Source organism: Balaenoptera musculus, chromosome 1, assembly GCF_009873245.2.
Source record: "Balaenoptera musculus isolate JJ_BM4_2016_0621 chromosome 1, mBalMus1.pri.v3, whole genome shotgun sequence".
Lineage (NCBI taxonomy): Eukaryota > Metazoa > Chordata > Mammalia > Artiodactyla > Balaenopteridae > Balaenoptera > Balaenoptera musculus.
Window position 1 is genome coordinate 102,016,458 of NC_045785.1, and position 144,179 is coordinate 102,160,636.

General features: G+C 43.9%; 2 protein-coding genes across 2 annotated transcripts; both read right to left on the reverse strand.

Annotated features, from left to right (window-relative positions):
- Positions 1 to 17,532: 17,532 nt before the first annotated feature.
- CASQ2 (calsequestrin 2) lies at positions 17,533 to 81,921 on the reverse strand. The gene is made up of 11 exons (XM_036829728.1): positions 81,436 to 81,921; positions 58,768 to 58,852; positions 55,338 to 55,438; positions 53,756 to 53,867; positions 46,946 to 47,019; positions 40,620 to 40,750; positions 39,164 to 39,209; positions 32,811 to 32,865; positions 22,440 to 22,540; positions 19,943 to 20,017; positions 17,533 to 18,949 (listed from the first exon to the last, which is right to left on the reverse strand). The coding sequence occupies exons 1-11, from the start codon at positions 81,667 to 81,669 to the stop codon at positions 18,731 to 18,733; spliced, it is 1,233 nt and encodes a 410-aa protein (XP_036685623.1). The 5' UTR covers positions 81,670 to 81,921; the 3' UTR covers positions 17,533 to 18,730.
- A 54,401-nt stretch (positions 81,922 to 136,322) lies between these two features.
- Positions 136,323 to 141,748, reverse strand: NHLH2 (nescient helix-loop-helix 2). Its single transcript, XM_036832263.1, has 2 exons — positions 140,122 to 141,748; positions 136,323 to 138,316 (listed from the first exon to the last, which is right to left on the reverse strand). Exon 2 carries the CDS (start codon positions 138,306 to 138,308, stop codon positions 137,901 to 137,903), a length of 408 nt encoding a protein of 135 aa, XP_036688158.1. The 5' UTR covers positions 138,309 to 138,316; positions 140,122 to 141,748; the 3' UTR covers positions 136,323 to 137,900.
- Between the last annotated feature and the right edge of the window lie 2,431 nt (positions 141,749 to 144,179).

Consider the following 144,179-nt stretch of genomic DNA (forward strand, 5'->3'; position numbering starts at 1 on the left):
ACAGCTCTTAATGATTTTATTTTTTTCCCCAAAGAGAGAATCTGCCTGCCCCGGTTTTGACCTGCTTGCCTACCAGCTTGAGCAGGTAGCCCTTTCCTAACCCTGTGATGGCCTACCTGTCCCCACTCCATCCCACCCCCACCCCCCCAAAACACACCACACCCTACCTGGCTGGCAGCCCCGGGCAGGGAGCCCAGCCTTCAGAGCCGCCCAGGACCTGGCTCTTCACGTGTGCCCTCGGGCTCCATGCACAGCCTCAGGTCTGCCCCACGGATTGTTTGTTTACGTAGGGAAGGGTGAAGTACCCCCAGGTAGGTCCCAGGGAGGGCACGCCAGCTAGGATGTCCCTTTCGGGCTGCGGCAGGAGCCCCTCCCCCCGCAGAGCCTCCTCCCACTGCCCCACACCCACCGGGGCGGGGGTGGGGGAGGCCCACGCTGTGACTCAGGGACTGGCAAGTTCAGCTCGGAGCCTCCATTTCCCAGGAGATACGTCCTCACAAAGCTCCGTAGCAAGCTGCCCTGCCAAGGGACAGCTGCGGCGTGCAGCCCCTGACTTCTGACCACCGTCACTGTGCACTCATCACCTCCGCCCCTTACCACCCGGGCAGGAGCTCCTTTAGGTCCTGGTGCTAAATCACTCGTAGTTGGCAGTGAAGTGAGGAGAGGGAATGGGCAAGCTGCAGCACTTGGGGAAAGGAAAGTAGGGAGCCGAGCTTGTGATCCAGCATGATGCCGGCCTGGTCTGTTTCTTAGATGGTTTCAGTGGGCTTGCCTGGGCCCGGGCCCAGGGGAGCAGCCGGGCCGGGCGAGCGGAGGCGCCAACGGGCAGAGCCCTACAGCGGCCTTCAGTTCCTCCATCTGCCTTCCTGTATCCACAGCAAACCTTTGCAAAGTGTTCACTCTCGCTTTTCCCCAGTGTTTAGGGTAACCAGTCACCTTGCTATAGCCAAGGATGGCACTGTCAGATGCTCTTTGTGTATGTGTTCGCATGTACCCTTTCTGGTTTATGCATTCCACAAGTGGTGCAGTGTTTGTTATTACTGTCTTAAACCAACATTGGCTTTCGATATTTGTCACACCCCTGTACCTGGAAAAGTAAACAACATTCTTGAATCCACAGCCTTCAGGTCAACAAGAAGATGTGTTGGAAAAGCAGGAAGGAGGAGCCAGTCGGTATGGGGTGGAGCCAAGATGTACTATTTAACTACATGGCTTCCGTTTATGAAAAACATACCATGTAACCATGGTGCTTTTGTTCTTCTTAGTTTTGCCTTTAGGTCCCTTCAAGCCGGACATTCCTTTTGATAATGTCTTTCTCAGGAATATATTTTGGGAGACTGGGCAAGGGATGGTGAATGTATAAGAGACTTTGGCTGCATAAAGGTTATACTGTCCCAGACTAAATGTATCAGAGGCTGCTGCATCAGAAACCCAGCAATAGAAGTGCCGTACATGTATATTCATATGGTTAATAATGACACTATCCATCAACATTCTAAAAAACTGTGCTTACAACCCTGTCTTCAATTACCAGTCCAGAAGAGGTTAAGTTGGATTCATGGCTTTGGTGCCTGCCTTCCCAGCAGAGTGAAGAAAGGTTTAAATTAAAGAATTTCTTTTCTCTCTCTCCCAGTCTTTGCATAGGAGAATGTCAGACTTTGTGAAATTACTGTTTCTGTTTTAAATTGAATATTGATTTTTTTACACTGACTTTGTATTGAGTCCTTTTCGAAAGAACAACGTAATAAAATGCAGGATCTTTGTAACTCTTAATAGCTTGAGTTACTGGTGCAGTGGGAACAATGGAAACGGCATTTTTTTAAAAATGTAAGTTTTCAGAAAAGCTGTATCATACAATTGGACACAGTCCTTTTCAGTTCTTGCAGTCAGTAAGCTCTTCTTTTGAAAAGGGGTAAACTGTGCCCTGGGCTAGTAGAATTAGAAGATAAGTTCACATTAGAGGATACAAGATTATGTTTGCCTGAAATGTTTATAGATTTTCTATAACTTTCAACCTGTTATTAAAATGTGAACATTAAACAGTAAGGAGTAGAAAAACTTAATGAGGAGTATATCTCTGAGGTCATTCTCTTCCCTGGTGATGTTTTAACCAGTAGATAGTTTCTGTTCTTAAATGTGTACTTTTGAGGATAATGACACTTTTTAATCGTCCATGAACTAAACATTGAAGTCTGCATTCTTAGAGCTGGAAGGGATTTTAAGGTTTTGTGATTGATCCATCCTTTGCATTATCAGTTAAGTCAAAACATGTGATAGTTTTGCGAAAGTTTTTAAAGTAAGCCCTAGAGAAGATGCTTGACCATTTTTTGCCCAGCCGTCATCATCTCCCTTCCTCCGTCTCTGTCCTCTGTCTACGCACAGGACAAATTCTGTACAGCCAATGGATAGAGGAAAGTGGCCGTAGTATGTGTGTGTGTGTGTGTGTGTGTGTGTTGTGCTGCGGCTCATTGCCAGAGCTCAGACCTCCTTTGCAGTGGGGAGACTGTGGCCGTTCCGGTGTGTGTTGGGTGGGCATGAGGTGCTCCGCTCTCTTCACCATAGTTGGTGGTAGTCGAGTACTCTCTTTCTTGTGTCTCCTGGTCGCTTTGGTGTGCATGTATATAGATAAGGCTGTAACCCTGTGGGAAGCCACGAGCCTGTTAGGCTGACAGAAACTGACGACCCTGCCCCTCCTTAAATTTCTCCCGGGAGAGTGAGTGTAGCAGCCGCTCGGTGAAATCAGCAAAATCAAGTCCTTGGTTTACTCTCGTCTATGTGAACCCTGCTATGGAAGGCTCCCTACACTGGGACGCGTATTTGTTTGTGGATGTGTGTTTCTATATATGTGAGCATTTCTCTGAGTGTAATTACCAGATGGACGGCATGTTTATGTTAGCCATCTGAACATCTGTGTTATCTGTAGCAGATGGGTGTGTATCTCAGCAAATAACTTGTGGATGTGTTTATATAGATGAGTGTGTGAAAGTCCATGTGTTTCTACATATGCCCTGTGTTTGAGAGATACCCTAACAGCACCCATCTTCTGGGAGGTTACTCTAAAGTCAGTTACTTCTCCCTCCCCTCCTTTACTCCTTCCCCTAGGTTACACTGGCTTCTCCCCAGGAGTAAATGGCTTTAGCACAGCAGTGGCTTCTGGAGAGCCTGCTGTCCTGTAGGCAAGTCCATTAGACTTTCTTGCCTCAGGACTTTATGACCTGAAAACAGCAAGAAACAAAGAAAGAAAGGTCAAGCTCCACGATAATGACTGCTCCAACTTCACTACCCCGAAGCCTTACCATAGATTTCTCAATATAACTTAAAAATTGAGCTTCATTTTTAAAAAAAAGATTGATTACTAAAAGTAGCACAGAAATGGTGCCATAATATTCAAATAGTCCAGCAGAGACCCTGCAATTGTAAAGTGATGTAAGTATTTCTGGGTAGTGTTTGTGCTTTGTGAGTCTTGTTTTACAAAAAATAAATCACTACTGTGAATTTACTGCTATGTAACCTTGTGGTCATAATCCATTATAAATAAAATATGAGTTATTCTTAAGCCCATAGCACAGTTTTTGAATGGTACTCAGTGCAGTAGTGAATAAGGTACCTTAGACACTACATTGAAATCTCCATATTGAGCTTTAACCAAGTGGAAGCCCAGAAAATTAGATTTGGGGTCACATTTTTGACAAAATATATTTTGGTCAAAGAAGGAAGAGAAGGGTAATAAGATGTATCTATCAGGTATTGTATGTTAGACGTTGTCTTAGAATGTGAATTCCTTTAAGGTAGGCGTTATCTGAATTTTACAGGTAAGAAAAGGGATGATCAGAGAGGGAGGAACTTGCTTAAAATCTCATGGCTAATAAATGAAATTTCAAATCTAATGTTTGATTCCAATCCCTCAGTCACTGTACCTTGAAGTGTTACCTAAATAATTTGGTATTTTCTGGATGTGGAGGAGAGACCTGAGGATACTTAACCTTGAATCAAAACCTGGGATTGGGGGTTTGTTGGAGGTGGAATCACATCTGTTCTTTGACCTCGGGTTTGCACCAGAGCTGTGGCTCCAGGGAAAGCTGCTCCGCCGTGCTGGCAGATTTCTCAGGAATTTTGATGGAAAGAACTTGAGAATCCTCCTTCCCTTAGGAAAACCAGCCCTGCTAGCGCTGCACCTGCTGTAGGACTCAGGTGCTGTTTGTTCTGGCAGCCTCCCTTTGCTTCTGCCCCTCTCCCCCTCCACTCCCACCCTGCTGGCTTGGACAGGTGTGCACCTTGGGGAGGTGTGCAGGGGCTGACCTGGCCTCCTTCTGACCTGAGGAGGCCTCTTCCTGGTGCTCTGTCAACATTATGCCCCAACAGCTTCCACTGGTTGGGGTGGGAGAGGGACAGCCTGCAGCCCAGCCTAGGGAGGTTTGGGACTGGAGCCCCTGGCCTCCATCCTTGACTTCATGTTCTCAGCAAGCACTTTGCATCCCACTGTTTTCCCCACATTTGCCCTTTAGAATTTTAATCACCAGACATAAAACAGGACTCTGGGCACACTTTTTCTCTATTCCAATGTCTTGAGGTTTTGGTTTAGTTGTGCATAAACTACCTTCTCTCCTGCTGTTTGCTTTCAGTAGAGGATAGGAAAGGAAAGATGACACACCTCTCAGCATTGCTGCTTGTTAGGAATGAGTAGGACACATTTTCAGAGGGTAAATAGGGAATGTATAACTACTGAATAAAATTAGGTTTTAGTACTCTGTGTCCCTTTTACCAGGCCTGTCCCATTTCTACTTAGATAACCCAATTTGTTTTGTTTCACCTGTAACATAAATGTCTTCAGTGGGTTGTTTTAGTTAGAGTCTCCCCAACACAACAACAGATTTCTGACACCTAAAGCAGCACTGTGAAATGTTACTCCCAATATGGCGCCAGGAATCTACAATTGATATGTCTCTCAGCTTGAAAACATCAGTGTTTTGTCCTTGTTTTAGTGGGATAAAAACACTCTTAAGCCTTGGGGACAAATGTGACCAATTCCCAGGCTTTTATCTTGAGTGTCTTTGGCACTTCTTTTGGCACTGAAATAATACTTGGATAAAAATATTTGAATGTGCAGTGTCTGGTTTTGTATTTGCTTGTATTTATCTGAGCTTTCCCTTGTGGACATGAGCTTTCATTCTGAAGGAGGTCATCCTTTAGGAGTTTTTAAACCCCCAAAAGCCCTCACCTTGGGAAAGCTTCATGTCTGAGGACCAGAGACTCTTGCTCAGGGAATTAGTAGTAGGACACGGGCATCTGATCTGCAGGTGTCAAGTCTAGTTCAATTCATGTTGTAGGGAATTTAAACAGTTATACACCATCACCATTCCAGGGGCCAGGTGGAGAGAGGTGGCGGTCGCTTTCCATTTGCCAGCGCCCCTCAGTTATAGAAATAATGGAATATTCACTTAGTGTTGATCATCATTCTAAAAAAAAAATCCACACTTTGCTGATAAGTCCTTATTTTTATAATGGATTCACAGTAGGCTTTAACTAAATAGCAAAGTCCTCTGGGACTCCTAAATTGTGACATGTTTAACAAAATTTGATTTCCAAGCAGTTGTTTATGACAACTATTGCATGGAGTGCAGGACACCAGCCAGGATGAGGGCAGTGGTGGATACTGGCTCACTGGGGTGGTGAATTAACTCGTGTTGTGATGACCACTTCCTCAACAAAGATGCTTGGGAGAAGACCAGAGAGGCTTGGGCCAGGTCTTACTCAAGGGAAGTTTATTTGACCGTAGCTTTTGTGTTGAAAGAACTTTACATTTCTGGATTTAGAATCCAGTATCAACCCAGCAACTTCAGTGACAAAACCATCTGTCTCTATCTGATGGGGCCATAACTGTTTGTGCAAAGATGTGGCCAGGGGTCTTTTGCATTTTCCCTTATTAGTTAATACTGCACTTTGTAACCAGAAGGGGAAGTTTTGCTGGTTAGCAAAATGCACAATCACTAGATATGTATGACAAAGTCTGAGTGTGACTTCCTGCATAAACTGGGTGGTGGGCTGTATTGAGACATTGCAAACATGTGAATGAATGAATTACACTACCAGCAACCATCTGCCCAAGTACATTTACGTATATTCATAAGATGTATGCAGTGAAGCCTCTTTTCATTGTAACATCAGTAACAATGTTAGAGTCTATGAGGGGCATAGTGTACCTGGCATCCAAGTTATTTTGTTCTCTTTTGGGTCCCCCATTCCAATTAATTGTAAAACATTTTACGTGTTACATTTTTTATACTGTAAAACTCAGAAAATAAACTGAAATCCCAAGTTACATTTTGTTACTTTTTTTCATGTGATTACTTTAATCTAAAAAGTTTTACTTTTTATTTTATTTATTTTTTTATTGAACTATAGTTGATGTACAATGTTGTGTTAGTTTCAGGTATACAGCAAAGTGATTCAGTTATACATATTTTTTTCAGGTTATTTTCCCTTATAGGTTATTACAAAATACTGAGTATAGTGCCCTGTGCTATACAGTAGGTCCTTGTTGGCTATCTATATATTTCATATATAGTAGTGTGTATATGTTAATCCGAAACTCCTAATTTATCCCTCCCCCCTTCCCCTTTGGTAATCATAAGTGTTTTCTACTTTTTAAGGAACATCTTCACTCTTGAAATAATTTTGATACCCTCTTAAATATAACCTGTCAAGTTTCTCTGAAAACCAAGATAATTGTAATGATAGATTGAATGGGAAAGTGGAATTGCCATTGTAAGAAAAACTACAGGTTGCAATCATTTTATGGTCAAGAGAATGTTTTAAATGAATAGATTACTGAAAATTAAATTCTTAGGCTCTAAAACTTGGAGGTGAAACAGACCTTTTGAGTAAATCAGCAAGTGAAAAAAGATCTTTGAGTCAAGTAAGGAGGGAGGAAAATGTCAGACCCTGGAACTGTGAGGAGGGTGAATGTTGGATTGTTTTTGCAAATGGCTTGCTAATTCAGTTTAAATTATTGACTTATTTTCGATAGGTCTATTTAAAGGGAACTTGATTATTTGACAAAGAAATATTGGAGCTTGCCTTCTGCTACTCTCAGCTATCCTTACTGAAGCTGGTAGCACACAGTCAGATTCTTACCTGTTGCATGGATAAAGATCAGAGAAAGTAATTGACTTGATGATATTCATTGTATAGATTACTGACAAACTCTGTTTCTCTGGGCCAAGATGGGCACAATTTACACCTGCACAAGCAAAACCTACTAGAGAAAAGATTAAAAGTGTATGCAAACATAAACCAAGACTTCTCTTTTTCATTCATTACCCATAATACAGATATAGAATTTTGGAAGAGTTTTGAGAATGTCAGATGATAAACCATGAGATTATGGAAATGGAGTGAGGGATATCAGGATGGCATCAGCTACAGCCACTGCCTGCTTGCCCAGTGCCAGAGACAAGACCCACCAGTAGTAGTGTGGGAATGGGCAGTATCCCTGCACAAGAGAGATTTGGTAATTCCCTACTGGTGTCATGCAGCATCTTCTAGTTACGCAGGCTAATGCTGACGTGGAAAATCAAAACTGTATTTGCCTTCTGGATGTGTTCTCTATATTTACATCTGAACGTGTTTCTGCGGTTCTGAGAATTCATAATGTCTCAGACAAAATGATGATGCATTTGTAGAACTGACACAGGGGCTTTAAACATTTTTCCTTTTCTAGCTCCTTGCTCAGCTCTCCCATCTTACCCACTCAGTTTTGCCTTCTGTGATCCACATGTGGTAACCAGCTTTATCGTTCCCTTGACTGAATATTGGAATGAGTGAATGAATGAATGAGAACATGGCAGCACACTCAATGCTAAAACTACTGGGTGTAACCTAATCATCTGTGACTAGGGTGATCATTAAGAATTCTAGTCATCACTACTCCAAAGAGTTCTGATTGATGAAATACCACATTAATTTGAAAAAGGTCCTTAATTCACCTTGCAACCATTTGGGTCTGCAGGTGCATTAAAATAAATGCATGGACACTTAGGTGGCTGTGGTCATTCCATGCCCAGAGAATGGGGCCTGGGACCTCTGCTATCATCCCCATGCTGCTTTGCTTCCCATCATGATGGCTATATTGCTGGGGGACTTTGCTAACCTGAGGAAAGAGAACATCCCCCATTGGAAACCTTCTTACTGAGCCAAGGAGATAGTCTTCCTATTTCTTCAGCAATTGGCTATCCTTAGCAAATCTGAACAGATGACACCATGTTGCCAAAAACTTCTTGGGATAAGATAGACTTTCAAAAATCAATAGCACATTCTTAATGGTGCTAATAGTTGTTAAATTAACTTTGCATTGGGGCTTAGAGACTATTTAGTCAAACAAGATTAAGTACGAGATCACTGAGATTGGTTCAAGATGGCGGAGTAGAAGGACGTGCTCTCACTCTCTCTTGCAAGAACACCAGAATCATAACTAACTGCTGAACAATCATTGAAAGGAAGACACTGGAACTCACCAAAATGATACCCCATATCCAAAGACAAAGGAGAAGCCACAATGAGATGGTACGAGGGGTGCAATCACAATAAAATCAAATCCCATAACTGCTGGGTGGGTGACTCACAAATTGGAGAACACTTATACCACAGAAGTCCACCCACTGGAGTGAAGGTTCTGAACCCCACGTCAGTCTTCCCAATCTGGAGTTCCGGCAATGGGAGGAGGAATTCCTAGAGAATCACACTTTGAAGACTAGTGGGATTTGTATGCAGGACTTCGACAGGACTGGGGAAACAGAGACTCCACTCTTGGAGGGCACACACAAAGTAGTATACACATCAGGAACCAGGGGGAAAGAGCAGTGACCCCATAGGAGACTGAACCAGACCTACCTGCTAGTGTTAGAGGGTCTACTGCAGAGGCAGGGTGTGGCTGTGGCTCACCGTGGGGACAAGGACACTGGCAGCAGAAGTTCTGGGAAGTACTCCTTGGCATGAGCCCTCCCAGAGTATGCCATTAGCCTCACCAAAGAGCCAGGTAGGCTCCAGTGCTGGGTTGCCTCAAGGCAAACAACCAACAGGGAGGGAACCCAGCCCCACCCATCAGCAGACAAATGGATTAAAGTTTTACTGAGCTCTGCCCACCAAAGCAACAGCCAGCTCTACCCACCACCAGTCCCTCCCATCAGGAAACTTGCACAAGCCTCTTAGATAGCCTCATCCACCAGAGGGCAGACAGCAGAAGCAAGAAGAACTACAATCCTGCAGCCTGTGAAATGAAAACCACATTCACAGAGAGACAGACAAAATGAAAAGGCAGAGGACTACGTACCAAATGAAGGAACAAGATAAAACCCCAGAAAAACAACTAAATGAAGTGGAGATAGGCAACCTTCCAGAAAAAGAATTCAGAATAATGATAGTGAAGATGATCCAGGACCTCAGAAAAAGAATGGAGGCAAAGATATAGAAGATGCAAGAAATGTTTAACAAAGATCTAGAAGAATTAAAGAACAAACAAACAGAGATGACCAACACAATAACTGAAATGAAAACTACACTAGAAGGAATCAATAGCAGAATAACTGAGGCAGAAGAACGGATAAGTGACCTGGAAGACAAAATGGTGGGATTCACTGCTGTGGAACAGAATAAAGAAAAAAGAATGAAAAGAAATGAACACAGCCTAGGAGACCTCTGGGACACCATTAAATGCAACAACATTCGCATTATAGGGATCCCAGAAGGAGAAGAGAGAGAGAAAGGACCCGAGAAAATATTTGAAGAGATTATAGTCGAAAACTTCCCTAACATGGGAAAGGAAATAGCCACCCAAGTCCAGGAAGTGCAGAGAGTCCCATACAGGATAAACCCCAGGAGAAACACGCTGAGACACATAGTAATCAAATTGGCAAAAATTAAAGACAAAGAAAAATTATTGAAAGCAGCAAGGGAAAAACGACAAATAACATACAAGGGAACTCCCATAAGGTTAACAGCTGATTTCTCAGCAGAAACTCTACAAGCCAGAAGGGAGTGGCATGAAATATTTAAAGTGATGAAAGGGAAGAACCTACAACAAAGATTACTCTACCTGGCACGGATCTTATTCAGATTTAATGGAGAAATCAAAAGCTTTACAGACAAGCAAAAGCTAAGAGAATTCAGCACCACCAAACCAGCTCTACAACAAATGCTAAAGGAACTTCTCAAAGTGGGAAACACAAGAGAAGAAAAGGACCTACAAAAACAAACCCAAAACAATTAAGAAAATGGTCATAGGAACACACATATCGATAATTACCTTAAACGTGAAAGGATTAAATGCTCCAACCAAAAGACACAGGCTTGCTGAATGGATACAGAAACAAGACCCATATATATGCTGTCTACAAGAGACCCACTTCAGACCTAGCGACACATTCAGACTGTAGCTATACAAGCCTACTTCAAGAAACAAGAAAAAATCTCAAATAAACAATCTACCCTTACACCTAAAGGAACTAGAGTAAGAAAAACAAACAAACCCAAAGTTAGCAGAATGAAAGAAATCACAAAGATCAGAGCAGAAATAAATGAAATAGAGGGCTTCCCTGGTGGCGCAGTGGTTGAGAATCTGCCTGCCAATGCAGGGGACACGGGTTCGAGCCCTGGTCTGGGAAGATCCCACATGCCGCGGGGCAACTGGGCCCGTGAGCTACAACTACTGAGCCTGCGCGTCTGGAGCCTGTGCTCCGCAACAAGAGAGGCCGCGACAGTGAGAGGCCCGCGCACCGCGATGAAGAGTGGCCCCCGCTCGCCGCAACTAGAGAAAGCCCTCACACAGAAACGAAGACCCAACACAGCCAAAAAATAAATAAATAAATAAAATTAATTAATTAATTTAAAAAAAATGAAATAGAAACAAAGAAAACAATAGCAAAGATCAATAAAATTAAAAGCTGATTCTTTGAGAAGATAAACAAAATTGATAAACCATTAGCCAGACTCATCAAGAAAAAGAGGGAGAGGACTCAAATCAATAAAATTAGAAATGAAAAAGGAGAAGTTACAATGGACACTGCAGAAATACAAAGCATCCCAAGAGACTACCACAAACAACTCTATGCCAATAAAATGGACAACCTGGAAGAAATGGACAAATTCTTAGAAAGGTATAACCTTCCAAGACTGAACCAGGAAGAAATAGAAAATATGAACAGACCAATCACAAGTAATGAAATTGAAACTGTGATTAAAAATCTTCCAACAAACAGAAGTCCAGGACCAGATGGCTTCAAAGGTGAATTCTATCAACATTTAGAGAAGAGCTAGCACCCATCCTTCTCAAACTCTTCCAAAAAATTGCAGAGGAGGAACACTCCCAAACACATTCTATGAGGCCACCATCACCCTGATAGCAAAAGCAGACAAAGATAATACAAAAAAAGAAAATTACAGACCAATATCACTGATGAATATAGATGCAAAAATCCTCAACGAAATACCAGGAAACAGAATCCAACAACACATTAAAAGGATCATACACCATGATCAAGTGGGATTTATCCCAGCGATGCAAGGATTCTTCAATATACGCAAATCAATCAATGTGATACACCATATTAACAAATTGAAGAATAAAAACCATATGATCATCTCAATAGATGCAGAAAAAGCTTTTGACAAAATTCAACACCCATTTCTGATAAAAACTCTCCAGAAAGTGGGCATAGAGGGAACCTACCTCAACATAATAAAGGCCATATACAACAAACCCACAGCAAACATCATTCTCAATGATGAAAAACTGAAAGCATTTCCTTAAGATCAGGAACAAGACAAGGATGTCCACTCTCTCCACTATTATTCAACATAGTTTTGGAAGTCCTAGCCATGGCAATCAGAGAAGAAAAAGAAATAAAAGGAATACAAATTGGAAAAGAAGAACTAAAACTGTCACTGTTTTCAGATGACATGATATTATACATAGAGGATCCTAAAGATGCCACCAGAAAATTACTAGAGCTAATCAATGAATTTGGTAAAGTTGCAGGATACAAAATTAATGCACAGAAATCTCTTGCATTCCTATACACTAATGATGAAAAATCTGAAAGAGAAATTAAGGAAACACTCCCATTTACCATTGCAAGAAAAAGAATAAAATACCTAGAAATAAACCTACCTAGGGAGACTAAAGACCTGTATGCAGAAAACTATAAGACACCTTTGAAAGAAATTAAAGATCATACAAACAGATGGAGAGATATACCATGTTCTTGGATTGGAAGAATCAATATTGTGAAAATGACTATACTACCCAAAGCAATCTACAGATTCAATGCAATCCCTATCAAATTACCAATGGCATTTTTTACAGAACTAGAACAAAAAATCTTAAAATTTGTACGGAGACCACAAAAGACCCCAAATAGCCAAAGCAGTCTTGAGGGAAAACAATGGAACTGGAGGAATCAGACTCCCTGACTTCAGACTATACTACAAATCTACAGTAATCAAGACAATATGGTACTGGCACAAAAACAGAAACATAGATCAATGGAATAGGATAGAAAGCCCAGAGATAAACCCACACACCTATGGTTAACTAATCTATGACAAAGAAGGCAAGGACATACAACAGAGAAAAGACAGTCTCTTCAATAAGTGGTGCTGGGAAAACTGAACAGCTACATGTAAAAGAATGAAATTAGAACACTTCCTGACACCATACACAAAAATAAACTCAAAATGGATTAGAGACCTAAATGTAAGACCGGATACTATAAAACTCTTAGAGGAAAACATAGGAAGAACACTCTTTGACATAAATCACAGCAAGATCTTTTTTGATCCACCTCCTAGAGTAATGGAAATAAAAACAAAAATAAACAAGTGGCTCCTAATGAAATTTAAAAGTTTTTGCAAAACAAAGGAAACTACAAACAAGACGAAAAGACAACCCTCAGAATGGGGGAAGATATTTGCAAATGAATCAACAGACAAAGGATTAATCTCCAAAATATAGAAACAGCTCATGCAGCTCATTATTAAAAAAACAAACAACACAATCCAAAAATGGGCAGAAGACCTAAATAGACATTTCTCCAAAGAGGACATACAGATGGCCTAGAAGCACATGAAAAGCTGCTCAACATCACTAATTATTAGAGAAATGCAAATCAAAACTACAATGAGGTATCACCTCACACCAGTTAGAATGGGCTTCATCAGAAAATCTACAAACAACAAATGCTGGAGAGGGTGTGAAGAAAAGGGAACCCTCTTGCACTGTTGTTGGGAATGTAAATTGATATAGCCACTATGGAGAACAGTATGGAGGTTCCTTAAAAAACTAAAAATAGAATTACCATATGACCCAGCAATCCCACTACTGGGCATATACCCTGAGAAAACCATAATTCAAAAGGACACATGCACGCCAGTGTTCATTGCAGCACTATTTACAGTAGCCAGGTCACAGAAGCAACCTAAATGCCCATCGACAGACGAATGAATGAAGATGTGGTACATATATACAATGGAATATTACTCAGCCATAAAAAGGAACGAAACTGGGTCATTTGTAGAGATGTGGATGAATCTAGAGACTGTCATACAGAGTGAAGTAAGTCAGAAAGAGAAAAACAAATATCGCATATTAACGCATATATGTGGAACCTAGAAAAATGGTACAGGTGAACCAGTTTGCGGGGCAGAAATTGAGACACAGATGTAGAGAACAAATGTATGGACACCAAGGTGGGAAAGTGGCAGGCAGTGGGGGTGGTGCTGGGATGAATTGGGAGATTGGGATTGACATGTATACACTGATGTGTATAGAATGAATAACTAATAAGAACCTGCTGTATAAAAAAACAAAATTAAAAAGAAAAAGAAAAAATTAAGTACCAATCCTGGTTTAGGCACTGAGGATACAATAGAATCAGCCAAAGTCTTTTCCCTAAGGTTGCTTTCAGACTAATGGCAGGGGGGTTGGGGTGGGGAGACACACACTTAAAAGTACAATACATTGCAGGTTCTGTAAGAGGCCTCCACGGGGTGCAGCGAGGCCTCAGCAGAGGAGGTGGTCGATTTGCCTGGGGCGTGACTGGAAGTGTCACAGAGTGTATCTCTATGGGAGTTTGCCAGGCAGGCACAGATGGGGAAGGACAGGCTTTCCAGTAGATGGAACAGCATAAGCCAAGACTTGGCGGTGTTAAACAGCCAGGCAGCTTTGGCCAACTTCAGGTTCTAAGAGTAGAGGGGCAAAGGGGCAGATGGTTGGCAGGTGTCATGAGACATTGAGGATGGAAGGTAGATGAGAGACACTTCACATAGACCGCCGGTGTCCTGTAAAGGAAATCAGTTTTTACCCCAGGACAAAGCTGGTCCTGATCCCTTAGCTCGTTGGCAGTGGTACTGACCCCACTTCTGCTTAAGTAACAACTGGGTGCTATAATCAAGGTGAGGCATTTGGTCGCCATCATTCCAAGATGGCGCTCCACCTTTGCAGCATGGATCACCCCAGCTAGGCCAGTGCTCTTCTCATCCCTGAGCCCAGATAGCCCCAGCATCAACACTACTCAGACTTCGCTTTCCTCTTGTGGAGGAGAGATTCTTCAAGGACTTTTAGTTTTACAAGCCCTACCTCATTGTTCCTCCCCAACCTCATGCCCCACAGTCTAGACTCCACGTTTGGCCGTCAGAAAACTTTCCATTCATTACTTGGTCTTTGGCCTCATAATCTTTAAAAACAACAACAACAACAAATTTTAAGCACCTATTAGGAATAGAGAACCACCGAAGAATTCTAAGCATGTGTGTGACATGATCAGTTTTTCATTTTCAAAAGATCATTTGATTGCAGTGTGCAGGGCTGGAGATGCAAGTACAGTCAGAAACTTGTGGTCACCCAGCTGAGAGATTGTAAATCCTCAATTACACAGTAAGAGCGAGTGAAGAGAAGAGGACAGGACTTGCTCCCTATTGGATGCGGAAGTGGGAGACAACAGAATGGCTCTAAGGTTTCTGGCTGGGACATTGTCAGAGGGGGATGTCTTCCCCACTCCTCTGCTTCTGTGAAGGACGTTCCCCAAAACATTGCTGGCCTTTTGTCCAGTCCTTGTTCCCGTCCTGAGACGGAGTAAGTTACCTGGTTAATGGGCGGTAGCCATTTGTCCATGCTTCTTAGAGTGAAGTTCTTAGGGTGCAGTTAGTGTGAGGGGTCCACTCCTTTTCTCCTGCCTCTCCATCCTTGAGTGCTGAGAGCACTGGTCCTCTCTGCACACCTGGATGACCTGCACTTGAAGGCTGGAAACTGGGAAGCCCATTCTCCTAATCTCTAGTCTCCAAATTACTGCTTCTCTGTAATCAGGGTGATATTTTGGACTGCTGACTTATGGAGCTAATTTCTCAGGTGGTTCAGATCTCAGTCAGGAAAAGAGAGCTATCAATACTTTTTAAGGGCACCCCCCCCTTAAAGCCCCAAAGCTGTGTTGGTCTAAGGTGCCTATGGGACATCCCAGTGATGCTGTCCAGGGGAGACGGCTGGAGCGAGGGGCTTGGAACTCAGGAGAGGCCTGGCTAGAGACAGATAGAGTTGGAAGCCGTAGGCTGGATGAGATGACTGGGGGGTGTGGGAAGAGCAGTGGTCAGTGCTGACTTGCCTCCATCCCCAGTGACTCTTGTTAAAATGGAGAGGGTCAGGCCCCAACTCTGGAGACGGTATATCAGTAAGTCTGGGCTGGTGACAGGAGTCTGTGTTTTCTAAAATAAGCTCAGACATGATTCTGATGCTCACTGAGCAGGGTTGAGGAGCCCTGGGGAGAGTGGGAAGTTCGAAGAGAGGCCATAGGACCCACTCAAGGGATGTGTGTGTCTGGATGTAGCAGGGATTATTGATCAAAAGCTATTTGATAATGACCTATGACTGGTGACATCATTAACAGAAAGGGCTATCTGGGCAATACAAACTAGGGCCTGGACAGTACACAACCTTGTTACAGAAAAGACAAGCTCATTTCAACTATGAGATGATATTCTAAAGAAATATATTTAAATGATTGTGCATTCTTGATAACACAATGATTTTTTGTTTTATTTTGTTTTCTAGCAGGATGGCCAGATCTCACAGTTCTAATTAGCCTACATTTCTAGTACTGTATAATTGATTACTTGCCTCCAGAATGAAAGGGAAAAGGGCATCTTGGCTTAAGCAGTAAAAAGGATTATGAGAAATTCACTTGAGTCCATCTTGGGATACCATCTGAAGAAAGGAAATGGAATCCTTTGATTGCTTAATTTAAGGAATTAAATATAGTTTAAATCCTTGACTTAAGTGTAAAAATGGGGTTACATTTACACTCCTTTAAAGTATTTGTGTGACCCTGGGAAAATTACTCGAGGCCTCTGGGCCTCATTCAGTTTCCTCATCTGTAAAATGGGGAAAATAACAAAACTCATAAGATCTTCGTAAGGATTAAACGAGATAATACATGTGAAGCATATAGCATAGTGCTCCGGGCACATACCAAACATTCAATAAATATCAGCTGAAAAAGTTTTAGACCAATAACTAAACAGCACTACTACTTACGGATAGTACTAGTTTAACACTCAGTGCTTCTAGCACAGGAGCAGCATAGCATGATTTAAACTTAATGCATATTACTTAGGCCTGTAAGAAGCAGGGAATTTTCCTGGGCTGGGAAATAGACCACTTTCATGACAGAGCACATTCCTTGGCTATTTGAAAGGTTAGCTTCAAAGATCACTTTGAACACTCACCTCCCCAAGAACTTATTTGGGCCTGTCTGGATGGCAACATAGCCCAGCTTGGGAAGTGTCTACCTTGTTTTGTGAGGCAAAGGGATAAAAATAAGGAGGCCTTGGAAGCACTGTGATCCAACAGTGCCAATCAAACAATTATTCACCCATCAGTTCAATAAATGAGTATCTACTTCATGCTGAGCAAAGTGCTAGGTGTTGGGGATACAATAGTAAATAAATTCCTTGTCTCCAAGGAGCCTATGTTTTAGTGAAAGGACAGACATACAAATATGTGCTACAATTTAAATGATGAGTGCCAGGATTTGGGGTATGCACAAAATGCCATGGGAGCAGACGGGAAGGGGACCCCTTCAGACCACCCAGGCAATTGGACAGATGGTGATACTAATCATTTGAACTGGGGCTCCAAGAAGAGGAGAGGAGAAGTTTAGGGGAGAAGGTAATGAGTTTGGCTTTTGTGATGTTGTCTGAAGCACTTGTGCAACATCCAAACCAAGATGTCCAGAAGCAGTCGAATGAGTGAGTCTAAAATTAAGGAGAGAGGTCAAGGTTAGAGACCCAGACTTGGAAGTTATTAGCTGATGGGCATGGATGATAAACTGTCTTGGAAGAATGTTAGAGTTGAGTGATACTGTGGAAGACTAACATCTAAAGGGCAGGCAGAGGAAGAGGGGCCAGAAAGGAAAACAAAGAAGGAATAGAGAGGAAGAACAGGAGCCCAGAGAGAACGAGCAGAAACAAAAAATCAGGAGAGGATGTTCCAGATAGTCTCAGTATTTTCAAAATATAACTTTAATGACAGAGTTAGTTAGCTACTATTCCATAAAGGATTGCCCTAGTTTCAAAGAATTTGCAGTGTCTTACACATGTGTTAAAAGATTGAGAAAATAAATTAGAACGTTATAATGCACACTTAACACTAAAACTACCGAGCACAATATGACCTTTAGATAGTTCGGAAGGCACTTAGGGATTTTTTCAGTACCTCAGGGTATCATTATGAACTCTAATGATTATTGTTCTGTTCAACTGTGGGAGCATTGATAGATGGAGAGTTAATTGCCCTCTGGATAAACCAACTTTGACTCTGAATGGGAAGGCTGACTAGGAGCAACAGAGAGGGGGTATCAGGATCCCAGCTCAGGCTAGGATGCCAGCTGACCCAATCAGAGACCTCAAGCCATCAGAAAGAATTAAAACAAACCCCTGTGTGTCTATGCGAGACGGTCACCTAGAGGGAAGTTCAGCGAGCACATCAACTTCCCATCCCAGTATCCTAATGTACTAGAAATGATGGTGACATCAGTACGCATGCTTTTCAAGACCTACTTCTCAATAGCCATGCAAAGGTTTGGATCTGAGTTCATAATGGTCTGACCTACACTTAAAATAAGTTTAATAGAACCAAGAGAAGCCGATTTATAAGCTTGTTTCCAAGCCTGAGCCTTCCCTAAGAGGGATCCTCTTGGCTTTAGGAGGCATCCTAACTGATGTTGTAGGCATGGGGGCTAAATGGACTGTGTGTCTTCCCTGGGCTCTGGTTATAAGGTCACACCATGCTTGTGAGTTAGCAAGCTGTGAATTCTGTTACTGCCATAGTCAAAGACAACAAGTAAATCTGAGTCAAGGTGTTAGGGGATCGCTCTCCCCAGACTGCCAGATTCGGGCACTGCCATGGCCACTGATGATCTGACAAAGCACGAGAGCTTTTTCATGACAATCAAGACAGTCGACATGGGAAAAATTCCCCACTGTCCTTGCTGAGTGGGATTGCTGGATTTAGAAAGGCATTTGCTGAGTTGCACATCTCCTGATGAGAAGGAAGTGGGAGAAGAGATGTTGGAAAAGGGAAAGGAGCTGGCTGGACGTGGACCAGGGCTGCTTGCTGCTACCTTGTGCTGTCTGCATGGTGGTGGGTAGCTGTGGTTTTGTTTTCATGAAAAGCATCTGGAGTTGGGGGCTAGTCCTCATCGTCGTCACTGTCATCATCATCCTCTTCGTCAGAATTGTCATTGTCGTCATCATCATTGTCGTCGTCATCCTCTTCATCCTCTTCATCTTCGCTGTCATCATCTTCAGTGTTTATCTTCCCAGAAAGCACATCCTCAATCCAGTCTTCCAGCTCCTCAGCTGTGGGCAGGTCATCACCATCTGGAATCTCCATCCAGACACTGTCAGCCTGCGGCCAGAGACAGAATGAATGAGTGAGTGAGTGAGTGAGTGAGTGCACGAAGGATCAGCAAGGCCAGGGGGTTCCAAGCAGCTGTGCTGAGTGGGCTCCAGCTCACTTACACTTATCAGGAATATGTGCACACTGTTAAATGCAAATGCTTAGTTGCAGAATGGTGTGTGTAGTATCCTGTTTGTGCAACATAAAAGGAAAGGTGTATTCCATTGCATATATATATATATATTTTTTCTATTGTATGTATATATAGCCAGTTAGCAATGTCCTTTTATACCCTGTTGGTAGATGTTCAGTCACCTAGGAAATTCTACATTTCTTTATTTTGTAAACTACTGTTTAAATTAATAATAATAATTTAAAATTCTGCTTAAGTTAAAACATTTTAAAACACAACAGTAGGATACAAGGTGAAAAACAAAAGTATTTCTGGCTGCCCTGACCCCATCCCTAGTGCCATTGGTGGTAGTTTCATGGCTGTCCTACCAGAAGTTTCATATAGATCCTATATATCATATATATCCATATATTCATGAATACACACACACACACACACACACACACACACACACACAATGGTGATTGCCTCCATGGGCTTCTGGGCCACAGCTGCCCCATCACCCATTGAGCAATAACAACTCCCGGTGTGGGTTCCCTTGCGTAAAGAGACCTTGTTGTTGGGCTTTGGAAGAAAATACAGGAGAGTTTACTTGTGTGGAAAGTTCTAAATAGTCAGTGAACCAGGTTGGGCTGGGTCCATAAGCAAGGAAATGTGCCCATGGAAGAGAACCATGGAACAATAGGCTGGGACTGGCTCAGACTAGGATTGGGCCACACTGGCAAGTCTCCTGAGCTTTGGCAAGGCCAAGGGTCCTGCCCGTTTCACATGGGGCCAGACTCCTATACGTGATCTCATAGTCTGAGCTGCATGGCAGAAACCAGGGCAGGCTGAGGGTATCCGAGCAAACTTTCATGAGGTATACTCACATCTGTAACATTCACCACTCCAATCTGTGGCTTGAATAGGTCAATCTTGAAAGTCTTTTCCCAATAGGCAACAAGCTGTAGCAACAAAAAATAAAATTAGACAGCAGGCAGAAGGCATTCCCTGTTAAAGCCACTTTTTGTGGCTGGACCCACCTGCCATCCCATCACAGTAATTAGGTCACAATTGGTTAAAGGTCTCCAAAACAGCTGCGGGCACTGAGGAAATTGAAGACTTGGCCCCAGCGTTCAGCACTTTAAATAAACATGAAAAAAAAAAAGATGTCATAACACAAACTAGGAAAGAATGTAATATAAAAGCTTCTACAGCTGTAAGGAAGAATATTACAGAGATAGTCCAAAGCTGATTCCCAAGTTACTTGTGGCTCTTTTACAGTTTATGTGTGGTGAAAGAGCCATTTCCCTCCACCTCTCTTTCAATGTCTCACTTAAAAATTCCTTACCTTGCACCACTCTGCTCATGAGATGCCCGGAAATGCAGTGGGGTGCTGTAAGTGGGCACACGAGTAAGAAGAGAGCTTCTTCATTCAGCCAGACTTGGATTCCATGTGGACTAATCTCTGACTGGGGCAGGACTAAAAAACTAAGGGGCCATGGGGCTAAGAAACGGGAGATATTCAGTGTAGAAAGTCTCCCAAACATGGGATTTCCCTGAGGGTCCAGTGGTGAAGAATCCACCTTCCAATGCAGGGGGCGCAGGTTTAATCCCTGGTCGGGGAACTAAGATCCCACATGCTGCAGGGCAACTGGGCCCTCGTGCCACAACTACTGAGCTCTCACGCCTCAACGAGAGAGCCCGCGTGCCACAAAACTGCAGAGCCCGCGTGCTCTGGAGCCCGCACGCCACAACTAGAGAGAGAAAAACCTGCACGCCACAACTAGAGAGAAGCCCGCTAGAGAGAAGCCCGCGTGCTGCAACTGGAGAGAAGCCCGCACGCCACAAGGAAAAGATCCCGCATGCCTCAATGTAGATCCTGCGTGCCACAACTAAGACCCAACGCAGCCAAAAAAAAAAAAAGAAAAGAAAGAAAAAAAAGTCTCCCAGACAAATATATGGTCTCATGGGGACTGGGGATAGCCAGGAACTTGGAAATCAGAATAGTCTGAAGATTTCTCGTTTGCAAAAAACAAGGCAAACATATAGAACAGGTCAGGAGAAATGTAGACCATCTGCAAGCTTGCATAACCAAATAGTTCAGGTAAACGAGAAATACAACCAGGCCGCAGCTAAACAACAGCTATAATATATAGGGTCTTATAAGGCCATGACTTTGTTACGCTTACCCAGAATTATGAAATTGGCCTCAGGTGACATGGAATGCTCTGCCTTTGATTCACTCATTCTCTATGTAGGATTGGGTTCCAGGACCCTTGAGATCAATAAAACCCCTCATTTTTGTCTATTTAATCATAGTTTGATCAGTTGTGACCTATGCAACAAATGATAATTCCTGGAAGAAAATAGAGTTATCATTTATATCCTAATAATAACTAAACTTGTACTGAGTATCAGCAGTTAGCTCAACCTAAAGTCTACTGACTAACAGACCAAGCTTTGGCATCACATAGGCCTAGGTTGGAAGAGTAGATCTACCACTTACAGCTTTAACCTCTCCAGCTGTCATTCTTTTCACCTGTAAGATAGGGATTATAATAGTCTGTACTTCACAGGGTTGTGGAGAGGACTGCATGAGATGATGCATGGAATTTACCATAGTTCTAGGCAGATAGTATATTAGCTACCCTCATTATCATTACCACTGGGCTCATGTATTGTACAAATTCTGTTTATTCTCTTCAAAAACAAAGCATAATCAAGGCTTTCTGGCCATTGATCACTGACCCAGCAAGAGTTTGGGCTTTAGGGACCTGGGAGAACACGCTGAACAAGACAGGCAGGGTCTCTGTCCTCCCTGAGGGTTTTTTTTTTTTCTTGGCCGTGAGGCTTGCGGGGCCTTAGTTCCCCCACCAGGGATTGAACCCATGCACCCTGCAGAGGAAGTGCGGAGTCCTAACCGCTGGACTGCCAGGGAATTTCCAGCAGAGGTTGTTCTTAACTCTATGCAAAATGTTCATCTCTGAACATTTATTAGTTAGTAACTCAGGTTGCCTCAGAGCGATGGTCCCCACCCAGAAAATGAAAGAGGTTATAGCAAGGGGTGGTGGTGGGGTGAAGGGCAGCTATGGAGCTGCTGGCAGAAGAATTTCACCCAACACCCTTGAGTGGGCCCTGCAGAAGGACTTCTGGCCTCCAGGGAGTGAGAAAAATAAGTCTAACCATGTCAGTGTAGGCACCAGGCCCTAAGTTCAGTGTTGCCCCAGGGGCTAAGATCTCCCACAGTGGGTGGGGACAGCCACTGAGCTTCTGCAAGTGCCCCTCCTACTTCACATCCTCCTTCGTGCATCCAGGTCTCACACTAAACACAAACATGAGGCTGTGAAGGTGGCCAAGGACGGGGCCCCAGTCTGAGCCACTCACCAGAGGAAAGTCATCTGGGTCGATCCATACGATGCTCAGGTCAGGGTTGTCCGTGTTGTCCCGAGCAACCTGCTTCAGGATCTCCAGGAACTCGTAGCCATCTGAAGCAGGATTCAAGAAGGTTGAGTAAGCCCTGTGCATATATGGCTTCTAATGTGGAGAGCAGAGTGCCGTTTTTCCACAAGTGTTTCTTAGGCCATTTGGTGCATACCCTCAATTATAGGATTATTCTATAAAATGAGTCAGATGGGAACTCCAGCCACAAAGCAGCTTGTTCAAAGGGAACAATAAACATTTTGAATAAAGAAATTGAAAGTTTCACAGGGAAGTGTCTGGTTGTAACTGAAAGCTAAGTTCCATTTGCTAAATTGCATATGAAAATTGACCAGCCTTGTGTCAGAAAGTGCAACCCCAGAACAGAGAAACTCCTGTCTGGTCCTCAGTGCTCTGTGCCATCTCTTAAAACTGATAATTTATTGATACTATCCCTGAGAGTTCCCCATAGCATTTGCTCTATGGAGCAAGAACGTTTAGCCTGGATCCTTAGTTTTCTACAACCTGGAGTTCCTATAACCTTCAGACTAAGTGGGCTTCTGATTGACAGTTGGTTTCAAAGATTTGAGATAGTAAATAGAGTTCCCTCCCCTCGTCACCATTTCCCTGCATGCACTGCCATCCCTTTATTCAATTCGAAGCATTCATTGCCCCCCAGGGGAGGGATGATTCATAAGAAAAGCAGAGACAAGCCTCAAAAGACAAACTCACAGCTTCAAGAGCACAGAAAGCCTGAATCTTGAAGAAATGAGAAAGGGTTATCTGTGGATAACTTTATATCATAAACAAAAATTTTGAAAGAATGTTTAGTAAGAGAAAGGATAGCCTAAACCCTCAGCATCCCTTCCCCACTCCCAGCTAGAAATAAAGAGTTTAGATTCTGGCAAGTCCCTGAGAATAATCTCTGTGCCTGTGTGTATGTGTGTGTGTGTGTACATGTGCATGTGCACAAAAGCAAGCCCATGTGTCCATGTACAGAAACTCCACAGTTTCAGGGAGTCCCAGAGTATAGGGGATTCATGCTTTGTTTTAAAACTCATGAAAATGGAAAGACCTCAGATTTTCTTGGCGAACCCTCTGGTGCAGGAGCACTAGGGCAGAGAAGATTGTAAGGAGGCCCCACCGAGTTCTCTGTGGTTTTGAGGAACACGGACAAGGCTAGCGGAGGGGGCAGATCTGAAGAAGTCCAGCAGTTGGGATGAAGGGGACCAGTGGTGACCTTGGCATAAAGCTAGAGTCCAGACAGAATGACGGACTTCTCTGCAGATGCCAGCATGGATAGGTGATGATGGTAACTCTGACCAGATGCACACTTCACCCATCATACCTGAGAACCAGCAAGACACCGGATCCCTAGGGATGGTGGGTGGGGGAGGGGAGACCATTAATTGTCAGACCCAGTTTCTACCATCCAGTGGTAAAATTTAGGTTCAGTTCTAGAAAATAAAGTTGTATCTCTTGCACAGATGAATTTGTGGCCTGAAATTTACCTTCTATATAAGCAACTAACTCACCCACTACTTAGAAATTCAGTACGGCAACTGCTCTTTCTTTGTAAAAGTTTCCTTCTTTAGATGGGGGCCCCAGCCATTCTAAGCCCCTCTCTGTGGCCTCTGTTGAACACACCTCTCCTCTCTCCAGGCACCCTAGCCTTTGTTTGGCTACCTGGGGCCTCTTGGGAAAGGTTTTTCTCTGCACTTCCTCATATTTAACATATTCTAGGCAAAATGCACACTCTTCTTAGGAGCTCTGCTTTGAGTGGGTGTAGTCTCTTTAACTGTAGCTAAATCACACTAAAGATTCAGACTAGGCCCCCTCAGGCCTTGTTACCTGGAAGGCAGAGCCACCCCGCTAGTAGAGAAGAGGGTCGTTATGGCCTGCAGCCCTCTCCAGCAGAGATCCGGGTGGCCTAGGTGATTTTTCCATCTATGCTCTGAACTATATGACAAATGAGATTGTATGACAGACACTTGAGATGGATGGGGCCTTGTGTTTTAGCGCTCAGTATCTATTACTGTAGGGGTTGGGGTGGAGGTAGGGATATTCCTCTTGCTGCCTGATGTGTGGCCGAGAAAGTCAAGTCCCTCCAGAGTGCCACTGGCTGCTGCTACTTGGACACTATGGATGTTCCTTCTCTGGGTGTGTCGCCGTGTCACAGGACAGGGACTATGGTGCCACCTGGGTTATCTGTGGATTTAAGTATCATTATACGCAGACTGCAGCAGGGGATTTCTCCTCAACAGCTTCAGTGACTACTTTCAGCAGCCGAGAAGAGATGGATGGAAATAAATAAGGTGATGTTGCCAGTACTCTGGGAGAGGAGAATCACATGTGACAAATCAGAAATTCACAAAGAGGATGAAATTCAACCACACAGACCCGAATTCAGGTAGAAAGTAAACTTGAAGTGCAGAAGACTAACTCACGTAAAGGGAAGGCAGAAACTGTCTAGGCACAGTGTTGTAGAGGGAGAAGATCTGAACGGAAGCCGAACACACAAGATGGCGCTGTGGTTTTCTGATGGAAAAACCCACATAACGGGATTTATGAATAAGAATGTACATACAGGGATCGTTTCTATGTTTTAGAGCAGGTTTGGAGATAAAAAGAGAAAGACTGAAGGAACAAAAACTGGGTCCTGCAAGAAAAATCAAGTGGATTGGAGTTTTTACATAAACAAGAGAAGTCAAAATTGTGGCTTAATGCCTGTTTTTAAGAATACAAAAAGTTTTTATGAGAAAGATGTTCTTTGTGTCTATGGAGGAGCAAGGAAAGCTCAAAAAACATGCCCAGAATAAATTAATAATTGAGTTGACATTAAAGCTGGGGAAGTTTCTTCCGGAGTCAAGGGCAGCTTTTTGGTGTTCAGGATGATGGATTTTATAATGGGCATAATCCTTCTGCATCCCTGAATATTTCCAAGAACAGAACAGAACCTGTTCTTTAGGGAGGGAGCCCAGCATGATGTTTAAACACACGGACACTTGGGGCAAACAGTCCAAATCCTGGGTCTGCCATTTAGAGTGTGACTTAGGGCAAGTTATTTAATGTCTTGGTTTCTCAACTGTAAAATGGGGATGATAATAATAGTACCTATTTCGTAGAATGACTCTTAGTTAAATGTGTTAGTGTCTCTGTGGCACTTAGATGGTGCCTGGCACATAGTAAGGTTTAGCCATTATTCTTCTGAAATGCTCTGACATTCTTCTGCTTGAATACAAGGAACCTGGTCACTCATTTGTTCATTCAATGCATATGTCTTAAGTGCAATGATCTGGGCACAAGGGGGAGGTTAGACACAGTCTCGGCCCCGTGTGTCAGAGAAGACATACTCCTAGGCAGTTACACCAGGAGATGGTGTGTCATGGAGCGATTCCTTCTGGCCCCTGTTGCTGACTCAGTGACTGAGGTCTGCAGGGATGGCTGTACCAGCCGGTATGACTGTGAGAACCTCGCCTCAGTACATGGTTAAAGCACGCTTTAATTACTTTGTTTTAAAGTCATTCAGCTAATTTGGATATTCCTGATCCAAGGCTCACAAGCCCCATACCTTTCCCCCCATTATTCCCCAGCCTTGAATATAGACCTGTTGGAATGGATTCTCATTCATCTGGGAAAGCGGAATTAAGGCAGTCACACTGGCCTCACATGGATTCAGTCGCTAACATTTTAAGTTAGAAGTTCAGTTTCCTCTTAGGGACAGCAACTATTTCTTTGTAAAACAGGTGAGCTGGAAAAGGGGCACATCCACTGTGGACCCTCCCTTTTTGACCAGGAAGGCAGGTGTAGGAAGCCACATTTCGCTTTTGTAATTCAATGTGAAGCAGAAGACAGTTCACAGTTGCAATTATATGAATGAATGAATGAGTTTGAAATTAATGACTGTTTCCTTTATCAGTGATATACCCAGCTAAGAGGCCTTTTAAGATTGTGGCCATGTAGCTCTCAAAAGGAATAGCCCATAATTTTTTTCAGAGGTAGGTTAAGAAAAAAGAGGAAATATTATTTAGAAATTTGTAGGCTAGCAGTTATTTCACCATTGAAACTAGAGGACAATTCTCTGCGGTCATTAGTTAGAGAAGCAGCCATTTTCAAAGCCAGAAGGGACTCCCAAACATCCCACAGATTCAGGCAGGTGTATAGCCCCACCCAGAACATTTGTCTGTCTTCTCTCTTGAATGTTTCCAGGGCTGAGCCCCTCGGACCTCCCTAAAGGTCCACTACAGAGTCAATAACCCAGACAGACAAGAGTCGTTTTCTTGCATCCAGCTGAAATCTCCTTTTTTCTCAAGAAGTTCATCTCCCAACTTCTTCCTTTATGCACACAGGACATTGTTCTTTACATGCAGGAAGTCTGCGATCATGTAGCCCAACTTTGATTTTATGAGTATTTCTTGAGCATTTCCTGGCTACTGCCTACTGAGTCCTTTTGTATTTAATCTTCACATCTAGTCCTGATGGAGGTTAGGAAGATGTTTTTATCTCCATTTTAAAGAGGATGAAGTTGAGACACAGGGAGAGTACCTGACTTGCCCAGCATCACACGCCAGCAAGTGGCAGAGCCAGGGTTCTAACTCAGGTCTTCGGTCTGTAGGTCGAGAGCCGTTTCCACAATCCATCTGTGGTCTCCACATGCCTACCAAAACTGCTGCATCTTCTTGCTCGAGTTTGTGCTTGAGATCCCAGTGCCCAGTGTGAAAGCTTCAAAGTGAGGGAAGCAAGGGCAGGGGCATGGGGAGACACTCGGGTGGAGCGGGGGCTGGTGGCCGGCCCCTGCCCTCCCCCGGAGTAGTCAGGGTCCCTTCCCCTCCTTCTAACCTGCCGCTAAGCCACACACTTCCCAGCTACAGCCTGTTTGGTTGGCTGTCTCAGCGATTTCCCTGAGTGCGCCTGGAATCTCAGAGATGGCCCTAACTAAAGAAGAGGGGCCCGGTGCTGTGAAAGCTGTGACTCTGTCCCTGCCACACGGGCCTGGACCCTGAGATCCCACGACCCGGGGCCGAGGGCTCAGGATGGGCCAGGTTTCCCACGGCGAGCCAGAGACCTCTGGGAATCACATCCTGTGGGAGGGGAAGCCGGTGATTATGCGCTCCTCCTTCCCAGGCAGAGAGAGCCTGGTGGGAATGAGGCTGCACAAGCCCTGGGGGACCAGTTCCAGGCCAGTCGCAGCCACGTCAGGAGCCAAGCCCTGTCTGGCAGAGACACGTGTGTCTCAGACCAAGCAGTGGCCCTGAAGTAACAGGCCCAGGCCCTCAGCGTGCTGCCCACCCGACTCTCACACCATCCTCTGGACCCAACCTCGGGGACTGGCGGTGCTCATTCCATAAAGGCACTGAAAGACCCTCCCTGCCGCCACACCATGTGCAGTTATGGGATTCGGGGTCTCGCCCCTGGAGACAGGCCTAGGCTTGGGAAGCTGGGCTGTTTGGCCCGATCCTGTGGCTATTGCTTCTATAGCAGACGACACAGATAAGCAGGCATCACGCAGCTTGGAGGTTGTGTCTGGAGTTTGAAGACCCTGCACAGGTCACTTAACCTCTCTGGGGCTTCCATCTCATCGTCTGAAGATGGAGAAAACAGCTCCCTTATTACCTTGGGGGCTCACTGATAATAATGATACCACTGTTATCATGTGTGGCATTTGCAGAAGAAACTGCAAAGATTTTCTGTCTTTCTTTCCCACTCCATCAACATTTAATTCATTTCAAGTGTTAATGGGAGGGATTCATTTTTTCATCGGGCAGGTATGTTCTGAGTGCCCACATGTATTAGAGCCAGGGCCAGGTGCTGGGACACAAAGGTGTAGAGGGCAGTCACCTGAGAGGTCCCCTCGCAGAAAGGCCCACTCAGTAAGTGTGGAAGTCTCAGAAAGCTGAGGCATGGCATCTGAAGCTGGGCCCTTTGGGAGCCTAGGGAGGACAAGGTTGAGGGCACCTCCCAGACAAGGCGAGTCACCCAGTCACCTGTTAGCGTGAGACATCCGCTTAGAGCAGGGGGACATTGTGTGGGCCCCACGGTGCCGAGGTGGCACCTGCGACATCAGAACACCCTGACGCTCCTTACTACAGCCCTCCTTCTCTGCTCTGTCTCCTAGTTCTCGGGGCCCAGCATTGGTGGAAAAGTCCAGCGGTACAGCTTTGCAATACAGAGGAGCATAGGTGGTAGTTACAGAGCCTGGGCTTGGGGCTGGACCGCCTGGGCTGGAATCCCAGTTCTACCACTGATTAGTCACGTGACCTGGGGATGCTACTTAACTTCTCCATGCCTTTGTTTCCCTACCTGCATATCGGGCTTTGACTCGGGGCCCCTCACTGGCTGCGTTCCCCAGGCGCAGGCGCGGATGGCAGCCGGTTCGCGCATTTCCAGCTTGTTAGCGCTAATGTTGCCAGTACCCTTGGAGGATATCCATCCAGCATGCGCTCATGTAGAAACGCCACTTTGTGAACCGTTCATCGACTCTTCTAAAGAAGATGTCAGCCTGATGCAGACACATCTGGGGGCGGCCGGGGAGACTCGTTCATTTTCAAACCTGTCAAACAGTAGCTCCAGCGGCATTCTGAGCGCAGGAGCTGAGAGGAGGCCATGGAAGAGGAAGCCAGGCCGCACCACAGGGCACCGGGCAAGACCAGAGAGCCGGAAATGTCCTTCCCAGCCAGGCCTGCCTGCGGGGGCAACGGGGATGAGAGCTCACCGCAGAAGAGACCTGGCGATTACGCTCAGGGCCGGAGAGCAGACATTGTCTGCAATCCCTGAACACAAGCTCTCGGCTGGGAATGTCAGAACCGCTGTGAGAGTCCTTGGGAGACCCGGGTCACTCAGACCTTTGTTATTGCTGCTGCTGCTGAAAAATCGTAGATTCCAAATTTGGAAACATCAGTGGGGAGGAAGTTTGACTTTTCTTCACTGATTGGGCGCTCAAGCTTCCAGATTGCTCCGCTCGCTCTCTTCACTCCCTCTTGTTTCGCGTGCTCTCTCGGCTCCCTCCGCCCCGCTTCCTCGCAGCAGCTTTGCGCATGCCCAGAGCCTGCAGCTGGCTGGGGGGTCCTGGAGACGGTAGTGTGGTCGGATGGACAGTGACCAAGGAGCCAGCCAGAAATCTAAGCTGCTGTGTCCGCTGCGCCTCTAACCGTGTGATCTCAAGCGCGTCGTTGAACTTCTCTGGGTCTTTCAAATGTTGGAGGTGCAGGGGGTGGTAAAGGACAGCAGAGAGGAAGGAGGGCAGGCTAAATGGTCACTCAGACGTCCTCAGGGGTAGTAACGCCGAAGGGCCGGCAGACACAAGGCAGGGCCTTGTGGTTCAGGGTGCGGCTGGGGAGCCAGACAGCGCTCAGCTTAATCGCAGCCTCCACTGCTTCCCAGCAAGTCAGCTGCTCCGGGCCTCAGCGTCATCAGTTGTCAGGTGGGAATAAAAGTAGCACCTCCCACATGGGGTTGCCATGTCACCTAAGCATACAGTAAATCACCACCATCGTCACGACCTTCTTCCTCAGAATCATAATGAATTCAGAGGTCAAGAAAGCCTGATAGAATTTGAATCTTGGCTTGGATACATCGAGTGATCTGGGCAAGTCATTTAACCCTTAGGAATCACTTTTGTCATCTGACACTGGGATGATAATTATTATGCATATATCACAGGGTGGCTTTAGGGGCCAAATAGGACCACCTCCATAAAGCTCACAGCACAGTTCCTCCAGACTGTTAGCTCTTTAAAGAGAGCTGTGTTATTTTCCTAGAGGTATGACCAGTTTGCTTTGGCGAGGGGTTTGGTTGGCGCAGTGGGCCACATGTAGCTTGTTAGCAAAAGCAAGGTATATGAGGAAGTACTGTCTGGGTAGGAATGAAATTCCTAGTCCTGCAGCCAGGCCCCTCTGGCCCGGTTACACATCAGTGACCTGAGAGTAATGACTGACTAGTCGCAGAGTCAGGGACTTTCACGGCAAAGCCTTTCCCTTTCCCAGCCCTGAGCAGGCCAGGCCCCCCTCCCTCCCACCGAGGAAAGATGCTGTGAGCTCCTCCCCTTCCCCCCACCCCCAGCGCATTTCTTCCAGCTTCCCAGTAACAAGCCCCAGCTTGGGCTCCTTTGGGGCAAGACACAGCTTCGGGCCCAGGGGTGTTTGTGCAGGGAGGAGGTGGAAGTAGTTTCAGGAGCTTGATTCATTACAGCAGCAATCTCGGTCAAACAGGTTCCTGCAACCTCTCGGAGGCCTCTTTGTTCCATTGTTCCAGAAAGCCAGACAGGCCTCCCCACAATCCTGGGAGGGGGAGGGGAGGGGGGGTGCGGGCGGGGGAGGAAGCCCCCTGGAGTCTGGCCAGCAGACTGCGGCTCATGGCGATCTCATCTCTGTTCACACACCACCAGGGACCCCATTCTGTTTGATTATAGCTTGTAAACCTTGGGCAACTGGCTTCCTTTGCTGTTTTCTTCTCCAGGGGCTGAGGGGTGGCCAGAATCTGTGGAAAAAAGCTGGAAGCATACTGGTATTTTTTTTTTTTTTTTTTTTGGATGCAGACTAGATTTTCTTGAAGAGTTTTTCCAAATCTGCAAGTCAATGATAGGAAAACTGGGACATCAATGGACATTCAAAAAAATTAATGAAAAAAGGGGGGAAGGAAGCTTTCAGATAATTTGCAGCATAAATTTGTTTTTCAAACGATGGAATATTATTTGGCCCTAAAAAGGAATGAATTACTGATATATACTACATACAGATGAATACTGAAAACATTATGCTGAGTGAAAGATGCCAAGCACAAAAGGCCACATATTACATGGTTCCATTTATATGAAATATCCAGAACAGTCAAATCCATAGAGACAGAAAGTACATTAAGTGGTTGCCAGGGGGTGGGGGAGAAGGGAATAGGAATGGCTGCTAATGGGTATGGGATTTTTCTGAGGTGATGAAAATGTTCTGGAATTAGAGAGTGGTGATGTTTGCACCATTTTCTGAACATACTGAAACTGCTGAATTGCACACTTTAAAAAGGTGAATCTTATGGTATGTGGATTATATCTCAATTTTTAAAATTTCATGATAAAACATTTGGGTTTCAGTCTGTAAGAAACTATGGAGGCTGATCATGTGTTACCAAAAAACAAAGCAAAACAAAACAAAACCCAAAAAACTACTGGTCAGACAGTGAAGAATTGGGCTCAGACTCAGTCAGTCATCTGCCTATCTAATCATCTGCCCGCAGGCATTTATTGAGCACCTACTATGTGTCAAGGCATGGGCAAGAACCAGGTATATATTGATGAATGAGACAATCTGTCCCTCCTTCATGGCCTCCTTCTAGCTCATTGTGCCCTCTTGGGCAGTTTGTTGAACTTCTCTGACCCTTTGTTTCCTCATCCGTCCCTATGAATGTATAAGAGGCTGAGGTCCTAGGAAAATACCACACAATTGTATCTTACCTGGAACAGTGGTTCCCAAACCCCACGGTGCATCAGCACTTGCCTCAGAGCCCCGTGAACTGACAGGTGTCTGAAGGTCCTGTTTCAGTCAGCCCCAGGTGGCTTTGTGGCACTATCAGGTGGGAACCCGTGCCCAGGCACCTCATAGTCCAAAGCCTGACTGCTTAGCCATCCTAAAGGAAGTTCCCTGCCTTCTCTGGTTGCATTCTGGATTGTCCCAGGTCTTCCAAAACACACTTCAGAATCACCACTTACACCTCCCTTTGGGGACCCTTTATTCACAGAGCACTGCTGAAGGGACCCGGCATTTTACCACCTGCAACATTAATTTTTCCTGCACTTCACTTTCCACTGGTGTTAAAAAGAGTGAAACCAGGAAAAAGTTCCAAGATAAAACAAAATTACACATCCATTTATAGGGTCATTTTGTACTTTAGAAATAAGCTGTTCGTTTTGCCCAGTCCTCATTATTTGGGGGAATATTTTCTATGAAGTTTCCTAAGCACAGACAATATTTTTCAGACCAAAGGGTACATGATTGTTATTTTAAGGTAGGATTGTGATTCACATAGGCTAGGTCACAACATTGGTAAATGAACTTTAAATGTGAACAGACGTTTACACACACACACATCCTTAAAGCTAGGACGTTTTAATATCCTCAGCCTCAGTACTTGGTGCTTCTTCCTAGTTGGGCAGGTAGGCAGAATGAGGTTCAACGTTCTGTTAGCTGTGTGCACATTTGAAAGTGGAGTCGTCCCTAACAGGCGACCACCAGGGGGCGCCCGATACCTTGCGGTTGCGAAAAACCGGAAGTGACCGAAGAGAGGGTGAGGGCTGACAAAGGTGAGAGGTCAGTCAGGCTTAAGGTGCACAGGAGCAGACAGGGGGCTTCCTACCTGGATCACTCCTCTCCGCAAAGGCCACAATGTGGATCCCGTTCAAATCATCTTCCTATGGGAGAAAAGAATCAAAGTTACTCTCCTGGGTGGAGAGATACCAAGGACAGACTCAGAGGCTGGAATGGAAATGGGAGGTGGTGGAGGGGGGTGGACGCAGGGGCACAGAAGAGCCGAGCAGGGCATGCATTCAGAATAGGAATACTGATGAGCCCCTGGGAGGAATGTGTGGAGTTTGATCAGTGGGTTTGCAAGACAGGAAAACACCAACTGCACACAGACATTAGCACTAAAGGGGCCTCACCCCGGTGGCCTGGTGGGTCCAGGAGAACAGCAGTAAAAGGCAAAATGAGGAAGAATGTGAGTGTGGTTCATCAGGAGCTCTGAGGGCAACAAGCATTCTGGACACAGCTCAGTGAGTGCGCGTGTCCGTCTGTGTTCTCAAGAATTCACCGCCAGCAAATATAATCAGCGATAATACCAGATTATGGAAACTTCCGAATGCTGTTGACAGATCCTGAAACTGTCCCCAGACAGGCAGCAGACAGGACTCTATGCGGTAAATTAGGATGTGGGTCTGTTTTGGTCACACGAGGATCATATGCAAGTGTAGTGCTTCTCTGTTAAGCCATCTCTTATTGAAGAAGCAGAACCTGTGTGCTCAGTAGGGGACGCCTTGCTGACTGTGACCTCCAGGTTGTTTCCTTGGGGTCCTTTCTGCTCTGGAACCCAAGCTTGCCAAAGCAGGATAGGCCTCTAAAACATGTCATGAAAGTGGGAGGCTGCAGGGAGAGTCTGGAATTTGGAGTTAGGGAAGGTTGAGGGTGTGACAGTAAAAGTGCGTGTGGATGTGAAGGCTGGGATGAGGTAAAGAATCTAGAGAGAGTATTTCAAATCCATGGGCAAGCAAGTGGCATTCCATGTTTCTACGTCCTGGGCAGAAAGGACCATATATATGTGCCTTGTGTCTCCTCTGCATTAATTATTCCTGCAGAAGGAGAAGTGGGAGCTTGGAGGGTCCCCTCTTTGGGAAATGTGTTCCTCAGAAGACCTGGAGAGGAAGTTGTGTGAGAACAAGGCACCGGGGAGAAATCCAAGTGAATATGATTATCACTGACACCAGCAGAGGGATTCACTGGGCGCCCTGAATGTGTCATATCAGAATCATCCTAGGGAAGAAAAAAAACTCCAGGCATCTCAACCCTCCCATGATCTCCGTTTCCATTTCAATTGATTTTAATGCTGGTGCAATCCTATCTAAATGCTAATTTTTTCCCCTTTGAGTTTGGAATGGACAAAAACCTCCAAATAGTCTAAGAGAGATTAAATGGAAAATATTATTATTAAAAACAAGAGAGTAGGCACTGCCATGGTCAGACTCTCTGGGGAATTGAATTTTACAGATAACGCATGTGTGTGTGCGCGTGCGTGCCTGAGTGCAGGTTTATTACACAAATCTGACAGCAACCAGAAGGGGAGTCTGAGGTTTCACTATTTTACATTTGCTATTATCACCAGACAGAATATCCTGATCAGTTCTCATTAGGCTGCCCCGTGTCTCTGTCTCCTGCCATCAGTTGGAAGTAAGCAGTGTTAATTCTGTTCATTTCTGTGTGCCCTTCTAGAATGCATTTGGCAATTGGTTTTAGAATTAAGAATCCATATTCGTTTGCTAAGAGGTTGCTTATAATACGTCTGTCACTCCCCAGGCCTGAGGTGGTCCCTGGATGGAGAGCCATACGTAACTCAAAGAAAGAGCCTCTCTCTTTGAGGGTCTCAAAGATTCAGCCCACAAACCTGTATTGAACACCTGCAAAGAGGCAGGCGCTGCTCAGTGCCAGGTGTTTTCAGTAATAAACTCACAGAGCAAGAATCCATGGACAAGCCGGTAAGTCAGCGTTACTGAATGAGAATCCAATGTGCATGGGGGGAGGAAGAGCCGAGCTGACCAACCACGGGCCTGAGAACACCCCAGGGGCTTTCTCTGAACACCACAGCCTTTGCTGCCTAGATCACCCATTTAGTCATCACCTTGCCTTGGACATAACCTTTTTAATTGCACAAATCTCTTCTCAACCAGATGGCAAGCTCTCTGAGGGAAGGCATTATGGCTTAAAATAATAATGATGATGAAAATGGAGACAATAATATTTGCCACCCTATGTATCAGTACTTTGTAAATACATTGTTTCGAAATCTCAAATCAAAGTCTTATTCCTATTCAATGCTTCAAGAATTAAGTGACTTACCTAAAGGCATGAGATGGTACGTGACATAACTGGGATTCAAGCCAGTTCTGTCTGGCCCCAAAGCCCATGCTCTTTCTCACTGAAGGGGTCCAGAATAAGCCACTGTGGCATAAAAACTATTTTGGCTGAAGGCATTTGAGTTCCTGAAATCTTTTATCTGCCGAAAAGTAGAGCCTCCCCAAAGAACTTGTCATCACTCTAATTTTCTTTTCTCAGAGAGACATTATCACAAAACTATCATATCTGCCATCTCTTCTCCTAAGGGCCCATTTATCTTTCCAAAAAGTCATTTCGTTCTCCCAGAAGTGCTCCTCTGCCCCTACCGGCCCCATTCCCCATTAAGATGGTATATAAGCCCCTCCTTGAATCACGTTTCTTTGTGAACACGCATGCATAAATAGCTAATTAAATCTGTTCTGTTTTTTTTTCTCTTGCCAATCTGTCTTTTGTCAGTTTAATTTGTAGGCCCTAAGAAATGAACCTAAGAGGGTAGAGGAAAGATTTTCCTCCCTGACATTACAAACAACAGCAGAATGGGCTCCGTAAATCTGTTGTCTCTCCACAGGCTTTGCAGAAGACGTTGCAAACTCTGGTCAGTGGCTCTTACTTAAGTTGAAAGAGGCCAAGAAGGGGCTTTTATACAAAGTGTCTGAGCACCAGATCCCCCAAAGAAGTGGAAATTTGGGAGTTACTTTGGTGAATACCTTACTCTAGATTCCCTAGCACTTTGTATGTCCCTTTGTCATAGCAACAAGTGTACCGGGCTGGTGTTGTATTATTGCGACTGTTTCATCTACTCAACCTTGAATTCCTAAGGACAGGACAGCAAGGCTTATTTTTATAACCTCCGTACTTAGCACAATGTAATAGGTTCTTCTTAATGTTTATTGACTTAAAAAAAAAAGAATATAGTGATAAAAATCTTACATACTGCTTGAAGAAAGTTAGCAAATATTAGAGATACCAAGGAGAAATGAAACATCAATTACCCACCAATCAGATAAATTACCATTGTTCATATTTAACTCTGTTTCTTTCCAGTCTTGGTTGAATGTTTGCTCTCATGTTGAATGAAGAGATGCAAAGGAAAAAAAGAAGCAGTTAAAGCTGTCAGACTCCCTAACTAAGGGGCAGTGAAGTGGTGTAGAGGCTCATCTGGAGGAGATCTCTGCCCCCTCTGGTAACTACTTTCCTATTGCAACCAAGGGAAGATTCTTTTAGAAAGAACTGCTGACTCCCATTTCTGTGGGCTTTTGCTAAGGACTCTGGCTGACCACTTGCTAGGATGGAGAACTGGTGGGAAGGTAGAGTCTCAAAGAGGAAGGACAGGTCAGCATTGGGTCTGGACCGCCCTGCTCTACCTTGACATTCTTTGAATATTCTAAATAAATAAATAAATAAATAGCTGTCTGATTTTCACACAGCAAATATTACTAAGCATAATGTTTTTAGGAATAATAAGTTATGTGTTTTCTATGATTTGCTGCTTTAAAAACCTGTAGAGTTTGGGAGAGAAGAAGGTCAATAGTTGCTTTAGCTCTACCTAGTTTTACTATTTTATTTAAATATCTTGCAATGTCTAAGGACGTGGGTATTGAAGATAAAGACTTTTAAGTTCATGAGCTGGTCACTTTCCCCAACATGTGGCGTTTAAGATGCTATGGCCAAGTAGCCCATGAAGATGCTGCTTTGGATGTGGGCACATGTGGATGGGGTGGGGATAGGCAGAGGGGTTCCCCAAAGAGCCTTCTGACAGACTGATTTCTGCTCCTCCTTTTTCAGGATATGAAGATCACCCTGGATGGCCTGTCTTGCCCTCCCTCCCTAGTTGGAGACTTGGATGAGGGGCCGACTAGGTCTGGCTAGGGCTTCCGGGGAATCATGTGGGTATTCCATGATGGGGTGTTGGAAAGGAGTCAACCAGTCTGGTTGCCCTTTTCTCTACCTGGTTAACTTCAATACACAGCCCTTTCCCAACTAGAAAACAATTGAATATATAATAATGTGAGCCATCACTGTTATCTTATAGTATAGCAAAAGCTGTAACTTACTAAGTGAAAAGAAAGCAGAGAATGGGTTCCAGTGAAGCCAGGCAGTGAACTTTCTTTCTGAACATCTACCTCCAATATGGGAGAGAGAACATTTCTTCAGGGCAGTGTGGAGGATTAGGGGTGTCTGTGGTCAGGAGGAGGGCACAGGACATCTCCCGCTATGGTGTGGAGGTTTTGGGTGTATACTGCTGTGTCAGTGAGGAAAGGCCTGAGAGAAGGGTTCTACAATTTTGCAGTGTCTCCCTTCCAGGAGCCTAGAGACTTATCTCTTAAGAATGAACAAAATAAGAAGTAAAGATAAAGGCATAGCAGAACAGAACAGTAATAATCACTCTCGATTTAAAATGGTACCTTGTGTCATGAAAGACAAAAACCAACAACCTCTTCCAGATTAAAGGCAACTGAAGAAACATAACAACCAAACATAAGCCTGTGATCCAGGATTGGATCCTGGGCCAGGAAAAAACAAATGTTTTCTCTTGCTATAAAGGATATTAGTGACAACTGGTCAATTTAAACGTGGAATTGTATTAGTATTAATTTCCTGATTTTGATAAGCATACTATGATTATGTAAGAGAAAGTTCTTGTTTTCAGACAACTTCTGAAGTATATAGGAGCAAAGGGGAATTGGGTCTGCTACTTACTCTCAGACAGTTCAGGAAAAAATCTATATATCTATCAAGAGAGTGTGTGATAAAGCAAAGTGAGTAAAATGTTAACATTTGTGGAATCTGGGTAAAGAGATCATGGAATTCTTTGCACTATTTTTTATAAGTCTGAAATTGTTTTAAGTGAAAAGTGAAAATATTTTAAAAAAGAATATTATTTTCAAAGCACTGTTATACGCTTTTTGTTATTTTTAAATCTAATAATGAGACCTCCTAAAGGTTAAATTTTTGAAAGGTTTAAATGTTAGGAAAAGATGTTTCTATTGTGCTGTGTTGTTCCTCAATAGTCCACTCCTCTGGACCAGATCATTTGCCTTTGGTGTGAAATGTTTGTTCTACCTTCAGACATCCAAAGAAGTTACGTGCCAGTAAGACAGAAAGTGTCAAGTTACTCCACGGTTCTGTTCATCTGTCACTTTAGACTCTGAATTACAGAGTAAATATATGCTTCCATGTTAATCCCTTTCTGCCCCCTCCCCGCCAGAATGTTGCCTTATGGGGACATGGCCCACTCTAGGAGGTATACTGGAGAAATGAGATTTGGCTCCAGGTGGTCTAAATTTAAGTCCCAAGGTCTAATGCTTATTAGTTATGTATCTGTGAGTAATTAATTTAATCTGTGTGATTGTCAGTTTCCCCAGGAAGCTAAAATAATAATTGTTCTATATCACTTTCTAGAACTGTTGAGAGATCCAAGTAAAAGGATGCATGAAATGCTTTGAAAAATGCTCCATAGACTTTGGTTGTTACTGTTCACAGAATTTTGTATAAAGCTGGGGGGTGAGGGGGGAGTGTATCTTCAAGGCCCTCTTTCTAATGCTATTTGACCCACCTTACATCTTGTCTGTGACACAGACCTAAGGGACAGTCTGACTCAGCGTTTTCTGGTGCCTTGAGTTGATATTTACAAAAACAGCTACCATGCATTAATGGAGTACCCGCTATGTCTGGGTTCTTCACACCTTTCATCCTTACAAAAAGCCTGATTTTAGATACAGAAATTAAAGCTCAGAAAGACCACGTGACTTGATCTAGGATGCAAAGCTACTAGGTGGCAGATTGTGGGCTTGAGCTCAAGTCTGTATGTAACTCATGGTCTGAGCTCCTTCTACCATGTGACCTTGGGTCTCTGGTGGCCAGTGAATGAAAGCCAGTAGAAACTCTAGGAAATGAACTCAGAGATAGAGTAATTTTGCCTACTGGCCAGCCCAGAAGAACTGGGTTGTAACTCAGTGTGATATTGTCCACATTTCAAATTCTCCACCATCCAGCCATCCACTCCAGGCAAATAAGACTTGGTTTGAGTTTTGGAACTCAAAGGGGTATTCCTCCTGGGGAATGTACCCATCTCTACAAAGCAGAAAGAGTTTGCTACTTTCTTACCCATGTTTCAAACATATCTTCTGGGCGCAAGCGACGTAGAGTGGGTCTGAAAAAAAAAAAAAAAAAAAAAGATGAGCTTTCTTGAGTAGGGATTACCTCTGCGGACACCAAAGCCTCAGTACAGTGAAATGTAGAATGAGATGTTGGTCCATTTTCAAGAGTGTCTACATACCTGTTTTCTCCCCTAAGGAGACAGAGCAGATTGACCCTGTTGTGTCACACACAGAGCTGGGCCTAAATCTCTCAGCCTTTTCATGGGCCCATTTGATCCAAGGATTATAAAGTCTATTACAAATAATGTGTCAGAGGGCACGGAGTCAGCTCACTCCCAGGCCAAGAAGCCATTTCCCTCCTCACATACAGCTGCCACTCCTGAGAACCCAGAGCAGGCCCAGAATGAGGAGACCCAGGAGAGAAAACAGCCCAGAACTACAGTTGTTTTATCACCAGGGTCATCCATCCAAAGCCCTTTAGGGATGTTCGGAGGAACAGGTTGGATCTATCTTTTGCTCATGGTTTCATTTCTTTTTGAATGTTGACAGATACTGTTAGACATGTTGATACTTGTTCCTCCAAATGCTGCATCCCTGTAGGGACCAAGCTGACTGGGTGATGGAATCATGATGCTCCAGGTTCAATGAACCTATGTGAGCATGTGGAGGGGAGGGTGGGTGGGTGAGAGGGTGAACCACCACCATATTCCATGTTCCAGTATTGTCCCTCCCTTAAGAGCTGGGGTCAGCAAACTACAGCTGGTGGGTCAAATCCAGCCAATGGCTCCTGTTTTTATAAATAAACTTCTTTTGGGACACAGCCACACCCATTTGTTTACATATGGCCTGTGACTGCTTGTACACTATAACGGCGGAATTGAGTATTTGCAGCAGAGGCCATCTGGCCCATAGAGCCTGAAATATTTATTATCTGGCCCTTTGTAGAAAAAGCTTGCTGATCCATGCTAGAGCTGGTGGTATCAACTATTCCTCTCCCAGAAGTTCTATGCATAAAATGTTCATCCTTGACTAAGTTACTCAACTACCCTGAGCCCAATTCCTTGATCTGTAAAATTAGGATGATAATAATTACCCCATAATGTTGAAGAGTAGGTAAAATAGTTTCCAAAAGCACCTAGCATAGTACTTTAGGAGGCTGTCACTAAATCACTATCATTATCATTGTAGAATTTACTTATATCCTACTGTATGAGGTGATTTCCTCACTGCAGGGAGGTGATCTAACCTTGTTTGCAAGTGTAGACCCATATTCAGAAAATATAGTGACATCCCTGCCACTGATCAATGACCAACAAAGCCACACTACTGAGTTCAGTTCTGCTGGGTTACTAACTCCAGGTTGTTGCCCTTGGGGGTCTGAAATGGTAGGACTGAGAGGCTTTTCTCCATCTCCCAGGCCCTGGATCCCCCCTGCCCCCACCCCTGCATGCCATCTGGGACACCTTTGGTGCTCCTTCACAAACTCCACAAGCTCCTCTTCTGTGTAGGGTTTGTCAGGGATGGCAATGGGCTCATCCATAAATGGCTCATAGAAGTCAACCTCATTCATCTTCAAGGACAATTTCTTTGCAACCTGTAACAGAAGTAAGACAATAGTTTCCTTGAACACTAGTCTAGAGTAGCAATGGGTTGTCCAGCTACAAGTGTGTGTGTTCTCTACAAAAGACATGAAAGTGTATGCATGGTTTTAACTTAAACATTGAAATGATAGGAACTCATCACCTAACCCATCGGTCCACCTGGCTGGACTGATCTCCTTTTGTGATCAAAGGACAGATAGAAAAAAACTTCTCTGGCAAATAAGATCCAATTAGGGCCAGAGAGCAGTCAGAATGAAAGGTGGGAAATTTAATTCCACCATCACCATCACTCTATTGTATTTGCCAGGGGCTGGAGGAGGAAGCAAATGTCAACAGATCATGTTCAGTGTCCTGGGATGTATGGATTTCATTGAATCAGTTTTGATAGAACAGGCAATTGACAGAAACCATTTAAAGCATACAGGTACTCAGAATCAGAGGCCAACCCAGTAATCTGTCCGCGATCAGCTCATAAACCTTAATTTCTATTTTGGTTGAAGAACTGGCCCAAGGGTTGTCTCTCAGTCCTGGGCTTGTTTTATGGTTTCTCAGGCTCTGGGAACTGCCTGGTTAGTTACCTGTCAGAAGGTGACCCACCATCCTGGTTTGTCCAGAGTGGAGGGGTTTCCCAGGATTCAGACTTTCAGTGCTAACACTGGGATAGTACCCAGCAAGCTGGGATAAGTTGCTCACCCTGTACCAAATAAAAAGCATGGGGAGCCAGCCCATAGCCTGGGAGCCATCTGCGCTCTTCATTAACATGGCCACACGGTCTGGTAAGGGCAGAATGCTTGCTGTGTTCACCTACAGAGCTGCTGAACTCTCATCTCCTTTTGTGAAATGATTTGAGAGGCCTGGAATGTGCAACGCTCTGTAGAAAGCCAAAAACCATTCTTTTCTAGTTCAAAGCTGTGGTCCAAGAAAGCACAGGGATGAACAGTGGTTCCCTTGAAAGTAAAGAGGAATTGCCTAAGAGCTGACACCCTGTGGTGGTAACCAACAGTGCGGAGGCCCAGGGCAGCCATGACTAATTGGGGAGGGGGAGGAACTAGGTGTTACATAAGCTATTACACAAGGAGGTCCATTCTGAGCACACGCTGGTATCCTATGGCTTTTGTCGTCAATAGCTATTCATTCCAGGTCACTATATTCCAAAAGACATTTCTTAAGGACTTAAGGGAAAGAAATACCAACATCCTACTCAGAGCTAATGAAAACAAGCTGTGTTAAGAGCCACAGTCAAAGAGATTTAATGGTCATGTTGATTCTGTTTTAAAGGACAAGAAGGTGTGGGGTTTTTTTCTTACTTTTTTCCCTCTTCAGTGGGGTGGGGGTGAGGAGTGTGGTTGGAGGAAGGGAGGAAAGAGCAACTCTACAACCACTGTTTGGGTTTACACACAGTTCTTCACAAAGCTGGGCCCATCACAGAATGGGCTTGAAAATGACATTGGATTCTGGTTTTCTGAGTTCACTTGCTACATATTTTAGGAACCAGGAAACTCTGCTTATATGAAGTAGGAAGTGAGCAGATGAGCAAAAACTAATAATAGCAAACATATGGAGGGCTTACTATGTGCCAGGCACTGCTGCAAAGTGTTTTCAGTTGATTACTTTATGAATCCCCACTTTGACTGTATGAGGTAAGAACTATTATTATACTTATTTTACAAATGACGAACCTGAGGCACAATTTGAGTACGCAATTTGTCAAGCAGAGTGTTCTCAACTAACAATTTGCCTCCATTCCAACTTTCCTTTCATCTGAAAATTACCTTCTCCTTGACACTGTACAGAAAGGAATTTATGTCCCTTTAAGTATTGCCTTGACACTGCGCATGTCATAGTGAGAGGTTTCCTTCTTCCTCTTGTAACATGCTCTCATCAGTTCATCCCTAGCACAGTCTTCTAGAACGAAGGCTTCCTGAAGGTGAAAAGGAGCTCATCAGACCCTCCATTGAGGTAAGCAGTGGAGACGCACCTATGCACGTGAGTGTGCATGTGTATATGTGTGCGTATGTTAGGGTCTGTAGTATTAAGACCATGAATGTAAAGTTGGATTATGATGTTCATAAGTTTAAGTCTTTGGAACACTGAGCAAAATTTTCCAGAGACCTGTTCACTATATCCCCATTCACTACCATAGAATTTCCTCATTTTGAATCTCAGAGAATTCCTTTCTTCCATTCTTTTAATTGTATCTTGGATGGTAAAGACTGAAGGAGATTTGATTGATTGAGGCATTGATTCTTTCATTCCTTCAAAAAATATTTAGTGGGGTCTACTATATCCAAGGTTCTGTTCTGGGAGGAGACCTGTTTCATGGATGGTAAGAATGGATTTTGCTATTAAAAACTCAAGAGGTCCATATAATGAATTCTTTTGTACTTTAAAAAAAAATAGTTGGAATGGAGTATGCCAAAGACAAGAAGGTTACAAAGTACAATTTTTTTGACACTTGCATGTGTATGAATTTTGATAACAGATGTTTTTCTACAAGTTAGCAAGCCATTTTGGTTGTTGCAGATGAAACCAACTCAATGAATGTAGGTCTTCTCAACATCTGTCTTGCCCATCAACTTTGTTTAGAGAATCACAGCTTCTTTTGGCCCAATATGGTTCAAAAAATGATTTTGCTTCTCACTGTTCACTCTGAGAAAAGAACAGGCCAGTGGGAGATAGCATGAGATGATTAGAACTGACATTTTTCAGGCTGTGAGGTACCATAGAGTGGACACCATCCTTAGCCCTCTGACTCTTGCTCCGTTTGCTTCAGGGAGGTTAGGCCCTTGTGTGGCTTGATGTAGGATCAAGATCCATAGATCAGTGCTGGTCCCAAACCTGTGTGCCAGGTAAAATCTCTCAGGGAGCTTTTAGAAAAATGCATATTTCTGGGCCTGGTCGCAATGCTAGAAAAATCCAAATTTCCAAGATGGGACTCAAGAATCCTTGCTTTTAAAAGCTCCTTGGGGCATACCAATATGGACATTGGTTGGAAACTACTAAACTCCCAAATCTACATCAGCGGCCCTGATATCTCATCCTCTTTACAGTTCTCCAACTCATATAATACATTTAATACATAATATACATACATACATATACATAATATACATACATAAATATACATAATATATTTATTGGTTTGTTTACTTACTTTCTGTCTTCCCGTCTCTTCCTTTCCCAGACCTTCCCCACCACTCCCATATACTAAACTCTAAATTCTACAAGGATAGGAATCTGTTTTGCTCAATGTTGTGTCCCTGGCATCTGGAAGAGCGCCTGGCACATAACAGGCACTCAATAAATGCTTGCTAAGTGAGTGAATGAAACAATAAATGAAAGATCCTTCCAGTTGAATGTCTTCCCAGCTTGTAGAGATTAGAGCTCATCACCCCATCTTATGTTCCTATGTATAGATTCTTCTTCCTAGATTTCCTAATGTTTTTAGTAGCTTTACAATCTTTGCTGTCTTGAAGCAGAGACTTGCCATCTTAAGTTATTTGTGTGTCTTCTCTCGTCTTTCTCTCCTTCATCTCGACAGTGGCCAGGTCCTCTTGTCATCTCAACCTCTGCCAGTTAGTTTTTCATCTTTGGGACTGTATTAGGGCTTCCCAGGCCCTTGCCTCTCCTGACTTCAAACGTCTATAAAGCACCTCCCCTTCCCCAGGTCCCTCTGGGATTCCCTAGGATGTGTCTCACAACCAGGTCCTTCCACCCACCTCTTCTGCTTTAGCACCCCCTGCTGGACACCACTGAGGCTTGGACTGGGGGCAGCCATGCCTTCTGGACCCAACCATTTTCCCCACTCCGCAACTGATAAGTGCAAGTTCTCAAGTCCCAAATGGCATGATCCGGTCCGCTCAGTGAAACAGATCTTCCTTCTGTTCTGTATAGAGGTAGAGAGTGCATCTTTCTCTTTATAAATGTTATAAAATTCCACAAGGCTGTATGAACAAGGGCACTTATGACTCAATGTCTTACAGAGTTTCTAGTGAAGAGTCTTCTGAGTTTTTAATTATAGCCTGACCTCACCTTCTTCATGAGCCACAGATATGAAGCCATATGGTTGGGCTGGGAAGCACATCTAAAAACAGACACTACCCTGAACTCAGCATTGGACCACCCTTCTAAGAACTGAGGCTTTCTTGCTTGGCCTGACTTGCCTGCCTGACTCTCTCTTTCCTCAGATGAGTTCTTACCCAGGAGCCACCTTATTCACTCCTGGCCCATCATAACCAAATGCCAGCGATGAATTTACTTTAGGCTTCTCTGGACCTCCCCTTCTCTACTAATATCCCCTCCCAACCTCCATCCTCCTGGGCTTAGATGACTGCCTCTTCTTAACAATAGTACTGGCTAACATTTACTGAATGCTTACTATGTGCCAGGTGGCAGCTAATCATTTGACATGTAATGTTTCTTTCTCTGGAGTGCAGTAGTACAGAGCAGTTGACTCTGAAGTCAGGCTGACCTACTCACTATGTGACCCTGAGCAAATCACAAATCACTTCATCTCTTGGTGCCTTGGTTTCAGCTTCTGTAGACTGAGAATCCTAATCCCTCTTATACAGGGGTGTTGAGAGGATTAAATGAGAAAACCTATGTAAAGCTCTTAGCACAAAGCTTGACACATAAAAAGTACTTAATAAATGATAGTTATTATTCCCTTTGATGTTCTTGTTCAAGCTCTCTCCCAACTCTAATCCAAACAATTAGGGTAAACTTTCTTCAAGTTTAGATTACATTACTTAGATTATAGAGCTCTCTTCTGGATTATAGGCTTGTAGACTGGGGTCAGATCCATAGAAGTGGTTATGTCTGTATATTTAATGCAATCTCTTTTCATCATACTCCTTTCCTGCTCCAGCATCTACAGGCTTCCTCTTGTTTTTCACAGAAAACTTGAACTCCTCATAGTATCAAGGCCCATGAGAACTGTTCATCAATGCCTTACTCCTCAGTAGGAGTAACTTTTACCTTTTTTACTTTCAACTTTTACCATTTGAATTTGATCAGGACTTACTTTGTCCTAGATTTATTTGTTCTAGTAAATGTTATGATTTAGGGCTTTAGTTGGGGTAAGTATGTGTAAGTGGGTGTGGATGTAAGTTTGAATGTATGTGTACTGGGAGTGTTATATATGTGTGGGTGTGAGTGTGATTGTGTGAGGAGGTATGTGTTACACTTGTATGTTGTGTGAGTGTGTGTATTGTGTGTGGTTATATGGGTGTTGTGTATGTGTGTTCTGTGTGTGTTGTGTAGATGTGAGTATGAATGTGGGTGTGTGGGTGTGCACCCTGAATCTCAAGGGCAGATACAGAGTCTTCTACTTAATGGTGTGGTACAGAAGAAAGGGCATGAGTTTTAGGTAAAGATTGTCCTAAACTGTGATCTCAGCACTACTACTAATTCGTTGGAGAGTTTGGATACTACTTAACCTTTCTAAATCTCTTTTCTCATCTGAGAAACAGGGTATTTTACTTTTCAGAGTTGTTTTGGAGTTGTTTAAAGGCTTAGAAATAGTATAGATGCAATATATCAAATTGTGCCCAACACACAGAAAATACTCAATAAGTAGCCATTTTAGTAGTAACTGGAGCCAGAGTAGAGTACTCCAACCTTAGTAGACCCCAAATAAATTACCCATTGATTCAAGATCCCTCTATCTCTGCTGTTCTTTGGCTTAAAAAAGAACTTGCCACATCCAGAAAATATAGATCCATTGAATTATAGACAAGTACATCAATAGCTTCTCCTGAGGATGAAAGTAACTTTCTGAAGCACCAGGGCTTCACATGGTCATTGCTCCTCCCCACTCCATCCCACATCCTAACCCAGTAGAGGGGGAAGTATGCAACCCCAGGAAGGCAGAGGATGGCCCTAAACAAAAAGGAAGCAGTGACCAGTGTCTTGGCACACTCGGGGCTCACACACTTCCCATTCTTAGTGTTAAAGGTGATAAAGAGTGGTTCATCTCTCTTTATTGGATGCTTTCAGAAATACCCTTATATAGCTTCTGAATTAATCATCTTCATACTCATCTCTTATTCACTGCCATATTTACTGCCATATTTCTAACACTTCTGGAGAAAGTATTAATGGATAGAGGATGGTTAATGTGGCCAAAAGAAAAGTGGTGGGAATTTCAATCTTTAAAGCGGTTAAAGTGGGGTTTCATAGGTACTTACCCCTTTGTCGAAAGTAGCAAAAAATTTGATGTACGGCTGGAAATGTTCAGCTGCCTCTTCAAAAGCCTTGTAATCTAAGAGGAAGAAGATAAAAGGGAGAGACATTTTCAAGATACACACTTCATCAAAAATTTCTCTTTTTAAATAACACAGAGAAAGTGGGAAACCAATTAATTCTGATTGGATAGTTATTTAGTAGCCATTATTTAGATAGATAATTATTTGATAGTATTTTAAACCCCAAGGAATTTGGACTGACTGGCATTCTATCACCCCAAAGAGGAACTCTTTAACACACTTTTATGTGTTTTAGGAAATTGGTGACAGAAAGGAGAAAACAGAGGAAATGAAGAGAGGACGAGGGAGAGAAAAACCAAAAGAAATTTTTTCACTCAAACTCACTGCTAGTTACGTGTGCCCTCTAAAGAGTACTGCTGTATAAGTGAGCACTGGGTAAGAAGAAAACTCACTTAGTATGCAAAGCAACTCAATCAAAAATGACATCACAGAAGAATTTTAAACTTCTTAACAGGAGTACTTCTTTGGGTAACTCCTAGTTTTTCTTTCCCTCTTTTTGTTTTCTTTTTCCATTCTGATCTCCTGAGAGATGACTTAAAATTAACCAAGCCCAGCGACGTCCCTGGTGGTCCAGTGGTAAAGACTCCGCCTCGCAATGTAGGGGACATGGGTTCAATCCCTGGTCAGGGGACTAAGATCCCACATGACGCAGGGCAACTAAACTCACTCGCCACAACTACTGAGCTCGCACACCTCAGCTAGAGACCTCATGCCCCAAACTACAGATCCTACGCACTCTGGAACCCACACACCGCAACTACAGAGCCCATGCACCCTGGAGCCTGCGTGCCACAACTAGAGAAGAGAAAACCCGCACACCACAGCTAGAGAGAAGCCCGTGCACCACAACGAAGAGCCCAAGTGCCACAACAAAGATCCTGCATGCCGCAACTAAGATCCGATGCAGACAAAAAAAAAAAAAAAATTAACCAAGCCCTTGCTTGATTCTGGCCCCAAACTTGAATCTAAACTGGTCAAGATAAGCATGAGACCACATGAGCGTGGCCATGCTGTGCCTCACTACACCTAGACAGTTATTGTTTGTATTCCTGTCTGATATGTGAGGGTGATGGTAATGGTGGTGGTGTTGGTGGTTGTTCTGCATAAAGTCTATAATCCTGAGAGTCAATGATCCTATGATTCATTCTTAACAAGATTACCTTTCTTTCCATTTCATGGAATTTCATATCCCTTAATCATCAGAGGCATAAGCTTTAGCTAGAATCCCAGGAGCAGGCAGAATTTTCTAATATTCAATGAAAAACATTTCAAGAATCATGCTGACTCAGGGGACACCAAGACGAGTAAGACAAGGACACTGATCTCAAAGGCTCACAGCCAAGGAGGGTTATGGGCCCTTAAAGAACCACAATGCAAGTGATAGCTGCTAGAATAGAGGAAAGCATAATAAGCACAGGCGAGACAGGGGTTGAAAAATTTACAAGAACAGCTGTACAAACTGATACACGTTTACACAAACTCATTCCTCATAAAAGTAGTTGGGTCGTCAGAAAATATATCATAAAACCTGAGAGTTGGGATAGAGGATTAGGTGGAGGGGAAGAAGGTGGATGAGAGATTTGGAGAATGAACAGAGAGAAAGTGGGAGAGTATAGAAAGTGGAGTGGTTATAGCCGTACCTAAGTTATTTACGTCTCTCTAAGACAGCAGTGGGCTCCATCAGAATCCTCTGTCCCCTCTTCCCAGACCCCCTGTTCCAGGTGAACCTCTCCCCACCTCTATGAACCCCTATCCTCATAGAAAGAATGGCCCTGATCTGTGTCCAGAGATCTGTGTCTCTCTTCTTCACTTGAGGAGCCAATCTACATCCCTTTTAAGATGAAGAAGGGTAGAGAAAGGTTATTTGCCAAGTTGGTGCTTCAAACTGTGGTTGAGCCTTTAGCCTTGCCCAAACAACAGCTGTCTTCCAGGAAACTCGGTCTAGTCTTCTGCTCTATTTGATCTCATGTGATTCCCTAGATATTTCCTGCCCTCGCTTACTGTTTTTTGTTTGTTTGTTAGTTTGTTTTTTGTTTTTGTTTTGTTTTGATTAATTTTTATTGGAGTATAGTTGCTTTACAATGTTGTGTTAGTTTCTGCTGTACAGCGAAGTGAATCAGCTATACATATACATATATCCCCTCTTTTTTGAATTTCCTTCCCGTTTAGGTCACTACAGAACACTGAATAGAGTGCCCTGTGCCATACAGTAGGTTCTCGTCAGTTATCTATTTTATACATAGTAGTGTATATATGTCAGTCTCAATCTCCCAATTCATCCCACCACCCCACTTCCCTCCTGGTATCCATACGTCTGTTCTCTACATCTGTGTCTCTATTTCTGATTTGCAAATAAGTTCATCTGTATCATTTTTCTAGATTCCACATATAAGTGATATTATACGATACTTCCTCTTTCCCCTCTGGAATGGGCTCCTGAATATCCAGCCTTCAACCTCCAGCTTATTGCAGACGTGTCTTAGCATTTTCTCACCTTTCTTGCCCATCCCTCCGGGTTTTCCATACTGGGTATTGACCCTTTAGCTCCACATTTCTCCCAGTTTGGCATTCTTAACCATCAGCTGAGTTCCCCTAGGAAGTTCTTGTCACGCTTGCTCAACGCTAGCATCCATAGCTACATGCTCAAGCTGGAGATGGACTTTCACGCCCAACCTCCCTGGAAGATGTAGCCTCCCAGTTCTTCCAGGTCCTTTCTAATCTGGTACCAAATCTCTTAGGCATCCTTTTCTGCTAAGACTATTCCAGTCTACTTATGTTTTAAATCCTTCCAGTTTCTCCACTGTCTCTCCATTGTTCTTGCTCTATAGAAAAGCTTGGGACCATTTGCAAAGCCAATGCCTTCTGTGCCATTAAACTTTCTTGACCAATCACCCTCAAACTACAGCAGAAATATAGGACTCTCAACAACTGCTTCCCTGGGTGCCTTATCCACTCCTAGCTTCCCCACTCACTGACCTTGGCCTCTTTTGAAAGGCAAGAAGAAATAGACAGAGAGACGGGGATACCTAGTAGAACATCCTGATGCTTTCAGCCAGTGTGTGATGGCCACAGGTACGTTACAAGGAGCTTGATAGACATAAATTTTTTTGGTGATAAATCTTTCTAGATGTTTTCTACAGCCATTCAGATTTTACGGTAGTTAATATTATATTAATATTAATAATAAATTAAAAATTAATAATAAAATTAATAAAAACAATGGCTCCCTCTATAAATGTTCTGTTTCAATAACAATTATTTTGTGCCTAAAACTAGCAAGCATCACAGCGAGAGAGAGGCTGTCTTCCCCACTGGATCTTCTCGGTGTGATTGTTACTTTAGTCCAAGCTTGTTTATCATCAGTGAAGTTTTTAGGTTTGTGAGACTCTAAAATATTTAGTTTTTTTCTTTTGATTTAATTTACTGTAATGTTCATATTTTTCTACTAACACCAATGGAATGCATGATTGCTATCTGTTTATTAGGTTAGTAATCATCGTAATCAGTATTATCAACAAAATCTGGTATTAGGTATTCCTAACGAGCACAAAACTGATTTTCTTAATTTTCTGAATTATTCAATTTATCCCTTCCTTCCTACCATCCTTTCTTCCTACCTTCCTTCTTTCTTTTTTCTAATGCCTGTAAATATTAACAATTAGCCAATCTAATTCTAGATGGAGTTTTCATAATGTATTATTGTTTGTCTTTGTAAATTAAAAAATATTTCTTTCAAAAATAATAATTGGACATAATATAATTAATTGACTCATTAAAGAGGACTGTAGGCCTTTGGCTTCAGAACTGATGGTGAGGCTGTAATGACAAGAAGGTGTAAAGACTGTGTTGTCAAGTTCATTCTGAAAATCTTGAGATTCAAGCAGTATTTATTCACAGAAATTCTTTGTTATATAAACTTTACCTATTGGTCTGAATTCCACATATAAGATTGTTACTAAAAAAGTGACCCCGATAACATCCAAATCTTGATAGCCCCTTCTCTTCTTAGCTCTAGGTGAAGAAATGGGTTCAGAAGACCTGTCTCTGCTGTTTCACACTAAAGCAGTCTAACTGTCCCAGGGGAATTTTACTAAGAGTTTATGAGCTAAGAGGTGAATTGAAAAAACTGAATTATGTTAAAAACTCTTCGAAGGATAAATTATTGGCTTCAAAACACGCCGGACCTTGCTGAGAGCCTGAATGAAGTTAACTGAAAATTGCAAGGACCGTGTGAAATACACAGTGTACTGACGAAGTTTATCAATTTAAAAGCAAAAATTTAACCTTAAAAAGGAGGTTAAAATGGCTCACTAGTAATTTTATTATTTAAATCTTAAGAAAAATGTGTAAGACCAGTAGAGCGATAATTGCATATTCCTAAGGAAATGCTTCATTATTATTTTGAAATATATAATATGAAAGAGCTCAGTTGGATTTGAAATCTATTCAAATGATCATAAGAAATATTAACACTACATTTGTCATTGAAAAGGAAAGTAATAGCTGTTAAATGGAAAGAATGCTCACATTCCTGAAGGACAATTTAGAGAATAGGTTATCTAAATTCTGTTCAATGGCAAGAAAAGATGGTTCATCAATCAAAGAAAAAGCAGTGAATGTTGTCCTGTCATTTGCCACCATCCACGTGTGCCAGCAAAGTCTCTGGTCAAGGGGACTATCCAGAATTCGAAGAGATCATTTAAAACCTTGATCAGGAACTGTATGTTGCTATTTCAAGCATAAAACCTAATATCAAAAACTATATTCTTAGAAACAAGCACAAGATTTTCATTCAAAATCTAAAAATATTTTACTTGGTAGTTTTATACAATGTAATATTAGACATCTTTCCTATTATTTTGTATATTATTATATTAAGAAGGTAAATTTTTTTTTTTTGCTAAGCCCAAGTAAATCTCTTCCAGTTTACCACTATGTGCCTTACAAACATGGTCACATTTCATGTGTGTCATGACCCGACAAAGCTGTGAAGTCTTGAAAGTGCAGCCCAGTGGTTCAGTGTATGAGCATTAAAGTCAGATGTCTGGGGTGTAAATCTTGGCTCCACCGTTTATTTGCTAGCTGTGTGATACTGGGTGAGTTCACTCAACCTTTCTGTTCCTTCATTTCCTCATCATTAAAATGCTGATAATAATGGTAACTGCCTAACAGGCTAGTTGTGAGAATGAAACTAAGGCATCTACAGAAAGCTCCTTGCATGGGCCCTGGCATAGGATATATGTTAGTTAAATGGAGCTATTATTGTTATTCATTTAGGGTGCGGGAAGGTAGAAACTGGAAGATGCGTTTTGTTTTGTTTTGTTTTTTGCCACGCCGCGCGGCCTGTGGGATCTTAGTTCCCCCACCAGGGATCGAGTCCTGGCCCTCGGCAGTGAGAGCGCAGATTTCTAATCACTGAACCACCAGGGAATTCCCTGGAAGATGTACTTCTTATCCCAATCTTGGCCTCGTCTCCCTCCCTATATGCTATCCTGAGCTTAATGGAGGAAGAGAGAGAAACAGAAGGATGGAAATGGATAGACACAATTGAGGGGGTCAGGGAAGGCAGAAAAGGATTAAGGGACATAGAAGGAAGTGAAATGAAGGGGAGAAAGTGGAAGGGGTCAGGAGAAGCACCCCGGAGGAGTCAGCATCTATATAGGAATGTGAAAATTGAAATAAAGTCACCTAAAGAACTTGGTTGAAACTCCCTGGCTAGGCTCCTTCCCGCAAACACACCCTTAAGGAGGGTGAATAGAGGCTTTTATGTAGCAAATGAGAAGACAGTTGGGTCATGGGAGAGAGAAAATAGGTGGATTGTTGATGAGATGACTAAGGATGCCAGTTGGCTGATGGGGTACAGAAACGGCTTTACAAATAATTTCAAAATATTTTGGAGTTTCCAGAAATAGTTACGAGCGGCCCTTATTTGCACCTCCCACACGTACGAATGCTACCAGATTCTCTTTCATAGTTATGCCCGCTCCTTCTAACACTGTCCCTCTCTCCAAGGCTCAGACACCAGAAAAAGCCTTAACTCATATAGGGCCCTTGTGATGAAAGCAGTTTAAAAAAATATCCTCAAGTAGTTGGCCTTCCTGGTTCCTTCTCTTCCTGACTCCCACTCGCTATGCCGATCACCCCTGTGTGGGCTGTGGTGGTGTCTGATATGTTCCTCTGCCCACCCCAAAGCTGGCCACAAAGCTTGCAAAGGGAGTGTACCAAAGGGCGTGGCTGTGCCGTTGCAGGCAGCCTTGGTGGTCAGGGGGGTTGGCCAGCAGTCTTCCACATTGTGCTGTAGCTCCCAAGCCCATCCCTACCCAGATTTTCCTCTAACGCTGTCCAAGTAACTGAGAAGCTCTCCAACTGCTGACCACAGGAGCTGCCGATATCAGAGAGACAGCCCACTCTCTGCCCCATCTGGGGAGAGAATCCCACGGGTTGGTGGGCAGGTGGAAAAGGTGGAGGAAGGGCTTTTCTCTCTTCTGTCAAATACTCGGCCCCCTTCAAGGTCAGCGAACAAGGCCCAACCTTAATGTTCTTTCAGCTCCCCTGCCTGTTTTGCATAATTTCTGCTCATTTGTCCCATTCCATAGGGTGCAAGGAAGATTCTCCCTCTATTCTACCCAGCACATGATGTGCTAATGGCTCATCTTCTTTCTGGATAATCTAACACACCTTGTTGGGAAAAGAGCCTTTAGAGTGACAGGCTGGGGCTGACAGACAACTTACATTCTGAGTCCTCACTCTTGAAAAAGCCAATGAGTTTGATATGGTCCTCAATGCGCTCAAAGGCTTGGACTTCCAGTTTGCTGTTGATGATCTCCACTGGGTCTTCAATGAGCTGGAATGCCACACACACGACACAAAAGACGTTCAAATAAGAGAAATTTTCCCTCCCCAGAGGGGAAATCAGGAACACGTACAGCGTGCTTGGGGGGGAAGTTGTGGACTAGGTCCTGGTGCCTCAACGTCCATCCCACCTTCCCCTGTGAGCACAGTTCTTTCCTTAGAGGAACTGACCTTACCTCAAGGGGTAGGCTGATCGGTCTGGGGGCAACTCCATTTCTCTTGCCGGTTATTGATTCAGGAATGGCATGTGACCCAATTCTGGCCAATGAATCTCCAGGGTAGATAAGCCTGAAGGCCTGGGGAAAGTTCTACTTTCTTTTTAAGAGAGCAATGGTAGGCCAGATTTTCCCCCCTCTCAGTGGATATGAATGAGGAAATGTGATATATCAGCTCCTGCTTCTGGCTATCTTATAACCAGCTTGAGAACAGTCAGCCTGAGGACAAAGCCAACACACCGAAAAGAGCATTATCTGTGATTTACAGAGAAAAATGGAGCTACAGCCCTGATTGATCAAGCCTAAAATCTGCCCTCGCCCTGGTCTTCCATTTGTGTGGGTCAATGACGCTGCTTATTCTTTAAGGTACTTGCATCTAAAAGCCCCCTCCTGGTTGATAGAGCCAGAGCAGGGCCATTGGGCCCACAGTTGTTCTGTTGCCTCCCTCAGCTTTTTTGAGGGCTTATAGGTATGGGTTAACCAGAGGGCCAAGCAGAGCCTACGTGCACTTTTTTGTAGGAAGTAACCTTCAACTTACTTCCGACCCTGTCTCTGGGTTTCTGAGGCAGTGGGGAAAAGGCAATAGGCCGCTGTATTCTAGCTGGTAGATAAGGAATCACCAGTATGGATGTTCTTTATCTGCACAGGCACCTGTGTTCAAAAGAACTTGACTTCACAGCTGTTACTGAAAGTGTGAGTTTATCTATGGAAAAATATTTTTATAATGTTTGTTCCTCTGTTTGCCTGAGCACGTGGACCCCAGGGTGTTGGACCTCCACGGCTGAGAGGGAGTGTGATATTGGGTGGCTCACTAGCCCTGCCTCTTTTTATCCTGCCTGAGGGGTCACTCAGCAGACAGTTACTCCTCTCCCTACCCCGTCTTCCAGGGACTACCCAACTCTCTCTCCTACACTTTTCTTCAGAAGCCCTGGAACAAAGCCAAGGGGATCCTGGGGATGTTTGTGTATAATTGCTAAGAGAATTAACATCTTACTACTACACAGTCCCGATTTGTGACCCTCTGGTCACTAATAAAACAGTTTCTGAGGTGATTGAAGGGCCAGCTTCCCAGTTAGACGTAGATATTGCCGTGATACAGGCACGCTTTAGTTTTTCGTGAAGCTTGAGATGTCTTTCTTAGACCAGGTCAGATTATCCACCTTCTCTGTTCTTAATTTGGGGTTTTACTTCCCCCTGTATTTGAACCCAAACAGCGCCATGCAGGGCCACTGTGCATAAATGCTTACGTCCAAGAGAAACTCCACCAAGACATCAGCTGCAAACTCGCCATCAAACTCAATTGTGCGATCACCCTTAAGAACATACAGACTTCCTTCTTCATCAAAACCTAAGAAAAACAAAGAGTTCCCCAAGTAAAGTCATTCTGATGTAGGAAGAGCCATCCTATTGGCCACGGTCTGGCTCAGGGTCCCTGGGTGACATGGGGTCAGGCTCAGTGGAACTATCATGAACCCTAGGATCAGTACCCTTGCAGTCACACCTCTGAAGGGCTCCCAGGGTGGAAACTCGAAATGAAATAGTCAAGAACCGAAAATCTAATCTTCACTCCACCACTGCTTTAATTTTCCGAAAGTATTGCTGACCCCATTCTCCTTATCAAAAAGTTTTCATGCCCACTGCCTACCTGGCTTTTTAGCCTGGCATTCAAGCCTTTCCACAACCTAGTGCCAGCCCTAGCCTTTACATCCTCCCTTGGGTGGACCCGTGCTCCCTTGAGAACTGCACTCCTCATCCCTGTGCAACTCCCTTGGGTTTTTGCCCAAGAGCTGCTGTGAAAGGGGACATGAAGGAAAAATCACAGCGCATGATTCTCTGCACAGATGTTCTCCTTGGGCCTAGAGTGACCTTCACCACCACCACCCCTTGCCCATCTCGGTCAAATCCTTTGGGTCTCAGCTTACGACCCATTTTTCCAGAGAAGGCCGCTCCAATCTCCCTTGCCATTATGGATCTGCTCTCAGCCCCATTTAGAGGTATTCACTATAACAGCGAGCCCTCTATAAGGGTAGAGCTGCTGTCCTCTTGGGATCCCAGCGCCTTGAATGGAGTCTGGACACACTGGGCTCCCCATAAATGTTTGCAGCCAGAATGAACAGCTTGCTTTTCTATTGTAGCTGAATTCTGCACATCTTTTCCCAGTCTGCTGATAATGCTGCAAGGGCAGGTTCTGCATCTTCTTTCCTACCCTCCATCACTCTCAGCATACTGCTGTGTACTTTCACAAATGCTTGCTGGAGAACTGCATTTCCCCCCCCCCCCAGGAACGCTAAATAGCTGAGGCTGGCCTTAAGTCCAACTGCATGGCATGCTTAATTCCTTAGATATTGTTTTCAAACTCTTGGATTAGCTGAAGGATGCCTTCTCCAGATGAACTCTTCTGCAGAACCTCTAGGAAAGGGAGGCTGGCCCACTGCCCACCGTGTCCCAGGGCACTTCTGAAGAACCCTTGGCACACCATGGAGCACCGTTTGTAAATCTAAAGGAGCAATGGGCCAGGTATCCCTGAAGCAGGCAGTGACTGGTCACAAAGGGTGCCATGGGGAACCTCAGCCAGCGTCCTGCTGTTAGATTTTTCTCTGAGTGAAACCAGTTAGGAGGTTGTTGCCCCAGTCCCGAGACCAAACTCAGGCACATGGAATTGGGGATGGAGATCAAGGCGCAGGTTCACAAAAACAACTGTTCTGTAAACTCCGAGGATCAAATAGTCAGAAAGAACCCGCACCATTTCATTTAGAGGTTCATTTAGACATTTAAAGGTTCATTTAGACATTTATACCCCCATCACATTCTCCATGGGGAGGATATCCACCAGTCCCTTCTTATGAATATTTACCCAGCTTGTCCTCCCTAAATTTTTAGATTTCTGGAACACCAGCGTTTTCCTCTAACTAAATTTACTGGAAATTCTCCCAAATTCAACTTCTCATTAAAACAGTGGGAAGGGAGAAGACTAGGGTATCAAGAGGCGCTGGACAGAACTCATCAACTTGCTTTTGACTAGGGAAAGAGTTGAACATGCTTTGCTCCCCTGCTCAAGGGAAAAAAAACTTCTTAATTTGTCTCCAGGGAAAGAGATACCCCAGGCATTCTTAATAATTCATTATCATTTTATAGTCATGAGCTCTTCCTTGTAGCTAACCTAAATATTGTCTCTTACAATTTAAATCTTTCTTTAAAAAAGCTGTTCTTGAAAATAAAATAGAAAACAGTTGTTTGAAATTCTCTAAGATAATGCACTTTCGTGTGCCTGAAGGTATTTACTGAACCACCACTAATCTTTTTTATCCTGTGCTTACTACTCCAAATCCAATTAACCTTTCTTCAAAGGTCCTGTTTTATAACCTCCTGCTCTCTTTTAATAGCCATCCTTCACTGGTCATGCAGAAAAAGTGAAATGGGCAATATATGTCTGGGGGTGTTTGCAACCCAGCGGAGTAACCTATATTCTCTCTCCTTGGGATTAGAGATGTAAGAATCTTAAAGCACACTCGCACTTAACCATGACATATTGACACAAGAGATTACAACTTGCACTGTGCAGTCGCTTGCTTAACCATACCTCATCTAAATCCTCCCTTTCATCCTTGGTGACAATGCCCAGCTGGGCTTTGGACTTAAATTTAGAAACCACTGGGCCCTAGAGTCACTACTATTAATGACATTCTTTGTTGGCTGCTTCAGCCAAGAGGTCAGGAAATAATAGGTGATGGAAAAAGAGATTTGATCTCCCTCAAAGAGATCACCATGTCAGTGAGACAGAGAGGTTAGCCTTTTTTTTTTTTTTTTAATTGACGTATATTTGACTTACAATGTTGTGTTAGTTTCATATGTACAGCAAAGTGATTGAGTTATACATACATATATATTTGTTTTTTTTAGATTCTTTTCGCATATAGGTTATTACAGAATATTCAGTATAGTTCCCTGTGCTATACAGTAGGTCCTTGCTGTTTATCTATTTTATGTATAGTAGTGTGTATATGTTACTTCCAAATTCCTAATTTATACTTCCCACCCGCCATCGAGAAGCTAGCCTTTTAACATGCTCTGGAAATAAAGGTTTGAATATTTAGTGTCCATTTCTCCAGGAAGAAACCCTCTTCCTTGTACTGATACAAAGATATATTAGATGACTAATGTGAAATTATTTTTTTTTTAATTATTATTATTATTATTATTTTATTTATTTATTTACTTATGGCTGTGTTGGGTCTTCGTTTCTGTGTGAGGGCTTTCTCCAGTTGCAGCGAGCAGGGGCCACTCTTCATCGCGGTGCGCGGGCATCTCACTATAGCGGCCTCTCTTGTTGCGGAGCACAGGCTCCAGACGCGCAGGCTCAGTAGTTGTGGCTCACGGGCCTAGTTGCTCCGTGGCATGTGGGATCTTCCCAGACCAGGGCTCGAACCCGTGTCCCCTGCACTGGCAGGCAGACTCCCAACCACTGCGCCACCAGGGAAGCCCAATGTGAAATTATTTAATTCAGGCCTGTATTTACTTTTGTGAGACTCTTCCCCAAGCCAAGACTAAGGTATGCAGGATCATTTTAAATTTATTTAAAAATAGTCTAGTTATCATGCAAGAAAAAATGACTGTATTTTTTTTTTTGCAAGACACATTTGTTTCTTCATGATATATCTCAAAGAAAATCCCACTTACCCAGTTTCTTGGCAAGCTTGGCTTCTTTCTTGGCATCCACCATCACAAAGCCTATATCTTTATGTTCCAGGACTTGGGCCACAAGCTGAAGGGAGAGACAAGTAGGAGAGTAAGTGAATCAAGATCAGAAAGACTGTAGAAAATACCACGGGATACTATTTTGATATGTTGACAAGAGGATTTTCCTCCATACTTCCTGTTACTCTGTGACCAGTTCAAGCAGCAACGTAGGGATTCTATGCTTATGCCCTCAGGGGAAGGATGATTCAGTAGAATTCTGAGAACGAAAGAGAGAAAAGTGTGAGGACCTGATCTAAGATATAAGATTTGGAAGACCTTGTTGCACACCCTTCTCTGCCCTCAGGGTAGATAAAATTTGAATTGGGAGAGAGCAGGATCAGAAAGGAAGCAAAGAGTTACTAGATACCCACAGATACCTAACATGGGGCCTGGAGCCCATCGCAGCTACCAAATGAACCTTGGGTTCGGTGGGGTCACAAGAGACGCCAGATAGGCTGAGGGACCTTAGGACAAAGGAGACCTGTGACCCCAGTACCCAAGATAATCCTCAAGTCCCTCCACCCCGTGGGCTTGAGGAGTAAGAATGCCCATTGAGTGTATCTGGTAAAAAGACCTGAGGCAGCCTCTGAAGTTTTCCTGCTTCCAGTTGAGAGGAAGAACTATCAGAGTACCTGGGTGGAAGTATAGCCCCGAAGGTGAAGAGGATGCAGCAGTGTCAGGTGGACAGATGGCTGTCAGCTACTCTGGGTGGACACCAGCCTAGATGATGACACCAAGCACGAGACTGGCATCGTGTTAAGCTCCCTGAAACTTAGATATAAGGAAGTAGGGAGACCCTCAGTTGCCTGAGATCTAATTCCTGCCATCTGGCTGAATGGAAGCTTAAAATAGAATAGACTGGAGAAGCTACCAAAAAGATCATGTAATACTAATACTACATTTCTTTATTTACAATTTACAAAAAATAATTGTAGATTAACATGCAGTTGTAAGAAATAATACGGAGAGATCCCTCGTACATTTTACCCAGTTTGCCCCAAAGTAACATCTTGGAAAACTATAATACAATATCGAAACTGGATATTGGCATTTATTTAGTAAAGATACAGAACATTTCCATAACCAAGAGGATCCCTCATGTTGTCCTTTTATAGTCACATCCACTTGCTTCCCCCTTCATCCCTTCCCTAACCCTTGGCAACCACACCTTCATCTCTTCCCTCACCTTTGGCAACCACTAATCTGTTCCCCATTTCTTTTCATTTCAAGAATGTTATATAAGTTGAATCATATAATATGTAACCTTTTGGGTTTGTCTTTTTTTACTCATCATATTTCTCTGGAGATTCATCCAGATTCTTGTGTATATTAATAAATCATTCTTTTGTATTACTGAGCAGTATTTCCGTGGTACGGAGGTACCACAGTTTCTTCAATTATTCACCCATTGGAGGACATCTGGGCTGTTTCAAGTTTTTGGTTATTATGAATAAAGCTGCTATAGGGCCTTCCCTGGTGGTGCAGTGGTTGAGAATCTACCTGCCAATGCAGGGGACAAGGGTTCGAGCCCTGGTCTGGGAACGGTCCCACATACCGCGGAGCAACTAGGCCCGTGAGCCACAACCACTGAGCCTGCGCGTCTGGAGGCTATGCTCCGCAACAAGAGAGGCCGCGATAGTGAGAGGCCCGTGCACCGCGATGAAGAGTGGCCCCTGAAGAGTGGCCCCTGCTCGCCGTAACTAGAGAAAGCCCTTGCACAGAAACGAAGACCCAACACAGCCAAAAAAATAAATAAAAATAAATAAATTTTTAAAAAAAAAAAAAAAAAAAAAAAAAAAAAAAAAAAAAGCTGCTATAAACATTCATGTACAGGTTTTTGTGCGAAGGTTAGTATTAATTTCTTTACGATAAATACTCAGGAGTGAAATTGCTGGGTTGTATCATAATTGCATAGTTTTTAAAGAAAGTGCTGATTGTTTTCCTGAGTGGCTGTACCACTTTACATTCCCAACAGCAATGTAGTGATGAGAGATCCAGTTTTTCTGCATCCTTACCAACATTTGGTGTTGTCACTAATTTTTATTTTAGCCGTTCTAATAGATGTGTGGTGATCTCTCATTACAGTTTTAATGCATTTCCCTAATGGCTAATGATGATGAACTTATTTGCCATCAGTATGCTCTCTTCCATGAAATACCTGTTCACGTCTCTTGTCTATTTTCCAAATAGATTATTTTTTGATAGTTGAGTTTTGAGAGCTCTTTAAATATTAGTCCTTTGTTGGATATGTGGTTTACAAATATTTTCTCCGACTCTAGCTTATCTTTTCATCCTCCTAATAGGGTCTTTCACAGAACAAAAGGTTTTAATTTTGATGAAGTCATATTTATCAGTTTTTCCATTTATGGATTGTGCTTTTGGTGTTAAGTCTAAGAACTCTTTTTTTCTTTTAATTATTAGCACCTTTTTAAATTATTATTTATTTATTTATTTATTTATTTGGCTGTGTTGGGTCTTCGTTTCTGTGCGAGGGCTTTCTCTAGTTGTGACAAGCGGGGGCCCCTCTTCATCGCGGTGCGCGGGCCTCTCACTATCGCGGCCTCTCTTGTTGCGGAGCACAGGCTCCAGACGGGCAGGCTCAGTAGTTGTGGCTCACGGGCCCAGTTGCTCCGCAGCATGTGGGATCCTCCCAGACCAGGGCCCGAACCCATGTCCCCTGCGTTAGCAGGCAGATTCTCAACCACTGTGCCACCAGGGAAGCCCAGGTCTAAGAACTCTTTGCCTAATCCCGTATCCTGAAATTTTTTTCCTAAAAGTTTTAGAGTTGTTTTTTTGTTTGTTTTTTTGTTTTGTTTTGTTTCCCGTGGCTTTCAGGATCTTAGTTCCCTGACCAGGGATTGAACCTGGGCCACGGCAGTGAAAGTGCCGAGTCCTAACCACTAGCCTGCCAGGGAACTCCCTAAAAGTTTTAGAGTTTTAATTTTACATTTAAGTCCATGATCTACTTTGAGGGCTGTGTGTGGTGTGCTTTTAACCAATGGATGTCCAACTGTTCCAGCACCATTTGTTGAAAGGGCCATCTCCTGCTGTAACTTCTCTGAGGGTTTTCTTTGCCTCTTCATTCTTCCCTCCTTGACCTTCTCATATGCTCCCTGTCCTCTTTCTTCAGGCGGTTTTCTCTTCTTTCTTAGGTTTTGGCTGAGACTAGGAAAGGCTTAGGATGAAAGAAATCATCAGTGTTTATATTATGACTCATCCTGAGCGTCCCTGTAATGCTTAAACAGGTCTGTCTTTCTGCAAAGTCACTTGGCTTTAGTCTATTGCATTCAATTTATTAGACAAGGTTATTATTTTCTTTTTTTTAGTATAGGCAAATTTTATTTCTATGGTAGAAGCATTTATTTCAGTTATAGAAAAATAACACTATTTCAAAGTCAAGGTAACTAAGAAGAAGTATATTTTTTCCTTACATACCCATACTCAAATGTCACATATGGTTTCAAGACATTCTTAAATTAACAAGGACCAAATGCAGAATCAAGGTAGTACCTGTCAATAGAAGAGGTATACTAAGGCTACATATCAGCCCTGGAAATGGGAAAATACAAAGTGATCTCGTGCAGTGATTCTCAACTTTAGTGTGCATTAGAATCACCTGGATTGTGGAAGAAGTACCTTCAGGGGATTGAAGGCAAATCACCAGATTAAAGCAAGCCCTTGGTCTCAGAATAAATACCAAAGGGACTAAAGATACATACTTTAGACAAGGTTATTTTTGAATGAGTTTTCTGGTTTTCAGTGTAAGCCACTCTGTCCTATTTAGTGCTATCAAAACATTAACTTAAATGTTCCCTTTCTATCATTAAAAATTAATGATGATGAGACCTGATGGCTTTGTGATATTAGTAAGTTTCCCAGCTCCTAAAGCATGAGCCTCTAACAGTGGTTCTTAAACTTCTGTGTGCATAAGAATCCCCTGGAGCACTGGTTAAAATGGGGTTTCCTGGGCTTCAGCACCAGAAAGTAGAGAATAGAGCTAGGGTGGAGCTCAAGTATCTACATTTTCACAAACCACACTACCAAGCCCTATGATTCTGACGCAGCAGATCCTGTACCACACTCTGGACAACACTGCTATAAATGCTTGTCAGTTCATCCAAAAGTGCTGTGACATAATATTTTCCAACTGTGACCCGTGGGCCATGCTTAGCCCTGTTGGCCACTTCATCTTAAGCGTAGGAGAGAAATATTAATAATAGTAAGAATATTAGAGATTAACTCTGAGAATTAAACAGAGAATTTAACTCTGACCTCTCCTAGACACACATCACCACATTTTATTGGTTTCTTAGGTAGATGCCAATGTGTGCCTTTCCTAGGCACACATTGTAAAGCATGCCCTTCTCATTATCTTATTGATATTTATATGTGACATTTGAAGATATATGAGTGGAAGGTGCTAGCTCAGGCAAACTCAGTTCTGTTTTACTGCTTTTCTGTTTAAGCACAGCCAATTATTGTCCTAGGCACGGATGGATAGACAGAGCTGGCAGTCACAGATGGGCCAGGAACCTGTGCTATCTGAGACCTGCCCACCTTCTCCTTGGTACCCTTACACACAATCCCTGCGGTGTCCTGTCACTCTCGCCTCCCACCGCGATTAGGCCCAAAGCCTGCCCACTTGAGCTCTGTCATCACTTCCGTCAGCCCCAGCAAGCACCCTTCTTGGGCCTAGGCCAAGGGTGGCCAGGGCTGGCAGCCACCCAAGAGAGAGCAGTGAGATGGATGGGGGAGAAGGGCTGTGGCGAAGGACTGGGAACTTCTGGGCTGACTCCTAACGTGACCATTCTCTCCAGGACCAAGAACCCCTGCTGGGCTGATGGCGCTGGCCAGACACTGTCTGCCTTTCCCACTTGGCTTCATCTCCAGCTTTGCTCTGGTCCTAGATTTCCAGCTCATAGTTTCCATTCTCCATTCTCTTGCACCACAATCCCACTGGGCTCTCTCCGGTTGCTGCCAGCCTGGCCTTGGCTGCAAAGCCCAGCTCCAGACTCATCTTTGACTCCAGTCTCCTTTTTGTGAATCCCAATAGCCCATTACAGGGACACAGCACTCTGGCACTTATTTTGCAATCATTAGGGTTCTGTATTGTGCATCTTTCCTCCCTAAGGAGAAAAAGCCCATTTTGTGCTTCTTTTGTATCTCATATAGTTCCTTAGAGACACTCAGCATACTCTGGATGAATGAATGGACTGGGCCAAGTACTTCAAAAGTTTAAGAGACTTTTGAGCCAAAGGGCAAAGAGGAAATTGTCACCAATTACAGTGATTAAAATTTACAACCATGAGGAGGAGAAAAGATAGAGTCAATATGTTTCCTAAATTCCCAGAAAACTGGAATACTCTTTTCAGATTGGACTCCAGTTTTCTCCTGTTGACTTATAATCTTTCCCCTGCTGGTTTTGTCTGTTTGGTTGGTTGGTTGGGTGGTTGGTTACTTCTCGGATGGTCTTGCCTCTTGTCCATCCTAGAGAATGGAGTTGTCTCATCAGTTGGTACATGCAGCCGCTGGGCATTGGTGCAGTGCTCATTCTTTCCAAGAACATTAGGATTTGCTTTGACCATTGCTGATTCTTTTGAGTACAAAAATAACTTTATATAAAAACAGTTATATTAAATAATATGCATAACTCAGTAGTAAAAATGTGGATATTCATAGTATGTCCTTTCTCTTTTTTTAAAATAAATTTATTTATTTTATTTATTTATTATTTTTTGGTTGTGTTGGGTCTTTGTTGCTGTGTGTGGGCTTTCTCTAGTTGTGGTGAGCAGGGACTACTCTTTGCTGCTGCTCGCGGGCTTCTCATTGTGGTGGCTTCTCTTGTTGTGGAGCATGGTCTCTAAGCATGCAGGCTTCAGTAGCTGTGGCACACGGGCTTAGTTGCTCCTCAGCATGTGGGATCTTCCCGGACCAGGGCTCGAACCCGTGTTCCCTGCATTGGCAGGCGGATTCTTAACCACTGTGCCACGAGGGAAGCCCCCTGTCCTTTCTCTTTTTTTTTTTAAGAGCTCCTGACTTATCTATCTATTTATTTATTTATTTATTTGGCTGTGTTGGGTCTTCGTTTCTATGCGAGGGCTTTCTCTAGTTGTGGCAAGCGGGGGCCACTCTTCATCACGGTGCACGGGCCTTTTACTGTCGTGGCCTCTCTTGTTGCGGGGCACAGGCTCCAGACGCGCAGGCTCAGTAGTTGTGGCTCACGGGCCTAGTTGCTCCGCGGCATGTGGGATCCTCCCAGACCAGGGCTCGAACCCGTGTCCCCTGCATTGGCAGGCAGACTCTCAACCACTGCGCCACCAAGGAAGCCCCCTTTCTCTTTCTAAATTTTGCATTGTATAGGTATTTATTGTACCATTGTTACCTCTGTAATGATGTGGTAGAAATAGATCTCAGCTTTAAATGAATAAATGACCCAGGAATAGTATATTCTAGTGGTTAAGAGTACACAGCTTGGCATCAGAGACCTGGATTCCTGACTTGGTCGTAAGTTCTGTCACTCTGCTGTAAAATATGGACAATACCAATATCTATTTCATAAAGCTGTTTTGAAGAAGATTAAATGAGATAATGTGTAAAGTTCTTGACAGTTTTTGGCATGCAGTAAGTGCTTAATAAATGTTATATTTTCTTCTTACTATTATGACAGCTGGATAGGGTTCTGAACCTTGTACTAATTCAGAAATACCAAAGCCTAACGTATTGGGATGGAAAAAGAACAATAATTATTAATTGAGGGCCTACTGTAATCAAGGTTCCATACTAAACAAAAGTGTGAGACACATTCCAGAGTCAAGGACCTTGTGATTTCATTAGGGAGGAAACTAATGAAAAATTAGCTGATAAGTGTTAAAGGACTAGGACAGAAAATAAGGGCTATGGAGACAGAGCAAGAGAGCTCGTGGGCAGGGAGGTCAAATCATACAGAGCTTCATAAGCTATGATAAGGAGTATAGATTTAACTTCCATGCACTCAAGATGAAATCCAAAATCCCTAACATAGCCAACGAGGCCCTGCCCGGTTTGGCCTGCCTGCCTCTCCAGCTTCATTTGGGGCCACTCTGCCTCTTACTTAACACACTCGTCCTCGGCTCCTCAAAACAGCAAGTTCTTTCCTGAATCAGGAGGCCTTTGCACAGGATCACCTCGTTCAGCTCCCATGTCCTAGGCCAAGACATGGGCCGCAGCTGCCCACAGGGATACCTGGTTGTATTCACACAAAGACACTCAACATGCTCTGCTTCTGTGCATGCCCTTCCCTCTTTCTAAAAGATCTTTCCCTCCACTCTTTGCCAACTCCTATTTCTCCTTGAAGCCTGCACATAAATGTCAGTTGCTCAAAAGGCATTTCCTGACTCCCAGTCTGAATTGGGTGCCCTTTCTACACTTGTCCATAGTGCTTTGTGCTTTGCCTTCACAGCCCTTTCTCAGTTTGTAAGTACACGTTCACTTATACGATCATTTGTCTATCAACTATCCACGTGCGAGCCTGTAAGCTCCATGTCCTTGTTTGCTTTTCTCCATATACTAACTCCAGCACCCAGTACAGTACCTGAGCAGAGGAGAGCTCAAAAAATATTAGTTTATTAAATAAATGAATGGAAGAAAGAGGGGAGACCAGCTAGACCTTGAAAGAGGAGGAGTGTCTGGATAGGCAGAGGAGAGCAGCAAAGACATCCAAGGAAGAAAAAGCAGCAGAAATAGGTGAAGGTTTGGAGGGGCAAATGCACAGGGTGAGTGTAAGAGAAGAGGCTTCTGTCCTTGATCAGAGGGCTTCTCAGGGGAGCTGAAAGGCGTAGTGTGTTTAAGGCATGTTAGAAAAAGAGCCCGTAGGACTTGGAATATTAGGACTAGCAGTTCCGATTTGGGAGATGTTTGAGTAGAAGAACAATATGGCTAATTTGAGTTCGGGGAGGGTTGATCTAAGGGTGTAGACCAGACAGATAGAAAGGAGAGTAGAAACGAAGGTGACCAGTTAGGAGACTGAGTGGGAGAAGACTGGTCTCCAGCTAAGGCAGCACATGAAGTAACTTGTGAGGTAATGTTGGAGGTTGAGAATCATTCAGACCTGGTAACTATTTCATGACCTTGGAGAAGCTGGGGGGAGCCAAGGAGAAGAGGAGGCAAGATGATTCCAGGGTCTCCAGCCAGGGAACAGAGTGAAGGGCAAACAGAGATGTCAGGAGGGCATGCCAGAACCACGAGCCAGCTTCTCAGCTTGGATTTAGATGCAATGAGTTCATGGCCACGGAAATCCAGCCAAGAGCTGGAGGTGCCAACCTGGAGCTTGGGGGAGAGGTCCTGAAGGCACTGTGCAAGTGAGGGGTGAAGGAGTGAGGAGAGTGTACAAGAAAACCACAGGGTCCAGGACTGGCCGCCTTGTAGGAGGTGAGAAAAGGAGGCTGTGTGGAGGCCGAGAGGTCTGTGGGAGAAGTAGGAGGCCAAGGAACACAGTCTCTTGACTCCAAAGTCATGAGAAGCTTGAGAACGAGCAGGTGGTCAGATCAAATGTTGCGGGGAGTCACAGAGATGGGACCACTGTGAGGTCTCTCCTTTCAGGATGGTAAGACATGGGTGACCTTTAGCGAGGAGCTGGGACAGAAGCCAAAGCAGTGAGAGTGTGGCCGATGAGTGGGTGGCAAGGACACATTAGAGCAGGTGTGGATCACTTGGTCAAAAAGTTTACCACGAAGGGAAGGGGATACTAACACAGCAGTGCCAGGCGACACGTTCCCTTTGGCCTCAGAGGACAGGGCATGCAAGATGCCCTCTCTGTCTATCTGTGTCCCTCCAAGTCCAGTCCCTTTGTGGGACATCTCAGCCCTAAACCAGGGACGGACAGGAAGAAAGATACATTTGTACCACTTCCCAAGAATGGTCTTCCTGGAGGAGAAAGACTGATTTGCTTCATGGTCAGAGGAAGCTGGGGAAGCGTGCGGTAGCAGAGACAAGGGAGTGTTTACTTATTAAAGGGAGCTGAGGGGGGTTACTTTCTGCGGGGTCAAGAATCTGAAAAAAATCAAGGGCTGAGAAATTTGGGGGAAAATGTCACAGATCTTTGCTCCAAGTGAATGTCCCTCAGGCCAGTCATTAAAAATACCCTGGCTGCAACCCTGCTCTTTCCATGTAAGCCAAGAGCCAAACGGCTCTTTTCACCCACTGTCTCTGATACCATCTGGCCACACGTCAAGCAATTCAACTACTGTTCGTGTCCTCCCCTGAAACCGGAGAGCTGACGTTTATCTCCGGTAATCTGTCACCTTCCACCGCCCTCAGATGAGGCCCAGGCTATGTATAGCTGGGGGGTTGGCACATGATGTGTCCATGCAAGAGGCAGGCAAGGGAATGGAACAGCTATTTTATGAGATTCAAGTGAACATTGGGACCTCTTGGGGCTGGACTGGGGGGCTTCTAAAAGAGCCTTGAGGGAAAGGGAGGCTGCTGATTGTTTTTATTGGCACTTTTGGGCTATCACCTTGGTCAAGGCCGAGGAAAAGACCCAAAGGTCATTGCTATGTGTTCTTTCCACTCCACCACATTGAGAAGCAGTGTAACAACAACAATAAAAAGAGCATCTATTGAGTGCTTGCTATATGCCAGATACTGCTCCAACACCTTACATGAATTATCTTATCGAATCTTCACAAAACCCACATGAAGTAGAAGTTTGAGATGAGGAAATAGAGGCACAGAGAGGTTAATCAACTTGCCCAGAGCCACACAGCGTTTAGGTGACACAGTTGGGATTCCAACCCTGACACTCTGGCTCCAGGGCCCAAGCTTTCATCCATTACATTACATTCCTTTCATCTGGGCCTCAGAGGGACCTGGGCCCGAATCCTGGCTCTGCCACTTATCAGGTATGAGACTCTGGGCGGGTCACAACTTCTCTGATTTCAATTTTCTAATCTGAAAATACGAGATCTAATTCTTGCAGGAGTAACATGTATGCAAGTGCTTATGAATGTTTGTTCCCTATAAATTCACTATAGGGCAACCTCATTAGCCAAGCCGGTGGTTCTTGAATCTGAGCCCGCGTCAGCATTACCTGGAGGGAAGCCTTGTAAAAACCCAGATTGCTGGGTCCAACCCAGGACTCCTAATTAGGCAGGCCTGGGATGGGACCTACGAGTGTGCATGTCTGACAAGGTCTCAGGAGTTGCTCATGCTGCGGGTCCTGGGTCCACACACTGAGAACCACCGCCTTACAACTGTCTCTAACATATAAACACAATCTCCCTGGGGAGCGTTTTGTAATGTCCGAAATGACTGATTGAGGGAGGCTGTTTCTGGAGTCCAGGGTTTTTTTATTTTGTTTTCTGTTTTTCATACTAAAAATATTGCAATGGGATTTTGGGGGGAAAATGGATTTGACCGACATGGGGGTGAGGCCATGCCCTTTTCCAATTTTTTCTCAGCAGAGCTCTGTTCCCGAGAGCCTGTGAAAATGCAATCTGGTAGCGCAAATGCCGACACCCCTCGGTAACCCCCTTCCTGGGAAGAGTCCCACACATTATCCACCGCGTTCCTGCAGCCAGAGAGAGACTGTCCCTCTTCTAACGAGGCTTTCCATAGGTTGCTGCACTTCCTCAAAAAACAGAAAAAGAAAATCAGAGAGAAGGACGGAGGCTGCAGCTGGGAGAGCCCTTCTAAACGTAAAATGATGGCAGACAGGCCTCTTTGCTGCATCTCCCCCATAGCGCACATTAAAAAGCAGAGGAGAAACCTGCTGCTGCTTGGCTGAACTTTACGAAATGTCTGACTAGTGTTTATTTTGATAACATCTGCTAACGACAACAAATGCCATGTATAACTAACCTGAGAGTGAGTTTTCAATGTACTTTCACATACACAGTAAATTCGAGAATAGTCCTTTCCTGAGCACCAGACATGGGCCGTTCACTTTACACACACCCCTCTTTTCTCTTCAGAGGAACCCTGGGACAAGGGGTGGGTGGTCTCTAGTTTACAAAGGAAGGGGCTCAGCCTTGAGCAACTCAGTGACCTGCCCACTGTCTGGACAGTGTAAGGACTCAGACCCACGGGGTCTCCCTCCTAAGCGTGGGCCTCTTGCATTGCCGGGCCACGGGGCGGGCTGCTGTTTACGGGTTGTATTCACTCTTTCCTTTGGGTTCAGGAAATGCTCTCAGTTCCTTCACAGGGAAGCTGGGTGTGTGTGGCCAGGCTGAGGAATGGCTTGGGGTGCTGAGCCAGGGCAGTGTAAGGTAGAGGCAGGTGAGCGTGTGAAGGGGTATCTGCTGGCCCGTCTGCCTGCCCAGCACACGGCAGATGGTGAGGAGAGCTCTGCCTGGCTTGGGGCACCGGGCAGCAGGCGGGCGCTCCTGGAACAGACTCTCTGGGCACTGAGAAGCGGCTCTGGCCTGCCCAGCCCATCGCACGGCAAGATGGTGCTCTGGCCGTGTTCCTGCATCTTTCCAAACAGAAATGGCTTATCTGGATCAAACCACATTCAGTCTACAGAAGAGGGAACTTCAGAGGCTTCATTGCACAGATGCAGCACTTTTGGGGACTGGCTTTTTTGATGGAACAAGTCATTTTTTTTTTTGTAATACATCCTATTTTTATTTTTTTTAATTGTAGTAGAATTGATTTACAATGTTGTATTAGTTTCAGGTGTACAGCAAAGTGACTCAGCTATACAAGTATATGATATATAATATATATAACATATATATATTATGTATATATATCCTTTTTCAGATTCTTTGGAACAAGTCATTTTAGATGCCAAGGCTGAGCTGATAGTTATGCAAAAATACTCCACACCAACCAGTGGAGCTCAAACTGCAAGTGAGCAGGGCTGCTGCTTTTAAAGAAAACTCTTGTGATTCTGAAACAGATTTTGTTTGTTTCTATTTTACTGCTTTACACTACAATTATCCTTATAATACTTTTATCACAGTGACTTGTGTGGTCTCTCATATCTCCATTTAGAAATTTATAACTTTGGGAGGAGGTCTGCCTCAAGGATACAATGACTAGATATCCTATTTGGGCTTGAATATTATCGAGGGCTTTTGCAGGTGGGAGGAGTGAGAAAAGAAGGTTCCAATGGTCTAAAAACTTCTGAATCAACACTGTATTTGCCATTTTGTAAAATCTCTATTTCCGTATTAATTCTGTGTATGGAAGAAAAAATTTAACTGTAATCAACTCAATCCACACTCTTACCATAGCACTTCTTGTCTTTTCGCCATCTCACCCCAGGCTCTAGTTTTATTACTGAGACATGCAGAGCAAACACACGTCAAACAGTTCATTGGCACGTGGGCTCTAAGGAGAAGTGCAACTTATGAGTGAGCCTGGGCATTCATCTTCTGAGAGCACTGGCTCTACATGAGGATTTAGTCTCAAAGCCAAACCGAAATAAGCCTGACCTCATCTGAGTTTTCCGAGTGCAGCAGGTGCAAGTTTGGAGAATCCCATCTTCGGGCAGTGAACAGTTGGAAGAAATACCTGAATCCTGTGTGTGTTGCTATTCTCTGCCCAGTGTTCCCCATTATCCCATCTGTGGATTCCCTTGCCTCCAAAAATTTCATTTTGCCTTCCTCTCTTGAGGTTTGGAAATGCAACCACTGGGACATTTGCCAGTGCTAAATAGTATTGAAGGCAGCATCAGCCTTAGAGAGCCCAGAGGTTTCTGCCCATACTGTGTATGTGTTTTGGACTGAGAGTCCCATGGTTAAAAAACAAAAAATCTGTTTTACCCGTATTTCAGCAGGATTAAGCAGGGATGACAAACAGTTCCCTGAATCTGACAGACTGAGTTTAATTTTTCACATTTCCACTCAATTCTTTTTTAAAAATGGATTTAATTTTTAAAAGATATCAAGGAGAAATATATTTCCAATATAGGCAATGTATCTATAATTCCATGTTTTTTTTCTTTTCTCTCCATCCATCCTCCTACCCACCCACCCAACACTTATTAAATACCAAGTAGGCGGTGCTAAGCATTAGTCCCTCTACTCACACCAGTCACTTCAGTTCAACACATAGTCCAGTTGTGAAATTAAACACTGCTTAAGTGTGGGTGAAAATCCAGAATTCAAACTAGAGACACTTGTCCTTTTGTAAGTTGGCACCGCTTACAAACAGGAAGCGATCCAATTCAGCAATCCCAGTTCCTTGGTGTAGTGGAAGGAACATGATGTTTGGAAACAAGTAGACGTGGGTTCAAATCCTGCTTCATGCTGTGCCATTTTCTAGCTTTGTGACTTTGGGCAATTTCTACTCAACTCTATGGAATCATTTCTTTGTACATAATGTGAGAATACGTTGTAAGAATTCAACAGAATGACATATGCAAAGCACCCATATGGGACATGTTTTATGGTAAGTTCATAATAAGTGCCATTTCCCTACTCCTCCATCCCCTTCTGTTCATTTAACATTCATTCAGCAAACACCGCTGAGAGCCCACTGTGAATCAGACACTGATCTAGGTGCTGGAGTACAGCAATGAGGAGAACAAAGTCCTTGCCTCTGTGGGTTTCACACTCTACAGCAGTGTAGAACAATATGCACTATGTCAGCCAAGTGCTATGGAGAAGAATAAAGTAAGGTTGAAGGGATAAGGGGGGTGCTTGGAGAGTGTGATTTATAAAGGTGGTCAAGATAACTTCTTTCATGAGATGACACTTAAGCAGAGACCTAAAGGAAGTGAGTTCTCATCATCAACAAAAGAAGACCAACTCCTTAGTTACCAGGGACCATGTCATCTTCATTTTCTAAGTAAGCAGTGCATGAGTATTTGACAAATAAATGAAAGAATGAATATTTCTCTTTGGGTGTTCACAAGACTTAGTTCCACATTATAGAGCACTCACCAGCTTTCTCTGAGCAGCTTTCCCATACTTTTCTGTTAAACATGCTAACATGTTAGTATCCCATATTCATATACCCCCAGGGTTCTCATATTTGTCATCTCTTTTGGAGAAAAGGGAAGTGTGCCATGGTAACCAAATAGATGCTTTTCCTCCCTTTCTGAAGGTAAATCCTGGACCCTGACCTAAGATTCTTAAGGCACCTTCTGATCTGGCCTTAGGAACCCCTGTAATTCCACTGGAAACCTCTCAAGGAGGGGGAGGCTTCCCATGGGCCCAGATCTTCCCTTTGTTAGGAGGTCCAAAGTATTAATCACTGACTGTGTGAGTGAGGGCACCGTGGGAGAAGACTGGGAGACCTGGCAGAGTCCCTAGAGCAGACCTGAATCCCTGCAGCCCCCAGGCCAACTTCACGTCTCAGCAGTCCTCCAAATCAGAGGAATGCTGACAGGTCCATTGTCATTCAGGAGAGTCAACAGACCAAAGGTCAAGCAGGTGCAACACGATTATGGTCATCTGGAAAATTTCTCCAACCCAACAGACCAGTATAGTGCCTTGCAAACTTTAACATGCCTATGAATCACCTGTGGATCCTGTTTAAATGTAACAAACACCCTGGTTATACCATTGCCGCTGGTGTGGTCTGCCGTCCACATTTTGAGCATCAAGCCTCAAGTGGTTCACAAACTTGGCTGCACATTAGAATCACCCAGGGAGCTTTTAAAAACTGTAGCACCTGGATATCATCCCTTCCCCTATGACAAGTTAAATCAGTGCTGGGGAGGGCGGGGGGAAAGACCCAGGCATAGGTGTTTTTTTAAAACTCCATAGGTGGGGCTTCCCTGGTGGCGCAGCAGTTGAGAATCTGCCTGCCAATGCAGGGTACACGGGTTCGAGCCCTGGTCTGGGAAGATCCCACATGCTGCGGAGCAACTAAGCCCGTGAGCCACAATTACTGAGCCTGGGCGTCTGGAGCCTGTGCTCCGCAACAAGAGAGGCTGCGATAGTGAGAGGCCCGCGCACCGCGATGAAGAGTGGCCCCTGCTTACCACAACTAGAGAAAGTCCTCGCACAGAAACTAAGACCCAACACAGCCATAAATAAATAAATAAATAAATAAATAAATAAAAAACTCCATAGGTGAGTCCCACGTGCAGCCAAGGTTGAGAACTACTGCAGCTGGCCAAGAACGGGGGCTACATTTCAAGTGACAGGTGAAGGGAATTAGCATTTGATAAGCACCAGCTGTATTTCAGGCACTCAGCAGTCTACACAGTTCCTAAATAGTAAACAACGTAACAAAGTAATAATACCTGACACTTGTACAGCTTCTTATAATCTTACGAGAAATTTTTATTCACCTGCTTTCATTGAATTCTCTTAATTCACTGAGGTACAAAGCACACAGTTGATTTTTTAGATGAGTAAAATGCAATGCATATTTGTGACTTGCTCAGGATCAAATAGTAAATGAAAGAGAAATTCAGTTACTCTGACCCGCAGCTGTCTGTTTTGCCCAAGCACTGCGACCTCATCTGAATTTGAATACACGAGGATGGCTGTGCACAAAAGTCATGTCAACGACACTGGGCATATGGCAGAGCCTAAAGAGGCTGCAGTCACCCCACCAAAGATTTCTCACTGATATATAGATTGATTAGGAAACTGAGACTTAAATAGAGAAGGGAGCTCAGTCTGTTGTGGGCCTTGGCAGACTAAGAGCAGCGGCATTAGGATACTTAGCAGAACCCAGAAGCCTGCATTGCACGGGATTCAGGTTCTTGGTTCTGCCATAGATGACGGAACCAGCCTCCTCCTCCCCTGTAGGGGCTAACGGATGATCTGTTCTGGAATCACTGTCTAAAAAGTATTGGGAAATAACCTGCTTACCAGCCCTGGACAATTAGTCATAACAATAACCCTCCCTGCTGGTGGACCGGCCATTTCCAATAATTTTTAGGTAGTGATCTTGCCATTTGATATCCAAGAGGGCTTGGGAGAGAGCCCCTGGGCAGGTCATGTGTGGGGATGGCGGTGTCTTTTTTGTGGTGAGCTAAATGGGACCTCCTTAAGCAGGAAGAGAAGAAGGCCCTGCAGAGGGGATCCTCTCGGGAAGCATCAGAGGGGATGCAGAGGGGAAGCAGCCTCGGACCTCCCGAGAAACAACAGGTGCAGCTGGTCAACCTGGCGGGCAGCTACCGGGATGATGTGGCTATTTCTGTGCCAGGACCCCAGGTTGCCTGCCAGCCCCAGGGACCAGTCACCCTAAACAAATCAAGTGATATGTACTGTTCACAGTGTGGAAAGCATTGCTTGTTCACCATCTATTCAGTGACTCATTCATTCATGCTATGATTCCTGAGAGTCCCACTATGAGCAACAGATATTTGACGAATGAGTATTTCTATTCAAGGATTCACAGTACGTATTTTCATGTTCTGAAACACACACTAACTTGCCTGAGAAAAATCCCCTGTAGTTTTTCCTAATCCTGTAAATGTATATTGGTTACAGGTTGGTGTGTTTAGCTGCTCCCATAGGACATATATACACAGTGCACAGCCTCAGCTCTGGAGATGAATGTGATCAGAGTGTCCAGCGATTGCAACACTGAGGCCTCCTTTCTCCTTTCCCTCTAGAGATGTTTAAGTGGCCATGAAATCATTTCTACGTAAGCATGAAGCTCATTAGGAAAAGTTTTCCCCTTTTCCTTCCTTCTTTTTCAGGTTGGAATGCTGGTTTCCTAGAGGTGGAGTGGCGTAGAGGAAAGGAAATGGGCCTTGGACTGGGGGATAAGATCTGTGTGAAGGTAGGAGGGGAAGAGGAAGAAGTAAATGGTTCCCCACACCTGGCCTAGGCATTTGGCAGGACCATGACACCGTTTCCAGAGAGCTCAGGAACTCACAGTGTGGACACCATACTGCTGGGGTTCCTTCTGACATCAAGGCATCCTCTGTCACACGACCAGGCCATTCATTCAGTTGTGTTTTTGGCTCACAAGCAGTTTTTTTGTCCTTGTCCATAGGAACTTGATTCCATCTGTGTTTTTTTGTTTCTTTTTTTTTTTTTTAACATCCCCCCTTTCCGAGTTTGCTTTGAATTCAGTTGCCTTCAGGAAGCTTCCAATCTAGGGGGAGAACTCCAACATATGTCTCCAAGGAGAGAAAGAGTGAGTTAGAAGGAGCCTGAAGGAAGTGGAAGAACTTCTTAAATGGATGGAGGCTGCAGTGTGACCGAAAATGTGGAAGGGGCCTAATTTAAGAACTGACGCTGATAATGTTGTTGAATCTATCAGACACAGGCTCCGTAAGCCTTGGCGATCAGAGGGAGAGGGTCTGTGATCAGGGAAAGTCACTCCACCTTTCTGGGCGTGGCTGGCTGTGAATAAGCAACATGGCATCACATCACCAGTCCTGAGCTCTCTGAAAGTGGCCCGGGGTCCTCAGTCTCTAAAGTGATGGGTCAGGCTGGGCTGTATCTAAAATCCCGACTGAAAGGGGGTGTGGGCTGAAAGGAGTCAGCATTTGTCCAGTACCTTCTGTGTGCCAGAAGCTGAGCTCTTGCCGTCCTGCCTCACTGAATCCTCACACCGTCTCCAGCATCTCACATCACAAGTAAGGAACCTGAACACAGACAGACTTCCTTGGGAATTAAACCCAGGTCTATCTGATTTGGAAGCCCATGTTAGAGCACATCACCTCTCAAGCATTTCAACCCGAGAGAGGTCAGTGATGTCAAATGTGGGAGGACTTTCTCTGGCGATATTTATAGAACATGATAGGCATAGCACTTGCACTGCAGTTTCAAGGCAAAGGTGGAAGCAGGCAACAAAGGAGCAAGGAAGAATCAAATTCAGTGCCCGTATCCTCCTCTTTTGTCTCTGAGTCCTGCAGTACTAACAGGATTCAGCCACTGTGGTATGACTACATTTGCTGACTTGGCCAAAGCTGAAGGAAATAGTATACAAAATTGCAACTTCCTTTATAATCTGAGTTGACACCTCAATAGAAAAAATGGGGAAAAGGCATAGAAAAATAAGAAAAAATGTAAATGGCAAATAATTTTATGAAAAATTCAGCCTAGCTAGAAATCAAAGAATGTCCGTTAAAACAACAATAAAAATATAAATAGACAAAGGTTTTTAAAACCCTGAAAATTGTGTCAGCATCCAAAAAGAGAGAAATTCTGTAATGGCCTATATGGGAAAAGAATCTAAAAAAGAGTGAATATATGTACATGTATAACTGATTCACTATGCTGTACACCTGAAACTAACACAACATTGTAAATCAACCATACTCCAATAAAAATTTTTTTAAAAATTAAAAGGAAAAAAAACAGAGAAATTATCTGAAAAATATGTATGATCATACAATGGAATACTATACCAGCATTAACATTATGTTTGTCAAGAATTTAAAGCTATTTAGTGACATAGGAACACTCACAATATACTGAAACAAAATAAGCAGGAAACAAAACTATAAAAATGGTATAAACCTAATTGGAAAACGTGATTTTATGCATAGAAAAAAATACTGGAAAGAACTCTATCAGAACATTAACCATGTTTAGTTCTGGGTGGCAGTTCTTGTTGCCTGCTTTGTCTTTTCCACATAGTCTAACATGTTCTTACACGAGTGTGTTGTTACTTTGTGGATGAAATGCCCAACCAAGAATCAGGATTACCAGCTGTGTAAGTCACAACACTGCAAGGCCGCATATGACGTGAGAGGTTCAGAAAAATCTAGATGGTTCTCAAGGTTCTTTTGAGCTCTAACACTTCACTCATTCATTCAACAAGCATTTACAGAACATCTGTATAGAGCTACGTACAATACACCAACACTGGGGTCCCCCAGAATTAGACCCCAACCAAATGCAAAGCAAAGTTTGAGTGTGATGCCTCCCGGTGCCATTTGACGTGCCCTTTTTCTGCCTAAGCTTTTAATGGCCTCATATTCTTCCCTTTCTCCTCTTCCCCTTATCAAACCCTGCTCTCAACACAAAACTCAAACTTGATCAGATGGAAGTGTAAATGAGTAGCAATGTCTTAAAAGACGGCTTCTCCCAGAGATGCTTGACTAAGTAGGGATAAAAATTTTACCTAAAGGAACGAGGCCCTCGTGGCCAAATTTTAGGAAAAAGCTAGTGGGGTGGAAAAAGATTTGGGAGCTATCAGAACCTTAGCTCTTGCGGTTCCCTCCCCGACCCTCGTTTATTTGTCTGGTAAATTCTACTCATTTTCACAAATCAATTCTTCCTTGTCATGCCTTCCACAGCTCTCCCAGAGGGCGGGGTGTTTCCTCTTTCCTCTGCACTCCCAGAGGACCTTACGTTGCCCTACTATTACAGTGACCCCGTTGCACTGTGGCTTTTCATTTGTATTGCACTGTAATTTCCACATCAGGCTATGAGCCACCTGAGTGCCTCACGTTCCCGGTATCCACAGCGTGCACCCCAAGGCCCAACCTAGAGTAAGTGACAGATGTGTGACTAAATGATCTGCATTTCAAGGCCCCAAGTCAGGCAGTGACCTCCTTACCCTGTGGATGGGGCTGTTTCTGGGTGTTTTAACGTCAGTCCTTACAGCAGAAGACACAACATTGACCATAGTACCTTTGGATTTTTTTATCGGAATGGGATGGCCCTTATGTGACGAGTTATGAACTTCTAATTCCTAACCTTCTAACCCTTAGAAATTCCCCAGGGTTTTCAACCTGAGGATGGCAACTCATCACCGGAGAGGGAAATCAATTTAATAGGTTGGGATTAGTATTTTTTTAAATGAAATACAATAGAAGAATAGAAAAGAACAATAAAATAGAAGACAAAAGTATTTTAAATCCAAGTATTCCCCAAATAATAATGTGTTGTCCTATGAAACTTTTGTTTCACCTGTGTATGTGTCTGTACACATTAGGTCACAGTGAGTTATGATAAAAAACACAGACAGCCACCTTCCCCGGGGGGGTGGTGGTGGGATGAATTGGGAGATTGGGATTGACATATATACACTAATATGTATAAAATAGATAACTAATAAGAACCAGCTGTATAAAAAATAAATAAAATAAAATTCAAAAATCCAAAAAAAAAAAAAGAAGAAGGAAGAAAGCCGCCTTCCCAAACTATTGGGAGGGAAGGAGCCCACCCCTTCCTGTGCTGTCTACCCAGGGCTGAGATTTCACCGTCTCCTCCCCTCCTTCTATCCCAAACAGACACAGCTCTGGGATGGGCAGGATATTTTCCTTAGTGTAGGTTTGGAGTCCAGGGAATTAAGAGGACAAAATAGGCTTTTCTGACCACAAAGAAAATTTAGAGGTTCACATCTACCCTCTCTTATCAGTCATGGGATTCCTGGAACCAGTTTTGTCCTGGATGCTGAGGAACAGCCTGCACCTGACAGGTATCTCAACAAAGACCCACCCCTCCTCTCCCCGACCCACACGGAGGGAGCCCTACCTCCCCCAGGGTTTGGACATTTGCATAAGCAGTGCCTCTGGGGCTCTGTGCCTCTCAGCCCTGTTGGTGATACAGCTGGTATCAGGCCCAGGCCCACAGGCTGAGTACTCTATTTAAGGAAGACTCTTGAAATAATACTGAACAGGGTATCCACCAACTCCTTGTACATTGTCTCATTTGATTCCAGCAGTAACGCAGTACAGGGGCTAAAACTGCCTTCACCTGCACGAGTAGAGTAATCTTGGGCAACTTAGCCTCTCTGTGCCTCAGTTTCCCCATCTGTCAAAGGGGGATAGTAACTGTATCTACATCAGAGAAGTACCGTAAAGATCAAACCAGCTACCACATACAATCCCTGCACACAGGAAGCATTCAATAGATGTTGATTATTATTATTTAATCATCTCATAAGCCTGTATGATACTTATTATTATTTTTCAGATTTATAGATAAGAAAATGAGGCTCAGAGAAATTAAGTAACCTGCCCTATGTCATGTGTCCAGTAGAGGCAAAGCCAGAATATAAATCAGGAACTCCTGACTCCAAGTTCTGTGATCTCTCTCCCTTAGCGATTTAGGAGTCTGTGGGGCATCAGACTACCTCCTGTGCTGAACTTCCCCCTTGTCAGTCTCTGCCGGGCACTCTTGGATCAAAGGTGGCTGGAAGGATGTTGAGTCCAGGGCAAAGCTCCTTCTCAGGGTTTTCCTTGGGAGTACAGAATTCATCTTTGGGGGGACAGATTCTTGGGGGAGTGTGTGTGTTAATATAACAGGGAATCAGAAATGGGGTCATTGCTTGCACTGGCATTCTTTCTGAGTTCTAGGCTAAGTGGCCAGTGATGAGCATATATGGTAGAAACCTTATGCCTTCAATTAACTTTTCATAAATATGTCTCTATGATTGAGTAGGGCAGTTTGAGATGGAGATAATCATGTGAGTGAGGGTTTCATGGGCTGGGCAGCAGCTGTGCTGTATGTCCTGGTTTTTCCCAGCCTGTAATTTTCCCGTATATATAGTACAAAGACCTAATAACGGTCCCTGCTTTTTCCTCACTTGTAACCCACAGAGGTTTTTTGTCTACCAGAGCTCTCTGTAATGACCACACTGCCATATATAAATCCTCTGAAAATAGATATGTGTATGATGATCGGGAGACACAGGATTCTGCAATACTTTTTTAATTATCAAAGATATTTTGATGTGTTTGGGGTGGTTTTCCTGGATTTTATTACAGCCAATTTTTTTTTGAGAATTAAAATCCACATGGGTTTTACATGGTAATTCTGTTCATCAGAGTCTTTGATTACAAAGTATGCCAGTTATGTCTCAATAACACTGGAAAAAAAAGAAAGAAAATAAGGCATCTGATTGAGCTGAACTTTCTGGCTGTGCCGGTTAATAAACTGCTGTAGTTCTCCAGTAGTCCTTTTCACAGATTTGTGCCTGGGCTGAGCGGGACCTGGGGACTGATAAGGGATCTTGGTGCCTATTAGAATTCTTGGCACTCACAGGTGTTCCTGAGTGTAAGCGATCTGAAACTGTCCAGGAGGAACTGTGGGAGGAGTTCCTGGGGCACTCACACAGGATTAGAGAACGGGTCCCAGCGCCAGGTTTACAGACAGGCCATGTAATGCAGATGAAATAATAACTGACTTCAGCATCTTCCCTGAACTCACACCAAGAACTTTCTGAGAAAAAGAAATATTCCCATTAATGAACGCGCAGCTAAAATCTTCCCACATCTACACTGTGCGATGTTGACTAAAACCAAGTCACAAGAGAGGCTCATCGCTTAGTGATATTCCCCGTCTGACCCACGAGGACAGGCAAGGTCAAATGACTCCTGCTTCATCAGGATCATGGGGAGACTTAACGGAACAAAGAGTAGGAAATTAGCACGCCGAATGAAACCTGCAAATAACCCTGAATTTCATTTCAGTCAGGCTTTTTAACAATAGCTTTAACATTCTCTGAGAAAAGGAGTAGCTGGAACTATTGCCCTTGAGAAATCAAGAGGACCATCAGATGACAGACTTTACATCTTTACAGACTAATTATGCACCATGCAGCACATTCGATTGTCCCGTCTTAAGAGTCTGGACCCACCCCTGTTTTTCACACATCCCACCTTTGCAACAAGAATATCTTCAGATTTGCCTGAGACCGAAATGGGGCAAGACTTCAGGATATATTTTCAGCGCCCTCAGGTCCTCACATGCCGACCACTGGCCAGCTCCCCCTCCTTTGGACCACGTGGTCTGGGGGCCCCCCACTCACCTCCAGCACGATTTCTTTCATTTGGAACTGTTTCTGCACGACTTTATCTGAAGACACGGGCTCATGGTAGTAGAGGCAGAGCAAGTCGTATTTCTTCAAAACCTGCTTGAAGTTCTTCTCGGTTAGACTGACCACGCGGTCCTTGCCGTCATAGGTGGGGAAGTTCAGCCCCTCCTCTGCCCTGCAGGAGGACAGCAGGTAGACCGCCATCACAAACAGGTGGGTTCTCTTCATCTGGGCGAAGTTTTGTTTTCCTTTCCCAAGAAACACCGTGTGTAGGAAGAGGCTGGTGCCTTAGAGGACTTGCTGGGAGCAGTGGGGAGCAGAGAGGCCGATCTCGTCTCTCTCCTTGGCCCTTCCTGGGCCCGAGAACCCCTTCTTCACCTCCTCGGCTGCTACTGTAATCGTGGGCTTGGGACGAAGCGTGCAGAGGCTCACACCCATGCGTGTGTAGAACCAGAGCCAGGCTAGGCGGCCCAGCCCCAGATACCTCGCATAGCTCTGCCCAGCCCCTGTCTCATCAGGAACTCCATTTTTAGGATGCAGTTGTTTCAGGCTAAAAATAAATCATGCAATGAATTAAAAAGTTAGATATGGCACTGTTGAGGGATTCGCTGATACAGTTTGTCAGGCCGGTGGAGGAGGAGGTGGGAGGGAGACGGGGGAACGTGTGCACATGAAATAAGGAGGGCGGGAAGGTCAGAGGAGAGAAATTCACTCAGAGGGAGGAGGAGAAAAGGAGAGGAGAGAGACGTGGCACTTGGATGCCACTCAGGATGTGCACAGGGCCACTCAGACGCTATTGAATCGGTCTATTACCCCGGGAACTATTTCAGTCTGTCCCTTCCCGGCAGGCTGTTCATCCCCTACCTACTCACTGCTGACCTGGGGACCAGCCGGACCCCCAGGTGGACTTGACGTTCTGCACCTGCCTTTCCCTGGCTGCCCGTTGCGCCGTGTCCCCGTGGCTCTGCCGGTCACTGGGCGAGGGATGTAGGGTCACCCTTTCTCCACGGAAAGCGCTCCAGGAGCCCAGCCCACCCGGGGTCACATTTCCTCTCCTTCTGCCCCTGCTCACAGCTGAATGCCGCTGACACCAGGAGATCCTGCCCCGTTCTAAAATTAAATAAAAGTTCAACAGTCTTCCTCAGAAACCCTCTTAGGCTTTTCGCTATCATCCCCGTCATCTTTCTTTTTTAACATGAACCCCCAATGTATCATTTTTCCCCCTTTCCTCTTCATTAGAGACAGACTGATGTAGAGAGTCCAGGAGCCGGACAGATCTGAGTTCAAATCCGTGCTCTGCCTCTTAATGGCTGAATAGACTTTGGAGGGTCACTCACCCTCTCTGATTCTCAATCTCCCTCCCCCACCCCCGACGCCCACCATGTAAAATGGGGATAATTACGACTATATTGTAAGGCTTGGAACACAGAGATGGGAAGGCATGGTACAAAGCAGTTACCCAAACACGGCAGCTATTATAGTTAATTCATTCTTCCTGGAGATGGTGGAACATAGGTTATTATAATAATTACTTCTCAGTTTCTAATAGTAATGGTTTGTGAACCCTTTTCTCTCTGCCTTCTTGAATCCAGCAGGCAACTGGGGCAGACGTGATTAGGGCTTATTGCACAGGGGAGCTAACTGAGCTTCAGGGAGCTCAGCACCTTGTCAGAGATTGCATTCCCAACTGCTTGAGTGAGGGTTCAGCTCTGCCTTGGAGCCTGGTGTTCCTGGGTGCTTTCACTCTGATGGGGCAGTTCCCCCACAGACACCTCTTTTCTTACGTGGCTCCGTCTTTTCTGCTCAAACAACAGTCCACCCATGTCTTTCCACTCTTTAGAGTAGTCTAATGGCTCTCATGATTTAGGCCACAATTTTTTCTTCTTCTGGTTGGAAAATCAGCTTTGGAAATAGCAAGGACTCTGTCCCATACAAACTTTGCAGGGAACAGAAGGAAAAAAGAAGTTCAGTGGCCTACATGAGTGAAAGCAAGCCCCTCTACTGCAGCCAGAGGTCCTGAGGCTGACAGTCAGGCTGACGGGAGTTGTCTTTAGGACAGGTTCATGTCCAGGAAGCCAGGACCTTGGGGAACCCCTCGATGAAACCCATGACAGCATTCAGTTCTTTCTGATGGTGAATTCTCTAGGCTTTTAAAGATAGAGCCAAGAATAGCCATTCTAAGATGTGGTTAGCTTTTCAGGTCACTTGCAAGCGTGCGAGATCTCTGATTTCTTTAGAAAATTTAAGGGGAAAACGATTTTTGAGTGAAACAATGTATGTCTTGTCTTTTCAAGGTCAGCTTCCAAAAACTGTTCCCAGTTGTCTCAATCTCATTGGCTTATCTTTATTTAGAATTTGCTCCACTTCTCTTAATATATGCTTTTTTTAAATGTCACCAAAAAACTGAGAGATGTTTAAAGTCAGAGTCTTTGAATTTCCCACTGACTTGCAACTGATGAAAAGTACCAGGGTAAAGGGATAATTTTTAAAAATTCAGTTTAGCCCTCAAGTCTGGCTTATGACCAACTGTGTATTAACAGAAAAAAAGCTCCAGTGTGGAAAGTTCCTGTCCCTAAATCCTGGCTCAATTTGGGGCCGCAAAGCCCAGCCCTGAGGACGGCATGGCCACTCACACATGTTGTGGTGATCAGGTTTCCCACCGTCCACCCACACCTAGACACGGGGGCTGACATGCGTGTCCCCCTCTTAGTAAGGTTAGGTTTGCCTGATCGACTTTTTATGTCCCAGCCATTTTTTTCTGACTGCTTTTTATTGTTTTTGTTTTTCCTTTGCCTTCTTGCTCACCAACCTTAATGTATTTATTTTGTAAACAAGGAATGCTTCTGACATGTCTGAGTCAAGTTGGCATCTAGCAAATCAGCTTTTCATTCCAGTTTTAGCAGCTACCCAGGTCAGGGTGTCACCTACACATGCCTAGTTTATGTGACTGTGCTGAATTGTACATGTGTCTTTATGTACCATTAGCAGGTATTTTTTGTCTTTGTTTTTAAACAAGAAAGGATAAAACAGAGGAAAGAAATCAATATAAATGTATGTTAACTATTGTCACGGTATATGACATAGGCCCCTTGTTCTTGCTAACAATTTCCAGTCCCTCACTCCAAGTGGCCACTCCCTAGAATCCCGTATTCTAACCTCCCCCTTTCATTTGTTTACCCTTGACAGGTGGCAGGACCGTTTTGCATATATTATTTAACTGGATCTTCACATAACTCGTTTTAAAGATGAATCAGGATTTGAAGCCATGATCTTTCATTTATTTGTTAATTAAATACATTTTTTTTTAAATTTATTTATTTATTTATTTATTTGACTGTGTTGGGTTTTCGTTTCTGTGCGAGGGCTTTCTCTAGTTGCGGCAAGCGGGGGCCACTCCTCATCGCGGTGCGCGGGCCTCTCACCATCGCGGCCTCTCCCGTTGCGGAGCACAGGCTCCAGACGCGCAGGCTCAGTAGCTGTGGCTCACGGGCCCAGTTGCTCCGCGGCATGTGGGATCTTCCCAGACCAGGGCTCGAACCCGTGTCCCCTGCATTGGCAGGCAGACTCTCAACCACTGCGCCACCAGGGAAGCCCAATTAAATACATTTTTATGGGGCACCTTCTATGTACCAGACACTCTACTGGGTACTGGGGTTGGACACATTATCCATCTGAACTCACTGAGTTTACATCCGGGAGGGGAGATGAGCAATAAATAATCAATGTACTTAAGGGGTATATGTGTGTGCACCCATGTAAAATAGGACTTCAAATAGAGGCACGTGCTCTAAAGAGCAGTTGAGAAGGACAAGGGAGAGCCTGCGACAGTGGGTGGGAGGTGGCCCTTTCGGACCGGGGGTGAAGGAAAGCATCTTCAAGGAGGGAACCTAGGAGCAGCAGGGAGGGCAGGGGTGAGGCAGAGAGCAAGCTTCTTCCAGGGAGAAGAAGCAGGTGCTTCCGCGCTGAGACCTACGGGGATTCCACCACTAGGGGGCGTTGCATCCACCTCCTCCTTCCTCCGATGAAAGCATCAGTTTTCTCTCTCAGACTTTTTGTCTGTTAATAAGACATATGGACTCACACCTACATGGGTGGGCCCACAGGGTAGGGAACCTATCTGAACGACTCGGAGGCAGCTCAGAGAGGGCTGTGACCCGGAAGTCAGGACACCTGGATTCTGGGCTGGTCTGACACAGCTCAACCCAGCTGTGTGACCTTGGTGAGTCTCCTCACCTCTCGGCCCTCACATTTCTAATTTGTGGAAAAGAGGGTCAGACTCACTGGTCTCCCATGGCCGCTTTCTGGCTCTAAACTTCTAGAATTTGTTCTGCCCATAGAATATTTTCTTTCCCAGGATAGACCCTGGCACAGGCCACAGGTTTGAGGAAGTTCGTTGACTGTTACCTGCGGAAGAGGGTTTGATGGGCGTGACTCTCACAAGTCCAAGCTTGCCTCTTCTCCAAGGCAGAGGTCAAGGACTTCACTGCCTCCAAAAGCCCTTTCTTTGGCTAAAATACTCCACCCAGTGGACAAAGCGGAGTATGGCATCTTTCTTTCTTTGAGCCCATTCCTTCCATTCCGCTGTGCCACGGGCCAGGGGAGTCAGCGTGCTGGCCTGGAAGAGAAAGTCCCAGAAATGCCTGTGTCTTCAGCCGGGTGCTCGAGGCTTCCTCTGGTCAAATCAGAACAGTCCTGTCAGCAACCCCAAGGCCTTCCTTTTCCTCTTGACTCTGAATATCAGGCAGCTCCAGGAGCCTTCCCTGGTCCCCAGCACCAGAAAACTCCTAAATAGAACCGAGCAGAGAAAGATCAATGCTAGGTTTAAAAAGAGCTAGGTTGTATAACCGTCCAGATCTTAACGAATATCACTTCCTCAGGGAGGCCCTCAGGGTAGACCAGGAGCTGACATTCACTCCCCTTAGGTACCAACCATACTTCTCCTTGGGATCATCCCTCCCATTGGGGATTCTTTTTTCCCCAGCTAGACTGAGCCTTATAGGAGCCGGGACAGCATCTGTTCAAAGTATTCCTTGAAACCAGCCTTGCCAATTGTAGTTCTCATTAAATATTTGTTAAATAAATGTGAAGCACTAACTTTGTACCAGGTCTTATTTTAAGTACTTTGCAACATTTAACTTATTCTTCTTAAAAACCCAGGAGGTTGATAGTTTTAGTATTCCCAGATGGGTAAGCCGAGGTACAGAGAGGTTAACTAACTTGCACAGGGTCACGTGGCTAGTAATAGCAGAGCTGGGGTTTGAACCCAGAAGGTGGACGTTGTGCTTTGTTTCTGTTTTCTCTACCACTTGCAACCACAGCTAGATGCCTCTCGCAGGGGGCTCATGAAGTCACTTGGACAAGCCAGAAATTGCTTCAGAACCATAAATGGCTGCCCACAATGTGAGACTGCTCATTTGTGGACATGTTCTGGGTTTTGACCCTGTACTGACTCACCTCCTGTGCTCTCTGTGTGTATAAGAGGAAAAGCAAGAAAGGAACTAATGTTTTCAGTGCTTGCCATGAGCCGGTCATTGGGCTCATTACATTTTTATACATCATCTCACTTAAAATTCTATCAAGCTAAGTATTATTCCTTCCATCTCACAGATGAGACTGGGATTCAAGATCAAGTACTCTACCAAATTAATACAGCTGATAAGTAGCAGAGATTGGATTTGGACCCTGTTCTGTCTGGCTTGTCATGATCCCAGGCTATTCTGCATAAGGAAGGGGACCCTTCTCTGTCTCCTTCAGGGAAAAACAAAAATAGAAAAACTTAGAGAAAATTTAAAGGACAAGAAAATAAAAAGAAACCAGCTTTTTTTTTTTTTTTTTACAAGAGAGAAAAGAGGAACAATTGGAAAAAAGAGAAGAAAGAAAGAAAATGAGAAATTTAGTTCAGAAAAAAATGTACATGAGAGCAGATAAAAGGAAAGCTTAAGGTTTATTTGCCCTGGAACTAGAAGGAAATATTGACTTCTCAGGGAAAGCAGTAAAAGAACAGAAAACCGAAACCAAAAATCACCTGGATATAGAGGTTACGTCAAAGTGTCCAAATGGAGATTGTGACGGGCAGAATACTGCCCCCTCGATCCACTCCCCAAGATGTCCAGGTCCTCACATTTCCATGTGAACTTCAGAATCAGGTCATCAAGTTAAAAAAAAAAAAAGTCCATTGAGATTTTGATCGTGTTTAATATGTAAACCAATTTGGGGAGAATTGACATCTTTACAATATTGAGCTTTCTCAAACATCCAAAGGTATATCTCTCCATAGATTTATGTCTTTTTTGATTTCTTCTGGCAGTTTTTTGTAGTTTTCAGTATCTAGGTCTCATAATATCTTTTGTCAGATTTATCTGATACTATTTCATATTTTTGATGGTATTAAAATGACAGGTTTTTAAATTTTTGATTTCCATTTATTTGTTAATAGTGTATAGAGATACAACTGATTGTTATATGTTGATCTTGTATCCTGTAAACTTGCTAAATGCACTTATTCTAGAAGATGTTTGGAGATTCCACTGGATTTTCTACATAGGTAGTTATGTTATTTGCAAACAAAGATCGAAGATTTTCTTTCTTCATTTGAAATTAGGACACCTTTTGTTTCTTTCGCTTGCCTTACTGCACTGACTAGGACCTCCTGCACGTTGTTGATGGTCGTGGGAAGGGTGGACATCCTTGCCTTGTCTCTGATCTTAGGAGAGAAGGATTCAGGCTTTCACTACTAAGTATGATAGTAGCTGTAGGTTTTTTATGGATGCCCTTCATGAGGTTGAGGAAAGTTCACTTCCTTTCCTAGTTGGCTGAGAATTTTGATCAGAAATGGGTATTGAAGTTACTTTTGAGAATGGGTGTTGAAAATACTTTTTCTGCATCTATTGAGATGACCATATGGTTTCTCTTTTTACTTTGTTGATTTGGTGAATTACCAAATTGATTGATTGAGTGACTTTTGCAAGGTAATTCAACTTTGGATTTCTAAGATAAAGCCCATTTGGTCATGATATGTTATCCTTTTCATAAATTTTGGATTAAATTTACTAAAATTTTGTTTAAAATTTTTGTACCTTTGTTCATGAAGGATATTGGTCTGTAGTGCCTTGTGAAGCTCCAGATTGCCATCTGGTATTTTCCTTCCACCCAGAGAACTTGCTTTAACATTGCTTGTGGTGCAGGTCTGTTGACGATTCTTGTAGCTTGTGTTTGTCTTAAAATGTTTTCATTTTGCTTTTGTTTTTGAAAAATATTTTCACTGGATGAAAGTTCCAGGCTAACAGTTTTTTTTTCTTTCTTAAAGTCATTGTTCTACTGTCATCTTGCTTGCATTGTTCCTTACAAGCAATTGCTGTCATCCTTATCTTTGTTCCATTGTATATAAATATTCTTTTTCCCTGTGGTTGAATAAAAAAGGTTTTCTTTTTATTCATAGATTTTTAGCAATCTGATTTTTAGCCTTGGTTTAATGGCTTGGTTTTCTTCATGTTTCTTGTGCTTGGGGTTTTTTGTGCTCCTTGGAACTACAGGTTTATAGTTTTCATTGAATTTGTTAAATGTTTGACCATTATTTTTTCAAATGTTTTTTCTGTCTCCTCTCCCTGTTAAGAACTCCAACTACACATATAATGAGTCACTTGGGGTTGCCTCACAGCTCACTGATGCTCTTTTCATTTTCTAAAATTCTTTTTCCCTCTCTGTGTTTCATTTTGGATAGTTTCTATTGCTAAGTTTTCAGGTTCACTAGTTTTTTCTTCTTCAACATACAATCTTTTGTTAATCCCAGCCAGTGTATTTTTCATCTCAGACATTATAGTTTTCATCTCTAAAAGTCTGATTAGGTCTTTCTATATCTTCCTTGAATTAAATTTTTGAAGATATGGCATATAATTATAATAACTATCTTAAGATCCTTGTCTGATAATTCTAACATCTGTGTCGATTCTGGGTCAGTTTCAATTATTATTATTCTCGTCATTATCAGTCATATTTTCTTGCCTCTTTGAATGCTTGATAATATTTGATTGGCTGCCAGACTTTGTGAATTATTTTTTAAATGTTTATACATCTTCATTTATAAATAAAGTGCTTTATTTTTAAATTTCGTATAAGTCTTCTTAAACTTTGTTCTGTGATGAAGTTAATTTTTTGGAACATTTAATCCATTCTGGTCTTAATTTTAAGATTTTCTTTTTTGGCAGGACCAGAGCAAATTGAAAATTGAAATTTAGCTATGGATTATACAAGCAAAACTAGACAACAACGCCTATGAAGATGATGGGGGCATTCTTGGACTGCACTTATCGCAACAAATTAATTTTAATTTTTTAGTTTATTTATAAAGAATTATAAAAGCTAAGGTATAGCAGTGAATTATGCTAGGGTGCAAGTAACAAAAAGCCCATGCAAGCTGGCTAACTTGTATTACTGGGAGGCAGGGAAGGCTGTAGGGTTGGTTTGATTCATCTGCTTGACAGTGTCATCAGATCTTTCTGTGTTCATCTCTCTGCTCTGCCTTCTCTTGTCTTAAATCCTCATCATATTATTGGCTGTGCCTGGTTGTTGATAGATGACTGCAAACCACTCTTGGGTTTCATGCTTTCTCTTCCACTTCCAGGAAGACAGTGTGGGTATTTTTCCCAGAAACCACCAGCAACCATCTTCATTAGTCTCCTGAGCTAAAAGTAGGTCACATGCCCACCTCTGAAAACTAGAGTCCAGGGGGTTCACTTACAGTGAATCACTGGGACTCTGGTGGGGTCAGCTTCCCTCAAAGTCCTGGGCTGCCAGGAAGGGGTGGGATACCCAAACAACACTCAGTGTCAGAGGAATGTGGGGAAGCAATCACAGTGTCCACCTGGGTGTGCAGCAGGCGTTATAAGTATTCTTTGGAACAATAATACAGCATAGGTATGAGTAGTCTATTCCTAATAAAAACCCCAATTCATTATAATTATGATAGTATTTTTTGGATTCCAACTTTAGAAATTTTGGATATGTCTGGATATGTAAATTAGGATTTGGGTCAGATAAATTATTGGGGAGTTATATATATAGATCACCTCCAGATGCATTCACAGAATTAATGAATACTTATATGCTTCCTCTTAATGTGTGTTTCAGCACCAATGTCCCTTGTATTTCTTGTCTTTTTACAATAGTGCATTGTAGGCACAAATTTGAAGGTGATGACTAAGAATAAAGATTATTGAAAGCTCTGCAATAGCCAAAACCACAGTGGCAGCTGAGGGATACTCTGAGTGCCTGAGTCAGGAGCTGGCTTATCTGACCCCACTAAAGGGCATGTACACTGATACTTAATTGGAGGCTCCCAAGCAGTTTTATTTTATGTGGCAAGATTTTAAGTTAGTATTTTAGATACTTAAAAGAACAAAATTGAAAAAGCAGTCTTAATGCCATCATATCATGAACACTTCGAAGAGTGTCATAGCCCCCAGCTGAGAAGTGCTAGCATAGGTCATCTCTAGGGCTCACCACACGCCAAGTGCTGTGGGAGCACTTTACACGTAACTGCAGATATATAGTCTCAGATACCCTGTGAGGTTGTCCCTGTGGTTATCCACAGTTTACGGATAAAGAAACTGAGGCACAAAGCGATGAAAGTCCCTTGCCCAATGTCAGCCAACAATACGTGGTGAAGCTGGGATCGGAGAAGCTGGGATTCTTGCTGTAGAGTATGTATAATTAACCACTACACTGTAAGCCTCTGTGAAGTGCTTGGGGCAAATTTTTATACAAATAATGGCTGTTGGCTTCACAGCTATATGTAAACCAACATAAGAGGTCCCTGTATTTCACACCAAGCTCTTGTCTCAGGAAATATTATTGCAAGCGCTAGCAGTTCTTCTGAGGCTTAAGTCCAGACGGCCCGATCAGTGATTCTCAGCCAAAGATGATTTGAAGACCTGGGAGACATTTGGCAATGCCAGGAAACGTTTTCAGTTGTCACTACTCTGGCGGAAGGGTTCGGGGTGTTACTGGCACCTAGTAGCCAGAAGCCAGCGGTGCACTGAACTTTCAATGCACGAGACAGTTCCTCACAGCAAGGAATTGTCTGATCCCCAAATGCCGCTAGTGTTGAGGTGGAACCTGACACAGAGACCACGATGGGCTGGTTGACAGTCTCCTCTGCGGACCCTCCCTAGCATTTTGGTCTTTGTGACTTGAGTAGCAGTGATCTTAACCCTGTGCACAGGACCTGAAGAGGAGGTGACACACTCCTTGTTTGTGCAAGAGCACTGGCTTTGCCTGCATCTCTAGCCCCGGCTGTAGAGCTTGTTGCTCGTTACAGCTCTGTCCCTTTGCCTCATGGGCCACAGGATAGGTTTCGATTGGGAAGGACACTCTATTCTTAGCTGTTCCAAGATGAGTCATCACAGCCTACGTGATTCTTTTACTCTTCCCGGGGTTATCCTTTAATATGGTCCTCTGATTACTCTTTCTGCCTGTCCTGTTTGCTGATGATAGCTACGCACTGCCTGAAACACCCTGATCGTCCATCCTCAGCACATGACCAACCTGATGGGGTGGAGGTACTCAAGCTCTTGTGGGATTGTGTCCTGTGGCAGAGTTCTCAGGCCTAATGAGGCATGGACATATGACCAAAGTGGGGCAGGGGCAGATCAGTGACACCCTGAGACATGGGGGCTTTATAGCAGGGATGATCCCCTCTAGACCATCATGTCAGCAACGTTCCAGGAATAGCTACTCTATCTGGCAATGGGTGGTCTGGGTTTGTGACACTCAGAAGCATTCCTTTGCCACTCCTTCCAAGGGCAGAAGGACGGCTAATCCTCCCTCTGATTCATAACTAAAACCAGCTTCCAAACTGGTGAGGTTGTACAACTTGACAGAGGGACCCCTGGCCACGAATAATCTGCTCCACCTGTTTGCTGCCCCAACAAATTCCTACACATTCAGTTAATATTATCGCTTACTCCTTAAACTCAGAGAAATTAAGTGACTTTCCTGAGGTGACACAACTAATGAGCTAGATGATCTATAGGTATATATTTCAGACTCCCTACTCTTCGCTAGGTTATTCCAAGGGGCATTCTGGCTGGAGTGAAGGTTGTGTGCAGCCTTCATGAGCAATAATGCTGTGAACATACATGGGACCCAGACTGAGCAAAGCTGTGAATGTCAAGTGTAGTGGACGTCTGCTCTTTTTCTTGTCCCTTCCTCTTTCCCCCTTCTTCTTATAACAGCCTTCCATTGGACCCAGACACGTGGCTCCAGCGGATTCTGCCCACCACAGAGCATACTCTACTCTTCTGTCCACAGAAATAGGTCCCAAGGAGCACTGGTAAACTTCACTTGCCTGGCTGGGCATGAAGACATGCCTGAAACCTGGTGCATAGAGCCCTGCCTTGGTGGTCAGAATGACTAGTGATACTTATGGAGGCTTGCCTTGCTGATGGCAAGTCAACTGGAAGCATCTTGGTCCAGGATGGAAGCAAACTGTATCCAGCATGCTGGAGTCTGACACGTCATGCACACTGCAAGGATCTGTTTTCTTATAAAATCAAACCATAGAACCCTCCAAGGGGTGAGCAGAGAAGAAGGCTGGGGGGAGGGGCTGTGAACAAGAAGTGTCAGAAACAGTTCCCCTGAGTTTAACCTCCCGCTTGGGATTTTCACCACAGGGGACATCAGTTTCCATTTAAACTCAGGCTGGAGGGTGGACAAAATTGTTTCCCTTGGTTCTTCACAGCACAGCTGAGACAATCTGACATTTTCAAAAAGAATTTAACTAAATACTAAGGGAGAACAAAAAGGAAATAATAGCAGACAATACAAATAGCGAGTTTCCAGAGCACAAGTTTTCTAATCCTAAGATAACCAAACACTGGCCTTAAGGATGGGGTAATAATTTGGATTATTGTTCAGAAAATATTCATTCCCTCCCCCCCTCTCACTGTGGATGGAATATACATCCTGTCCCATTGATATTGACCTTGGCCATGTGGCTTTCTTTGACCACTGAAATGTTAACAGATGCAACATGAGCAGAGGCCTTAAATGTGCTTGCATGGCTGATTTTTGCGTCCAGTGATCAGCCACGAGAAGAACATGCCTTGGGTAGCATTGCCTCTTCAGCCTGGACCCTAGGATGACACATGGAATAGACCTGAACCCCTCCTGAAGCCAGGAGCCTTGCCTAGCTGACCCACAGCAGAGCCTCTCAGGCAGCCCATTCTAGATCAGCCAAACTGCAGAAAAACTGCAGACCATGAGCACAAGCATAAATTCGGGTGTGGTGACTCACTGAGTGCTGGACTGACTTGTTTTTCAGCAGCATCATGACAAAAGCTGACTGATACAGACGATCCAATGTCACAGACCCTGTCGAAATCCCTCCCTTAGAGCAAGTCCTGCACATCGTACTGTCTGCTACCCAAGAGCTGTATCAGGACATCTTGACCTTGTTCCTGTTAGACAGACAACTGAGTGAAACACAGGACCTGCCTTCCGCCCCCTGCAGAGGGGGAAGTTTACCATCCTACTCAGGAAGAACCCCTACCTCATCACCTCACTTCTCAGTGGAAAGCAGCCTTGCCTTGCAGACAGCCTTGGTTGTATACTGTAGACCTATAGCATAAAATGTGTGAACCAGACAATAATTGATGCAGTGAATACCTGCAATTGAAGAAGCTTTTTTGGCCCATGCTGCTCCAGCAGGAATGCTCATCCTTCCCTCCCTCAGGGAGTTAATGCCACTTGTCCTTCAGCTCTCAACTCAGTTGCCACTTTCTCAGTGGCCTTCACCAATGAGTCAAGTCCCCCACTAGCCACTCCCATAGCTCTTTGCTTCTTCAGAGCACTTAGAGGTGCAGTTTCACATTTGATTTGTTTAATGTCTATTTGTCCCCCAGACTGTAAGCTTCATGAAGCCAAGGGTAGGCTTCTGGTTGTTTTCTTTTCACCACTGCATGCTCCGTGCCCAGCATGTACCTGGCATGCAGAGCCTTAGTAAATATCAATTGAATAGAGCAAGCTCTTATCTCTCCCAACCCTCAGAAGTGCCCCTTTCCTAGGTAATTATTTGATTTCCTGGACTTTTTTTCCTTTCTCTCGCACTTTTCTTTTTTTAAATTTATTTATTTATTTATTTATTTATTTATTTATTTATGGCTGTGTTGGGTCTTTGTTTCCGTGCGCGGGCTTTCTCTAGATGCGGCAAGTGGGGGCCACTCTTCATCGCAGTGCGCGGGCCTCTCACTGTCGCGGCATCTCTTATTGTGGAGCACAGGTTCCAGACACGCAGGCTCAGTAGTTGTGGCTCACGGGGCCAGCTGCTCCGCAGCATGTGGGATCCTCCCAGACCAGGGCTCGAACCCGTGTCCCCTGCATTAGCAGGCAGATTCTCAACCACTGCGCCACCAGGGAAGCCCCTCTCTCGCACTTTTTAATCCCACAGCTCGTGAACTCGTATGGTTCTGACCGTAATTTACAAGGTCCCTTCCGGTCCCTCAAGGTCACCATGCAGGAACAGAAATGGATCTTCTCTCACAAAAGGTCTCATCATCTGCATGGAAGTGAGGGCACCTGCCTCTCAGTTAATAAAGAGGGAAACTGAGGCACATTGTCCCAGTGAGTTTACTTGGCCAACATTGGCAAGTATTATAGCTGTTGACAGGAAATTGGTTCTGCCCTTTTGTTGTCACCATGGTCATACATTGTTTTCCTCGTCTAATGATGACTTTGGCACCAAATACCTTTGGTCTGAAACGCCTTATCCTCGTTAAGCAGCCCCGGCTTTAGAGGGTCTGCAGGCGAGTAGGGATGGATTGGGAGCCGTCCACTGGCCAGGTGTTTGGTAGCAGCTGCCACTTCCCTTTCTTTGTTTTTCCACCATCGCTGGTTTTAACCCTCATCAAGAAGGCCACTTTGTCTGGGACAGGGAGGTAACTTCGTCTCGCGTCTGTTTGGCAGCTCCTTGATTACCAGCTGAGCCTGATTACACAGTCTGTGTGCCTGTCCCAGGACAGACATGCCGCGGCCGCGCTGGAGGATGGAGGCAGCTCCTACTGTGAAATTGCATCTTGGAGTCTCACTTCCAACACCTCTCTGGGGCTAACCCAGACCCTGTTCCAGGGGACAAAGGGCTCCCTGGTTCCACAGTTAATTTCAAAGCTACCTGCGCTGGCTTTCTCTCTCCAGCAGGAGGTCCTAGTGGGTTAAACCAGGCTATCCTCTCTCTACAGACCTCAGATCTGCCCCTTTCCTAGGCAATCCTTGGACTTCCAGTGGGGGGAGGGGGGCAGGGTGTGTGTGTGTGTGTGTGTGTGTGTGTGTGTGTGTGTGTGTGTGTGTCTTACGTACTCTCGTGAAAACAGCCTCCCATTCGTGAATTTAACAAGCTTGACCATACTCACAAACGATGATTGAGAACTTCTGTGCAAGGAAGTGAAGGTGACCCCAGGATCTCTCACAGTGGAGATGCAGACAGATATGCATTGTGGGGAGTTGTAGTCGTGGGAGCCCAGGAGAAGAGATTCCTTTTCTCAGAGAACGACAGAACAGAGTAGATCTGGGAAGGCTTCATGGAAGATGTGCCATCTTGATTGGGCCTTAAAGAGTAACTGAGATTTTTTTTCCAAATAAGGAAGTGATGGAAGGACAGAGGGAACATTGTGAGTAACACAGAGGCATGAAAACTCGACGTGTGTGAGGTGGGGAAACAGCATGGGTAGGTAACCCGATCGTGGTGAGTGGAGAAAGGGCAGCAATCAGATGTGCCTGGAAGACACACTAGGAGAGGCCTGGGGAAGGAGAAGGGTGAAAATAAGGCTGGAAAATAGGGCTGGGATCAGAGGTGAATGATGTTATATGATAAGCTAGTCCACTGTGAGGAAGGCAGTCACCAACGTCAGCACCCGTTGGAACATGGAGCAGATCATCAAGCTTCTATAAGAAAATATCACTTTTATATGATAGATCAAATATTTCTCCTGGATATATCAATTTCTGATAGATAAAGTATATGTCATAGATGAACCAAGGAAGAAAACTTTTAATTTTTTTATAATTTTATTGAAGTACAGTTGATTTACAATGTTGTGTTTAATTTCTGTTGTATAGCGAAGTGACTCAGTTATACGTATATATATTCTTTTTCATATTCTTTTCCATTATGGTTGATCACAGGATACTCAATATAGTTCCCTGTGCTACATAGTAGGACCTTGTTGTTTATCCATCTTATATATAATAGTTTGCATCTGCCAATCCCAAACTCCCAATCCTCCCCTCCCCCACCTCCCTCCCCCTTGGCAACCACAAGTGTGTTCTCTGTATCTGTGAGTCTGTTTTTGTTTCATAGATGTGTTCATTTGTGTTGTATTTTAGATTCCACATATAAGTGCTATCATACGGTATTTGTCTTTCTCTGTCTGGCTTACTTCACTCAGTAAGGCAATCTCTAGGTCCATCCATGTAGCTGCAAATGGCATTATTTTGTTCTTTTTAATGGCTGAATAATATTCCATTGTATATATGTACCACATCTTCTTTATCCAAGGAAGATAACTTTTAAAAGATCCTTTTATAAAATGGGATTAAGGCTGGATTGAGAATAATTGTCAAATGGAAATTTGGGCCTGGCATCACTGAGCACATATGACGTGCCAGGCACGATGTACGCACTTGATGTACGTTTACCTCACTTAACCCTCAGAACAACACCAGAAGGCAGATATTATTACCATCCCCATCTGGTAGCTGAAAGTGCCTAAAACAATGGGCATTTCTGAATCATGCAATTTGAAGCCAATCGGTCTGATTCCGGGGGTTGTGTGGTAGCTGATACACTATTTGGGAGATAGTCAGAATCCTAGGCCGATGAATGCCAATTTTCTCCAGGCAGTGGAGGGCCACAGAGGGTTCAAAGCAATAGGGAAGTCGTATCAGTGAATGATGACTTCTCTGTTGAGTGAATAAGGAAGGCCGAAGAAACACTTGCAGAAGTTTCAGGGGCAGCCGTTCAAACTATGAGTGGGCCATTGGAAAGGGGAGCCAGACTGGTGGGTAGGGCTCTTCCTAAGAAAGACTTTGTGCTACGCTAACTGTGCCTCCAAGGAGCCAAGCTGCACAGAGTGACAGGCTCTGAGGACAGGGGGCTGTCTGTGCACATCAAAGAATGGCACGGACTTGATTGCATACTGATCTTTTTGATCATCCATATGCCTTAAAACACCCCTCAGCAGGAGCACCTGCAATTAAGAAGGCAGAGATCCTAACTTAAATTCCCTTTGTCTTTTTATGATTAAATTCAGCATTCTAAAGACAATCTCATAGACCTTTGCCTTGCCAGTCCAAACTCCTAAAATGATGGATGTGTTCCCTGACATGCAGGGGTTGCTTGTGTTAACGACCGTTGCCAGGACGCTTTCAGAATTCTTGCAGCCTGAGATGCCTTTCACCTACCGCATTGGAGTTCCTGCCCTCGGATTCACCATTTCACTGCTTTCCAGCCTTCTTTGTCCTTTTCTAACCACCTTTCCAAATGAACCTCTGAATTTCATCCCTGCTCTTCCTGGGGTCTGCAAATCCTCTGTAATGAGTAGCCATCTGCAGATTTCATTTTTATGCAGTCTCCCCTCCCCCTTCAGGTTGGTAATAAAAATATTAAACAAGACTAAACCCAGTGCTGACCCCTGCAGCGCCCTGCTAGACAACCCCCCTTGGGATTGGCTGCCTTTTATCACTGGCCTTTTTTTTCCTGCAGTTGTTTGGCCAATTTATAGTCATCTCCCTCTGTCCTCAGCCTAGTCAATTTAAACCGATTTTGAAAATAAAAATGTTGAAAGATATCCCAAATTCTGTAGTTAAAGTCCAATCTGTGTTTTTTTTCCTATACAGCAGGAAATAATTATGGTATATAACAGAGTCCTTTTTTTCCTAACAAGATATTAAATATCAGCATATTTTGATGTGATCTAGAGAGTTGATGAAATGTTTTATTTTCAACAGGTTCTTTGCAATCCTGTGTTCATGAGCTAACAATTGCTAATAAAGAGTAAAAGTTTCACGCAGTTTCTCACTCAGGCTTGGACCATTTTATGCTCCAGTTTTTTCCAGTATTAAAAAAAAGAAAACTGACAAATTTGTGTTTATAACAAACTCCAAGGCAGTATTTGATAGACCTACAAAGGATTGTTTATCACCTAGAAATGCTTCTGTCTTTTGACACAAATATTCCCCCATGTTTGGGGATTCCACCTAGAGAGATGCCATGGTGATCTTTTTTTTTTTTTTTTTAAGTGATGGCTTTTATTTTTTTTCTTTTTTTAACATCTTTATTAGAGTATAATTGCTTTACAATGGTGTGTCAGTTTCTGCTTTATAACAAATTGAATCAGTTATACATATACATATATCCCCATATCTCTTCCCTCTTGCATCTCCCTCCCTCCCACCTTCCCTAACCCACCCCTCTAGGTGGTCACAAAGCACCGAGCTGATCTCCCTGTGCTATGCAGCTGCTTCCCACTAGCTATCTATTTTACATTTGGTAGTGTATATATGTCCATGCCACTCTCTCACTTTGTCCCAGCTTAAGATCTATTTTTTTTTAAATAGACTTTTTAAATTCTTTTAAAAATAGACTTTATTTTTTAGAGCAGTTTGACGTTCACATCAAAATGGAGTGGAAGGTCCAGAGATCTCCCATGTATCCTCTGCCCCCCCTATAACCTCGCCCCCCATCAACATCCCCCACCAGAGAGGTACATTTCTTACAATCCATGAACCTACATTGACACATCATTACCACCCAAACTCCATAGTTTACATTAGGGTTCGCTCTTGGTGGTGTACCTTCTATGGGTTTTGACAAATGTATAATGACATGTATCCACCATTATGATATCACACAGAATAGTTTCACTGCCCTAAAAATCCTCTGTGCTCTGCCTATTCATCTATCCTTCCCCCTAACGCCCCAGCACCCACTTATCCTTTTACAGTCTCCATAGTTTTATCCATTGCGTTTTTATTCTGCATATACCACGCTTTTAGAAGTCCTAGAAGAATAAAAGTAGCATCTCACTGCTCTGGGACTGCATTCTGAGTGTATGAATGTGCTATGAAATTTGAATTCATCTGTTCCTGGACAGAGTTCTTTTTTCTTTGCCCTCCCGAGACGTGGCGCTTATGGAGTCAAAAGCTCAGGTGGTAGCATCTGGCCATGAGAAGACATCTTTTCAGGCTCTGTTTATCTTTGCCTCAGTACCCTCATCATAGTAATGAGGATGGACGGAGATTTAAAAGCAAATATGATCTAACAAGTAGGCCAGACCACTTCCTCATCCAGCATCCAGAACAAAAGATAGCACTTCTCAGAATTTGCTCAGCAAGGGGGAAACCACCTCTAGTTCTGTAATACCTTTCACTTTCCCTCTCTCTCTCTATATATATGTGTGTGTGTAAAATGTATATATATATATATATATATATATATATATATATATATATATATATGTCTTATGTTTTATAAGGACTCAAAGGGAGAGCCTTCAATATTTGGACCATATTTTAAAATTTTTTGTGACATTTTTCTTGGCCAGGAGTGCTTTAACAAACAAAACCGTCCAAACTGGAAACCTTAATAATATTTTTTACATTACAACTGAACAAAAAGCATGAAATAGTAAGAACCCCCCTCTTCTCAATATATTTTAACTCTATTGTATAGAGAGAAGATATGACAAAAGGGAAAAGAATTTTATAGCTCACAGAATACCTTTATCTATCATCACAAATGTTATTTGTATTCTTAAGATGTCATTATACATGATAAAGGGATTTATGAAAATAATATATTCTATATAGCATACATAGTAAATTGATTTATTCTGCACATGCAATATTTGCTTGTGTTGTATATTACATAGGCACATATTTTTGCAAATGTATTTATAAAAACATATATAAATGTGATTTCACTGGTGAGCTGTCTCATTGAAATGGTGATGTGGTCCTCGGCCTGGCTTTCTTTGTATTACACTACATCAGGTCTCAATGGTGATGGAGAGGAAGCTGTCCCCTTTCTGAGTCCCAGAAGGCCAGGTTTGTGTTTGTGTATGGGGAGAGTTAATGAGAACAGAATGGCTTTCTTTCCCTCGCTTCCCCAATCCCATCTGTTCAAACAAAAGGCTGAAAGGGAAAGAGAACTGAGACCCTGCTGGTCAAGGGGGGAGGAATAATAACACATATCCTTGGGCAACATTTCAGCACATGCAACCCTTTTATACTGTGCTAGAGCTTTTATTCAGACAAAAGGAAGTCAGGCCAATGTAGGTTCCATTAAAAAAAATCATTATTAAAAAAAAATACATTAGGCCCAAAGGCTAGTGTTGTTTTTCTTTTTTTCCAATGACTGTATTCGTAAGTCTAGATTAAAAAATGGAAAACATGTAAGGGGATAGAAGCAATTTGGCTGTAGTGAAATCTGCTGAGTAACCCACCTGTGTAAGGAGTTGTAGAAGAACAGTTTTCACTTACTTTGCATCAAGTTCAAGGTCCTAGTAATTAATAGGATCACAAAAGGAGTAAAAGAAGGCACTTCCCACTCTTCCTAAAGAGAGTCTATGAAAATATTGGAATTTCCAGTGGTGGACAGGAAAACAGATTGCCCTCTGCCCTTCAGATCAATAGCTTGTCAACAGAAGCCTGGAAAGCATCTCTCCGGAAGGTCTAAGAACTTTCCCCAGAACAGTTCATTGAGGTTGACTGGCTCCTAGAGATGGCTCCTTGAATACCAATGGGACATCCTCAAGGGATTATTCTACAAGGTTTCCTGATGCTCTGATACATCAGAAAGACTTACTGGATATTACTCCACTAACTCCAGGCCTGAGCTATTGGATGTTCTTAACCACAGTGGGGAAAGTGAATTTGCCATCAAACAATTAATTTTCTTTTATCGGTATTACAAATCTTATGTTTTAATAAATGATTCATCACAATAGCCGTGTTGCCATCATGTACAGACAGCCTGATCATTCTTTTGAAATTGTGTAAAATGAAGTCTGTCTTCTCCTCTTGAGTGAACTCTGATGCTTTCACTCCTGTGACAAGGAAAATAAGAAAGGGAGGGAGAGAGCCACAGAGATCACCAAGGCTGTTTAGGTCACTATATACTTAAGAAAGAAAGGAGACCACATCTTCAAACTATTTTCCAAAGGATGAAAAAGAGAAAGGAAGTGGAAATTAAAAAGAAAATGTGAGTGTTAAGAAATGTCATTTTAGAATCTCCTGGGAATTGTGAATGTCTGAGGAAACTTCATAAGGAAATGCTATTAGAGATCCCTAGGACACACAGAGGTGTGGAGAGCTACTTCACCCCCTAGAAGGTCCATCAGCGTGAAAGGCAAATCAGACCTAAAATCTAAGGAGGCACAGACTCTGAAAACAAGAGAAATTTCCTGAGAGGGGAGCCTTGAAGTTTAGTAAGGCACAAGTTTTACAAATCTTGATCATCTTGGTAGCAATAGTTTCTCATCAGTGTTCTTTTCCTCACGTAGTCAACATTCAATTATTCATGTAAATAGAAAGGAAAGCAGGGAAAAGACAGTCCAGAGTGGTGATTGATCAAAACTGTATTATCTGTCTTTCACATGCATCATATTGTTCTTTTTTACAATGCATTTTCTTTCCTCATTATTTATTTTCACTTGGGCTAATTTTAAAATGAGTTTTTATTCCCTAGGTACCTCGGTCAGTGTTGGCCCAGAATAAAAAACACACCCCTTATAATCCACAGAGAATATAATCCACAACATTAATAACTGGTGAGCTGAATGCATTTGCCTACTCCATCTCCCTCCTCCATCCCTAAAGGAAAAGAGGAATGTAATTATACCTACTTTACAGAATAGATGAGTTCTTAAAGGCTTGGCTACAAATGTAAATTTTGGGTGAACAGAATTCTGTTTTGCCATGGTTTTCTCTCTGAAAACCAAAGTTCTGCACCAGATGAAAAGCCTCGCTCTGGGGGATAATAGAAACCATACTTAAAAGATAATAAAGCTGTTAAAGATCATGCATTTAAAGGAAAGTTGATCAAGGCTAATTGTTGGGTGACTCTCATTATACTGTCCCTACTAAGTCACAAGAGACAAGTATACTGTGGTAGTTATGACAAGAGATCCCCTGCCCCAGCTCCCAACCATAAAATTTCAGACACCTTTAAGGAACGTTTTGTTGGTTTTTGCCATTGTTTTGTGTAAGAAGGTAGTCATACAAGTAAATTGGATCCCTTCTCTCTGCCATCATTGGCAAGATGTATATACGTTTGAAAGAGTTGCTGTCTTCTGACCATTTGACTTAAATGCCCGTGTATCAATACATTCCATAATCGTTCATTGTGAGAGACTGAACAGAGGCTGCAGGTGATTTGGAAAGGCTGGTACCCAGGTGCATGTACAGGAGTGGAGGGTGTGGTCTGCCAGGTTTGGGGCTTGGGTATTTACCCTGAGGGTGACTAGGAGGCGCTGGAGGTGGTAAACAGGGAGGACCAGAGCGGATCACTGCGACAGTAGTGATTATAGTCTGTATCTGATTTAACCAAACTCTTCGTCACTAGATGAATGAGTGGCATTCAGAGATTCCTGCATAGAAACAGCAGACCAAAGCAGACAGGAGAAGGGCAAGGTCACTCCTCTACTCTGGAACTTTCTGTCAGCCACATTATGGGGTAAAAACAAAAACAACATGATTAGCTCTGACAAAAAGCCCCCAAATTAGAAATTATCAAGAGTCTTGAATGAGCAAATTTGTAACACTAACCACAGGGTACAATTATGGTGTATATTGTCTGTTCAAAAAGTGAGGTGTCGTTTCAGCCATGTCTGCCATGAAAATCTAGAGGGAAGTCGAAAGGTATGAACTTCCAGTTATAGAATAAGTGAGTCCTGGGGATGTGATGTACTGCATGGTGACTATAGTTAATAATACTGTATTGTATTCTTGAAAGTGCTAAGAGAATAGATCTTAAAATGTCTCATCACAAGAGAAAAAATATTGTAACTGTGTGTGGTGATGGATGTTAACTAGACTTATTGTGGTGATCATTTTGCAACATATACAAATATCAAATTATTATGTTGTACACCTGAAACTAATATACTGTTATATGTCAACTATATCTCAATAAAAAAAATCTAGTGGGAAAATAAACTGGGCATAGAACCACGTTTTGAATCACTGCATTGTAAAATGTTAAACCAAGTTTGTTTGATTTTTTTTTTTTTTTTAACTTTTGGGTTTATTTATTTATTTATTTATGGCTGTGTTGTATCTTCGTTTCTGTGCGAGGGCTTTCTCTAGTTGCGGCAAGTGGGGGCCACTCTTCATCGCGGTGCATGGGCCTCTCACTGTCGCGGCCTCTCTTGTTGCGGAGCACAGGCTCCAGACGCGCAGGCTCAGTAGTTGTGGCTCACGGGCCTAGTTGCTCCGCGGCATGTGGGATCTTCCCAGACCAGGGCTCGAACCCGTGTCCCCTGCATTGGCAAGGAGATTCTCAACCACTGCGCCACCAGGGAAGCCCCTGTTTGTTTGATTTTTAACAACGTGTATCCAACTATATTGCTCTCACTAAAAATATTATGAATTATAACATTAAAAGACTCTAAGAGGTTTTTGTACCGTTAATAAAGTAAAATAATTTTAGAAATATTTTTCACTTCATCCTTCTCATTTTCTAGAACAAATCATCCCAAAACTTTGTGGCTTAGCACAACAATACTGATTTTGCTTACTGTTTCACAATTTGGGCACAGCTCAGCAGGGAAAGCTTTTCTCTGCTCCACATGGTGTCACCTGGGTCAGTTCTAAGGCTGGGACCTGAATCATTTGAAGTCAGGAAGTTAATTAATCAAACTGGCCAAGTGGAGCTGACTGTCAGCTCCTTTCCACATGGGCCAACTACTCTTATATATCGGCTCAGGGCCCCCAAGGCACATATCCCACGAGGAAAAAGAGCCAAGCAAAGCAGTATCTCCTCTTATGACCTAGTCTAGCTGGGTGGTCACGAAGTTCTGCCCAGGTCTCAGGGCAGGGAACATAGACATCACTCTTCAATCAAGGCGTGTCAATATCATGTTGCAAAAAGTGTAGATCATGTTGATATGCCTTTTTTGGAAAATACAATCTTCCAAATTTATCATCTTTATTATCTTACTCTATTTTATGTATTTTGCACAATATATCAGTACATGTTCACATTTTATCCATAACTAAATATGTATGAGTGACATTGTCAAAATGTTTCAAAAATTAGGGTACATAAATAATCAAAATTAAAAACTTCTTGTAACTTCTCACTCTGTGCATCCATACTTTTCCCAAGTTCTTGGATCATCTTTACAATCATTACTCTGAACTCTTTCTCAGGTAGATTGCTTATCTCCACATCACCTAGTTATTCTTCTGGGGTTTTATCTTGTTCCTTCATCTGGAACATATTCCTCTGCCATCTCTTTTTGTCTAAATTTTGATTTGTATTTTTATGTATGTGGAAGTTTCATTCATTTCTTGGTCTTGGAGAAGTGGCCCTCTATAGGGGATGTCCTATGTGTCCCAGCAGTATGCTTCCCTCTTGTCACCCACGGACCAGGGACCAGCTAACCCAGGGTAGGTTTGACCTATGTTTGCAGACTCAGTTCTACAGGCTGCAGGACTGTAGTTTTCTTGCTTCTGGTGTCTGCCCCCTGGTGGGTGGGGCTGGTCTAGAGGCTTGTGCAGGCTTCTTGGTGGGAGGGACTGATGCCTGCCCATTCGTGGGTGGGGCTGGGTCTTGGCCCTCTGGTGGGCAGAGCCATGTCAAGGGGCATGTCTAGAGGTGGCTGTAGGCTCAGGAAGTCTTTAGACAGCCTGTCTACTGATGGGTGGGGCTGTGTTCCCGCCCTGTTGGTAGTTTGGCCTGAGGCATCTCAGCACTGGACCCTACTGGCTGTTGGGTGGGGTCAGATCTCGGTGCAAAGGACCCAAACAAGATGTCTGCTCCAGCCAGAGTTCAAGTACATGAACACTCCCCTATATTTCTGCCACCAGCATTTATGACCCCAGAGAGAGCCACAGCTGCTCCCTGCCTCCCCAGAAGACCCTCCAAGACAAGCAGGTAGGTCTGGCCCAGGCTCCTTTTGTTACTTTTGTCCTGGGTCTTGGAGTGCAGGACAACTTGTGTGTGCCCTCCAAGAATGGAGTCTCTATTTTCCCCAGTCCTGTGGGGCTCCTGCAATCAAGCCCCACTGGCCTTCAAAGCCAAATGCTCTGGGAGATCCTCCTCCCAATGCCAAACTGCCAGGCTGGGTAGTCTGATGTGGGGCTCAGAACTCTCCTGTGGGAGAACTTCTGTGATATAAATATTCTCCAGTTTGTGGGTCACCCACCCCAGAAGGTATGGGATTTGATTATATTGCGAGTGCTCCCCTCCTACCCTCTCTTTGTGGTTTCTTCTTTGTCTTTGGATATAGAATCTACATAATCAAAATTGTTTGAAAACCTCTAATTTAAGAGGTTGAAGATAAATAAAACAACCTGTGTTTGTATATCATGGCAGGCACTCAACATATTTTAGTTTCTTGATCCCTCCTCATTGGCCTTCAGTTTAGCAGATGGGTAAATACCTTGTAAAAGCAGTGTTACACTAGGACTCCTCACCTTAATTCATCTTGTTCCTCTATATTTTGATAGTATATTATGCCTTTGGTACCACATTTCCCACATTTTTTTTTCACAGTCAAGTTATGTATGTAGATGTCATATAAGACCTACTCAGCTCTGTATACTCAGCAGCTAGCAGGATGCTTTGTACCTAGTGGGTACCCCCTTCCCCAAATATTGAATGGAATGGACTTGCCAAAGTATTAGGACCTTTCCTCCAGGGGTGGAAGGTGGTGGTAGGAGAGCTGACTGACTTAGGAGGAGGGGAAGGGAGAAAGAGCATGCTATTCCTCACATCAACAGCTCTCCCTAGCATGTTCTGTTCATCTTCCAAGCCAACTGGGAGGGCCATAATAGTCAGTGAGGAAGATGACTAGGCCCTTAATCCAAAGGACAGTAAATATCTACCTCCCACCTTTGACACAGGTACCAATGTGTCTGATCCCATGGCTCATGGTGAATGGAAATAGCTCCAGACTGGCAGTCATGACGTGGTCAGTCACTGGTGAATATAATCTTTGGCCAACTAACTCTTGGTTTCCTCATCTAAAAGGGGTAGAGTTGTTCCAGTAAGGTCTTAGGTGCCCTGCAGCTCAGAAAGGTTGTGATTCTCAAAACCCCTGAGATATGGTTCTGTGTGGGTGGTCATGATGGAGAAGCAAAGGTAGTGGTCCTGATTAATGGTCTGGATATGGCACTGTCTTCTGGGCTTGTGGTTTAATGAAAACCATTGAATATATAGATTATTCCCCAATGCCTAGCATAGTATCTGGCCCAACATAAGTGCTCAGAATATTTGTTGAGTACAATATAATAAAGAATACAGCTGGCCTTTATTTTTGGTTCCTGGAACAGAGTTGCAAAACTTCTTGGAATTTCCTGAGTGATAGTAATGTATTTTATTAGCATAAGAGCCCCTTTTGACCATACCTGAGTTTATGCTAATGAAGTGACTTTTGATGGGACCTTAAATAGTTTAAAGGCAGAGACTGGTCATGTAAGAAAAACCAACCATGTGATTATAATGAGAGGGTTAGAACTTTCAACCCCACCCCTGATCTCTGGGAAGGGGAGAGGAGCTATAGATTGAGTTCAGTCATGTGGCCAATGATTTTTTTTTAATTTTATTGAAGTATAGTTGATTTACCATGTTGTGTTTAATTTCTGCTGTACAGCAAATTGACTCAGTCATATATATATATATATATATATATATATATATATACACACACATATGACTTTTCCATTATGGTTTATTACAGGATACTGAATACAGTTCCCTGTGCTATACAGTAGGACCTTGTTGTTTATCTTATATATAATAGTTTGCATCTGCTAATCCCAAACTCTCAGTCCTTCCCTCCCCCAACCCCTCCCTTGGCAATGAAAAGTCTGTTCTCTATGTCTGTGAGTCTGTTTTTGTTTTGTAGATATGTTCAGTTGTGTCATATTTTAGATTCCACACATAAGTGATATCATATGGTATTCGTCTTTCTCTTCCTGACTTACTTGGCTTAGTATGAAAATTTCTAATTCCATCCATGTTGCTGCAAATGGCATTATTTCATTCTTTTTAATGGCTGAGTAATATCCCATTGTATATATATTGGATATACCACATCTTCTTTATCCACATGGCCAATGATTTAATCAATCATGCCCATATAATGAAACCCAGCAATCAGGAGAGCTTCCTGGTTGGTGAAGAGATTGATGTGCCGGGAGGGTGACACACCAGAGAAGGCAAGGAATCTCTGTGCCTTTCTCCCCCAGAGTTTGCCCTATGTGTCTCTTCTATTAGGCAGTTCCTGAGTTGTAGCCTTTAGTCACTCTAGTGAATTATCAAACCTGAAGGACGGTCATAGAAACGCCCTAATTTGTAGCCAAGTCAGACAGAAGTGCAGGTATCCTAAGAAAACCACTTGCAACTGGCGTCTGAAGTAAGGGCAGTCTTGGGAACCTTGCCCCTTATCTTGTGGGATCTGACACTAACTTCAGTGTCCTTAACTTGTGGGGTCTGTGTTTCCTCTGGGTAGTTAGTATCAGAATTGAATTGAACTGTAGGACACCTAGTTGGTGTCAGAGAATTGGTGTTGGAACATGGTAAGTACTTGCATAGGTAAAAATAAATAACATTAATGAACCCTTGCTCTGTTCCAGGCACTGTTCTGAGAGCTTTACGTATATTACCTCATCTAATCCTCACAACAAAACTGTGAGGTAGAAGTCATTACCATCCCCACTTTATATGCAGGAAACTGAGGCATAGAGAGGCTAAGTAATTTCAACATTACACAGCTGGTAAATAGCAAAATTGGGATTTAAACCCAAGCAATGTGGCTTCAGAACCCACATCTTAAACCACTACATCTATGCAGTCCCGTTGCTCAGCTGTCTTTCTGACCCCAGGGCAGCTGAAGCAACACTAAAAGAGTCAGACTTGAAGATGTTGGGCGAACCTGATGGCAAACATTCAGAAATATGGAAAGGATTTCTTTTAAGACACTTCATAAAAGAGGCTGTGATACGGTTGCCAGTTCCTGGAGAATTGAAAGGATGCCACGTGCCTCATCTCAACTCGGATATTAAGTGTGAAATTCCTCAGACCCTATTAACCAAAGCAATCTCCAGAATCAATATTCATTAAACAGCCATGTGCATGAACAAAAGTTAATCACAAAGAAGACGTAGATGCTGCTCCCAAGTTGACTCTGTCCAAAAGGATAGATAACACTAATGGAGATAAACCTTTCTTCCTGTCTTGGGAAAAGAGAGGGTAGAAGAGAGTCCCACTTATCGGAATGGATTTGAAGCACTCCACAGCTGCCCCTGTGCCCTCCTCATATCTCTTCATATGTAAAGTATTTTCTATTTGAAGGACAGAGCAAGGCTAGATTAATAGCCGGACTGGTGACCCTTGTCTGTAAAGGGCCTTGGCCTCTCATAAAAATACTTAATAGAGTTCTTTCCCTTTAATTGCATGCCACAATCTTTGGGGGCCCATCCATCTCTATGGATGCTCCAGGCACTAGCCTCCCTTTATAATGTGACTCTACCTGAGTGTGGAATCAGCTGATGAGGCCAGGGGTCTCAAGGCAGTACACCATCTGGTCAAGGTCATGGGTGGCACATTACCAATTAGAAAGCATGGCAGGGAGGATGTTGTGTGGCTGGGGGCCAGGAATAGATGGTGGATCAGCCATTAGTAAAGGAACCAGTGTAGGTGTTGCAACAGATTAATACACAAATCTTTGCTCTCAGGGGATCCTGCATGAAATCTTAGATTTGGTCACTCGGAGCTTTCAGAGTGGATAATGAAGCAACTTCATTAAAAAATGAGCATGCACTTAGAGCAGTGGGTCTCAAACTTTAACGTTCATTTGAGTCACCTGGGGATCTTGTTAAAAGGCTGTTTCTGATTCAGTGGGTCGGAAGTGGGCCTGAGATTTTTCATTTACAATAATCCAGAAGATGTTAATGCTGCTGGGTAATGGACCACTCTTTCAATAGCAAGGTCTCAGAACATATCCTACCTGAATTCTCTGCTTCCCCTCCAGAAGACTTCCCTGCAATTTTCTACATCGTTGGAATCTGGTTTCTATAATCAGGCTTTCTACTCAACACCTTAATTAAATGAGGTTTCTCTTGTATGTTAATAGTGAACAAGAAAGACCTGTCTCTAAACTTTCTTTTTTTCTTTTTCTTTTCACTTACCTTTTAATTGTGCAAGTAATTCTATTTTGGACAACTCAAATATCATATCACTTCATCTGTGAGCTCTTCCTTGTCTATCTCTAACATAAGGACTCTTCTTTTAAGATTAACATAACCACAATACCATTATTATTCTCAAAAAATTTAATAATTCTTTAATATCATATAATATCTAGTTCATGTTCAATTTCAGACAATTATCCCCAAGATGTCTTTTCATAGTTGGTTTGTTTGAATCAAGATCTAAGTCAGGTCTACAAGTTACATTTGGTTGGTTTGTGTCTTAATGTGTTAAATCTCTTTTAATCTCTAACAGCTCCTCTTTTTTTTTGTTTTGTTTTGTTTTGTTTTGTTTTGTTTTTTGCTATTTCATTCCAATTATTTGTTTAAGAAACTAGGTTGGGGGCTTCCCTGGTGGCGCAGTGGTTGAGAATCTGCCTGCCAATGCAGGGGACACGGGTTCAAGCCCTGGTCTGGGAAGATCCCATATGCCGCGGAGCAGCTAGGCCCGTGAGCCACAACTACTGAGCCTGCGCGTCTGGAGCCTGTGCTCCGCAACAAGACAGGCCGCGATAGTGAGAGGCCCGCGCACTGCGATGAAGAGTGGCCCCCGCTTGCCGCAACTAGAGAAAGCCCTCACACAGAAACGAAGACCCAACACAGCCAAAAATAAATAAATTAAAATAAATTAAAAAAAAAAAAAAGAAACTAGGCTATTTGTTCTGTAGAATTTCCCTCATTCTGAATTTGTCTGATTGCATCCTCTTGGTGTCATTTACCATGTTCCTGTAACCTCTATGTTTCCTGTAAATAGGTAGTTAAATCCAGAGACTTGACTAGATTCAGTACCCTTTTTTTTGTTTGTTAAGTAATAATCCTTAAGTGGTGCTATGTACTTCCTAGTCTCTCACTCTGGAAGGAACACATGACTGGCTGTCTCACTTTTAGAGATGTTAGGATCCGTCCTTGTGTTCAGATGATGTTAACCTGAACCACCTATTACAAAGCCCTTCATCGTCCTTTGGTTTCCAGTTTTAGCCATCATTGATAATCCCTGTTGGCACTCTTGAAAGTGTTCCTGTAGCACCCTGTGCTTCCCTATCCCACCACTTTGTTCATCAATTTTCCCTACGTTATGGTGAATTTCCTCAAGGCAGGATCACGCCTCTTTTTAGCACCTAAGCCAGTACCCGGCATAGAGTTAATACCCAGTAAATAGTTATTGAATGAGTGAATTCTGCTGCTAACATCTCCTGAGATCAGTGGATGACCGCCGGGGATTGGTTCTTCGGTTACGTTCTTCGTGGAGGTGTTCAGGACTTTTAAAGGCCTGGCAATATAGAAGGAATTCCTTCTAGAAATTCAACCACTATTAGGCTTGGTGCCACCTCAGAGACAGGTATTTAAGACACGACTGGGGTTCCCAGGCCCCATGGTGCCACAGAGGAGGTAAGGAGAGAAAAAGGAAGAGAACTTCTCAGTCTCTGAGTCAAGGAAACAGACCTCTCGGGGTCAGATACATGGTCACAGGCAGAGAATTACTGAGGTGACAGAAGTTCCTGCTTTGGAGGGAAGCAAGGAATACTCCAGGCAACAATTTCCTATATGCCTCTTTGCCTCCTTTGAACCCCAATAACCTATTTCTGAGTGGAGGGATCACTGACGTTTGCACTGAACTTTGTTCCCCTTCTCCCAGGATGTCTTTGAATTTAACAGCCCTCGTGTGGAACAGTGCTTCCAAACTGCTCCACTTGTGGGATGGTAGATGACCTTTGAGCTTCTTCAGTGTATTTGTGACAGGAAATAAAATGTGGTGGGTAGCTTCAATATCCTAGCACAAGGGGCCAGATCTTAGTTTTGGGAGACTGAAGGATTAATAACAACATGTCCAGTAGGGGGAGCCCTTACCAATGAAGATGCCGATGGTATTTTGGAATAAGGAGGAAAGGCTAAACGGAGGTACTTGCTGAGGTTCTGAAGACACCCCTTAAAAGAAATATGTAAAATTAAAAGGGAACTGCTAACTTTCCAGGTTCCAAATGCTAACAACCTCATTCTCTCCCCTACTCCCTCTGCTAATGTGAGTTTACACACGGACACGCAAGCTTATTCGTTAAAACGCTGGTTCAACTGGGGATGATTTTGTGCCCCAGGAGACATTTATCAATGTCTGGAGATATTTTTGGTGATCAAGACTGTGGAATTGCTACTTGTATCTAACGACTCCAGGCTAGGGCTGCCACTAACCATTCTACAATGCACAGGACAGTCCCCACATCAAAGAATTGTCTGGCCGAAAATGTCAATTGTGCTGAGGTTAAAAAACCCTACTTTCAAACAATCTTTTGTCCCGTCACCAATTATAGTCACATTCAATTGCACAAACTCTGAGACACTTCAGTATAATGTCTTCCACCTGAATTCCTAAAATCCACTCTCAAGTTCCTTGGACTCTCCCTTCAGATTTATCCAAGTAACAGTTCTGTAATATTCTTCAAGATCAGAGGTCCCAAATGCATTTCTCTTTTACTAGCCAAATCTCTGCCATTTCCCCATTCAAGTACCCTATTCCATTTATGTGTGTGTTGTTTTTTAAGCTTTGCTTTTCATACCTCATATTGTTTTAGGAAAGATAATACAGAAATACATAGAACAACCAATGAAACAAATGAAAACATCTCTGGTTAAAATATTTATTTTTCCTGAATACTCCCTACACTCCCTATTTCAGACTTAAGGAAGGTCCCCCCCCCGCCGCCAAGATCCAATTAAGCAGGGCACTTTTGGGGGCACACTGCAATCAAAATTAAGAGACTGATGCTTGACTGAAAAGGCTAGGAGGTTTTAACCTTTGCTGAGTTTGAAAATGGAAAGCTATGGCATCTCTGCCATCAGTGAGTTTCCTTAAATATTTTGATGAAGGTGGTAGAAAACCCAAATGATAGAGTTGGAGAGTTACAGAAACTCTCAAGTCCTAGCTCTTTTCCTGTAAAATAAAGGGTTGTCTCCATGACCCCTTCCGGCTACAGACTTAGAGTCAGTGCCCACTCTTAGGATCAAGGAGCTAGATTGAACGTCTTTCTGGAACTAGTCAGAGGAGCTAGAAGTTAAGTGGGCGAGGCAAGTTGGGCTGCAAAGAGGAAGATGTTTCAGTGAAGCTGTCCCATCCCCTCACACCTTTTCCTGGGAGTGTTATGATCTCCTTAAATCAGCATCCTCACCATCACCATAAGCCAAGTGCTAATGCTTTACCTGCTAATCCGCAATCCTCAAAATAATTTTCTAAAGACCATAGAATATAAGCAATTTCCTCAAGGATGGGAAGGATGTATACATATCTGTATCTGAGGAAGGGAGCTTGGAATGAGAGTAAAATGGAGAGAGGACTTCTGAAGGAGCAAAACCTGGTCTCATGTTCTTGCGTGCCCAACAAGACAGACCAGCCATCACTCACCGAAGACTGACAAGCTCAGCCTCACCGTCTGATGGTCCATATTAGTAAATGCCACGTGGTGAGTTCCCAACCTTCTGTATTTCTTCCCTGTCACCTCTTAGAACTGTAAACGGTCTAGATTGCCAGCTTTCTCAATCTGTGGATGAAAGTAAAATTATATTACTAACAACCAGTAGAAGCTTTTATTTTTGTCCCCACTAACACCCACCTGCCTCACCTCTTCAATTCCTTCTCTCCCCTACCCCCATATTTTGGATAGTCCCAGAAGAGGTGCCACTCTTGAGCTCACAAACCACTACATGGCACCTGTCATCTTCTTCCTCTGGAAGAATCATGAAGCTTCAAGGAATGGCAATATTGACACTTTAGATGATGTCCTCCCTTTTTTAGGAAGGCAAGATCCATTCCAGGATGTTCCTAGTCACCACCAGTCCTTAAAGTGGCAGAGCTGTGCTGAATTTTATGGAAAAGTGGGGGGGAAATCTTTTCCTCATCTCTGTGTGGATCTGTGCAGCTGCCCCACAAAGCTTTGCCCAGAACTCGACAAAAGACATTCAGGAAAACAGCCTCTGCTTCAGAGGCTACTAATTGGCCAAGAACACACATGCACACACGCATGCACACATGTGCACACGCATGCACACGTGTGCACACACGTGCACACACACAGGCTCACATAAACAAGCAACAGAAGAGCTGAAATCTCTGTTTAGAAAATTTTTTTTTCCAGAAGAAGTAGGGTCTGCAGAGAGGCAACTTTGCCTAAAACCGAGATAACTTTCGTCCGATAGCTTACACTTGTTTTCTCCCAGCTATGGTGTCTCAAGCACCCCACTTCACAACTATGGGCCCTGCTTTTTACTTACATATCTAAATTTCTATTCCAAGAGTTTTCCCAGATTAAAAGAATAGTACCTCTACCTCTTACAAGACATAAATCTCTTGCAACTTTTGAATCATAGTTTTAAAAGCTATGTACCCTTCCCATGAAGGTCCCCAAATGATTAGGGCAAAGCTTCAGTCAGAATTCAGATTCAAATGTCTTTGGGTTTCTTCTTGCTTCAGCACATGACCTGGAAATCACTTCTTCCCAAGGAAATGGCAGTGGGAGAGGAGATGGTAGCAGAAGGCATAGTTCCCTCTTCTATATTCTTCTCTAGAGATATAGATCCCTTCCCTGCTCAGGGATCCTGGTCATACGTGGACTGTTAGACTTGAAGGGACTTTAACAGCCTGCAGTAGATGCAGCAAATTGCCTGACTCAGCTTCCATCCTCACCTCCTGGTATGCTTCCTGCAGGTGCTGGAAAGTTCAGCATTTCATTTCCCAAGCTTTCCTTGCAACTAGGGTCTTGCATGCAATTTAGGTTCTGCCACTTACATGCATAAGCAGGATTCAAATCATGGAAGTGAGTCAGGGGCTGTCTTCTTGCTTCACTGGCTGTTGTTGCTGAGGAGCAAAGGTCAAGGACACAGGCATGTCCTGCAGCAGTGTCAGTTTCTAGTTTCCTGGTGCCTAGAGGCAGTTGTGGTGGAGGTGGCAGAGACCATGGATGCTTAGTTAGCAGGCACGGCAGTGTGGACTTGAGCTCAATGGTTCCAGGGCTGACTTTCTGGAGCCCAGCCTAGAATCCACTCCTCTGGCTCTTCCAATAACTTTGCCCTCCCGCATTTCCTGTATTAAGTTCCTTTCTGCTTAAAACACCAGATTTCTGTTTCCTGCTTTGAACCCTGCCTCATACAAAGTCATAAACAGATGAAGAAACTCTGTCTTGCTTTCCACTGATCTGAGCACAGAAGTGAGGGCCCCAGTGTAACTGGAGAGTGGGAAATAATAAACAGGAAACTAAGTCAGGGTGTGTCAGGGCCTCGGGAGACCTCAGGGCTGCTTTACAAAGATGTACTAGAATATGTTCTTAAAGCTCATTAGTTTAACTGAAATATTACAAAAAGTTTCTAGTGCCTAGGCTTGGAGCTGAAAACAAGGATGAGCTTGAACTGCAAATTAAGCAGAAATACCTGTTAATCTAAAAGTCCTTTTCCAGATAAATGTGAAGCGGAGGTGAGTACTGTTCATTAATTCTCTCTCATGTTCTATAAATAAACTGACGAAGTGGTAAAAGTTGTGCACAAAAAGCTTGTATTCACACAAAATCACACCTCAGATTTCCTGGCTGCAGTTCATATACCCATTACTGAGAAGTCTAATTTCCCTGTTGTGTTACAGCATGTTGTTCGAATAACCTACACATTTACAGCCCAGCGATGTATTGAGTTTCTAGGGCATACTGTAGATGCTCACATCTGTTGTTCAGGGTAAATAATGTTTTACAGGATCTGGAAATTGCCTACAGTTATGGGTCCAATTTTGCTACAACTGTCTGGCAAAAGAAACAAACTGGAAGGGTGGAGGGAGGACATTAGGCTTTTTGAAAAAGCTGAAAATGAAAAGGTAACGTGCTCTGTTGGATAATAGAGGTCAGAATCAAAGCAGGACCAAGAGGCCACTGGGAGAATAGCAGAGTGACCTTGGATTTGGGATAAACTGGAAAATAGCCTCTGGTGTTCTGGGTGTTCCTGCCCACCTGTTCTGTGCAGCACACACAGTGTTCCACTTAGGTCGTTTGCACAGGACTTGACCCTCATGATGCCTTACTCTGGGCTGAAATTCCACGTTTGGGCTGCGTGCTTCCCCAGCTGTCCCAGCTGCTGTCCCCCTAGGGTAGAGTGTGTCAGAGGTCCCCCAAGACCACCCTCAGGCTGGATGATTCATTAGAGGAACTCACAGGACTCAGGAAAGCTTTTATACCCATGGTTAGAGTTATGACAGCAAAAGGATACAGATTAAAATCAGCAAAGGGAAAAAGCACATGGGGCAAAGTCCAGGAGAAACCAGATGCAAGCGTCCAGCTGTCCCCTCCCAGCAGAGTGATGGGGACATGCTGAATTCTCCTGGGAGCAGTGTGTGAGAACACATACAACATATTGCCAACCGAGGAAGCTCACCCAAGCCTTGGTGTCCAGGGTTTTTATTGAGGGGTCTGTCACGTAGTCGTGGTGTGCTGTGCGGCTGACCTCAGCTACCCGGACTCCGGCCCCCAGAGCAAAACAGGTGTTCACCACGAATTACACTGTTTGCATAAACTATCTGATCTAACTGGTAACACCTGGCCCAAGGCCTCAGTCCTACAAAAACACTTTTATTAGGCAGACTATTCCAGGCACTCAGAGCTCATCACCCAGGGGCTGGCCAAGGGCCATTCCTGAAGTCAGGTTTTTCTTGGAAATGTGCAGGGTTTGAGAAACCCAGACCTTCTGAGCTACCCCTTCCCTGCATGGGGAGGGCACACCCTTCTTGGTCAGTGGCTGCAGGACTGAAGCCTTGGTCCCTGAAGTCTCAGCGCCCCCAGTAGCTGTGCTTGGTAACCACAGACGTCCAATCAGGCCGCCTACACTGGGCATAAGGATAGATCACCATGCAAACGAACCATGCAGAGCTGGGGAGTGTGGGAAGCCTGCTGAAGGATGGAGCTGAGGCCATGAGTCATCCTCAGGGAGGCTCGGCCCTTTGTTTCCACCCAGGATCTTCCCATTTTACCCTTAAACATTTCTCGGATCTCCCCTCTCCTCTGCATCTCTGTCCTCCCTCACCTGGACCATCGCAGCAGCTTTCTCCCTCATCTCCTGGCCTCCTGTCTCTTCCCCACTGCAGCCCGAGTGAGCTTTATTGAAAGTAAGTTGGCCCTTCAGTAGCTGCGCATGGCCTGCAGGGTGAAATTCAGGCTCAGGGACTCTGAATGGAATATCCTCTTGCCCCTCCTCCAGCCTCCTGCCTCCTCTGCCTTTCGTCCTTGCCTTTGGTTCTCGGCACAGAGCTCGTTGTTGTTTCTCATCCGGTCCGTGCATTTGCACCAGCACTGCTTTCTGGTTCACAGATCTCTTCTCACTTCCCCACCTCAGCGTAACCACCCTCTACTCCTTCTGGATTGAGCCCGGGTATCACCTCGAAAAGTCTTCTCCAGTTTCCTCTTCACCCGGCAAACCAGCTTAGCTGCCTGCTCTCCTCTGTTTGTTATAATTAGCTGTTCACGTGTTTGCCTCCACGCGGAAACTGTACCTCAGATGGGACTCGAACCCACAATCTTCCAACTGAAACAGCACAACTCATCTCCGGACTTAATGAAGCTCCAGTTCTTTATATCTCAGTGCAGAAGGAATTAAGCGAGAGGCAAAATGATAGCTAAGAAGCAGATTTATTAATAACCTTTGTAAGAGGTTGCAGGAAAATGGGGCGCCAGGGGACAGTCATGTCCCAGGTCTCAGATGAGTCCCTGGGACGGGCTGCCAAGTGAGGGTCCTTGGCTTCATGCAGGAGAGAATGCAAGGGTGAGCCATAGGAAAGTGAAAGTAGAGATACACATTCCATGGACAGAATGCAACCCATCTCAGAAGGCAAGAGCTGCCCTGAAATATGGGGGTGGTTAGCTTTTATAGGCTGAGTAATTCCATAGGCTAATGAGTGGGAGGATTATTGCAACTATTTTGGGGAAAGGGAGGGGATTTCCAGGAACTGGGCCACCGCCCACCTTTTGGCCTTTTATGGTCCCCTCGAAACTGTCATGGAACCTGTGGATGTGTCATGTAGCATGTGCTAATTTATTGCAATGAGCGTTATAATGACGCTCAAGGTCTACTGGAAGTTGAATCTTCTGCTACCTCAGGCCTAATCAGTTCTAACTAGTTTATGTCATATCCTCAATGGCCATGTCATTCTTTCAAAGGTTGTCCTTTGCCCCCTTCCCTCCTGTCTCCACGTCTAGATGTTCTCATTAAGGGCAGAGATGATCTCTTATTAGTTTTTTATCTTAAATACCTAGCGCAGTGCCAACCATATTGTAGGTGCTCAGTAATTGCTTAATGTTTGAATAAATTAATGAATTCATTTGTTAATGAATAAATTAATCCATGTATGAGTAGATGTGAGAATGAACCCAACTTCAGCCAGACTTGTCTTGCTTTCTTTTTGAGAAGTCTATCTTCCCCTTGGCAGTTTCATGCACTAGTCAGAAGCACAGACTCTGAGTGTGTGTCTCAGTTCTTCCTCTTAGTAGCTATGTGAGCTCAGACCAGTTACCTGATGTCTCTGAATCTCAGGTTCCTTATAATAAATCAGGGACCATCACAGGGTTGATATTAACATTAAATGACATGAGATCTATGAAGTGCCTGGCACAGGGCCTGCCACATAGTGCTTCGTGTAGGGAAGTGCTTTCATTACTCCTGATCTATTTGCCTCTGCATCCTACCTCGTCTTCCAGCTGAACAACTGGAAAAACCCTCATGGCTGTAACTCCCCTGAATCTCCAATTCTTACAGTCAGCGGATGGCAGAATGCCCCATCCTCCTGAGATTGGCATTCGAGTGGGAGGGAGGGGACCTAAATGCCAAGCCGGGGGTCTGCTGTTTACTTGGAGCCTTTCCTTCTCCATCTCCTAGGCACTTGCCCTCCTTGATTCCAGGAGCCAATTGACCACCAGGTCCTCTGATTCTACATTCTCAGAATTCTAACTCCAGTTGTCATGTTGCTGCTAGCAGACTCTAGAGTCCAGGCCCTTATCCCTGGACCCTAAGCCGCTGAAGTTACGTCCTCTCCTACTCTCTCTCCCCTAACCATCTGCCTCTGGTCCATCCTCAAACTACTGTGTGAGTTCACCGTGCTCAGGGGTCATTATGAAGGTTAAGTGAGTGAATGCCTGTGAAGTGCTTAGCACGATGCCTGGATCACAGGAAGGACTCACTCCATAAATGGTCCATACTGTCAGATTTGATAATGTCATTCCTCTACTTAGAAACTTTCACTTGGTTCCCCACGGTTTACAGAAAGAAGTTCAAATTTCTGAGCACAGCATTCAAGACCCTCAATGATCAGAACTCCATGGACCCTGAACTTTTTCAGCTTTGTCCTTGTCCTATGGCATTACTCCCCCTTGGAATGCATTTTTCCATTCTGCCTGTTGCAACCTGCCCACTGAGGCCCGGTGCATATACAATGTCCATGAAGCATTTCCTGATTCACTTAGTTGTAATTAATCACCTTTTCTCTTGGGATCCCATAGGGTTTAATTTATATTTCCACCCTACCCGCTTTTGCCCTATGTTTGTGTTAGTAAATTGTGTTATCAGACTTCTTTCAACTAGAGAATGAACCTGAAGTCCAAAAAAATGTTTGAATTGTTGAATACAGGGGATGTTGGCAACCAGTGATAGAAACTATGTGGGTGAGGCAGACCCAGCCTGCAAAACAGAACTGCAAGAAAGGCTGTTGGAGTTGAATTCGATGGAGAAGGCGTGCGAGGGCAGTAGGCCAAGGGAAGCTTATCCGAGTCAGGGCAGCCAAGCTGGGCTTCCAGGCACCAGAGACATCTGGTATCAGTGGTCCAGAGAAAATGTCTGCTCTTCAGAGAGGACGTGGACTTTATCTGAGTGGAGACTGATTGAAGATTAACTGTCTCCACAGCCTCAGGGGCCAAGCTGCCTGAGAGACACCAGAAAATGGAGGTAGTTTATAAGTGCAGCTCCATCCCTCACCAATAATGAGCTGAGCACAGGCTCCAACTCTATGCATTGTCCCAAGTCAGGTGAAGGAGAGGGTTAGAGAGAGGAGACCTCTAACTATGCACCCAGTGAGAGAGGGAATGGGATCCCTCCTGCATGTGGCTTTGAGGGGAGCCCAGTCCTTTGAGCTTGTGATGGACAAGAGAGGGTGGGCCTTGGGGCAAAGGAAAACATGTTCCCCAACTCATATTCTGTCACAACTCCTTCCCAGACACAAAACTCCCCTACTTTTCCTTCATTCCTGCTGGCCTTTTCCCTCCCTTTCTCTTGTCAATTCTTTTTCTCTTCTTCATTCCTGCCCATATCTGAGTCACCTTGGGTCACCTTGTCCTTAGTAACTGTGTCAATGCCCAGACCATCAGCTTCTCTGTTCCAGGCTAATGTTTACAAACACTTTATTTTCCTAGCGTAAGTATGTGATAATCGCCAATGAAAAGTATCAGGAAAGTCACGTAAGATGGGGTGTTTTCCATCACACAGGATTTGGGAATGAAGGATTTGGGACTTGACTGTCCTTGTGCTGACCCTGTCTACACTCTCCCACCATGGTCGGGCTGGACATGCAAAATGTACCATCATATAACTTTGGCTTTGAACAAACTCCATAGGAAATTATCATTCTGTTTTATTTAATTAGGCTTTGGTGGACAACTTTCCTGGAAAGCTAACACCTAAGGTGCTCCGTGAGGCCCAGAGGTAAGAGGTTGGAGACTACGAGGGGGCTTGTCATTGCCAAGTTTTTCTCTGTTCTTGGTAGAGGGTTGTCCTGCAGTGCTCTCCAGCTTTCATTGCTTTTATTCCATGATCACCAAGGACTCTTTCAGATCATAATTCCCTTGGCCTTGTAGGCTCACCACAGAAAGACGATGTGGTGGGCAGCAGCCTTGAGAATACAGTCTGCTAATAATCATACTTCTCATGGTAAAGTCAACACTTGAGATGTGACCTGGGAAAGAAGGGGGGAAATGATATAAGACTGGAGACAGATAGCACTACATACTCTGTCTTGTGTTCCCTGGCTCCCACTCTCTCCCCACCAGTCCACATATTTTTATCTAATAAATGAATAAATGGACAGCACTAAAAGGTAAAAATAAAAGACATAAAAGAGTAACCCTCGGCCAGAGGGGAGCAGCTGGGAGAGGGGAGAAGCTTGGCTGCAGAGTCATGGAAGGATGTAGGGGCTGGTTGTGTGGTTGAGCCTGGGGCTTTTCAAAGCCCTGACTGAGGGAGCCTTGATCTTTTACTCCATCATTTACTTTCCCAAATTACTGCCTGTGATTGTAGACTGAACTCAGCAATCTCACTTCAGTAATTTACAGCCTACTTGTTTTTCCCTAGTATGCATGAGGAATCAAATCAACTCCTGGAACTTGATAAACAGAAAAGAAGTCCCTCTTGGGGCACAGGGATCAGATGGGAAAGACAGAAAGATAGCTATCATCTAGTTCTTATTTCCCCACCCCTGGTCCTGGCATGCTCCCCCTAGGGTTGGGGATTATCTCACATGAATTGGTGAGTAACTTCCCATCTCTGCTGGTCAGGAGGAAAACCTCCAAAATAAGGCTGGATCTATAGGTGTCCAACTGATGTAAAGAAGGCAACCTAAGTGTTAACAACCCAAGTTTGAGAACAGGGCCCAGATCTTTAAGGGTGTCCTACTTTCCGAAACCGTCCATTACATAACCATATTCCCATGGTCTGACTCCCCCAAGGCTATTATATCAGAAGTGTGAAGCTGATCTTTAACTGGCTATTGTCTGCTAATATCCAGGCAGAAGTCTAATTACTATTGACTCAACTACTTTCTCCTACTTAGGGAAATGTTCATAAATCACAATATTTTATTTACAGTCGATCAATATAAAGCTATCTTTTAATTTGTGTTACATTAATATTAGTTTTAAAAATTTACCTAAGCAGGGGCTTCCCTGGTGGTGCAGTGGTTGAGAATCTGCCTGCCAATGCAGGGGACACGGGTTCGAGCCCTGGTCTGGGAAGATCCCACATGCCGCAGAGCAACCGGGCCCGTGAGCCACAACTACTGAGCCTGCGCGTCTGGAGCCTGTGCTCCGCAACAAGAGAGGCCACGATAGTGAGAGGCCCGCGCACCGCGATGAAGAGTGGCCCCCGCTTGCCGCAACTGGAGAAAGCCCTCGCACAGAAACGAAGACCCAACACAGCCAAAAATAAAAATAATAAATAAATAATAAATAAAAAATTTAAAAAAAAATTTACCTAAGCAAATAGTTACGGAAGTAAATGGTCCAAAAATGAAATGCCACAAGCCTTTGCCCCTCTGCCCAAGTCTGCTTTCCAGAGGCAACCACTTTTAATGGTAATTGTTCTTAATTCTTACGGTGGTTCCTTCCATACCTCTAAATCATCGGATTATCAGTTAGACATTCCCTGTTAACTCCATTTAAGGTGGGCAATACTTTACACACCTTTCTCTGCCCTTCTTCGTTCCCACAACATAGTAAAATAACTATTTTTAAATTTCTCTAACTTCAGCAAAAATATGTAAACCCCTCTTTCTTGTTTTATCAACTCTGATTTCTTAATCTGTAAGTTAAGGATAGTAAAAGCCCTACACTTCTTTCCACCTCCCCTTCTCTCCTGCAAGTACAATCAGCTGTGCTTTTTCTTTTGCATTTCCAAGGTTGATAACATCTGTTTTGTAAGTATTATTAAGCCTGCCATAATTTGTCTATAGCTTTATTCTATAAGTTAATGATCAATAAACAAAAGAGATTTGAATCAATGAAAAAATACACTTTCTTTTTTTTTTTAATTCCATCTGTTTACTTTATATTTTTTAATATGGCTACTAGCGAATTTAAAATTACATATGTGGCTCATATTTGTGGTCTGTGTTATATTTTTTTTTGAATTTTTGAATTTTATTTTATTTATTTTTCTATACAGCAGGTTCTTATTAGTTATCTATTTTATACATATTAGTGTATACATGTCAATCCCAATCTCCCAGTTCATCACACCACCCTGCCCCCACTGCTTTCCCCCCTTGGTGACCATACGTTTGTTCTCTACATCTGTGTCTCTATTTCTGCCCTGCAAACTGGTTCATCTGTACCATTTTTCTAGGTTCCACATACATGCATTAATATACGACATTTGTTTTTCTCTTTCTGACTTACTTCACTCTGTATAACAGTCTCTAGATCCACCCATGTCTCTACAAATGACCCAATTCCGTTCCTTTTTATGGCTGAGTAATATTCCATTGTATATATGTACCACTTCTTCTTTATCCATTCGTCTATCAATGGGCATTTAGGTTGCTTCCATGACCTGGCTATTGTAAATAGTGCTGCAATGAACATTGGGGTGCATGTGTCTCTTCGAATCATGGTTTTCTCTGGGTATATGCCCAGTAGTGGGATTGTTGGGTCATAGGCTAATTCTAAAATACACTTTCTTGAGTAGGAAGATTCAACATAAAAAAAGGTCTTCTCTTCCTAAATTAGTTTACAAATTTAATGTAATACAATAAAAATACTATCGGACCTTTTTTTTCTGGGCTAGATAAGTTGATTATAAAGTCCATTCAGAAAACAAAAAACAAACAAGAATAGCTAGAAAAACTCTGAGAAGAAGAGCAGTGGGGCTGGGTTGAGGGCCGAGATCTACCAGGTATTAAAAGAACCTTACAAAGCTTTGTAAACCATAATGAAAACAAGATGGTATTTGTCCATGAATAGACAGAACAATGGAAAAAGATCTTATAAAATCCAGCAATATTCAACTGCATATGGAAATTTAGTATACGATTAAGGAGAAATTCTGTTATTAGGAGGATGCACATTTAGGATCATGTCTTCTTGGTAAATTGACCTTATCGTATGAAGTACCCTCTTTACCTTTGGTAATACTTCTTGTCTTAAATTCTACTTTGTCTGTTATTAATATAACCACATCAGATTTCTTATTATTACTGTTTGCATAGTATACCTTTTTCCATCCTTGTGCTTTTAACCTATTGGAACTTTGAATTTAGCGTGAATCTCTCTTTGATCTTGTCCTTATTTGCCCTAGGAGAATGTTGGAATGGACTGTAATTTCAGATACTTTTGGTTCACGTTTGGATTCTACTCTGATAAGTTTCCAGAATCCAATCACTATGAGAATGCATATAACTAAATGATTTATCTGCTTACTAGCCCCTCCTCCACTGGAAAAACTTGGGTAGAATTCCCACTTCCAGGCATCTGCCCTTCACATACACTGGCAAAAATACCAAGGACAGATGCTCAAGATTATATATTGCAGTGCTATTTATAATAGTAAAAGACTAAAAACAACCCTAATGTTCATCAATAGGGAACTGGTACCTCTACACAACAGAGTATAGTGTGGCTACAAAAAAGGAAATACCTAGGAGTGGAATGATTAGGTTGTAATATAAGTTTATGTTTAACTTTTGAAGAAATCCACAAAATGTGTTCACACAAATACTGGCACATGAATGTTCATAGCAGCTTTATGTGGAATAGCTCCAACCTGAAGATAACCCAAATATCCACAAGTAGGTGAATGAGTAAATATTGTGGTATATCCATTTAATGGAACACTACTCAGCAATAAAAAGGAACAAACTACTGATACATGCAACAACATGGATGAATCTTAAAATTATTGTGCAGAGTGAAGGAAGCCAGTGAAAAAGGAATACAGATGATATGATTACATTTATGTAAAATTCTAGAAGATGAAATTGGATCTATAGTGACAGAAAAATTGGAAATTGGGGACAAGGGTGGATGGAGGAATGAATTATAAAGAGGCACAAGGAAATTTCTGGGAGAAGTAGATGTGTTTGTTGTCTTGGTTGTGGTGTACACACATGTCAAAATGGATAAAATTTTACACTTTAAATATTTGTAGTTTATTATCTTTCCATTACACCTTTAAAATATTTTTTAAAGACATGTGACTATGTCTACATGTTCTTATGGAGTGATTTCCAGGATATAATAAATGAAAACACAATATGAAAAGAAGTACATATAACATGCCACTGTTTAAGAAATTGAAAGATATGATATCTCTCTATCCATATTTTGCTTATATATATATTTTTTTCTTATATAAAAAAGAGAAGGATAAACCATAAAAACAAGTTTTCTGTAGGGAGAGGGAGGAAATATAGTGGAGGCGATGCTGGGAATATAAAGTTGATTCTTTAAATATACCTAATTCTGGGCTTCCCTGGTGGTACAGTGGTTAAGAATCCACCTGCCAATGCAGGAGACGTGGGTTCTATCCCTGGTCCGGGAAGATCCCATATGCCACAGAGCAACTGGACCCATTGTGCCACAACTACTGAGCTTGCGCTCTAGAGCCCGCAAGCCACAACTACTGAGCCCACATGCCACAACTACTGAAGCCTGCGTGCCTAGAGCCTGTGCTCAGCAACAAGAGAAGCCACTGAAATGAGAAGCCCACGCACCGCAACGAAGACTAGTCCCCGCTCGCCGCAACTAGAGAAAACCCGCGCGCAGCAACGAAGACCCAACGCAGCCAAAAATAAATAAATAAAATAAATAAATTTATTTAAATATATATATATATATATATACACCTAATTCTATAGATATGGTTTTTGAAACATGTAAATAGTCAGCATAATTCTAAAACAAAATTAAATTTAAAGGAGCAATTCTGGAAAATTGAAAGTAAAAGGAAATAAATGATTCCCAACTATAAATCCAGTTGGTGGTGTTAGCATACAGAAAGAAACTATTTCAAATAATTTTAAAATACAATAAATATGACTATGTATCTCTAGTGGTATATAACCTAAGACAAAAAGAATTACCAGAGGGGAATCTTTGAAACCATCTTTGCAGTTATCTATTCACTTTCTGAATCCTCCTCTTTACCCATTTAATGACTTTCAAATGTAAGAGGCTAAAGCATCACTTGTGCCCCGATCCCTTTAATTTTATGCAGGAACGCCACATATATTGGAGACACATTTTGGTTTCTTCTGGCTGCACCATTCAGTCTGGCATGGGTCAGAAAGATGAGCGGCAGGTTTGAAAGCCTGGTGGATTCCCACTCAAATCTCACTTCCTGCTCTGGGAAGAGAGTAGAACTCCAGGCAGCATTGTTAGATCTACAGTTCAGATCAGCATATTTTGCCTCTTAATCTTCTTCTTGAAGCTGATTTTCTTTAACCTTTCTTTAATCTTTCCCAATTTGGATCCCAGGATGTGGCTTCCTCCTTTTTTTTGTTCACACTGTGGGCTTGGCCAGACTGCACTTCTCTTCATGTTTATCAACAACTGACAATATCATTACCTGTGCTTATACAGTCGATACCGGTACTAACGGCCAAGGCTTCTGGATTAGTGTTTATATTGCAGGGGGAGGGGAGGAGAGAGGGCCACGAAGACAAGAAGTTGCTGCACACTGCTGCATTTGGGTAAGAAAGCCTGGGTGGGGTGGGCAAGTGGTCAAAGAGAAGGGTTTCCAAACAGTAGCCTGTTACATACACCACCTTGAGATTATTTCCTCCTTTTGTAATCATAATTATTATGTGAATGTTTTCACGTGTTAACTGTGCCTTTCCTCCAAGGAGCTGGAGGCTGGCCCCTTCTGCAAAACCCACTGTGCTTTGCTTCCAGAGGCCGTCTCCTAGTGTCACCACCTCTTTGAGGGGCATACCTCGAAGAGATACAGATCGTCCAATAGAAGAGAAAACCTGATAAAAATTCCCCTGTCCTTTGTACTAGAAAATAATTTTAGCATCACACTCTGTCCATCTGGACATCATTAATATTGTCAACCACTCCCTTCAGTAGCCTTTAATGTCTAAATAATTACTCCCTGTGGCCAGAATCCGACATGATGTCACTCCCCTCCTGATTTGCATTTCATAGATAACAGACAGCTTGGGAATTACAGGAGGCTTTGTGAGCTGTTCTGAAAGCCTAACACTCCCACCATCACCTCAATCACATCACGTCCCCTCCTCTAAATCTGTCACCCAACCGCGCAACCTTCCCCCAGTCAATTACCCTTTTCCTTCCGTTACACCATCACTGGTTCTGTCTATACCAAGCTCATCATCCTGATTGATAACTGGAAACAGAGTTGACTAATCGGGACGTTTCAATGCTTTGCTTGATGAGGGCATCCTTGACGGGAATTTTGCCTTTTCATTCCTGTGTGTGAGAACACCTTCTCCCAATACATTCATCCCTTTTTCACTTGGTAGTTGCACCTCTTTTCAGACACACAGCCACCCACCCAGGGAGAGCCTAATGTCTGGGCACAGGCTCCTCTAGTCTCCTGGGTGTCTTCCAGGTCATCCTTTTGTCCCCTTTTCCCTCACCCAGACGTGGACAAGCAGAAATGCTTCTCAGGAAGCCAGGTAAGAGTGAGGCCAGGAGGTGGGCTATCAGGAAACAGAAAGTTGTTCTCTTTTTGAATATTCACTTGTTTTCCCTTTTACCTCTTTTCACATTTTTTTCCCTTTAATTTCTCCTTTTCTTCCCCCATCTCTTGGCCTCCCTCTTCCCAGTTAGTTATTTTCCTTCTCCACATCTAGGTTCGGGCTTTGTCTACACAATAGCAAGCATCTGGATGTATGGTGCAAACATGCTGTCAAATACGCAGATGTTTCCAAACATCTGGGCAGTTTGGCACCCCGCAGCAACAACAGCTGGATAATGGAATTAATTTTTTACTTTTCAGTCATCACCTGACATCGGATGGACAGGGTCTTACCAGCCACAACCTGAGCACAGCCCATTATCTGCGAGCAATTCTTTTCTCCTCTCAGGGAATTATCTCTGTCAATCATTTCATTGTTGAAGAAAAGGGGAAGAAATGTGTCTCTTCTTGGGCCTGCAGTACGTCATCACTCTATGCCTCAGTTCTTTTCTCATTGAAAGAGCTAGTGGGAGCTGACAATTGCTTTGACTTTTCCCACCCCAGAGGCAGGGAGAAGAAAGGGTAAGACATGTGAAACATGGTTTTCTCCACACAAGTCTGGAGAATTTGACAAGAACTTGTTTCTTATTAGAACCACTCTATCTGGTTTGAGGTTTCCCCCGCTCCCCTCATTCTCTCTTATATTCTTGGTACCACTCTATGAGAGAAAGCAAAATGATGGCACTTTATTATTCCTGTTCATGGTGTTTCATGAAAGGCCCACATCATCTGTTTGCATTTTTCTCAGGTAGCTTAGAAAAACATTGCTCTGCCACACTGGGGCCTTCAGGAGAAGGAATCTCTAGAGGCTGCCCCAGACAGCAAAGTGTTCACATTATCTCTGCTTATCTCTGGCGGCCTCAAAGTAACTTCCAAATGTTAATGAAGCTGCAGGACATCACCAGGATAGAATCAGCATTATCTCTCTCTACCACCGCCCCCTCTCTCGCTCTCTCACTGAAGGACAAATCCCTGCAGAGGTGCAGTAGCTGTGCCCACCCAGGGCTACAATCACGGAGGTGCATCTGTGTCTACACGTGCAAATTGGTGTGGCTTAATTAGAGAGAGAGAGAGTGTGTGTGTCTCTTTTCAGGAGATTTGGTGGAATAGAGACTCAGCCCCCAAATCAGTGCAGTCAGAAAATATATCAGTCAATTTAGTGAAAACCAGTTCCAGCCTGAGTGTTGGCCGGAGCCGCGTAGACGCGGCCTAAGTGGCCGCAGAGCGCGGCGGATCAGCGAAGAGCCTGGGGTCGCAGGCCCACGCCGCGTCCCCAGGGTGGCAGTGTCACCCCGCTCCACATCCCCTGCGTCTCGCGCTGGCCGGGCTCCTCAGGAGGCAAGCAGAGTGTCCTCTCCCCTCCCCCGCCTCCCCCTTCCTCCCTCCCTCCCTCCCTCCCATCACCCGTCCTCTCCCTCCCTCCACCTTCTCCCAGAGGAGGTGACAGACGGGCCTGTAATTTGGTTCCATTCGCTCGACTGGAGCAACACCTGCCCCCCTCCCCTGGGACGCGAGGGTCTCATCCCAAACCGCGCAAGCAGCCAAAGACAAACCCGGGCCCACATGCAAATGCGACAGCACAGGGGCAGCAGCGCGGCCTGCAGCTCAGCCAATCGCCGCATTCGGCCCACAGACCAAGAACATCAAAGCCCGCCTGAGGTTCCAACCACTAAAAATCATTAGTTTTAAAAAATTAATCATTAGCTATTGTAGTAAGTAATATCTCCTCCCGCTCACACCACAAGACACTAAAACAAAGTGGCTGCCGCTGGGGGTCCTGATAGCTAAGTTCCGAAACAGAGGGACAGGGGAGTTGAGATACGTAGGTGCGACAGCCCTAGACCACTGGCGTCTGTCACACCCACGACGCAGTAGACGTTCCATTCCTGGATGGGCTCACTTTCTTTGTGTAAGTGTTCAGTGCCCACCCCCAGCCTCCCTAGTGAGAACACTCATTTCTTTTTTCCATTTATTTAGAATCGGGCCAGGACACTAACCACTAGGCTTTTCTGAACCTTTTCCGAAGTCTAAAGTGCTGTCAGGATGGTCCCGCTAGAGTGACTCGTTCTGGCTTGTCCTGAGGCTTGATGCAGACCAATAAGATGTGGCGCTGTCAGTCCCCAGTCCTCTACAGCCACGCTCAGAACGCGCCCTGCATTTACGCCTTGTCACCTCTTCTTTGTGACACTGAGGTGTCTCAGCAGGAGAGGACAAGCCCAGGGGGCCAATGTCTAGTCCAGGGCCCAGGCTGCTTAAAAGAGAAAATTTGCTCTTTCAATTTCTGTAGTTTTTTATCATATGATTTTCACAAAAGAGAAACTTTTGTATTTTTTCCTTCTTTTCAAAGTATAAGCTTTTGAATTTTACTGCCCTTCAGCTTTATTTTCCCATGCAAGTCCTTACTAGCAGCATGACCTTGGGCACGTTACTTGACTTCTCTGTGTCCTGGTGTCTTGTCTGTAACTTAGGGATAATAAGAGCCCCTGTCTCACTGAGCTGTCGGAGGATTAAGTGAGTTAATGGGAAGTGCCTGGCGTAGGGTGAGTGCTAAGTGTTTGCAGTTGTTTTGGCTGATATTGTTATTAGTCACCGGGCTACTAACCACACGCCAGGGCAGACAGCGTGAGGTCGGTGTGTAGAACGAGCGCGGGATTGGTGTCAAAGGCTTCTAGGTGGTTCTGCCGCTGAGAGGGTGTGAGACTGGGTGAGTCACTTAACCCCTCAGAGTGTTGGTTTTTACATCTTTAAAATCGGCCTAAGTTGTGCTCTGGCCCTGTGTCCACTCTGTCGTGTGCTAGCGATCCCTTCTCCGTCACCCTGAGCTGTAGCTGGCCAGCTACCACCTACCCCAGCACGGCCCACCCAGCAGCCGTGAGTATGGAATGGCCTTCTGTGCCGAAGTGGCCAGTTACGTCCATCCATGATGGGGCAGGGGGAGGGTGGCCAGAGGGGCACTCTTGTCCGATATGTGAGTAAGAGAACATGCCAAAGTTAAGGAGGACAGGGGATGGATTTTTAAAATAGAAGGAAGACTACCAGAGCGACAATCCAACTGGCTGGCGGAAAAAGATAATCAGGAAACATGGGTTAGACCAGCTGTGAAATTCCCCTCAAAAATGTAGGTGCTCACTGACAGTATTCAGGAAAGACTATTAATTTGTTTCACTGTAATAATGGCATTTCAGTTTTGTTAAAATAACAAAAGAAAAAGAGTCCCTTAACTTTTAGAGATACTTACTGATGTACTTATGAATGAAATGGTGTGATATTTGGGATTTGCTTCAAATCGCCCAAAGTGGTAATGAGGAAGCATGGGTAAGTGTACAAAGAAATGTCAGTTACATTAGAAACCAGTGTACTATCCCCTTAGCTTTGGTAGATGTTCTTAAAGCATCCATAAGAGTGTTTTTTGTTTGTTTGTTTATTTTGTTTTGTTTTTTAAATGTAGTTGCTCAGAAAGTTCATGCAGATTGAGTTTTACTCACCAGGCCCCACTTGACTCACACCTGAACTAAGGTAACCTCCCCGCCTCGTCCTCACCTCCCCCTCCAGTGCGGCTCACCTCCCGCTGCTCAGGGGATAATCCCCAGCCCTCATATGGCTCCACAGAATCAGCTCTGGAGGATTTTCTTTCCTCTCTGGCCCTTCCATCAGTCTGACCCTCTCAGGCAGGCAGACCCCCATATCCTTCTCCTCCTACTTCTCCCATCCTGATTCCAGGTGATCCTAAGGAGGCCGCCCCTTCTCCTCCATCCACCAAATCTTACCACTTTTCCTGTGATTCAAGAAGCTCATGAAATCTTCCCTACTCTTTCTTTCTTTTTTTTTCTTTAAATTGAAGTATAGCTGATTTACGATGTTGTGTTAGTTCCAGGTGTACAGCAAAATGATTCAGATTTATATATATATTTTTTATTCTTTTTCATATTCTTTTCCATTTTAGGTTATTATAAGATATTGAATATAGTTCTCTGTGCTATGCAGTAGGTCCTTGCTGTTTATTTTATATATAGTAGTGTGTATCTGCTAATCCCAAACTTCTAATTTATCCCTCCCTCCCCGACCCCCTTTCCCCTTTGGTAACCGTAAGTTTGTTTTCTGTCTGTGAGTCTATTTCTGTTGTGTAAATAAGTTCATTTGTATCGTTTCTTTAGATTCCACATATAAGTGATGTCATATGGTATTTGTCTTTCTCTGTCTGACTTCACTTAGTATGATAATCTCTAGGTCCATCCACGATGCTGCAAATGGCATTATGAACTCTTCCCTTTTCTTGGTATCTTTCTGGAATGATTAGCAAGGAGATGAGGAACCTCCCTTCTGACCCAGAAATACTTAGCAAAATTCATTAGGAAATTTCAACAATTTCTCTCTTCATTACCTCAAAAATAATTTAACTATTTAACTTTTGAAAAAGTTATCTGCCACAAGAGCCAATACAGAAAATGCTATTGAGATCTGAAGGTGCACTGGATATGTTCTAAGTGCTTTATGTGAATTAACTTAATTAATCCTCCTAATAAAGCTACAGGGTAGGTACTACTATCACCCCCCCCCCATTTTACAGGTGAGAAAACTGAGGCACAGAATTAAGTAATTTTTCAAGGCCACAGCTAGTTAGTAGGAGATCCAGAGTTCACAGCATTCAGTGCGATGGGAAAAACCAAGATGATAAAAGAAAAGGCATTGGCCAGGCCTCCCACATGGAGTGGAGTGGGATTCTCAGACCTGTACATAACTTTAGATGTGTATGTTTATGGTTTATTCCATGGATTACTATTTACTTACCTATGATGTTTTCTGTTTTATAGGACAGGGATTATTACTGTCTGACTTTCTGTAGAGTTAATAATGTGTCATATGCAGATGAATACAGTTGGTAGAGGCCACAAATCATGAATACATAAATGAATTATTAACATATTATTATTTTTAGCTTCTCTCATACAGCTTCCTACGCATACTATAAATACAAAGTTAATAATAATCGTTCACATTTATCAAGCGCTTACTATGTTCTTCCTACTCTGGAAACACTCTGCCTTATCCCATGGAAACCTCACAGCAGCGTTTGAGAAAGGTGCATGCATTGTCCCATCCCACACATTTGACAAGGAAGGAAATACAGTCACATGTTCAACATCATACATTTCGAGTAAGTTGGAGCCAGGGTCTGAACCTGGCCCCAGAGTTTTAGGTCTCAAACACAGGGATGGGAGAAAGATAAATTCTGGCATAATGACGATTGTACCTGGGATTCAGAGAGCAGAGCAGCTCACTCTGCCCAAAGAAATTGAGGAAAGTTTTGTAAAGTGGTTACACTTGAGTTGGGTGACAATGGCATCATTGGAATTTTCTGGGCAAAAATAAAGTTGGAGGAGAGCCTTCTAGGCAGAGGGAAAACCAGTGGAGGTTATAAAGGACAGGCGTCTCCAGGGAAGTGCGGAAATCTGAACTTGGCAGGAACATTTAACTTCAGGGAGAGCGGCTGAAGGTGATGCTCGAGACGATCTGAAACAAGGTTGTGAAAGATTTCTGCGCCCAGAGAAAGAATCGGAGTTTTATTTTTGTATAGGCATTGAAGAGTCAAGAAAAATGTCCAGGCAAGGAATGAAGTGTAGTGTGAGGCTGGGCCCTGATGGGCAGAGGGGTGTGGATGGGGCAGGCTGAAGAGCCAGGCTCACCCATGTGGTGGTGAAGAGTAGCACCATGGACAGTGTCAGCGCCAGACTCCCGCAGGAGGGGCTGATTCAGGACTGCCACTAGCCTGCAGTGTCTTCCCAAGAGTTTAACCCCAAGTCAGGGCACACGCTTGACCCGGCAAGCGGAACAGAGGCCCAATCTTAGCCTCCACGTGTCCCCTTGGTTGGGTGGCTGGTGCGTGCACTGCAGATCCTGCACTCCTTTGGTATGTCTGATCTGAAGCTTCCCCTGATCACGTGGGTGGAGAGATGGGGTGCAGGAGCTAAGGGTGGGGTATGTGCATGGCCCAGCCGTCCCTCTGGCAAAGGAAAGCCATGGAGTATGATGGGTAAGGGCAGGGGTTTTGATGAACTGACAAACATGACTCTGTGACCCTGGGCAAGTTATTTCATTTCTCTAAGCCTCAAGTTCCTCATATGTTAAATGGAGACAAAAGTACCTACTGCATTGGGTTGTTGTGAGTTAAATGAGATCATGCCTGCAAAGCACTTAACTCGGTAAGCACCCAGTATACACTCAATACATGTTAGCTATTAATATTTCTACCACTACCAGTACTAAATGAGATAGCCCTTCTAAGCCCAGAAAAAGCGTATCAGCTGTACACACGTTCACATTAGCTGTCCCCACCCCCTGAACTCCTGCTGCCCTGAACCTCCATGGGAGGAAGACAGGCATCCAGAAACAGACAGCAGTGATGGGAACTGGATAAATCCCAGTGTTAACAGAGGTCGGCTCTGTCTACTAACCTCATCACAGCATCAGGTGCTGCTTGTTCGAGGGGCAGGGCCACTGGAGGAAGCCCCAAGAACAGGGTCCATATGGGAAGCAGGCATTCCCAGCCCCAGTCCTCCACCTCCACCAGCCTCATTTCTTTCCGTACCCATTTCCCCTGACCTCAGGCTGCTCTTCCTTTCCCGTTGCATCCCGCCACCCACGCCCTCTGCTGCTGCTTCTTCCGTTCTCCTCCCCATGCAAGCGAAGGGTTTTTTTGTGTTCTTTTTTGGTTGTTTGGGGTTTTTTTTACCCAGAACGTTTGCCCCTTTTCTCTGGACGTCTCCAAACAGTGGCAGAAGTGAGGGGACATTTGGGCATAGAAATATGCAGCCCAGGTGTCCTTGTCGGCTGGGCCAGGTGGGGCTGCATTTTCTGGGGAGCAGCGATGCCCTGGTGAGCTGCTGAGCAGTGGGGACAGAGAGAAGAAGGGGAGAAGAGCAGCTGGAGGAACTGTGGTCCCAGCTCTGCCTACAGAGGGAGCAAGCTGGGGCTGAAGGATGAGGCTGCCGCCCGTGGGGAATGGTGAGGGATCCCCAGGAGCTGCGTTGGTGGCCTGAGCACAGGTCAGGTTAACAGGATGCTAGAAGAAAGGGCACGAGGGGCAGCAACTGTGGAGGCTGCTGGTTAGGCAGAGCTAGGTCTCTACTCAGAGGTTTCCTCCTCAGAGAGGCCTTTCCTGACAGCTCTAGCTAAAATAATACCCTCCACCAGCACCCTCAGCTGCCATTCTCTATTTCCTTACCTTGCTTTATTTTTCTTCATAGCCTTGAGCAATACCTGAAGTTAACTATTATTTATGGTCGTCAGGGTACTGCTCTTCTCCAGTAGACTTTGTCTCACTTGTTGCTCTATTTCTTAGCACCTAGAACAATGCCTGGTACACAGTAGGTCCTCAATAAGTATCTGTTGAATGTAAGACTGAGTGATCACCATCATCATTATTCGGAGAAGACTCTACTCCCTTATGTGTGGTGGAGTACTCAGTCCCTGCCACGTGCTAGGCCAGTCAGCCTCTGGTCCAGCAGAGGGCCACAGTGTTGCCCTTCTTTTTGGGGGGTGCTCACAAGCCTCGAATTTGAAGTGACATTGCAAAGATCCTCTCCTGAGATCACGTGGGCTGTGTACCTGGGAAGGGATGTTGCCCTTTGTCCATGTCTGCCCTACGTCCAACTCCAAGGGCAAGGGACCTGGTCTAGAGAGGGGAGTTAATAGGCTCCTCCTAGGTGTCAGAGGGAGGGCCGTGTTGGTCAGTTGGAAGTTGGGCTCATAAACCAGGAAAGGGAGGCTAGAAGTTGACTTCGTTTCCTTGGCAAAGGAGCAGGGCCGATTTTTCTGTCCTACAACAGAGAAGTGCTATTAGGACGGGGAGTAGCTACCTCACCACACTCCTTGAGGTGGGAAGGGAGACCTGCAAACACTCAGTCCAAAGGTTCTGTGTGTGTGCAGGCTGAGCAACTAACCACTGCTGCAGGGACCACAACTTGGTCCAGATACAAGGCCAAAGAAGCCACCGTCATTTTTCATGTCCTAGGAAGTGCTCTCCTCAGCTGAAGAAGAGAATGAAGTCTCCCTGATCAGGTATCTGTGAACCTGACTACAAGAAAAAGTGAAAAATGCTCAGAATCCCAGATATTTTATAGCTATAAAACCAAGCAACCACATAATTGCATTTTTTGCTTTGCAACCAGAGATTTGGTGTGATATAGACTCATAGTTGATAATATTCTATATTATGTGTGTGTACATATACACATATATATAGTCTTTAAGTTATTCGTGTCTTCTGCTTATAGACAGAGTATTCCACATTTTTATATTAAGTATGGGCTTTTGTAGATAACATTCTTCATATCTCCAGGTTGGTCCAGGGTTTAGTTATTTTTTCTTGCTTGCAGATATCATGTCCTAAATCTATGTCCTGATTAGATGTCTGAGTGCTATAGTACAATAGTGAAATGCACCTTGTTCTTAATAAGTGCCATGAGGACTTAAGAGTCATCATCTCGGGGTCTTCTCATTTTCATTAAGTAGCCATGTGACTTAGTGCAGGGCATATAAACTCTTTGGACCCCAGTTTCCCAACTCTAATTTGAAGAGATTGGGTTAGTTACTAAATTTGCTTTTAAAGCAAAAGAATCTATGATTCAAGCAATGTTTTTATATAAACAATGATAATGTTTTTTCTTCATTGAGAGAAACATGATTTATGTCACCATCATATGTGGGGCATCTATTTATAGATTGATCAGTATCCAACTTTAGGAAGAGCATCAAATATCTCAATACATGTTAAGATTTGGTTTTGTTGTTGTTGTTTTTAATTTTAGTTCCTTTCTGAAGAATTGAGTCCATTAAGATATTTCATGCTTAGCCAGTATGTTCATTATTTTTAGACAGTATGCTTAAAATAAAGGAGATGACTTTATTTGATACCTTTATTTATATGCAAAACAGCGCACCATTCATGAGATATGAAAAACTCGTCAGATAGAAACCAGATTATATCTATTTTCACTACAAAATATTGCATTATATAAAGCAACAGAGACACAAAAAAACCCTGAAAAAGACTAAATTCTTTGGATAGCAGATGTGTTTTTTTTTTTTTTCCCTTGTCTCTAAAATACACTCCTTGTTTTAAGAGTTTCACAGCTGAGAACATGAAACATTTTCAGGTTATAGACTTTTCTTTTTGGTTGTCACAGAGGAAAGTAGTTCTGAATTCTTTTTTTTTTTTTTTTAGGAAAATAACTTAATTTCCTAAAATCATCCCACACACAAACATCACACACACACAAAGAAGCTACTCTCCTTATAAACGGTTTGCAAAGTACTTTTCAGACATAACTACAGATAAGGATAACAACACTGACTTTTTTAAAAAACTATAACAGTGAAGTGCTAGTGTTGCTGATGTCACAACAAAAGAACCTTTCAGGAACAAACATCTTAATATATAAAATATGTTTAGAAACAGGGAGATGTGGGAAATTTGTTATACAAGTGCAATATAATTAGAGCAAAAAGAAAGACCACAGTATAATCTCAACAAACACGTAAAAAGTTAGACATAATTATTCCACAGGAGAAAGTGTAAACACTTGACTATAAATAAATTGGCACAGAGTGTCCAAAGTAAAATTATCACCACTCTGAAAAATAAGTGTCTTGAAAAAAATACTCTACTCCTTCTAACATAAATAAAAATAGGTTGTCTTTTCTAACTGCACCTATGGGTCCACATGTTTAAGGTCACAAATAGATGTTTTTGGATATATAAAGGGGCACTTCGCCTGAAAAAGCAATCAGATATTTCCATTTAAATATGGATTTTCCTGTCTACATTAGCGTCAGACCTTGGGGTTAAAAATCTCACCAAACTCAAATCTTCCCACAATATCTGTTTGTTCTCAATGCATGTTTTTAACCTTACCATATCTTCTAGGCTTGTCTGTTTTACTTGGATTCTAATATAATCTTTCTTTTCACAACGGATCAGAAAGTTTCCTGTTCCACCTTTCTGTGTCTTTAATCTCTGCCCTGGAGGAGATTCCCTCCCCTCCCCTCATGATGTTTGGTGATTTGTCAGTTAGAAAAAATCCAGATAGTCTAAAGTTAGAAGCCCAGACCCTGAGCTTCTGCCCTCATTCTTTCAAAACATGAAGATCTGTGGGAGATGAATGTAGGAGAACTCAGTCTCTAGTGAGCTAAAGCAACAACCCCTAAAGGGATCCTAACACGTGGAGGGGAGGCCTGGAGGCCACTCGTCTCGGTGCCTCCAGGAGGTTCGCCTTGCCTGGAAAATACTCCCTACAAGCCCCAGGGCTCGCCAGACAACCCCACCCTTCTGGAGTCGGAAACCTTCCAGAGTCGCCCTGCCGACAGGAGAGAACACGGTGCGAGCCTCCTACCCGGTCCAAGGCCGTGGCGGCGGCCGTCCCGCTGGGCCACCGTCTCCTCCTCCATCGCCGCGGCGACCGCCCGGGTTGGCCGCGTTTTACCCACTCCCGGCCAGGCGGCCCCGCGCCGCGACCCCGGCCCTACACGTCCAGGACGTGGTTGAGATAGGAGATGTAGCAGATGGCCAGGCGCAGGATCTCGATCTTGGACAGCTTCTTGTCCGGGGGCAGCGTGGGCAGCAGTTTGCGGAGCTCGGCGAAGGCCAGGTTGAAGGCCTCCACGCGGATGCGCTCGCGGGTGGCGTGGGCCGAGCGGTACTTGGCCGTGGCGCGCCGGCGGCGGCGCTTCTCCTCGCGGCTCAGCTGCTGCGGGTGCGGGTAGAGCGCGGCCCGGCTGCCGCCCTTGCCGTCGCCTTCGGCCTCCTCCACCGGCTCCAGGTCCGACACGCTGCCCAGCACCTTGGCGTCCGCGCCACCCAGCGACTCCGGGTCCGAGGGCGCCGAACTGGGGTGGTCCGAGTCGGCGGCTTGGTCTGGACTCAGCATCATTTTGGAGGCTGAGGGGGAGTCAGAAAAGCGATCAATAAAAGGAATGGGGGTCTTCTTTGGATAGGAGCGAGAGCGGGCGAGGGCCTAGCCTGCCGGGCCTCCGCGCGGCCCGGGCCGCCTCCCCACGGCAGGCCGGCGAGCTCCGAGGAGCGGACCCCGCGGGGAGGGAGCGCGCCGAGGCGGGCAGGCCCGAGAGCCGAGCCCCGCGCCACCGCCCGGCTCAGGAGCCAGCGAGGCCTCGCCTCGGCCCAGGCCGCATCCTGGGCCTGACACCGAGGCCTGCGGGAGACCCACACCGGCCTGCGGGCCTGCTCCGGGGAACGACCGCAGGCCTGCGAGGCCGCTCCTGGGTTTCGTGCCTCCTTCGGCTAAATACAACTCGGCCATTCCGCCTCCCTTACTTCTTCTCCGACCCTGACAAACGAATGAATGCGAACGACGAATCCATCTGGGGTTTGCGGGGGGGGGGCGGGGAGACGCGGAGCGCGCTTCCCGCCCCGAGAGCCTGGGGCGAAGCCGCCGGAGAACTGGGCGCCCGCGGGCCGCGCGCGGGTCTGGGGCGCGGGGCGGCCGGGACTCCAGAGGAACCCAGCCCCGAGCGCGGACGGAGAGCAGGCGTCCCGGAGCGGGAAGGCTTCCCCGTACGCCTCGCGCTTCTCCGAAATAATAGATGACTAAACAAACGTGGAGGCTCCTTTCAACAGCAAATGGACTCTCATGCCCTCGCAGGCTCCCGAAGCACCATCTGTCACGCAGACAGCCACACACATCGGGGACCTAGGGACACGGCGACGTGGGATAAGACAATGCGCCCGCAGTCTGCCGACCACCTCCCGGGAATAGGTCGGCGGCCGGGTGGCTGCGGAAGGAGAGGCTGGGGAGGGGAGGGAAGGGAAGGGCCGGGGGGAGGCGGGCGCCGCGCCTGCTGCCCCGGCCCGAGCTGCATCCCCGCCCGCAAAGTTTGGTGCTCGGGGGCCCGGGGTCGGGAGCCTTCAGCTGTCCCCGGGCGGCCCGGCCGAGGCCGAGCTAGCCCGTCCTCAGCCTTCCTCTAAGGATGCGATCCTTGAAAGGCCTCCTTGCCCGGCTCCTCCCGGGCGCCTGGAGGACCAGCCCCGATCGCGCGCCTCCGGGGAGGGGGCCGCTCCCAGCCGTGGGGCTTCGAGGAAATTCGGGCTTCGAGAAAGGGTCCGGCAGGCGGGGAGGCACCTGCGGGGGCTAAGCGCACCGATCGCGGGCACCGGGAGGGAGGACCAGGCTGCGAGCCCCGGGCCCCTAGTGCGCCGCTGGAGGGATACTCGCTGGAAGAGAGATCGAGTCGGCGACGTGCGGCAGCGTTTGCTCCTAGACAAAAGCGGGGGCTGTGCTATCCGCTCCCAGCACCGCACTTGCTTAGGAGCGAATCTGGCTCCAAGGCAGCTTTCATTTCCCTGCGAGGAAAACAAGTCCTCTAAGGCAAAATAAAAACAAATGCTCCAAGTGAAATATATGTGACTCCCTGTGGGCTTTTCACGGATACGTTTATAAGTAGAACAACTTGCAGCTACACCTTTGCCTTGAAAGGGTATAAATAAATAGGCGAGTAATGGAAAATCACAATAAACCACAACATAGTTGTAGTTCGGATAAAAAGTTCCCGGGTTGCCCTCGAAGCATGTTAAATTCTTCTCCAGAAATCTTTTTAAAATATTCGTAAATAGCATGTCGTGTATGCATTTTGGTTTTTTCAGCCATTCACTGAAATACATCTATAAATGCGATATGAATCATCTAACTTAGTTCCAAGCTGGAAAAAAATCATTTAAAGGAGGCTTACCTTGTAAAAGCCTTTTCGATAATCTTTTCTCCAATCTTTTAGAGTTAAAATCCCAGGGAATAGCAGGGAGAAATGCCGAAATATATTAGAAGCAGCAAATATTTATTACATTCAAAAATGAAAAAGCAGCTGTCATCTCGCTGGTGTCCACAGCGAGGGACGATAATATCTCAGGATGTGGACGATATGAATGATTGTTCACTTAGTTGATAGATCAAAAACGGCTTTTCCTTTTAATTGTTCTCAAACATTTCGGGAAATTCGTTGTTGATTTTTTTTTTAAACGATGTGTTGAAAAGTCTCGTGCCTCTTTTCCTCTTCTAGGTCTCTATAAATAACAAAAGAGATGCAGAGATAAACACAATCACATCAAAGGGCTGATTCCTCCACTTTCTAATAGCGGAAGAATCAATAAGAAAGATGGTTAAGATAAGATTCCGCTCCTGTAGAACGCCTTTCCTTCCCTTAATACGACTGAGCAGAAACTGGGAAGTGCAAGGCAGAGATTCGATCTTGCTCAGAAGTGAGTTTTTTTTTTTTTTTTGAGATAAGGCTTTGTTCAGCTGATGTCTCCCCAGTTCCCAGGAACACAATACTGTAACTCGGGGCTTAGCTTGCCTCTTCCTCTTCCCTCATTTACTTGTATGTTGTATAAACAGACACATATTTCCAGTTTCAAAGTCTTTCAAGGCTTGGTTACATCTCCCACCCCCACCCCCTCCTTTCTTTACCTTGTAGCAAAATATATATAGTCAGTGGCTTGGAGATGTTTGGAGAAAGGTTGGTGAAAAGTGAACGTCTCCCGGAGTAACAGTGACAGGGAAGCCGAGAAAGACGCGGGAGGGTGGGAGAGCCAGAGCAAAGAGGCAGAGATCAGTGTGTGGCTTCTTGGCTCTCCTGGTACCAATTGATTCAGCCTGGAGATGGTGGAAGAGATAAAGGCTTAAGAAGGGGGATGGAATTTTTTTCCCTAAATTGATATTTAATGGGAAATCCTATTGGACAGAAACCTGGACATGAGTCACTTAATTGGACTTGACATCTGTCACAGTGTGGGAGTTTTCACAGCCCAAATATGTTAGCAGATCAGATTCCCACTGAATCTGTGCCATAAAATATAACAGTTGAAAGCAGTCCATGATAGAAACCTTAGCCTCTAATCAGAATCTCTAGCCATAATCAGGCTATTTCTCTTTTTCAGATTATTGATGCAATATTTAAGTGCAAATAAACAACATATTGACTATGGACAAATTCTCCTGGCACATTATAAAACCAATATCTTCCCTTAAAGTTTAGGATAATGTTTGTGTCCAGAACATGGAAATATATACTATATATGGTGCTACAATAAATATATTCAGATATGCAACAGCTAACATTTATTTGTAATCATTTACATTTTAAAAGACACTTCAACAAGGCTTGATTAAGCATATTCATATTTTTGAGAGATACCCTGCCACTGGACTAATTTTCCCATATATGATAAAAACCTTTCAATAGATTAAGTCATTGCTGATATTGAGAACAGAATCCAGGTATTGTAATTTCAAGGATCAATATATGAGACCATTCTACTTTTCTGAATATGTTTGTTTTCCTCTTCACCCACTCATTCATTAAACTTAAAATATGGCATACTACATGTGTTGATTATTGCAGTTCATTCTTGCTTATTTTAACATGCGAATATTTAGCTGTGTGGCAGTTGGGCCAGGACATAAACACTCACAAATCATCAGTGTATTCCAGCACATAATACCTTTGCCTTACATGACCCCACAGCCCTGAATTTATATGTCTTATGACAAAAGGGAAAATCTAGTTCAACTATTTGGCCACTTTATAGAGATACTGTTAGTCACCATCAATTGCGTATTATTTGTAAACATTTTAGCTTTTTTGATTGTGCAAGTTTAAAAGAAATAAAGAGTATTGCAGCCTTACCCCCCAACCTCCTCAGTCCCTGAGGTAGCACTTGTGGAGAGAAAAGTCCTCGCTTTCCCTCCTTGATCAATTTTACCATAAAAACAGGTTTTATCATCAGGGGAGGGGGTTGACCAGCTCGCCCCTAGGAGTGACCCTCTGGGTTCTTCATGGCTGTCACCATTCCTGTTTGCCTTTGAACACATTTTTCATCCCGTGGGAGATTCTTGGACCAGAATGGGGGAGAGCACGGAGTGCCTCCACAGATAATGGGCACCAGCATTTTCCAGCCTTGCCTCTGTCCAATCCTGGCACAGAAGTATATTTACATATCCCAGGACATTTAAGTGAAGGCAGAAGCCAGCCACATTTGGATGGCAATGGAAACAGGTGAGTGTATGAACTCCCAAGATAGTGAAGATGAAGGGAGAGGGGAGGTTTTCCCACTCTGGCTAGGAGCAGTCAACACTAAGCATTCACACAGAGCCAGAAGTATACAAACAGATATACACCCACAGATACTTGTACTCTTCACCCCCAATCACACAAGCTGGTGGGCTCTATTAGACCACTACACATTCAGACTGACAGATTGAAAACCTGGTGGGTCTAATCACCATAGCTCACAAGGCAACTGGTAGAGTGGCAAGGAACTGGTTACCCTGGTGTTGGGGGGAGGAAGGAGAAATGGGGAGACCATCCAGGGCAGGTCAGATTCCGCTATGGCATGTGTGAATCCAAGCACACTTTCTTTTACATTCAGGCTTTCAGCTTTCACACTTACAGCCTGCATGTGCATAAATTAACCCATGAGTAAGCCCGTGTAAACAGGTACACACTCAGATCCACCTAGTCACACAGTCATGGTCACAAACATGGATTCACACTCACACACACGCATTCTTTCTTCCAGGAAAGGCCCCACCCTTGCCTTTTCTAAGACCTCTCCGGCACAGATGGTCCCTCCTTCTGTGCTCCATAAGCACTCTTTTCATATCTCCCTTAGAGACTACATTGTGTGCTGTGATTCTTGGTTTCCATACCTTGGTCTCCCACTAGGCTGCAATGCTTCTGGGGAGGATTGTGGCTCATATCGCTAGCACCCCTGTCCGAGTTTGACATGTTATAAGGACTCAGTACATTTATGGTAAATGACTCCCTGGGTACAGAGGCACCCAGGATGTTTGTAACACAGAAACACTTCCTCCAAAAGACACCCATGGTTTCAGTTGTACCACTTTTCTCTCCTATAGTAGTGAGGATAATGATCCTGCCCAACTCACTTCACAGGCTGGTTATGAATCTCAATGTATATGAAAGTATTTTATAAAATACTAAGCACCAGGCAAATAAAGATATTATGAACTATTACTCCTAATAGCAAATAATATTATTAAATCAGCGGGGAGGTAGAAAAAGCCAGACTTCCTGACTCTATCATATGCCAGCTGTGTGAACTTAAGTGAGTTACTTAACCTTTCTGGACCTCAGTTTTCTATCTGTAAAATGGGAATAACAAAAGTATGTTATGTTATATATTTTTCCAAAGATGAGCAAGATAATCTGTGTAAAGTGCTTAAACTAATGCCTAGTTTATTTAGTCTTTCGTATATATATATATATATATATATATATATATATATATATATATATTTATTTATTTATGTATAATATATTTAAATATATAATATTTAGTTTGTTTAATCATGCCAAATAAGTGTGGGTTATTAATATTGTTAATAACATGATTCTTATTATTCAATATAAATATATATAAATAAATATATACTGAGAACAGGAAATATAAATGAAATTACACAAAATATACACATATCCAGTGTGTGTGTGTGTGTATCTGTGTGTGTATGTATGTAGATAGATAGATATGTATATATCTGGCAAGTAGCCTAGAGTGAGCACTTTCCATATGTCAAACATAGGTCAAGGGACTTCACACATATTAACTCATTTATCTTCACCACAAAGCCATGAGGTAGGCCCTGTTGCATACAAGGAAACTGAGACACAGAGAAGTAGTCTATTCAAGGTCACATAGTTAATAAATTATAAGGCCAAGGTTTAGACTCAGGTGGTCCAAATTCAGAAACTGCAACTACTATGCACTGCTG

Excerpts from the sequence above, each read along its gene's own strand:
- CASQ2 (XM_036829728.1), bottom strand. The coding sequence starts at position 81,669 with ATGAAGAGAACCCACCTGTTTGTGATGGCGGTCTACCTGCTGTCCTCC. Across the intron at positions 58,853-81,435 it reads TGAAAGAAATCGTGCTGGAG|CTTGTGGCCCAAGTCCTGGA; the intron begins GTGAGTGGGGGG and ends CTCTCCCTTCAG. Across the intron at positions 40,751-46,945 it reads TTGCTACTTTCGACAAAGGG|GTTGCAAAGAAATTGTCCTT; the intron begins GTAAGTACCTAT and ends CTTCTGTTACAG.
- NHLH2 (XM_036832263.1), bottom strand. The coding sequence starts at position 138,308 with ATGATGCTGAGTCCAGACCAAGCCGCCGACTCGGACCACCCCAGTTCG.